Here is a 144,179-nt window from a genome sequence, read left to right on the forward strand (position 1 = left end):
ACATTGAGTGTGTGTAAGGACTAACAAGGCCTGGACCACTCAGTCAACACATTGACCTTGAGTTAGTTCAGTCAGATAAATAAACTGAGGCCTGACAGAGGTGTTCTTTAGTCTCTAGGGGCCTCATTTATAAAAAGGTTGCTACGTGCGAAAGTTGGCATTATGATGTGCTTATCCTCCCGCAAAACTTTAGACCATGCATGCGCAGAGTTTCCAGTGGTCGAAGGATTGCATTGAAGGTAAAAGCAGCCTAGTAGCCTTGTGCAGGAGTATATGGTGACACTCCTACTCAGAACAAAAGAACAGGAAGGCCTAACTAAACATAATAACAAGATGCATTCATTTGCCGTTATTGAGAAGAGCGAGCATTCTAAAATAACTAAAACATAGGCATATATTTCCTACTATTTATTTAATTTCCATGATCATTGCAGAATAAATTACTCACCTTTTCTGGCCAAGATGTGTTCATATTCCTCAAGTAGACATACAACAAATTAACATCTGCATCCCTCATTTAATTAATGAATTAGAGCCCTCACCAGCTCCTTGTCCCCGGCTGCATCCACCTGGGGGAGGACCACGCAGGGCCATAGCATAGATGGAGGATGGGAGAACACTATGCCCAGAGTGTTTTATAACCCAGGCTAATCTTGGCTGAAGGGGGGGTCCATTAATTCACAGAGATGTGTTCAAATTTAAACCACTGAGGATGTGAACAGGAACCAAGAGAACCAGAAGAAAAGGAAGGAGTTCTCTTACAGCTAAATGTTTGAAGACTTTGAAGGGGGCTCATATTGTACAATAGAGATACAGTTGAAGTCGGAAGTTTACATACACCTTAGCCAAATACATTTAAACTCAGTTTATCACAATTCCTGACATTTAATCCTAGTAAAAATTCCCTGTCTTAGGTCAGTTAGGATCACCCCTTTATTTTAAGAATGTGAAATGTCAGAATAATAGTAGAGAGAATTATTTATTTCAGCTTTTATTTCTTTCATCACATTCCCAGTGGGTCAGAAGTTTACATACACTCAATTAGTATTTGGTAGCATTGCCTTTAAATTGTTTAACCTGGGTCAAATGTTTCGTGTAGCCTTCCACAAGCTTCCCACAATAAGTTGGGTGAATTTTGGCCCATTCCTCCTGACAGAGCTGATGTAACTGAGTCAGGATTGTAGGCCTCCTTGCTCGCACACGCTTTTTCAGCTCTGCCCGCAAATGTTCTATAGGATTGAGGTCAGGGCTTTGTGATGGCCACTCCAATACCTTGACTTTGTTGTCCTTAAGCTAATTTGCCACAACTTTGGAAGTATGCTTGGGGTCATTGTCCATTTGGAAGACACATTTGCGGCCAAGCTTTAACTTCCTGACTGATGTCTTGAGATGTTGCTTCAATATATCCACATCATTTTCCTTCCTCATGATGCCATCTATTTTGTGAAGTGCACCAGTCCCTCCTGCAGCAACCTACTCACCTTTTCTGGCCAAGATGTGTTCATATTCCTCAAGTAGACTTACAACAAATTAACATCTGCATCCCTCATTTAATTAATTAATTAGAGCCCTCACCAGCTCCTTGTCCCCGGCTGCATCCACCTGGGGGAGGACCACGCAGGGCCATAGCATAGATGGAGGATGGGAGAACACTATGCCCAGAGTGTTTTATAACCCAGGCTAATCTTGGCTGAAGGGGGGGTCCATTAATTCACTGAGATGTGTTCAAATTTAAACCACTGAGGATGTGAACAGGAACAAATAGAACCAGAAGAAAAGGAAGGAGTTCTCTTACAGCTAAATGTTTGAAGACTTTGAAGGGGGCTCATATTGTACAATAGAGATACAGTTGAAGTCGGAAGTTTACATACATTTTAGCCAAATACATTTAAACTCAGTTTTTCACAATTCCTGACATTTAATCCTAGTAAAAATTCCCTGTCTTAGGTCAGTTAGGATCACCCCTTTATTTTAAGAATGTGAAATGTCAGAATAATAGTAGAGAGAATGATTTATTTCAGCTTTTATTTCTTTCATCACATTCCCAGTGGGTCAGAAGTTTACATACACTCAATTAGTATTTGGTAGCATTGCCTTTAAATTGTTTAACCTGGGTCAAATGTTTCGTGTAGCCTTCCACAAGCTTCCCACAATAAGTTGGGTGAATTTTGGCCCATTCCTCCGGACAGAGCTGATGTAACTGAGTCAGGATTGTAGGCCTCCTTGCTCGCACACGCTTTTTCAGCTCTGCCCGCAAATGTTCTATAGGATTGAGGTCAGGGCTTTGTGATGGCCACTCCAATACCTTGACTTTGTTGTCCTTAAGCTAATTTGCCACAACTTTGGAAGTATGCTTGGGGTCATTGTCCATTTGGAAGACACATTTGCGGCCAAGCTTTAACTTCCTGACTGATGTCTTGAGATGTTGCTTCAATATATCCACATCATTTTCCTTCCTCATGATGCCATCTATTTTGCGAAGTGCACCAGTCCCTCCTGCAGCAAAGCACCCCCCAGCATGATGCTGCCATCCCCATGCTTCACGGTTGGGATGGTGTTCTTCGGCTTGCAAGCAATCCACTTTTTCCTCCAAACATAACGATGGTCATTATGGCCAAACAGTTCTATTTTGTTTAATCAGACCAGAGGACATTTCTCCAAAAAGTACGATCTTTGTCCCCATGTGCAGTTGCATACCGTAGTCTGGATTTTTTATGGCGGTTTTGGAGCAGTGGCTTCTTCCTTGCTGAGCGGCCTTTCAGGTTATGTCAATATAGGACTTATTTTACTGTGGATATAGATACTTTTGTACCTGTTTCTTCCAGCATCTTCACAAGGTCCTTTGCTGTTGTTCTGGGATTGATTTGCACCTTTCGCACCAAAGTACGTTCATCTCTAGGAGACGGAATGTGTCTCCTTCCTGAGCGGTATGACGGCTGCATGGTCCCATGGTGTTTATACTTGCCTACTATTGTTTGTACAGATGAACGTGGTACCTTCAGGCATTTGGAAATTGCTCCCAAGGATGAACCAGACTTGTGGAGGTCTACAATTTTTTGTCTGAGGTCTTTGCTGATTTCTTTTGATTTTTCCATGATGTCAAGCAAAGAGTCACTGAGTTTGAAGGTAGGCCTTGAAATAAATCCACAGGTACACCTCCAATTGACTCAAATGATGTAAATTAGCATATCAGAAGCTTCTAAAGCCATGACATCATTTTCTGGAATTTTCCAAGCTGTTTAAAGGTACAGTCAACTTAGTGTATGTAAACTTCTGGAATTGGAATTGTGATACAGTGAATTCTAAGTGAAATAATCTGTCTGTAAACAATTGTTGGAAAAATTACTTGTGTCGTGCACAAAGTAGATGTCCTAACCGACTTGCAAAAACTATAGTTTGTTAACAAGACATTTGTGGAGTGGTTGAAAACAAGTTTTAATGACTTCCGACTTCAACTGTATGTGTTAGAATTGGATGAGGTGGGCCACTGCGTCCGGAGTGTACCATGAAAATGGAATTGTTTCATCTCTATGGTCTGGAAATCTATCTTCCAAGACTTGTTCTAAGGGAGATTTCAGCCTTGCTCTGAGGGAGGTTTCAGCCTTGCTCTAAGGGACATTTCAGCCTTGCTCTAAGGGACATTTCAGCCTTGCTCTAAGGGACATTTCAGCCTTGCTCTGAGGGACATTTCAGCCTTGCTCTAAGGGAGATTTCAGCCTTGCTCTGAGGGAGATTTCAGCCTTGCTCTGAGGGAGATTTCAGCCTTGCTCTGAGGGAGATTTCAGCCTTGCTCTGTGTGCGTGCATGTATTCAGGGGGCCCAAGCCCCTATCTGAGCAGCCCTGATAATCCAGTCACACTGAAGGGAAAGGAGATAGAAGTAGTGTTTAAATATTCAGGCCTGGAGGGAGCCTCCCTGTCCATCTCTAGCCTGTAGGAGCCTACTGGGTTTGCTAACCACATTAGGAGAGAGGTGAGGCTGTCCTAGATTCACACTGGCTCAAAGCACTGTGAGGTCTCAGACTGCACGTGTAGAGGAGAAGTACATTGAAATGACTATGAAGGAAAAGGGAGCTGAAAATGTTCCCTGAGAAATTCCCACCTCATGGGACCGATGCCAGATAATTATTTACAACTTTACGGTTGGGTTACTTACCTTTACTTTTTCATCAAACATTTTTGAACCACCAAGTTTCACCAAGGTTAATTACATGGACTCTTAGATGTGTATTAATAGCAAGAAAAAAAGTGCTTCATACAACCCCAATCCCGTTTTACGCCTAATTTCTGCTCTGAGTATTGACCCCTGACCATAAGCTCTCAGAAATATCCACAGCTATTATAAGCTAATAAGGAGCAGTGGAGAGTACATTAACCCCTACCCCTAGAGTACAGTATACATGAACTACGAGATGAACCCCTAACTTGATCTCCTTCAGCCTCTATCTCATCCCTCTCCTTCTTTCAGAGCTGTAGTGTCTCCTGTATCTCTCGGTCCTGCTTGGCCCTGCCACCCTGCATCCTGGCTCTGAGATTTGCCAGCTCCCTCTGGTGCACCTCCCTCTCCAGCTGCTGCCCCAGGGAAGCCCTCCGCCCCGCTCCTACACAGCTCCCTCTGGTGCACCTCCCTCTCCAGCTACTGCCCCAGGGAAGCCCTCCGCCCCGCTCCTACACACCTCCCTCTGGTGCACCTCCCTCTCCAGCTGCTGCCCCAGGGAAGACCTCTGCCCGCTCCTACACAGCTCCCTCCTGGTCGCCTCCCTCTCCAGCTGCTACACCAGGGAAGACCTCCGCCCGCTCCTACACAGCTCCCTCCTGGTCACCTCCCTCTCCAGCTGCTACCCCAGCGAAGACCTCCACCCCGCTCCTACACAGCTCCCTCCTGGTCGCCTCCCTCTCCAGCTGCTGCCCCAGGGAAGACCTCTGCCCGATCCTACACAGCTCCCTCCTGGTCGCCTCCTCCTCGGCCAGCCTGGAGGTCAGCTGGGCGCAGGCCGTAGTTAACTCCTTAATGGAGTCAGGGTTGGTGTGAGGTGTGACCCAGGTGCGGTGCAGGATATACAGTAGGCAGTAGGCAGAGATGGTGAAACAAGGATCTTTACTGGTGGTTCCGAAGCCAGAATACAAAATAACGGACTTATCACAATAAAACAAAGGCGGAGCAAATAAGTCTACAAAAACCGGCTGACAGCCAAATGACAAAATACTACCTAAGACTGCAATAAATTATGAAACAGGGAGAACACTTCTCAAGTACCTGGACATAGGTCTCCGATCAGACACTGAGTAGTACTGCTGGACATAGAGAAACTAGCAGAGAAAACTGAGCAAGGGAAGGAGGGGGAGTGAGGAGAGGGAGGAGAGGGAAGGAGGAGAGGGAGGGAGGAGAGGGAAGGAGGAGAGGGAGGGAGGAGGGGGAGGGAGGAGAGGGAGGGAGGAGGGAGGAGGGGGAGGGAGGACAGGGAGGGAGGACAGGGAGGGAGGAGAGGGAGAGGGAAGGGAGAGAGAGGAGAAGTAGGCAAGAGAAGGAGGAGAGGGAGGGAGGAGGGGGAGGGAGGACAGGGAGGGAGGACAGGGAGGGAGGAGAGGGAGAGGGAAGGGAGAGAAGTGAAAGCAAGCAGAGGTGAAAGGGAGAAGAGAGAAATCTGATGGGAGAGAAAGTAGAGGGAAAAGGAAGAATAAGGAGAGTAATAGAGGAAAGAGAGGAAGAGGAGTAGGAGGGCAGGAGGAGGAGGAGGAGGAAGAATGAGAAAATGAAGAAAGAGGTATGTGGAGAGGACAACATAAGTGCAAACACCAGCTGTAACACAAATAGTAAAAAGCCAGAGCTCAGCTCAGCTCAGTATTAAGGCTATAGTCCAGGACTGTTTAAGGCAGATTGGTTCACATTGCCTTCTCTGATACCAATCTAAACCCCTGCTGTCTAGCCTACGAGGGACTGACTCCACAAGGCTTTGTCCCATCTCAGAGCTCTACTCCTAATCAGTTAATTGAGCACTAATTTATTAAGAGGATAACTCATTTGGGGTATTAATTCACATCACGTAGGGAGAGAGCCAGGTGTGAGTCAGTCAGTCAGTCTGCTGCTGCTGCTGATGGGAAGAGAGTTTGGAGGTGACAGACTCATTTAGCAGAAACAACCGGGAGGTGACTTTCATACCAATAATGACTGGATGACTGACTACAGCTAACCATATGTTAACCTTTTTAAGAGTCACCGTGAGGAGTACATTTAATCACTTTTCAACTCTGCAACAAGTCATCCACAAGAGATACTTTCATGTATCTTTCCATACATCTCACAGTACATCTCACTGCCACTGTCCCCATAGTTCCTCCTCCATCTCCCTCTCCATCCTCTTACACTTGGCCCTCCATTGACAGGGAATTTTTACTAGGAATAAGTGTCAGCAATTGTGAAAAACTGACTTTAAATGTATTTGGCTAAGGTGCATGTACATTTCCGACTTCAACTGTATATATATATGTAGTCACCAGGATACTGGTCGGGTGAGGTTGTGTTTCTCTAGCGGGAGGTAAGCTTGGCTTCTTATGTGGTGTCGAGTAAAGCTTAAACCATGTATTTAGATTGTAGGTAGGTATTGCAGTTAGGAATGGTAGGTAGTTTATCTAGGTAGTTATTGTAGATAAGTATTGTATTCCGCTGAGCCCAGTGAAGCACGAGGCTAGCTATCCCACTACCTGGACCAATAAAGCTAGCTAGCTAGCGGGTAGCTACTGGTAACTATTAGCAACTGTGGATAGTTGTTTCCAATGTTATTTCACGTTTATGAGTACCTGTAATTATGCCAGTTAGCTACCTACCATTCAGCTGTTTTTCTAACCTCATTATCTGGAGCGTTAACGTTAGGTAGTTAGTAGCTACTGTACTCGAAATGTAGCTAGCTTGTTGCTACCTGGATAGCTAACTAAACAATAGCTGGAACGACCTAGCTGTAATATTTGGAGACGCTTTCTCTCCGTTGGGACAGATGCGAACTGGCTGAATCGATTCAGTGGCTAGCTTTGCACTTAACTGGCTAACAGTAGCTACTAAGGGTAAGTTATAACCTACATTTATTTTTGTTTTGTTTTAACATACTAGTAACCAGAGTCGTTCAAGGGAATTCAGGACATGGGTGACTAGTTAACGTTAGCTTGGCTCTCTCTGTGTTTCGTGCCGTGGGAGAAGGGGTTGGTTCGTTGGCAGAGAGCAATGGCTAGCTAGTATGCTAACTATTCTAGCTAACTAACTGGCTGAATAAGTTGACGAAGTACTCACTCAAACTGTCAAAACTAACCCAAAACTTTACACAACGTTAGACACGGACACGAATGATCTGTTTGGCGTGTTAACACACTGGTGGTTTGTTGTAACCGAGTTTTGGTGCTAAACCGTTATTGGAGGCTGGCATGCTAGTTGGCTATGGCGTCATAGGATTCGGTGCCCTGGACGGTTTTCACGGAAGAATACTGTACCAAGTTAGCTAGCTGAATAAACTAAGTTAGAGTCTATTCCTGGAAAACATTGAACCGCTGTAGTTTACAACAATTATAATTTCTAAAGTGGAAGTTGGGAGAGGTATATTTGAGGCCCTGCTCTCTCGCTTTCCCAGATGTTTAGTTCATTTCATTCCGATCTCCTTTGCATTATTGTAGCCTTTTTCTGTAGCTTGTCAAGTATGTGTCTGTCTATCCCTGTTCTCTCCTCTCTGCACAGGCCATGCAAACGCTTCACACCATGTGGCTGCTGCCACTCTAATCTGGTGGTCCCTGCGCGCACGACCCACGTGGAATTCCAGGTCTCTGGCAGCCTCTGGAACTGCCGTTCTGCGGCCAACAAGGCAGAGTTCATCTCAGCCTATGCTACCCTCCAATCCCTCGACTTCTTGGCGCTGACGGAAACATGGATTACCACAGAAAACAGTGCTACTCCTACTGCTCTTTCCTCGTCTGACCATGTGTTCTCGCATAACCCGAGAGCATCTGGTCAGCGCGGCGGTGGCACAGGAATCATCTCTCCCAAGTGGATATTCTCTATTTTTCCCCTGACCCATCTGTCTATCTCCTCATTTGAATTCCATGCTGTCACAGTCACTAGCCCATTCAAGCCTAACATCCTTGTCATTTATCGCCCTCCAGGTTCCCTTGGAGAGTTCATCAATGAGCTTCACGCCTTGATAAGTTCCTTTCCTGAGGATGGCTCACCCCTCACAGTTCTGGGTGACTTTAACCTCCCTACGTCTGCCTTTGACTAATTTCAATTTCCACTCCTTTCCTCTTTTGACCTCACCCTCTCACCATCCCCCCCTACTCAAAAGGCAGGCAATCGATTGACTTCATCTTTGCTAGATGCTGTTCTTCTACTAATCTCACTGCAACTCCCCTCCAAGTTTCCGACCACTACTTTGTATCCTTTTCTCTCTCGCTCTCCTCCAACAATACTCAATCTGCCCTTAGTCAGATGGTAATGTGCCGTCGCAACCTTCGCTCTCTCTCTCCCGCTACTCTCTCCTCTTCCATCCTATCATCTCTTCCCTCTGCTAAATCCTTCTCCCTCCGATCTCCTGATTCTGCCTCCTCAACCCTCCTCTCCTCCCTTTCTGCATCTTTTGACTCTCTATGTCCCCTATCCTCCCGGCCGGCTCGATCCTCCCCTCCTGCTCCGTGGCTTGACGACTCATTGCGAGCTCACAGAAGAGGGCTCCGGGCAACCGAGTGGAAATGGAGGAAAACTAGACTCCCTGCGGACCTGTCATCTTTTCACTCCCTCCTCTCTACATTGTCTTCCTCTGTTTCTGCCGCTAAAGCAACTTTCTACCACTCTAAATTTCAAGCCTCTGCCTCTAACCCTAGGAAGCTCTTTGCCACCTTCTCCTCCCTGCTGAATCCTCCTCCTCCTCCCCCTCCCTTCTCCCTCTCTGTGGATGACTTCGTCAACCATTTTGAAAAGAAGGTTGACGACATCCGATCCTCATTTATTAAGTCAAATGACACCGCTGGTCCTGCTCACACTGCCCTACCCTATGCTTTGACTTCTTTCTCCCCTCTCTCTCCAGATGAAGTCTTGTGACTTGTGGCGGCCGGCCGCCCAACAACCTGCCAGCTTGACCCTATCCCCTCCTCTCTTCTCCAGAGCATTTCCGGAGACCTTCTCCCTTACCTCACCTCACTCATCAACTCATCCTTGACCGCTGGCCATGTCCCTTCCGTCTTCAAGAGAGCGAGAGTTGCACCCCTCCTCAAAAAACCTACACTCGATCCCTCCGATGTCAACAACTACAGACCAGTATCCCTTCTTTCTTTTCTCTCCAAAACTCTTGAGCGTGCCGTCTCTAGCCAACTCTCCTGCTATCTCTCTCAGAATTACCTTCTTGATCCAAACCAGTCAGGTTTCAAGACTGGTCATTCAACTGAGACTGCTCTTTTCTGTGTCACAGAGGCTCTCTGCACTGTTAAAGCTAACTCTCTCTCTCCTCTGCTCTTATCCTTCTAGACCTATCCGCTGCCTTTGATACTGTGAACCATCAGATCCTCCTCTCCACCCTCTCCGAGTTGGGCATCTCCGGCACTGCTCACTCTTGGATTGCGTCCTACCTGACAGGTCGCTCCTACCAGGTGGCGTGGCAAGAATCTGTCTCCGCACCACGTGCTCTCACCACTGGTGTCCCCCAGGGCTCAGTTCTAGGCCCTCTCCTATTCTCTCTATACACCAAGTCACTTGGCTCTGTTATATCCTCACATGGTCTCTCCTATTATTGCTACGCAGACGACACACAATTAATTTAGTCCTTTCCCCCTTCTGATAACCAGGTGGAAAATCACATATCTGCATGTCTGGCAGACATATTAGTGTGGATGTCGGATCACCACCTCAAGCTGAACCTCGGCAAGACGGAGCTGCTCTTCCTCCCGGGGAAGGACTGCCCGCTCCATGATCTCACCATCACGGTTGACAACTCCATTGTGTCCTCCTCCCAGAGTGCAAAGAACCTTGGCGTGACCCTGGACAACACCCTGTCGTTCTCCGCTAACATCAAAACGGTGACCCGATCCTGCAGGTTCATGCTCTACAACATTCGCAGAGTATGACCCTACCTTACACAGAAAGCGGCACAGGTCCTAATCCAGGCACTTGTCATCTCCCGTCTGGATTACTGCAACTCGCTATTGGCTGGGCTCCCTGCCAGTGCCATTAAACCCCTACAACTTATCCAGAATGCTGCAGCCCATCTGGTGTTCAACCTTCCCAAGTTCTCTCATGTCACCCCACTCCTCCGCACACTCCACTGGCTTCCAGTTGAGGCTCGCATCTACTACAAGACCATGGTGCTTGCCTACAGAGCTGTGAGGGGAACGGCACCTCCTTACCTTCAGGCTCTGATCAGACCCTACACCCAAACGAGGGCACTACGTTCATCCACCTCTGGCCTGGTAGCTCCCCTACCTCTACGGAAGCACAGTTCCCGCTCAGCCCAGTCAAAGCTATTCGCTGCTCTGGCACCCCAATGGTGGAACAAGCTCCCCCACGACGCCAGGACAGCGGAGTCACTGACCACCTTCCGGAGACACTTGAAACCCTACCTCTTTACGGAATACCTGGAATAGTATGAAGTAATCCTTCTTCCCCCACCCCCCATAAAACATATATTTTTTTTAAAAGGTGGTTGTCCCACTATCATAAGTTGAATGCACCAATTTGTAAATCGCTCTGGATAAGAGCATCTGCTAAATGATGAAAATGTAAATGTATATATATGTATATTTACAGTACATGCCAAATGTTTGGACACACCTACTCATTCAAGGGTTTTTCTTTCTTTTTACATTGTAGAATAATAGTGAAGACCTCAAAACTATGACATAACACATTAAATCATGTAGTAACCAAAGAAGTGCTAAACAAATCCAAATATATTTTATATTTGAGATTCTTCTAATAGCCACCCTTTGCCTTGATGACAGCTTTGCACACTCTTGGCATTCCCTCAACCAGCTTCACCTGGAATGCTTTTCCAACAGTTGAAGGAGTTCCCACATATGCTGAGCACTTGTTGGCTGCTTTTCCTTCACTCTGCGGTCCAACTCATCCCAAACCATCTCAATTGGGTTGAGGTTGGGTGATTGTGGAGGCCAGACCATCTGATGCCGCACTCCATCACTCTCCTTCTTGGTCAAATAGCCCTTACACAGCCTGGAGGTGTGTTGAGTCATTGTCCTGTTGAAAAACAAATGATAGTCCCACTAAGCGCAAACCAGATGGGATGTGAATCACTGCAGAATGCTGTGGTAGCCATAATGGTTAAGTGTACCTTGAATTCTAAATAAATCACAGACAGTGTCACCAGCAAAGCACCCCCACACCATCACACCTCCTCCTCCATTCTTCACGGTGGGAACCACACATGCGGAGATCATCCGTTCACCTACTCTGCTTCTCACAAAGACACGGGGGTTGGAACCAAAAATCTCACATTTGGACTCATCAGACCAAAGGACAGATTTCCACAGGTCTAATGTCCATTGCTCGTGTTTCTTGGACCAAGCAATCTCTTCTTATTATTAGTATCCTTTAGTAGTGGTTTATTTGCAGCAATTCGACCATGAAGGCCTGATTCACGCATTCTCCTCTGAACAGTTGATGTTGAGATGTGTCTGTTACTTGAACTCTGTGAAGCATTTATTTGGGCTGCAATTTCTGAGGCTGGTAACTCCAATCTCTAATAACACGTGACTGCTTTATGCCTCTCTCCTATGTCAATTATGCCTTGCCTATTGCTGTTTGGGTTAGTTGTTATTATACAATTTCAATGTAGAACCCCTAGTCCCTCTCAAACTGTCTCATATAGTTCCTTTGTTCCCCCCCCCATACACGCCGAGACCGGCTCAATCGATGCCTCCAATGATGCTATCTCTTTCATTGTTACCCAACACTTAGGATTACCTGAACTGTACTCATATCCTTCCATATCCTTTTCTGTACATAATGCCCTGAATCTTTTCTACAACGCCCGGAGAACTGCCCCCTTTATTCTATGTACCCAACGCACTAGAAGACCAGTTCTTAAAGCCTTTAGTCGTATCCTTATTCTACTCCTCCTCTGTTCCTCTGGTGATGTAGAGGCTAACCCAGGCCCTGCAGCCCCCAGTATCACTCCTACTCCCCAGGAGCTATCATTTATTGACTTCTGTAACCGTAAAAGTCTTGGTTTTCTGCACATAAATATCAGAAGCCTCCTTCCTAAGTTTGAGTTATTCACTGCGTTAGCACACTCCGCCAACCCTGATGTTCTAGCAGTGTCTGAATCCTGGCTTAGGAAGGCCACCAAAAATTCTGAAATTTCCATCCCCAACTATAACATTTTCCGTCTAGATAGAACTGCCAAAGGGGGTGGAGTTGCAATCTACTGTAGAGATAGCCTGCAGAGCTCCATCATACTATCCAGGTCTGTGCCCAAACAGTTTGAGCTTTTAGTTCTAAAAATCCACCTTTCCAGAAATAAATCTCTCACTGTTGCCGCTTGCTACAGACCCCCTCAGCCCCCAGCTGTGCCCTGGACACCATATGTGAACTGATTGCCCCCATCTATCCTCAGAGTTCGTACTGCTTGGTGACCTAAATTGGGATATGCTTAATACCCCAGCCATCCTACAATCCAAGCTAGATGCCCTCAACCTCACGCAAATTATCAACGAACCTACCAGGTACAACCCTAAATCCGTAAACATGGGTACCCTCATAGATATCATCCTGACTAACTTACCCTCTAAATACAACTCCGCTGTCTTCAACCAGGATCTCAGCGATCACTGCCTTATTGCCTGCGTCCGTAACGGGTCCGCGGTCAAACGACCACCCCTCATCACTGTCAAACGCTCCCAAAAACACTTCAGCGAGCAGGCCTTCCTAATTGACCTGGCCCAGGTATCCTGGATGGATATAGATCTCATTCTGTCAGTAGAGGATGCCTGGTTGTTCTTTAAAAGTAATTTCCTCTCAATCTTAAATAGACATGCCCCATTCAAAAAATACAGAACTAAGAACAGATATAGCCCCTGGTTCTCCTCAGACTTGACTGCCCTTGACCAGCACAAAAACATCCTGTGGCGTACTGCATTAGCATCAAATAGCCCCCGTGATATGCAACTTTTCAGGGAAGTTAGGAACCAATATACACAAGCAGTTAGGAAAGCAAAGGCTAACTTTTTCAAACAGAAATTTGCATCCTGTAGCACTAACTCCAAAAAGTTTTGGGACACTGTAAAGTCCATGGAAAATAAGAGCACTTCCTCCCAGCTGCCCACTGCACTGAGGCTAGGAAACACTATCACCACCGATAAATCTACAATAATCGAGAATTTCAACAAGCATTTTGCTACGGCTGGCCATGCTTTCCACCTGGCTACCACTACCCCGGCCACCAGCTCTGCACCCTCCGCTGCAACTTGCCCATGCCCCCCGCTTCTCCTTCACACAAATCCAGACAGCTGATGTTCTAAAAGAGCTGCAAAATCTGGACCCCTACAAATCATCTGGACTAGACAATCTGGACCCTTTCTTTCTAAAACTAGCCGCCGAAATTGTCGCAACCCCTATTACTAGCCTGTTCAACCTCTCTTTCGTAACGTCTGAGATCCCCAGAGATTGGAAAGCTGCCGCGGTCATCCCCCTCTTCAAAGGGGGGTGACACTCTAGATCCAAACTGTTACAGACCCATATCCATCCTGCCCTGCCTTTCAAAAGTTTTTGAAAGCCAAGTCAACAAACAGATCACCAACCATTTCGAATCCCACCGTACCTTCTCTGCTATGCAATCCGGTTTCCGAGCTGGTCATGGGTGCACTTCAGCCACGCTCAAGGTCCTAAATGATATTATAACCGCGATCGATAATAGACAGTACTGTGCAGCCGTTTTCATTGACCTGGCCAAGGCTTTCGACTCTGTCAACCACCGCATTCTTATTGGCAGACTAAATAGCCTTGGTTTCTCTAATGACTGCCTCGCCTGGTTCACCAACTACTTCTCAGATAGAGTTCAATGTGTCAAATCGGAGGGCCTGTTGTCTGGACCTATGGCAGTCTCTATGGGGGTGCCACAGGGTTCAATTCTTGGGCCAACTCTTTTCTCTGTGTATATCAATGACGTCGCTCTTGCTGCTGGTGACTCTCAGATCCACCTCTACGCAGACGACACCATTTTGTATACATCTGGCCCTTCATTGGACACTGTGTTAACAAACCTCCAAACGAGCTTCAATTCCATACAACACTCCTTCAGTAGCCTCCAACTGCTCTTAAACACTAGTAAAACAAAATGCATGCTCTTCAACCGAACGCTGCTTGCACCCGCCCACCCGACTAGAATCACTACTCTAGACGGGTCTGACCTAGAGTACGTGGACAACTACAAATATCTAGGTGTCTGGTTAGACTGTAAACTCTCCTTCCAGACTCACATTAAGAATCTCCAATCCAAAGTTAAATCTAGAATCGGTTTCCTATTTCGCAACAAAGCCTCCTTCACTCATGCTGCCAAACATGCCCTTGTAAAACTGACTATCCTACCGATCCTTGACTTCGGCGATGTCATTTACAAAATAGCCTCCAACACTCTACTCAGCAAATTGGATGTTGTCTATCACAGTGCCATCCGTTTTGTCTCCAAAGCCCCATATAATACCCACCACTGTGACCTGTACGCTCTTGTTGGCTGGTCCTCACTACATATTCGTCGCCAAACCCACTGGCTCCAGGCCATCTATAAATCACTGCTAGGCAAATCCCCGCCTTATCTTAGCTCATTGGTCACCATAGCAACACCCACCCGTAGTCTGCGCTCCAGCGGGTATATCTCACTGGTCATCCCCAAAGCCAACACCTCCTTTGGCCGCAATTCCTTCCAGTTCTCTGCTGCCAATGACTGGAACAAACTGCAAAAATCTCTGAAGCTGGAGACGCTTATCTCCCTCACTAACTTTAGGCATCAGTTGTCAGAGCACCTTACCGATCACTGCACCTGTACACAGCCCATCTGAAATTAGCCCGCCCAACTACCTCATCCCTATATTGTTATTTATTTTGCTCATCTGTACCCCAGTATCTCTATTTGCACATCATCTCTTGCACATCATTCCAGTGTTAATACTAAATTGTAATTATTTTGCACTATAGCCTATTTTATTGCCTTACCTCCATAACTTGCTAAATTTGCACACTGTATATTAATTGTATTTCTGTTGTATTTTTTTTGATTTTTGTTTTGTTTTACCCCATATGTAACTCTGTGTTGTTGTTTTTATCGCACTGCTATGCTTTATCTTGGCCAGGTCGCAGTTGTAAATGAGAACTTGTTCTCAACTGGTTTACCTGGTTAAATAAAGGTGAAATAAAAATAAAATAAAAAAAAATGAACTTATCCTCTGCAGCAGAGGTAACTCTAGGTCTTCCTTTCCTGTGGATGTCCTCATGAGAGCCAGTTTCATCATAGCGCTTGATGGTTTTTGCGACTGCACTTTCAAAGTTCTTGAAATATCCCGGATTGACTGACCTTCATGTTTTAAAGACATGATGGATTGTCATTTCTCTTTGCTTATTTGAGCTGTTCTTGACATAATATGGACTTGGTCTTTTACCAAATAGGGCTATCTTCTTCTGTCACAACACAACTGATTGGCTCAAACGCATTAAGAAGGAAAGAAATTCCACAAATTAACTTTTAAGAAGGCATACCTGTTATTTGAAATGCATTCCAGGTGACTACCTCATGAAGCTGGTTGAGAGAATGCCAAGAGTGTGCAAAGCTGTCATTAAGGCAAAGGGTGGCTTCCATATGTGTTATTTCATAGTTTTGATGTCTTCACTGTTATTCTACAATGTAGGAAATAGTAAAAATAAAGAAAAACCCTGGAATGAGTCGGTGTGTCCAAACTTTTGACTGGTACTGTATATGTATATATATATACAGTATCTCACAAAAGTGAGTACACCCCTCACATTTTTTTAAATATTTGAGTATATCTTTTCATATGACAACACTGAAGAAATGACAATTTGCTACAATGTAAAGTAGTGAGTGTACAGCTTGTATAACAGTGTACATTTGCTGTCCCCTCAAAATAACTCAACACACAGCCATTAATGTCTAAACCGCTGGCAACAAAAGTGAGTACACTCCCTAAGTGAAAATGTCCAAATTGGGCCCAATTAGCCATTTTCCCTCCCCGGTGTCATGTGACTCGTTAGTGTTACAAGGTCTCCGGTGTGAATGGGGAGCAGGTGTGTTAAATTTGGTGTCATCGCTCTCACACTCCCTCATACTGGTCACTGGAAGTTCAACATGGCACCTCATGGCAAAGAACTCTCTGAGGATCTGAAAAAAAGAATTGTTGCTCTACATAAAGATGGCCTGGGCTATAAGAAGATTGCCAAGACCCTGAAACTGAGCTGCAGCACGGTGGTCAAGACCATACAGCGGTTTAACAGGACAGGTTCCACTCAGGACAGGCCTCGCCATGGTCGACCAAAGAAGTTGAGTGCACGTGCTCAGCGTCATATCCAGAGGTTGTCTTTGGGAAATATACGTATGAGTGCTGCCAGCATTGCTGCAGAGGTTGAAGGGGAAGGGGGTCAGCCTGTCAGTGCTCAGACCATATGCCGCACACTGCATCAAATTGGTCTGCATGGCTGTCATCCCAGAAGGAAGCCTCTTCTAAATATGATGCACAAGAAAGCCCGCAAACAGTTTGCTGAAGACAAGACTAAGGACATGGATTACTGGAACCATGTCCTGTGGTCTGATGAGACCAAGATAAACGTATTTGGTTCAGATGGTGTCAAGCGTGTGTGGCGGCAACCAGGTGAGGTGTACAAAGAAAAGTGTGTCTTGCCTACAGTCAAGCATGGTAGTGGGAGTGTCATGGTCTGGGGCTGCATGAGTGCTGCCGGCACTGGGGAGCTACAGTTCATTGAGGGAACCATGAATGCCAACATGTACTGTGACATACTGAAGCAGAGCATGATCCCCTCCCTTCGGAGACTGGGCCGCAGGGCAGTATTCCAACATGATAACGGCCCCAAACACACCTCCAAGACGACCACTGCCTTGCTAAAGAAGCTGAGGGTAAAGGTGATGGGCTGGCCAAGCATGTCTCCAGACCTAAACCCTATTGAGCATCTGTGGGGCATCCTCAAACGGAAGGTGGAGGAGTGCAAGGTCTCTAACATCCACCAGCTCTGTGATGTCGTCATGGAGGAGTGGAAGAGGACTCCAGTGGCAACCTGTGAAGCTCTGGTGAACTCCATGCCCAAGAGGGTTAAAGCAGTGCTGGAAAATGATGGTGGCCACACAAAAGATTGACACTTTGGGCCCAATATTGACATTTTCACTTAGGGGTGTACTCACTTTTGTTGCCAGCGGTTTAGACATTAATGGCTGTGTGTTGTGTTATTTTGAGGGGACAGCAAATTTACACTGTTATACAAGCTGTACACTCACTACTTTACATTGTAGCAAATTATCATTTCTTCAGTGTTGTCACATGAAAAGATATACTCAAATATTTACAAAAATGTGAGGGGTGCACTCACTTTTGTGAGATACTGTATATATATATCTTTGTTTCAAATTCCATGCTTAGTGGGGACTGTTTGATATCTCTGTTCAGTGTTTTGACAGATCTCAGTTCCCTGAGGCGAATAAATGACAGTTAGTTAGATACTCTGACTGCCATCTCAATTGGCACATTTAACAGGATCAAGAGACACAGCTTGCAGCAGAAAGTTGTGGTACACAGGCACAGACAAATTGATTTAACCTCTCCTAGCCTTGTATACAGACGTCATCCTATAGGTCTGTGTGGCTGTGCGCACACAGACATAACACACACACACAAACACACAACACACTTACACACACATACCTTGACCTGGTTGCAGAGCTGTGTTCTGTCTCGGTCTTTGCGTTCCAGAGTCCTCCTGAGATCGTTCACCTTACTGAGGTCAGAGGTCCTGCTCAGCTGGGCTCTCAGCTCCGGCACCTCTCTCTCCAGCTCCGACGACCAGTCTGCACAACACAGACAACTCAAACCTTCAAAGTCAGCTGACACAACACACACACACACACCCCACATTCAACACATGCTCTGCACACCCTCCTTCAGCATTCAGACAAGACAAGGCAACCAACCTCTGAAAACCCACTCGTTCTTGTAGAGTGGAAAGTCAGTACTTATCTCTGTCTAGGTGTATTCTGGGCTGGGTAGTAGCTGGGAGATCTTCCTCTGCAGATCCATACGTTCCTTATCTGTCCTCAGCAGCTGCACACACAGCTCCTCCACCTGGGGTAGACATGGAGATGTAGGAATACACTGAAGCCATTTCACAGAGGTACTTCACCCACACTAACCTTTGTCTTTTGATTCTGTTGATGCACACACACATACACATACGCATGCACACACACACACACACACACACACACACACACACACACACACACACACACACACACACACACACACACACACACACACACACACACACAAACACACACACAGGAGGAAGAGGAGACTAAGATAAGGGTCCTGGGTCCTCCTACCGGTTGTAGCAGAGTGTCCCTGCTTCCCTCTGATTGGTCCAGCTGTCTCCTGGCCCTCTCCAGCTCCGCCTCCATCTGAAGGGCACATCACATGACTAGTGACAAGAGTTTTACATGCTCAGGTCATGTGGTTGGGGGAAAACTCCCTGGCCCTACACATGACCTCAAACCGATATAGGCGCATTCATGAGATCCCTTTACTTATACAACCAGGAATAAAGTACCTCAGCTCTTGTGTGGTGTCTGGTCAGAAAACCTTTGGCTGACAGAATACATGGCTAAAGTAGCATTCACCCAAGCGTGCCAGGGCTCTACAGTGGTACCATTTTGGGGGCATATGCGCCTAAATATTTTGCTGTGCTTCGTGTCATTATAATTTGGGAGCACAAGTGCCCCAAGAAAAAAGAAATCACCAAGGTAATAATTGTTGTAATTTATTCGCTGTCCCGCAGCCTCAGTAGTATGCAAACAGAAATAAGGTAAAAGGGAGAGCTTCTTCACGAGATGAGCTCCAAAGTCGCTAGGATTCACATAGGCCCAATGTAAGCTGTACCTCAATTTTAGAAATATTTTTTTTCTGTTGCTCCTAAACCCTGTATTTTGTAATTGCTGGCAATTCTTATCATTAAAGGGGTCATCTGCAATTACTACATACATATTTTGACTTATAAATGTATGATATAAACCCATTTATTCTTGACGAGTATAACTTATAAATGCCCCATTGACTTAGTACCATGGACTTAGTACCCCATCAGAAGCCAATATATATCTCCCTCTCAGTCCCGTGTAGCTCAGTTGGTAGAGCATGGTGCTTGCAATGCCAGGGTTGTGGGTTCGATTCCCACGGGGGGCCAGTATGAAAAAATGTATGCACTCACTAACTGTAAGTTGCTCTGGATAAGAGTGTCTGCTAAATGACTAAAATGTAAAATAAGATGTTTATAAACAAAGTAAATGTAAACAAACACTGTATAGCCTCAAAACATGGTTAAAACTATACTTTTTTTTATCATGATGGTCATTCCCTGCATCCATAGCTCTGTCTATGAATTTGGTTACATTTCTCTAGCCACATCCCTCAACTGTTTACCGAAAAAGTGGTGGCGATGATGCTTTGTTAGCGTTTCAAACACTTTACTACCTCAAATGTTTCATTGTGTTCCTACATTTATTTGTGTGCTCCTACATTTTTCAACTTAGGAGCACATGTGCTCATTGTAAAGAAATTCACTGTAGAGCTCTGCGTATGCAAACACACACACACACACACACACCTTGATCTTCTCTACCTCTGATCTCAGTAGTTTGTTCTTGACGGCCTCCTCAGTTTCCAGGGCCAGAGCATCTCATCTCCTCAGGGCTTTAAGGAACACACAGACAGACACACACATAGAGAGTAATGAATGATACATGCACAAACCCCAGCCTGCAGCACTGTACATGTAGTATATATCACATTCAAACTACATGAGCCTTTCGGCTAGTTGATTAGCGAACACAGGAGGAGAATATGACTAATGGTGATACAGTAGCTTCCATCTCCTCTTAAATCGATCCTGTGTTGGGTTTCTAATAGAGCTTAGCATCCCATCCCACACACGCCTGTTATTGTCCTGTAAAGGCTTAGTGATGTATTACCGGCCTGTAACACACCATTCACCCCATGACTCATCATTTCCATCCATTCACATCATCACTGTGACTGGAGTAGACATACTGGAGTGTAGCCTCAGAATCTAACTAACTAGGCAGACCTCTCCCTTGTCCGCTCTCTCTTTAGTAGTAAAATAGATTATCTTCTTCTTCATGTCCTCTCCCTTGTTTATTTAGCCTTAATTGGGGAACAAATACATTATTTCCCGTAGCCTGAGGGCAGCCTGGATTCTCAATAGAAGAAGAAGAAGAAGAAGAAGAAGCTCTCTGCACAGTGGATACATATACAAATGACGTAACCACCTCTCTTATCACTGCTTCTCCACCTTTCTCATCACTGCTTCTCCACCTCTCTCATAACTGCTTCTCTCTGTGGAGAGGAGAGAGGAGATGGCTAAAGTTGAAACTCAGCTAAACACTGCGCCCCGGTGGTAGCTTTCTGAACTAGTCCTAAAATAACAAAATACTTCAATCATGACATGGATAATTAATTGCAAGTGGGATGAGTTGATGTGAGAACAGCTAACGTGGTTTGTGTTAATGATAAGAGGGTGGGATGGGGTTAATATTGCAGAATGGTGGAGGTGGAGTTGGTGGGACGGAGAGATGTGGGATGAATGAGGGTTATGTCAGGGAAAGTTAGCAGAGGTGGACTGATGTGTGGGTATGTATTAGCTAGCGAGTAGGTGGAGGTGATGTGAGGGCTGATAACTACGATGAAGGTTACAGTAGGGAAAGGTAGAAGAGGTGGGGTGTGTGTGGGTATGTATTCACCGAAGAGAGAGGGATGGGACTGGGAGTAGTGTCACCTCCTGCAGTTCGTCAGACATGTTCCCCCGCTGTTCTGGTCGTCTCGCTGACACGCTCTGTCGCTCCGAACTGATCTCCCTCTCGATCTCCTGCAGACGCTTCTCCACACGAGACGACACCTGGGGGGGGGGAGAAAGTCACTGTAGGTTACAGCACTAAGCTTTCATCTTTAGAGTACAGCAGCTAAGGTTAGAGTCATGTTTTTATGGTAACTTAGGAACTGTAATGTTGAAGTAAAGTATTTAAAGTGATGTAAATAGCTCACTGAGTCCTGTCTCTGAAGTCGACAGGTGCTTTGAGTTATTCTCAATGACTTGCCTGGTGTCAATGTCAGACCTTAGAAAGAGGAACATGAAAATGAATGAATGAATGAATGAATACACACACACACAACATATTTGCACATAGTCTACCTCTTCCTCCTGAGGATCTCTGTCCATCAGTGGCGTTCAGTGCCGTTTAAGATGAGGGAGGACAATTTATTTTTCATGAACATGGCCTTAATTCTATTACAGCATATTGGATGACTCTCATTCATATTCCATTGTATCTATTGTAACAGAAATAGGTTTAGGCTACTACATGATACTCTAATTTTCCATATACCCATCATGAGGTTGCTACAACCTAGCCTATGAATGAAAGTTTACAATGTAGGTGCACACAGGTCGAGAGACAAATTTGAGGTGACAGACAGTGACATTCAATACCGCCTTGCACACTCTTGCCTGCATCTTGCTGATATAGGAATAGTCCAACAGTTGCAAACAGTTTCTATTGGACATTTCAACAGAATCGGCGGAATGAATACACCCATGATCATGAGTAAACAGAGTTCACTCTCATAACAGCCACATTGTATTCATTCTCTTCCCTTTGCTTGTGGACTTCAATGCACAACAAATCAGCTTCTTTTTTTTTGGGGGGTAGAAGGAGGGTAGAAGGATTACTTTTATCCTATCCCAGGAATTCCTTAAAGAGGTGGGGTTTCAAGTGTCTCCGGAAGGTGGTGAGTGACTCCGCTGTCCTGGCGTCATGAGGGAGCTTGTTCCACCATTGGGGTGCCAGAGCAGCGAACAGTTTTGACTGGGCTGAGCGGGAACTGTGCTTCCGCAGAGGTAGGGGGGCCAGCAGGCCAGAGGTGGATGAACGCAATGCCCTCGTTTGGGTGTACTAGCTAAGTAAGTGCTTCTCCTTCATTTTGGAAGAATTTAATTTGTTCAAAACTGTTCAACTATTGTCTTTCTCTCTCTTTGAGTCAACTACTCACCACCTTTTATACACTGTAGTGCTAGCTAGCTGTATTTTATGCTTTCAGTACTAGATTAATTCTCTGATCCTTTGATTGGGTGGACAACATGTCAGTTCATGCTGCAAGAGCTCTGATAGGCTGGAGGACGTCTTCTGGAAGTTGTCATAATTACTGTGTTAGTCTATGGAAGGTGTGAGAACCATGAGCCTCCTAGGTTTTGTATTGAAATCAATGTACCCAGAGGAGGACAGAAGCTAGCTGTCCTCTGGCTACACCATGGTGCTACCCTACAGAGTGCTGTTGAGGCTACTGTAGACCTTCTTTGCAAAATAGTGTGTTTTAATCAGTTATTTGGTGACGTGATTATATTTGTTATATATATATATTTTTAAAGATAACTTTTAAATGTTTTACCATTTACATTTTTTATGAAATTCACTGAGGAGGATGGTCCTCCCCTTCCTCCTCTGAGGAGCCTCCACTGCTGTCCATGTCGTCTCCCAGTCTCAGCTGGTCACTGCGCAGCTCTCTGAATGACTGTGGCAGGACGTGGACCTGAGAAGGAGGTGAGGGGCACAGGGTATACAATCACTACTTGAAACATCAACAAGGACTGAATAATGCTGTTATAAAACAGGCATAACTGTTTTAAACTGTCACTGAGAAAACGTTTTTATCACTGTGAAAACAGACCCAAACCGCCCTCTACTGGTTAAAGTCTCTAACTGCACTACAATGGTGAGTGTTCAACATATTAAAGATGGCGTAGCTTTGACAGGTCTTACATCCTCGTCTGGCAGGCTGGGGTCTCTGAAGCGGACTGTAGCCGATCTGGACCTCCTCCTCCAGCCGACTCAGAGCTCCCATATACCTTCAGGGGAGACATGGGGTAGAAGCGCTGGCCCTCTACACAAACATACACATAATATACAGATATGTAATAAACTATGTAACTTTTTTTATAACTGTATAACTGTCTCTTGACCATCTGACAGAGGAGCAAGGTGTACGGATGCAGTTGCTTATAGTGTTGGACAACTGACACACAAAGCTTAATAAACATTAGGGGCCTCCCGAGTGGAGCAGTGGTCTAAGAGATCCTGGTTCAAATCCAGGCTCTGTCGTAGCCGGCCGCGACCGGGAAACCCATGGGGCGGCGCACAGGGTAGGGGAGGGAATGGCCGGCAGGGATGTAGCTTAGTTGGTTGAGCATGGTGTTTGCAACGCCAGGGTTGTGGGTTCGATTCCCACGGGGGGCCAGTATATAAAATAATGTATGCACTCACTAACTGTAAGTCGCTCTGGATCAGAGTGTCTGCTAAATGACTTAAATATACATTGTACAGGACAGACATGATTGTTCTCACCTGAACCATAGCCAGGTTGCTGGTGTGCAGAGTGGAGGCTGACACACTACGGGCTCCTGAGGACCTACGCAGCCTCTGGCTCTGAGAGACAGACTCCTCCAGATTATCTCTTAGCTGAGAGGGAGAGGAAATATGAGCTTGAAATGGGCATGGTCTAATTGACTCAACAACCAAAAACACATATCTTAGTGAACCAGTTATTTTTGCGGGGGGGTTTCTAACTCATTGATTCTGCTTTGTAGTATACCCTGCTGGGAAGAGAAAGAAGACTAGACTGAGATGCCTGCAGCATCAGGACCTGTCCTGTGACTGTCCTGTCGCAGTCTGGGGTTGGCATCCCACCCCTGTGACTGTCCTGTCGCAGTCTGGGGTTGGCATCCCACCCCTGTGACTGTCCTGTCGCAGTCTGGGGTTGGCATCCCACCCCTGTGACTGTCCTGTCGCAGTCTGGGGTTGGCATCCCACCCCTGTGACCGTGATCTTGATCTTAACTCCCTCGTCTGGTCGAAGGTGTCTGACTCGCTGGAGGACTCCATTGTTTTGGACAGGGGTAGACCAGCCTTTGAAAAAAAAAAAATTATACTGTTGAGATTTCTAATCGCTGATTAGCTAGCAATTTAATCTGATTAGCTAGCAAACTGGAAAAGATAGATAGCTAGCTCCATCTCATCTTCTGTATGACAGCTCATGTTTTCTATTCGGGCTTTGTTAGCTGTACATTTTGTATAACTACTATGAACTTGAAAGCTATGGCTGTTAGCTAGTAAATCAGATAGCTAGTTAAATTAGCTAATGTTAGCTGGCTAGATATCTTGATTGGGCTAACGATTGCGCGCTACTGTAGCTGGCTAATGTCAACGTTATCTAGCTAGCTGAACAATATAAAAAACAGACCAGTTTTATTTGGAACCATCGGTAGCTAGCTAACTCGACTAAACACACTTTGAAAACATAAGCCAAATTTACCAGCATGAATTAGCTACATGGAAACTGTTAACAAGTCATGTTTTAGCAAGTGACAACTGAAGAGGGACAAGACAGCTTCTCTCTGGTCAACTTAAACTGGCTGCCAAGAACAGGAAAATAACAAACACCGTGGAATGGCACCGGGAGTTGTAGTTTTTAAACTAACCGCAGTGATGGAATTATTTGTGAATCAAATGCTTTAGCACTACATTTTCCAAAACTTGCTTTGGGGACATGCATTTTGCGCCACTGGGACCACTCTTTCGATTAGAGCACAGGTGTCAAACTCATTCCTCAGAGGGCTGAGTGTCTGCTGGTTTTCGCTCTTCCCTTGTACTGGATTGATGAATTAAGGTCACTAATTAGTAAGGAACTCTCCACACCTGGTTTTCTAGGGCTTAATTGAAAGGAAAAAACCTGCAGAGGCCCGCCATGGAATGAGTTTGACACCCCTGGATTACAGCCGAACTGTCTAGGGGGTTACTGATAACAAAGAAAATAAGAAATACAATTTTGACTTTGTTTATTTTATATAGGTTGTTAGGGCTGGTATCTATAGCCTAAAAAAATTATGATTATAACTTGACAACATACTAGCTTCATTGAATAATAATACTGATTAGCAACACATTTCACTGTTAAACCTACATTTTAAATTGGATATCATGATTGTAACGTTATGTTTTTCTTTAGCTGTATGATGTTAGGAAGTTGGATTTATAGGATACATTTAATAAAATAGCCTACATTCCAAAAACGAGTTAAAGAAAATCCAAAATATTTAATTCCCCTGCCTAACACAAGAGTGCCTCAGAAGTCCACTGTGAAACTCTACTCCTGAAGCAAGACCACCTCCACACAGCAGGGTATCCCCAAGCATCTCCTCTCACCGCTCTCTCAAACGGTCAGTATAATTGCACTAGGACAAGTTCATGTGCTGAAGTTTATGACATAAACAAAGTAACGGGCTTCAACTTCAATTTGCCACTGGCATCAGGTGAGAAAGGAGCCGTCAGAATCTCAGCTTCATAAATAGGCGCATCATTGGGGAGATTTTTTAAAAAGATGACTCAAAACGACAGACACAGCTTGCAGGTGATAACATGTGCGCTGTTTACTATCCTCACGTTACCGATCGAAACCTTGGTGGACTCCGACTCCTGCCCCACTGTTTGTGAATGCTCAGAGTGGAAGACCTACACTATCTCCTGCTTTGACATTGATGTCATTCCCACATTTCCTGCAAGCACAGAGACACTGTAAGTATCTGTTTACATTAATGTTCCTTTGTTGTATGGATTGATATCTGATTTGTGTGTGTGTGTGTGTGTGTGTGTGTGTGTGTGTGTGTGTGTGTGTGTGTGTGTGTGTGTGTGTGTGTGTGTGTGTGTGTGTGAATTTTCTATTGAAGACAAAACTGAATTCATCTTGAGATAAATTCAGAAATTAAAATAAATTAGGTTAATCAATTATTGCCTAATAAACACATATGTTCAGTTACTGTATATCTTCTATAGACAATCAGTCAGTGAATTGTGATGGCTCTTGGGTGATGCAAGACAAACTCCTTGGAACATTTCTCTGTAATGAGTTGATCCTGCAACGAATCTTGTCTGAGTGAGCCAAGGGTCTCTTTTCTGCCTGTTTATCAGACAGCCTTGGTCCTTGGAGCTTTGAGTGTGTGTGTGTTTTGATCATGTCTGCAATGTGTCCGTCCTCACTTGCAGTCAATGGAAACGTATAAAAATGTATGCACTCACAACTGTAAGTTAATCTGGATAAGAGCGTCTGCTAAATGACTAAAATGGAAAATGGAAAATGGAAAAATGGAAATCTGCCTACATACATGCTTATGAGAACAGGAAAGTCTAAGAAAATGACTGTGTGAAACATGTTTTGAAACAGAGGCATGAAGAAAAAGTATGCAGTTGTCTTTTTTACGTTCTATTCTGAAACAATTCTACAAATTTTAGGCTGAGTATTGCAAGTGCACAAATCAGTTTCTCTGAATAAGCATTATAAAATGGTGAGAGAGAGAGAGAGAGAGAGAGAGAGAGAGAGAGAGAGAGAGAGAGAGAGAGAGAGAGAGAGAGAGAGAGAGAGAGAGAAAATAAATAATTTCAAATTCCTTTCAAAAACCAGACAAAACTATTTTCTTGTATTTTTTTATTTACGGATAGCCAGGGGCACACTCCAACACTCAGACATAATATACAAACAAAGCATGTGTGTTTAGATCAGAGGCAGTAGGGATGACCAAGGACATTCTCTTGATAAGTGAGTGAATTGGACAATTTTCCTGTCCTGCTAAGCATTCGAAATGTAATGAGTACCTTTGGGTGTCAGGGACAATGTATGGAGTAAAAAGTACACCCCTTCGTCCTCTTGTATGTAAGGATTGGTGTTACAATCGTTGTCACGTCGGAGTAGAGAAGGCTAAAGGAAAAGTTACATCAATGCCACACTGGCTTAGCAGAGTAGTGAAAGTGTTCAGAGCAGACACTTGGTGGTCCTCAATTGGTAGAGCATGGCGCTTGTAACGCCAGGGTAGTGGGTTCGATCCCCGGGACCACCCATACGTAAAAATGTATGCACACATGACTGTAAGTCGCTTTGGATAAAAGCGTCTGCTAAATGGCATATTACTTACGCACAGTGAAGTAGTTCCATGGAGGATTGCTATCTGAGTCAGATGTCTAAAGTGGATCTCCCTTTTCGTTGGCTGAAACGTATACTAGGTACAATAGCTACTGTATCTCAACTACCTCCACTACGATTAACTATGATGTTGATAACAATATCACCATTGGTGATTTCTTGTAATAAACCATTGTAACTCAGAGTACTTATGTTCCCGCCAGCCCCCAGGTCGTAGGTCTAAGCATGGCCAGACCTTGTTTGGTTTGGCTCAGGGCTGAGAGGTTAGGTCCAGGTCCACTCCTACACACTCAGACCCAGCGTTTTATTTTCCCATCATGTTCCTATGACAGGGGTTACACCATACACTTCAAAGAGTTATTTCATCCAGGCAGCAGTGCACTGCATGGAGAGAGAACCTAGTTACCAGAAGTCTATCCACCTATCAATGTTGGGCAAGAGCTGAGCCGGTCCGACCTGAGGATTTTGTTTGATTTGACAGCTAATTTGTAATACCAAATGACCAATTACCAGCAATTCTGAAATCAAAGCACTGGATAGGCTGTGGAGTGCCTTGTACCCTCACCTGCCCTCCCTTTGTCTCCAATCCATCTCTACAGCGCTCTCGTTGTTATATATATTTTTTTGGCGGGGGGACTAACTCAATATAATATCTAAAACCAAATGGAAACTGTGTAGAAATGATAATGTACCTACATTCATATCCTTTATTGACTGTGTCCAGCTCGCTAATAATCACCCAAATGAAAGCTAGACAGTCAAGGAGCATCAACAATTCCCCAAACTATGGATAGAGGACTATTATTATTGCATTTACTCGTTGAAGACCGAATGCGGCCCCCGGGGCTAAATTAATTTCATACCCCTGAGGAATCCATGTCTTCAGTGCTCTTGGGTCCGCTTTTCAACTCCTAGAGGAATACATGTCTAAGATTTGCGGCACCCACAGTTTACCTTACACACTATAAGGTGGATGAGTGTCTCCAGGTCAGGCCTATAACCCCTGCACACTGACTGAACTGAACCAGCGCAAGGAGACCTCAAGATGTCAACATTACATCCAGGGATTAGGATAAGTTAGTACAGTATACATAATTGGCCGGACATAATTGGCCGGAATGGGGGACACTTTCAATAAGTCTATAGCTTATCAATTGTTACAGATATGATGATAGAGACTCTGGAGGAGGAAGGTCCAAGGCTTTTCTTATGAATGGTGTTCAAACAACTATACGTTGATCTGTAAACTTACATAAATAAGTAAACTGTACATAAATCTGTAAACTTTATGTTGATATGTAAGCTTTACATCAATCTGCAAACTGTATGTTAATCTTTAAACTTCATCTTGATCTGTAAACTGCATGTTGATCGGTAAAACTTTACATAAATCTGTGCATTTTATGTTGATCTGTAAACGTAATCCTCAATCTTCTCTTCCAGATGGCTTCTGGAGACGCGTCTGAAATCAGTGCCAGGAGATGTCTTCTCAAACCTGGTAAACATCTCAAGGATGTGAGTGAATCACCATCTGCATGATCACATTCACAAGCTTCTTGTTAAAGCACAAAGCTTTGTATTTAAATTCCTGTGAGTCACACAATCATCAGGATCACACCACTGTTGTTCACCTTTATTCCCTACCTTTACGCTCTCTCTTCTCCTCTTCTCTTCTATTCTCCTTCTCTCGTTCTCTCTCTCTCTCTCTCTCTCTCTCTTTCTTGCTCTCGCGCTCTCTTCTCTCTCCCCTCTCTAGCTCTCTCTCTCCCTTCCCCCCCCCCTCTCTCTCTCTCTCTCTCTCTCTCTCTCTCTCTCTCTCTCTCTCTCTCTCTCTCTCTCTCTCTCTCTCTCTCTCTCTCTCTCTCTCTCACACACACACACACTCTCACTCTATCTCTCTCTTCTCTCTCTCTGTCACACTCTCTCTCTCTCCTCTCTTCCCCTCTCGCCCTCTCTCTCACTCACACACTCTCTCTCTCTCCTCTCCTCTCTTCCCCTCTCTCTCTCTCCTCTCTTCCCTTCTCTCTCTCTCGCTCTCTCTTCTCTTCTCTCTCTCCTATCTTCCCCTCTCTCTCTCTCACACACACTCTCACTCACACACTCTCTCTCCTCTCTTCCCCGCTCTCTCTTCTCTTCTCTCTCTCTCCCTCTCTTTCTCTCTCTCGCTCTCTCTTCTCTCTCTCTCCTCTCTTCCACTCTCTCTCTCTCTCTCTCTCTCTCTTCTCTCTCTCTCTCTCTCTCTCTCTCACTCTCTCACCTCTCTTCCCCTCTCTCTCTCTCTCCTCTCTCTCCTCTATCATCATTATCACGATCAGCTATATTTAAATTCCAGCGACTTACTAAACCAGCTGTTGCATGTCTCTTAGTCTCCATCTGATCCAAAGGAGTGAGGAAAACATCACAGATCCAAGCCTCTCTCTCTCCCGCTCTCTCTCTCTCTCTCTCTCTCTCTCTCTCTCTCTCCGTCTGATCTGTTCTCTGTTTAGTATCACTGCTGTCTGCTAATCACAGTTAATGCGATCTTAGAATAGGAATGTCGGCATTCCCACCGCAAGGGCCTAGGCATCAGCAAGGTATTCCAGTAGAGCTGCTCTATGGATTGGTGCTTTTTTTGGAATTTAGTTTTTGGTCAAATAAGACTGTAAAATCAACAGGAATTCAGCTAAAAATAATTTTGGTCATCTGTTCCCAAGTATAATATATATATATATTTTAAATAGACATACACTACCGGTCAAACGTTTTAAATCATTTTCTTTATTTTTACTATTTTCTGCATTGTAGAATAATAGTGTAAACATCAAACCTATGAAATAACACATATGGAATCATGAAGTAACCAAAACATTTTTAAACAAATCAAAATATATTTTATATTTTAGATTATTCAAATAGCCACCCTTTGCCTTGATGACAGCTTTGCACACTCTTGGCATTCTCTCAACCAGCTTCATGAGGTAGTCACCTGGAATGCATTTCAAATAATAGGTGTGCCTTCTTAAAAGTTAATTTGTGGAATGTCTTTCCTTCTTAATGCGTTTGAGCCAATTTATTTCTGTTGAGACAATGTAGGGGGGGTATACAGTAGATAGCCCTATTTGGTAAAAGACCAAGCCCATATTATGGCAAGAACAGCTCAAATAAGCAAAGAGAAACAACAGTCCATCATTACATGAAGACATGAAGGTCAGTCAATACGGAACATTTCAAGAACTTTGAAAGTTTCTTCAAGTGCAGTCGGAAAAACAATCAAGCGCTATGATGAAACTGGCTCTCATGAGGACCGTCACAGGAATGGAAGACCCAGAGTTACCTCTGCTGCAGAGGATAAGTTCATTGGAGTTACCAGCCTCAGAAATTGCAGCCCAAATAAATGCTTCACAGAGTTCAAGTAACAGACACATCTCAACATCAACTGCTCAGAGGAGACTGTATGAATCAGACCTTCATGGTCGAATTGCTGCAAAGAAACCACTACTAAAGGACACAAATAAGAGGAAGAGACATGCTTGGGCCAAGAAACACGAGCAATGGACATTAAAAATGTGGAAATTTGTCCTTTGGTCTGGAGTCCAACTACCGTGTCTTTGTGAGACGCGGTGTGGGTGAACGGATGATCTCTGCATGTGTATTTCCCACTGTGAAGCATGGAGGAGGAGGTGTTATGGTGTGGGGGTGCTTTGCTGGTGACAATGTCTGTGATTTATTTAGAATTCAAGGCACACTTAACCAACATGGCTACCACAGCATTCTGCAGTGATACACCATCCCATCTGGTTTGGGCTTAGTGAGACTATCATTTGTTTTTCAACAGGACAATGACCCAACACACCTCCAGGCTGTGTAAGGGCTATTTTACCAAGAAGGAGAGTGATGGAGTGCTGCATGACCTGGCCTCCACAATCCCCCGACCTCAACCAAATTGAGATGGTTTGGGATGAGTCGAACCGCAGAGTGAAGGTAAAGCAGCCAACAAGTGCTCAGCATATGTGGGAAGTCCTTCAAGACTGTTGGAAAAGCATTACAGGTGAAGCTGGTTGAGAGAATGCCAAGAGTGTGCAAAGCTGTCATCAAGTAGAAATGTAGAAAATAGTAAAAATAAATAAAAACCCTTGAATGAGTAGGTGTTCTAAAACTTTTGAGCGGTAGTGTATGTGATAGTGTCCGAATTTAATCAAGGTATGAAATTATTGTTATTTTCAAATATTCTCTTTTTTGGGCTTAATTGTGGTCAATTTGCAGGGTACAAATTATTATAATTACAGTATGTCCTGGCCTCCCGACCATCCGCTTCGGCTGAATCTAGTTGCCTACCCCTGGTTTAGTTGATGTGGTAAAATATACACTAGGTACATAAAGGTGGAAAGGGGTATCACCAAGCCAAAATATTAATGAATGTAGTTATTTTTAGACAACTATTCTGAAAATATACACTCTGCCAGGCCTTGATGTCAGCCTGTGAGGCCAATGGCTATGTCCAAGTCAGGTATAAAGAAAGAGAGAGAAAGCAAAGAAGATACTTTCTTCAGCCTTACAAAGTATATAGTAGCGCCCCCGCTTCTATATTGGCAAATCGGATACTAGAATTGAGACACTTTTTAACCTGTAATCAGTTTTTGAGATCAACCCCCTTAATTAAGTAGTAATTTATTAGCAATCTACTGTAGTATAGTCTACTGCACTTTAAATACTAACCCCGCTTTCTCATAATGATCAGACTCATTCCATTTCTCATATTAATTGATATTATATGCCATTAGACCACACTAACTACACACTAGTAGCTCATTAATAACAAATGAAAGCAGTGGTACTGATGACTAAGGTAAAAGTGTTGCATACATACCTGTTAAATGATTGTATATAGAGGCTACTGTATGTGAGAGGTGGGTGGTTGAGTCTATAGGGCTGAGGTTGAGGCTCATTGATCTAGTAGGTTTACTACGCACAGTTGTACAGGTAGGTACTGTACGCTTCCACACTACCTCCATTGGATTTGATCAAATGTTACATGGTAAAAGCACTGACCTGTGTAGAGGATATGCTGGGGGAAAATGCATATCTGATAATTGGAATGGAGTCAACAGGCAGTAGATTGGACATGTGTGGCCATATTGAAGTATAGTTTTTTTCAGATATATATCAGTGGATGTGACACTAAAGAGGCTGGAGAGACATTCCTTCTACAACCTGAAGAAAATCACCCACATGTGAGTGACTTACAAATATAATATATGCCATTTAGCAGACACTTTCATCTAAAGCGCCTACAGTCAAGAGTGCATACATTTTTACGTATTGGTGGCCCCAGGAAACGAACCCACAATCCTGGCGTTGCAAGCACCATGTTCTACCAACTATGCTCTACCAACTGAGCCATACAGGATCACCATTACTTTAAAATATATATATATATACAGTGGGGAAAAAAAGTATTTAGTCAGCCACCAATTGTGCAAGTTCTCCCACTTAAAAAGATGAGAGAGGCCTGTAATTTTCATCATAGGTACACGTCAACTATGACAGACAAATTGAGGAAAAAAAATCCAGAAAATCACATTGTAGGATTTTTTATGAATTTATTAGCAAATTATGGTGGAAAATAAGTATTTGGTCACCTACAAACAAGCAAGATTTCTGGCTCTCACAGACCTGTAACTTCTTCTTTAAGAGGCTTCTCTGTCCTCCACTCGTTACCTGTATTAATGGCACCTGTTTGAACTTGTTATCAGTATAAAAGACACCTGCCCACAACCTCAAACAGTCACACTCCAAACTCCACTATGGCCAAGACCAAAGAGCTGTCAAAGGACACCAGAAACAAAATTGTAGACCTGCACCAGGCTGGGAAGACTGAATCTGCAATAGGTAAGCAGCTTGGTTTGAAGAAATCAACTGTGGGAGCAATTATTAGGAAATGGAAGACATACAAGACCACTGATAATCTCCCTCAATCTGGGGCTCCACGCAAGATCTCACCCTGTGGGGTCAAAATGATCACAAGAACGGTGAGCAAAAATCCCAGAACCACACGGGGGGACCTAGTGAATGACCTGCAGAGAGCTGGGACCAAAGTAACAAGCCTACCATCAGTAACACACTACGCCACCAGGTACTCAAATCCTGCAGTGCAAGACGTGTCCCCCTGCTTAAGCCAGTACATGTCCAGGCCCGTCTGAAGTTTGCTAGAGTGCATTTGGATGATCCAGAAGAGGATTGGGAGAATGTCATATGGTCAGATGAAACCAAAATAGAACTTTTTGGTAAAAACTCAACTCGTCGTGTTTGGAGGACAAAGAATGCTGAGTTGCATCCAAAGAACACCATACCTACTGTGAAGCATAGGGATTTAAACATCATGCTTTGGGGCTGTTTTTCTGCAAAGTGACCAGGACGACTGATCCGTGTAAAGGAAATAATGAATGGGGCCATGTATCGTGAGATTTTGAGTGAAAAACTCCTTCCATCAGCAAGGGCATTGAAGATGAAACGTGGCTGGGTCTTTCAGCATGACAATGATCCCAAACACACCGCCCGGGCAACGAAGGAGTGGCTTCGTAAGAAGCATTTCAAGGTCCTGGAGTGGCCTAGCCAGTCTCCAGATCTCAACCCCATAGAAAATATTTGGAGGGAGTTGAAAGTCCGTGTTGCCCAGCGACAGCCCCAAAACATCACTGCTCTAGAGGATATCTGCATGGAGGAATGGGCCAAAATACCAGCAACAGTGTGTGAAAACCTTGTGAAGACTTACAGAAAACGTTTGACCTGTGTCATTGCCAACAAAGGGTATATAACAAAGTATTGAGAAACTTTTGTTATTGACCAAATACTTATTTTCCACCATAATTTGCAAATAAATTCATTAAGAATCCTACAATGTGATTTTCTGGATTTTCTTTTCTCATTTTGTCTGTCATAATTGACGTGTACCTATGATGAAAATTACAGGCCTCTCTCATCTTTTTAAGTGTGAGAACTGGCACAATTGGTGGCTGACTAAATACTTTTTTTCCCCACTGTATATATATATCTAGTTGTTTCAACTAATTCTTATTAAGTAACTGGTTCTTCAGCCTTTTTATAGTTTATTTAACTTTTCGGTCAAAGTGTTTGTTACGCTATGGTTAAACCCAGCACTCCGAGAAACAAAACTCGACTAAGGGAGTGGAAGAAACAAAAATTATTTTAATAAAAGTTCAATTTGTCTAGTCCAAAAACAACTGAAGAAAAGGAACAGAGTGGGCTAGTCGGCTCCGGAGGAAGGAGAGGCTGAGGCAGGCAGGCAGGCAGGCAGGCAGGTATGTCTGAACTGAAGACAAAACAAACGACAGGTTAAGGAGAGTAAAAAGCCAGGCTGAAGACAAAGACAATACAACTCTACTGGTGAGCCAAGTTACCGCTCTAGTAAGAACAACGATCTGGCGCCGGTGGAGAGCCATGCCCAGGAATTAGTAGTGCAGGTTGATGAGAGAATAGGATGCAGCTGCGTAGGCAGGAATCGCTGGAAACAACCCGCAGCTGCACAGGACAGGCAGATCCTGAGCACGCCCCCCGATCCACTCCAGACACACCCACATAATGGGGACAAACACACATACAGATACAACGGACAAAGAGGGGACAAAACAAGGAGGAAGGGAAACAGAAAAGGGAGAGACAAGCTGCCCACATAACAGTACCCCCCCCCTCAATGGTCGCCACCTGGCGACCCACCAGACCTGTCAGGGTTGTCGTGATGGAAGTCTGTGATCAGCTGAGGATCCAACACAAAACGCTTAGGGACCCAAGACCTCTCCTCTGGTCCATAACCTTCCCAATCGACTAGGTATTGGAGACCCCTACCCCGCCTCCGAGAGTCCAGGAGCCTACTGACGGTGTAGGCCGGATGGTCGTCAATGAGGCGAACAGGTGGAGGTGGATCTGCCGGCGGACACAAAAGGCTGGAGGACACAGGTTTCAGTTGGGAGACGTGGAAAGTAGGGTGTATCTTCATGGCTGAAGGCAACTTCAAACGAACCGCAGCGGGGTTAACGATGGACTCCACCACAAACGGACCCAGGTACCGAGGAGACAGCTTGCGTGATTTGGTACGAAGAGGTACGTTCTTAGATGACAGCCAAACTTCTTGACCAGGATGAAACACAGGTGCGGGAGTCCTGCTCCTATCCACTGTCGTCTTGTTCCTGTCGGTGGTCCGAAGCAACGCTTCCCGAGCGTCGCTCCACACTCTCTGGCAGCGGCGGAGGTTCTCCTGAACCGAAGGAACAGCCAATTCCTTCTCCTGGGCAGGAAACAGAGGGGGTTGATAACCCATGGTTACTTCGAAGGGTGAAAGGCCGGTGGCAGAGGTGGTGAGGGAGTTGTGGGCGTACTCTATCCAAGGCAGATGTTTGGCCCAGGATGATGGATGTTGAGCAGCCACACAACGAAGGGTTGCTTCGAGGTTTTGATTGGCTCTTTTTGTTTGACCGTTGGTCTGGGGATGAAACCCTGAGGACAGACTAACGGAAGCACCCAAAGCAGAACAGAAAACCTTCCAAACACGGGAAGTAAACTGTGGGCCTCTATCAGATACGATGTCCACAGGTATTCCATGGGGACGGAATACATGTTGGACTAGGAGGTCCGCTGTCTCACTGGCAGACGGTAATTTTGGTAATGCTATATAGTGAACAGATTTAGAGAATCTGTCCACAATGGTAAGTATAGTATCATTACCTTCAGACTTGGGTAGGCCGGTGACAAAATCCATGGCTATGTGGGACCAGGGACGGCTGGGAACTGGGAGGGGTAGCAGCAGCCCCGAAGGGGACTGATGGGAGGCTTTGCCCCGAGCACAGGTTGAACAGGCTGCCACAAAAGCCCGAACGTCAGTTTCCATTGAAGGCCACCAAAAATGTCTCCTAAGCAGCGTCAACGTGCGTCTCATCCCAGGGTGACCAGCAAAACAGGAGGTGTGAATCCACTGCAACACCTGAGACCGGACCGTCTCCGGAACAAAGAGTAGGTTGGGAGGTCCATCACCCGGTCCCGGGTCCGTGGCAAGTGCAGTCTTCACAAGAGACTCGATCTCCCACTGTACTGTCGCCACGACGCATGAGGAAGGTAGGACTGCCTCAGGCTCGCTGGTCTCCGAAGGGTCAGTAAACTGGCGGGACAAAGCATCTGGTTTAACATTTCTTGACCCCGGTCTGTATGTAAGAATAAAGTTAAACCTACTAAAAAACAGGACCCATCTGGCTTGGCGTGAGTTGAGTCTCTTAGTGGCTTGGATGTAAGCCAAGTTTTTGTGGTCTGTCCAGACCACAAACGGCAGTTCAGCTCCATCCAGCCAGTGCCGCCATTCTTCCAGTGCTAACTTGACCGCCAGCAGTTCCCGGTTTCCAACGTCGTAATTCCGTTCTGTGGGTGACAATTTCTTGGAGAAAAAAGCACAGGGGTGAAGCTTTTGGTCAGTGGGGGAGCGCTGGGAGAGGACTGCTCCCACACCTGAGTCAGACGCGTCCACCTCCACAATAAACTGCAGAGAGGTATTGGGGTGTATCAACACGGGGGAGGTGGAAAACAGTTCCTTCAAAACCCCTACCGCCTGCTCCGCCTCAGGGGACCACAGAAAAGGGACTTTTGAGGATGTGAGTCTAGTAAGGGGTGCCACCACTTTACTAAAACCCTTAATGAATCTACGGTAGAAGTTAGCAAAGCCCAAAAATCGTTGAAGTTGCTTACAGGTGGTGGGTGTGGGCCATTCCGTCACTGCCCGGATCTTCTCGGGGTCCGCCTTCACCTGCCCGCTCTCAATGATGAAACCAAGGAACGATGTAGACTGTTTGTGGAACTCACACTTTTCTGCTTTGACGTACAGCTTATTCTCCAAGAGCCGTTGAAGGACTTGACGGACGTGTGACTCATGCTCCTCGGGTGACTTGGAAAAAACAAGAATATCATCCAGGTATACAAAGACAAAACGGTTCAAAAAAATCCCTAAGAACATCGTTCACCATGGCTTGGAATACAGCAGGGGCGTTTGAGAGCCCAAAGGGCATGACCAAATACTCAAAATGCCCCAGTGGAGTGTTGAAAGCGGTTTTCCACTCATCTCCCTTTCGGATTCTGACAAGGTGATAAGCGTTCCTGAGGTCGAGCTTGGAGAAAACTGTGGCGCCATGCAGAGGTTCAAAAGCTGAGTTGATGAGTGGAAGGGGATACTTGTTTTTAACAGTTATGTTGTTTAAACCCCTGAAATCGATACAGGGGCGTAACGACTTGTCTTTCTTTTCAACGAAAAAGAAACCTGCACCCAAAGGAGACGACGAGGACGGATTATGCCCGAGGCCAGAGAATCACCAATATACTGCTCCATTGCCTCTCTTTCCGGTCGGGACAGATTGTATAAGCGACTAGAGGGCAAGGGAGCACCAGGAAGCAGTTCAATAGGGAAATCATAAGGCCTATGTGGTGGTAGAGACAGAGCCTTGTCCTTACTGAAAACCTCCGCTAAGTCATGGTATTCTTTGGGGACAGATGACAGATCGAGAGGAGCTGAGGGATGAGTTGGGTTACACTTAGTGGGGGGAACCGCTGACCTAAGGCACTCTGAATGACAGTTAGTGCTCCAACTGAGAATGGTGTGACGTGTCCAATCAATTTGTGGGTTGTGAAGAGCCAACCAGGGGAAGCCAAGGATTAGGGGGGTAGCTGAGCCAGACATAACTCTTAACTGAATGCTTTCACAATGATTGCCAGAAATCACTAGGGGAAACGGGGTGGTTTGATGAGTTATCTCCGCAGGAGGCGCCCATCAAGGGCTGTGACTCGAATGGGGGTAGGTAGTGGCTCCACGGGGATACGAGCTTGTGTAACGAACTGGTGGCTAATAAAGTTGTCTTCTGCACCTGAGTCTATGAGAGCTGAGAGTGGCAGGGAATGACTCTGGAAACGTAAGGTTACAGGTACTTGTAATCGGGGAATGATGGGTTCAGGATCTAACTCTGGGCTCGCAAGTAGACCCACCGTTACGAGCGAGCCTTGTCTTTTGGTCGCTTAGGGCATGTAGCCAGAATGTGTGTGGCGTCTCCACAGTACAGGCACTCACCCGCCTGGAGGCGCCGTTGCCGCTCTGCTGGAGGTAGTCGAGCTCGACCCACTTGCATTGGTTCCTCCTCTGTGCTCGGGATGGGATCAGGAACAAGAAGCTGCCGGCTCCGGGGGAGGCGAGACTCGAGTGGTTGAAGGCTGGGGAACTCGTCCTCCTAGATGTGGCCGACCGCCTCTCTCCCGACGCCTCTCCCGCAACCGGTTGTCTAGCTTAATGGACAGGGAAACGAGAGAATGTAAATCATGTGGCTCGTCACGAGCAGCCAGTTCATCCTTAATGGCTTCATTCAAACCGTTTAGAAATGCTCCTTGAAGTGCCACATTGTTCCACTTGGAGTCCGCTGCCAAAGTCCAGAACTCAATAGAGTACTCAACCACACTGTTAGAACCCTGCCTCAAATTAAAAAGTCTCTTGGAGGAATTACCCACATGGTCAGGATGGTCAAAAACAGTCTTCAATTTAGCAGAAAAATCAGCAAAAGTCAATCCAGTCAAAGTTTGATTTGAGCACACAGCCTCAGCCCAAACCAGAGCTCTCCCTCTTAACAGCCCCAGAACATAATGTACCTTAGAGGAATCAGTAGAAAACGACAGTGGTCTCTGCCGAAAAATCAAGTCACACTGAAGCAAAAATCCCCGGCACTTGTCCAATTCTCCATTGAACGGTTCAGGCGACATGACAGGGGGTTCCCGATGGAACGAAGCCTGCATAATATCCGAGGAAACAACTTGGGGTGCATCAAACTGGGGGTCAGAGAGAGATGGAGAACTGATAACAGACAATTTAGAGACGTGTGTAGTTAACTGAGTCACCTGGTTCAGCAGTTGATGATTCTTTTCCAAAAGAGTGCTGTCCTAGCAACGTTCCTTGAGCCTGGATAGCTTGTTGGAAGCTGTCTTCGTTTGCCCCTTGCTGTTTCTCTGTTGGGTCCATGGCCAGATCGTTCTGTTACGCTATGGTTAAACCCAGCACTCCGAGAAACAAAACACGACTAAGGGAGTGGAAGAAACAAAAATTATTTTAATAAAAGTTCAATTTGTCTAGTCCAAAAACAACTGAAGAAAAGGAACAGAGTGGGCTAGTCGGCTCTGGAGGAAGGAGAGGCTGAGGCAGGCAGGCAGGCAGGAAGGCAGGTTGGGAGGTATGTCTGAACTGAAGACAAAACAAACGACAGGTTAAGGAGAGTAAAAAGCCAGGCTGAAGACAATACAACTCTACTGGTGAGCCAAGTTACCGCTCTAGTAAGAACAACGATCTGGCGCCGGTGGAGAGCCATGCCCAGGAATTAGTAGTGCAGGTTGATGAGAGAATAGGATGCAGCTGCGTAGGCAGGAATCACTGGAAACAACCCGCAGCTGCACAGGAGAGGCAGATCCTGAGCACGCCCCCCGATCCACTCCAGACACACCCACATAATGGGGACAAACACACATACAGATACAACAGACAAAGAGGGGACAAAACAAGGAGGAAGGGAAACAGAAAAGGGAGAGACAAGCTGCCCACATAACAGTGTTACCTGAACTTAACATTTTTAGTTGGCCCAAATTTTCAGTCAACTTAAAATGATGTGTTCGCTCAATTTGTCTCATGTTCATTCAATTAGAAAGGAATATTTTTGGCATCTTACCTAAAAAAAAAGTCTGTGGAACTAGTTAAACACACACAGCGCTTTTAACATACAATGTTTTCCACTTACATATTTGACATACATGATTACATTGTGCATGTTCATTTATACAGTTATTACTATTATTCAACATGTCCTCCCCTGGGATTTGAACTCACAATCTCTTGGTTGATGTTATTCTGATCTTCCTGCTACGCCACCATGTCTGTTTCAATTATCAATTCATCTGACAATTCTCGCATCATTGATTTAATTTACTTATTTAAGCAATTTTAGTTTTTTCTGTATAGTTGTCTAATGTTAGTTGGGAATATTACACTGTTTTAATGTCACTCCTTGATAAATAAAACTGTTTTCTTGAGTGTACTTTTAACAGAGCTGAGATTTACTTTGAAATGTGTAGCAATACTGGTGAAATCAGTTATTGACACAGACATGGTGGAGTAGCAGGATGATTGGAATGCTGTGAACCAAGAGTGTCACGAACGTTGAGAGACGGGTCAGACCAAGGTGCAGCGTGGTATGCGAACATATTTATTCAACTCAATAATCATAACAAATCAAGGCTATACACATACAAGCCTAGACACGGAACAAGATCCCACAACTAAGGTAGGCAAACAGGCTACTTAAGTATGATCCCCAATCAGAGACAACGAGCGACAGCTGTCTCTGATTGGGAATCACACCCGGCCAAACATAGAAATACAATACCTAGAACATAAACATAGAATTTCTAGCTTAGATTCTCACGCCCTGACCAAACCAACTAAAGACAACCGGCCTCTCAAGGCCAGGGCGTGACAAAGAGGTTTGGAGTTCAAATCCCAGCTGAGGACATGTTGAATACTAAGTACTGTATAAATGAACGTGTGTCAAATATGTAAGTTGAAAATATTGTATGTTAAAATCACTGTGTGTGTAACTAGTTCCACAGCCTTTATTGGGGGTAAAATGCCCAAATAATAATTTCTAGTTGAATGAACAAAAATTGAGCATTGTCACGGATTCAGCCGAGGCTGCCCCTCCTCCTTGCTCGGGCAGGCTTCGGCGTTCGTCGTCACCGGAGTACTAGCTGCTACCGATCCATGTATCTATTGTGATGTCACGAGAGGCTACACAGCTTTCAGCGGGATTGCTCAAGTAGTGCAAGGAGACCAGGTTCAACCAAAACAAGGATTTTATTAAAGGTCTTGGGAAACTAACAAAAGTATAACACAATACTGTTCTCTGGTGGCTCTTAAGGGTTAACAGTTCAGGGATGTCTCTTCCACATCCAAAATCATAACTCTCCCTCGCTCAAATAACTTTTCCCCAGTCTTACTGTCTTCCACGTTGCAGCTAGTGGCCAACCCAGCAAAACGTCCTTCCAAATGTCCCACACGTATTTCCACCGGTGCATATATCCAAAGGTGAGTATTTCCCCAAAGGTAAGTATCTCCAAATCCTTATATTCCTCCTGGAAGTGGACGTGCAGCACTCTTGTCCTCCAGAGAGCCCAGGTTGGAGACCGTGTCTCTTCACCCCCACACACTCCCTCAGTGTGTCTCTTCCCCTTCCCAAACCTTCAGCTCATCAGCTCCTCATTTGTTTCAGCTGCGTGGGAAGATTGGCCATAGAGGGGTGGAGTTCCCGACCATACCAGCAGATGGAGCCATAGCTGTCTGGGTTTGCAGCCACCTCAGGGGGATGTAACGTCCCTCCAGGACACAGCCTCTCGTGACATCACACATCCCCCTCCTCGGGACCGACGTCCTCGTCGGGGTAAAGGCAGCGAAGAAGGCATCACGCCGGGAGAGGGCGTCCGCATTGCCGTGGTGCTTGCCAGACTGCTCTCTCTTCAACTCCTCCAACTCTAGGACCAGGGACTCAGTCTCCTGTTGTCTCTCCTTGAGTTTCTTACTGAACGCATCAGCCTTGGTTTTAGCAGAGTTTAGCTTCTGTTGAGCAGCTTTCAGTTCCTTCTCTCTCTCTGCCTCCGCATTCTTCATCTTGTTCTCCAACACCTTGTACTTCTCCTCTGCCTTCTTCTGGACCTCCTTACTACTGCGCAGGGTCTCCTCACACTCCTCGATGGTCCTGCGCAGCCTCTCCAGCTCCCCCTCCTGGTGTACTCTTCTTGGACCCGCCTGGTTTCTGGCTCCCCCTGGAGCCGGGATAAGTCCTGACGTGGCTGGGTTCGAGACCTTGGGGTCCTTTGGACGGGTTCTTCCCATTTGTGGTGGGGCCGCACTCCTGGGGTCTTTTCGGGAAGCATTCAGCATCTCCGCTGTGGCCTGGTACTTTTCCACAGCTTCCACGGTCAGATCAGCCGTGGTCAAGGCCTGTTGACTGATGAACCGTTTTGCCTCATAAGGCAGGGCGCGTAGGTAACGATCCACCACAACGGCCTCCACCACCGCCGCTGCTGTATTCCTCTGCGGATCCAGCCATTTCCTTGCGATTCGGACAAGTTCATGCATCTGCGCCCGAGGAGGTTGGTCTGGTTGGAAGGTCCAGCTGTGAAAGCGCTGGGCCATACCAAACTTTGTGAGTCCATATCTGCTGAGGATCTCAGACTTCAGGGCATCATAGTCAGTAACCTGGTCAGGGCCCAGGTCCCGGACAGCATTCAGCGATTCTCCGGTTAGAAAGGGGGCTAACAGACCAACCCACTGTTGCTTGGGCCAGGCTTCCCTAGTGGCCGTGGCCTCAAATGCATGCAGGTATGCCTCAATGTCATCGGTAGCTCCCATCTTAGATATAAAGTCACTTGCCTTTATTGGGCGGGTATTTTGGACAACCATCTGTCTCTGCAACTGCAATTCCTCTGCCTTCAGAAGGTTGGCTGTCTTTTGCTCCTCCAAGAGAGCCACGGTTGCTTGCATCTGGGCTTGCTGGCCAGCAACAAGGGCTTTCAATATGTCCTCCATTTCAGTCGGCGGGGAGCCTACGGCCAACTTGGAAAACTGGGTGATCAAACCTTCGGTATCCTCCTCTGACATGCACTATTAACGCTTGAGCGTGCCCGTATTCTCCACCATCTGTGATGTCACGAGAGGCTACACAGCTTTCAGCGGGATTGCTCAAGTAGTGCAAGGAGACCAGGTTCAACCAAAACAAGGATTTTATTAAAGGTCTTGGGAAACTAACGAAAGTATAACACAATACTGTTCTCTGGTGGCTCTTAAGGGTTAACAGTTCAGGGATGTCTCTTCCACATCCAAAATCATAACTCTCCCTCGCTCAAATAACTTTTCCCCAGTCTTACTGTCTTCCACGTTGCAGCTAGTGGCCAACCCAGCAAAACGTCCTTCCAAATGTCCCACACGTATTTCCACCGGTGCATATATCCAAAGGTGAGTATTTCCCCAAAGGTAAGTATCTCCAAATCCTTATATTCCTCCTGGAAGTGGACGTGCAGCACTCTTGTCCTCCAGAGAGCCCAGGTTGGAGACCGTGTCTCTTCACCCCCACACACTCCCTCAGTGTGTCTCTTCCCTTCCCAAACCTTCAGCTCATCAGCTCCTCATTTGTTTCAGCTGCGTGGGAAGATTGGCCATAGAGGGGTGGAGTTCCCGACCATACCAGCAGATGGAGCCATAGCTGTCTGGGTTTGCAGCCACCTCAGGGGGATGTAACGTCCCTCCAGGACACAGCCTCTCGTGACATCACACTATGTTCGACTTGTTCTGTCTTTATTGGTCACACCTGTTTCCCATTATGTAGTTATGTCTTCCCTATTTAACCCTCTGTCTCACACTGTGTGTTGTGTGTGTTTGTTCATGTTTCGGCTGTCGTTAGTGTGCGGGTTTGTTCCCTCCCATGCGTGGAGGTTGTTGTTCTTTCTTTTACCTTCGAGTAAAGTACGCCTTCTGATTAGCTCTGTGTCCTGCGCCTGACTTCGCCTACCGCATTACACTGACGCCTTGACAAGCATACACATCATTTTAAGAGTTTTTGCCTACATTTTCTCATGTTGGATTCAGGTAACACTTTAACCGAAAAGTTGAGTAAACAAAAAAAAGGCTGTGGAAACAGTTACTTAATAATATATAAGTGAAACAACTACATTAATTTTTTTACAGTGCATCATCAACAGACATTCTAACTGTTACCCAACAGCATTTCCATAACAGTTTGCGGTTGACAACAACATTTCATAAGGTCTGAAGATTGTCACTTTGCCGTCCCGTGTTACTCTAGAGTAGCTGTGGCTTTTGACGTAATGACGTCAGAGAGAATAATTGATATATACAGTATCTGTCTCCTGTCCATCATCGCTAGGTCTGGGTCTAATCAGACAGACATAATAACATGTTAAGGGAGATGTTAGGGGAGAGGGCAAGCTAAAAGTCAATATGTGGTTTTCCTGTCCATGCCTTAGCTGCTGTACAAGCATCTCATAAAGACCCAGAGGAAAGTGGGAGAGAGCTTAGGGGCTCCTAGTCATGCAACTGAGACTGGTTTGCAAATTAATACACAGTCCTGGTCATCTCTAGCTCCCCATCTTTATCTTATAGGCTATCTCTATAGTCTCACCGCTTAGATTGTTTGTCCGTCACCACAGATAGGCTCTCTTTGTGGCCAATCCCTGTCCTGGATTTAGTCTTCCACAAATCTCCAGCTCTTTGATAGGATCAAAGTGTAGAGACCCTAGACACCGTCCGCCCCTGAGAAGATCGAGCCTGTAGCCAGAGCTGATTGGTCCAGTGGTTTTGCCACACCACATAATAATGGCACCTCTCTCCGTTTCTTCCAGGGGTCAGAAACAAATTTAATGTTGGGCTTCCTGTCAGCTGCTTGCAGAGGGCGGCAACTGTTAGGGGCTGGGGGAACCAAGGGGAGGGGGACAGGGGAGAGGTAGGGTTCAGGGTAGAGGGATGAGGTGGGCTGGGCTGGGCTGGGGGAACCAAGGGGCTGGGGGAACCAAGGGGCTGGGAGAACCAAGGGTCTGGGGGAACCAAGGGTCTGGTGGGACCAAGGGTCTGGTGGGACCAAGGGGTTGGGAGGACCAAGGGGGTGGTTGAATCAAGGGGCTGGGGGGACCAAGGTGCTTGGGGCTGGGGAGGAGGGTGGAGAGGAGTAGGATGGAGGAGGTGGAGGGTGGGATGGGTTGGAAGGGTAGAAGGAAATGGTTCACTGAACACAGGCATGCAAACCTGGGGGCTGAAACCAGGGGGGAGCAGGTTGAGGGTGGTGAGTGGGCGGTGGTTCACTGCACATTGCACACACACACACGGTCAGACAGAGGGCTCCCAGTGGTCAGAACACGTTGGCCAGGGTGCTGAGTGCAGTTACCCATGTGTGTGAAGGAGGGCCAGGATCACACGTTCTTCCCCAGCGTTCCTCCACACCACACGGGTTGGACAAGCAAAGAGGAGAGCCCCTCCCCTGGCCCTCTCTGGCACACAAGAGTCAATACAGTAAGGAAATGTTAATGTAAATGTAACTTCTGGAGTTGGATGTATGTAGAGAGTTGGGAGATTTTCCTCCTGGTCTTTCTCACAGACAGACATGTACCTTGCCCTGTTCTGTCAGCACTCAGCAGGTTTAAGCCGCACAGTGGTGTAATCGGTTTCCCTGGATTAGGGTGTGTGTGTGTGTGTGTGTGTGTGCGTGTGCATGTGTGAACCTAAAGCACGATCCTGACCTTGAGACAACATGAAGGGAAGTTCAGATGGACTGTTGGGAATGAATCAAAACCTTCTATCAACTCAATGTATGTGATACACAGTATGTTCTGTGATGCAAAGGTATGCCAAATTACTAAATTACTGAGCAATGCAAAGAATGTATTAGCACTTAAAGGGATACTTTGGGATTTTGGCAATGATGCCCTTTATCTACTTCCCCAGAGTCAGATGAACTTGTGGAAACCATATTTATGTCTCTGTGTCCAGTGTGAAGGAAGTTAGAGGTTGTTTCGTGAGCCAATGCTAACTAGCATTAGCGCAATGGCTGGAAGTCTATGGATATCATACTAGCAGATACCCATAGACTTCCACCCATAGACTTCCAGCCACCTCTAACTCCCTTCATACTGGACACAGAGACATAAAAATGGTATCCACAAATTAATCTGACTCTTTGCCAAAATCCCAAAGTATCCCTGTAATCCTAAAATACACATAAAGTTTAATATTGTGATGTAAACTCAAAATTGAATATATTTAAACTCTGTCTGACATGGTACAGGTGTCATTTTTTTTAAAGCCCATAACCATGTGTGTGAGGTGTATACTTTTGTTTCAAAGTAGTTTTGTTTAAGACTACCAAGAAACACCCTGCAGTAAAAGGTTTTAAGCATTTGTGTTTTCCATTTCAGAGAGATCCGGAACGCGAGGAGTCTGTCATACATAGACCCAGAAGCATTTAAGAACCTTCCAAACCTGAAATACCTGTGAGCACTTTTAGACATCATAAACAATGTATTAAAAGCATAAAGAGCTGTCAGTCATTTCAGAATCAAAACCACTGTGGCTTTGAAAATAAATTGTATATTTAAGGACCCATAATTGATCAATTCTATATATTTAACTGTCTTTTGTGTTGTTGTTCCCTCTAGGGGTATTTTCAATACTGGCCTCACCATCTTCCCTGAACTCACCAACATTCACTCAAATGACATTAACTTCATACTGTAAGACAACTAGTACACAGAACTTTTGTTATTTGTCAATCAGGTCTTACAAATCTATTACAATCCACCGACCATAGTATTCTATACAGTGGGGGAAAAAAGTATTTAGTCAGCCACCAATTGTGCAAGTTCTCCCACTTAAAAAGATGAGAGAGGCCTGTAATTTTCATCATAGGTACACGTCAACTATGACAGACAAATCGAGAAAAAAAAATCCAGAAAATCACATTGTAGGATTTTTAATGAATTTATTTGCAAATTATGGTGGAAAATAAGTATTTGGTCACCTACAAACAAGCAAGATTTCTGGCTCTCACAGACCTGTAACTTCTTCTTTAAGAGGCTCCTCTGTCCTCCACTCGTTACCTGTATTAATGGCACCTGTTTGAACTTGTTATCAGTATAAAAGACACTTGTCCACAACCTCAAACAGTCACACTCCAAACTCCACTATGGCCAAGACCAAAGAGCTGTCAAAGGACACCAGAAACAAAATTGTAGACCTGCACCAGGCTGGGAAGACTGAATCTGCAATAGGTAAGCAGCTTGGTTTGAAGAAATCAACTGTGGGAGCAATTATTAGGAAATGGAAGACATACAAGACCACTGATAATCTCCCTCGATCTGGGGCTCCACGCAAGATCTCACCCCGTGGGGTCAAAATGATCACAAGAACGGTGAGCAAAAATCCCAGAACCACACGGGGGGACCTAGTGAATGACCTGCAGAGAGCTGGGACCAAAGTAACAAAGCCTACCATCAGTAACACACTACGCCGCCAGGGACTCAAATCCTGCAGTGCCAGACGTGTCCCCCTGCTTAAGCCAGTACATGTCCAGGCCCGTCTGAAGTTTGCTAGAGTGCATTTGTATGATCCAGAAGAGGATTGGGAGAATGTCATATGGTCAGATGAAACCAAAATAGAACTTTTTGGTAAAAACTCAACTCGTCGTGTTTGGAGGACAAAGAATGTTGAGTTGCATCCAAAGAACACCATAACTACTGTGAAGCATGGGGGTGGAAACATCATGCTTTGGGGCTGTTTTTCTGCAAAGGGACCAGGACGACTGATCCGTGTAAAGAAAAGAATGAATGGGGCCATGTATTGTGAGATTTTGAGTGAAAACCTCCTTCCATCAGCAAGGGCATTGAAGATGAAACGTGGCTGGGTCTTTCAGCATGACAATGATCCCAAACACACCGCCCGGGCAACGAAGGAGTGGCTTCGTAAGAAGCATTTCAAGGTCCTGGAGTGGCCTAGCCAGTCTCCAGATCTCAACCCCATAGAAAATCTTTGGAGGGAGTTGAAAGTCCGTGTTGCCCAGCGACAGCCCCAAAACATCACTGCTCTAGAGGAGATCTGCATGGAGGAATGGGCCAAAATACCAGCAACAGTGTGTGAAAACCTTGTGAAGACTTACAGAAAACGTTTGACCTGTGTCATTGCCAACAAAGGGTATATAACAAAGTATTGAGAAACTTTTGTTATTGACCAAATACTTATTTTTCACCATAATTTGCAAATAAAATTCATAAAAAATCCTACAATGTGATTTTTTGGATTTTTTTTCTCAATTTGTCTATCATAGTTGACGTGTACCTATGATGAAAATTACAGGCCTCTCTCATCTTTTTAAGTGGGAGAACTTGCACAATTGGTGGCTGACTAAATACTTTTTTTCCCCACTCTATATTCCAGTAATATTAAATACAATTCCATACTCAAAACCTCCTTTCTTCAGTAGTAGGGAGGGTTTTCCAACCCAATGTGCCTTGGCTGTAGTCTAGTGCCAGTGGTTACTATAGTGCCAGCAGATGTACTTAGCTATTTCCCACTCTGTGGCATTCCATTCCTTTTTTTAAAACTTCTATATTTGCGACACCACTTCATTTCCTCTTGTATATCCTCACAGTGAGATCGCTGATCATCCTTACATCTCTGAGGTCCCAGCCAACTCATTCCGCGGTATTACCAACCAAGTGCTGACAGTGTGAGTACACAGCCCTAGCTGTACTGTTTCACTGGTGTTGTCACTATATGTGATAGGCCATTACATGACCTTTGCTTGCAGTCTCAGAGTGTGCTGTGGCCAGCCCAGAGAAGGTCTCACTAATGTCTGGCGGTGAGAAAACTACCATTGCATTAGATGCCAAAGCTATGGTCACATTTGTCACTTTGGAAAACGAATACAGCCAAGTGGTTAGGTTTTGAAGGGGGAGAAAATAGTATAGCAAATGTTGTGGTGATTTTTGTCACTGAATTGCATACACAGACAAATCCCTCAGCACAAAAGTATGCATGGTGTTCACCACCTAGCATTGACATTACCGGATTTAATATGACCTGTACAACCAGAAACAGATTGAAAGTTAGTCAGTGGGTTGGTGCCTAATAATTCAAAAATAACGCAGAGAGGACTTCAGTAAAACTGTCACCATTATGAATGTTTTCTAACATTGTTATTCTCTTACAGGATGCTGTACAGTAACGGCTTCACAGACATCCAACATCATGCTTTCAACGGGACCAAACTGGATGCTGTGTAAGTCACTTTGCTTATATCATTAACACAGTAGAATAGAATGGAATAGAATAGAATAGTTCCAGTTGGTATTAGATAGAATGTCGCGGCCCTGCCCGACTGTGGGGAAAACAACCTGTGGTTACCTAGGTTACCCCATTTGCTCACAGCAAATACTTGACCTTTTTCAAATGCAGTTTTCTTGTTGTCTGCTTGTTTTAGTCAATTTCAAAACGACATTTAAGAAAAGTACAACATGTATAAAGGTTATTTTTCAACATTGCCTGCTCCCTAGCATTCTCACTACTTAGAAAAACTTAGTATCGTAGCGCTTCCCTCATGCCCCTTTTCACGACGGTGCTAGCAGCCACTTGAGTGAATGAGTGCTAGCTAGCTACCGACCAGAACATTAAGCTAGCCAAGACCAACAACACAAACAAATGGACTATACAGCTACAAGTAGTGAGTGGAGTTACAAATGCACTACACTAAACAAGTTAAATGTCTTACCTGTGATGAAATGTTTTCCACACACAGAACTACGTGTAGCCTACTTGGACATCCGGGTCCCCCACATTTCCCACTCTCCCACGTCGAATATCCTAAAGCCACAGGGCTCTTCCCGCAGGCTCTATTTCCCTACGTGGGAGCATTGGGAACCGTAGGTCGGGATTGTTGACCTGGTTACCTGTACATTGAACAACACAGCAGCTTTTTGGCATGTTTTGTTATCTCTATATAACAAAAAATCCACAACGAAGTTGGCTCTTCTGCAATGGGGGTCAATAGGAAAGAATGTTTGTTTTCCCCAAATTGTGAGTGTGGTGGAGGGAAAGTCCTTATTATTACGTGAATATCAACTCAGAGTACAGAATAGGGAATGGAATGGAATATAATAGAATATAAATAGTCTATTTTTAGCCACATTCAGGTCTCTGCCTGACTCGGTGCTGACCCACTAAGGTTTGGACTTCCTTAGTGGAGGGGAGAGAGTCTTTTAATTCAGAGTACTGGAGGTTCGGTAGTCTTGTTGTTATAGTTAGGGTATCTTTCACTCAGGCTTAACAATCAGACTGACTGCATTTTCGCAAAATTATTTAACTTAATATTTTGACGTGAGTAAACCATTTTTTGACATCTGGCATGTATATTTCCTTACTCGAAATTACACTATTACACTACACAAGCAGAAGGATCACGGCTACGTCTGAACTAGTTCTCTCAGACCTGCTTAGAGAGAGATTAACCCCAGCCTTGATTAGGAGGCCCTAGTGCTCATGGGATAAACAGGATATTTTAGGAAGGTGATTTCAGGAAGTCAGCATCAAAGCATCAAAGGACCTTTATTTCCCTAGCCTGGGTACCAGTGTCTTTAGATCAGGGGTGCCAAACCCGCAGACACTCTGCCCTCCGTGGAATGAGTTTGACATATGTGCTTTAGATAATCCACTCCCTGTACTTCATGTCACGTGCCAAAGAGACTGGGCTTTCTGCCGTCTTCAAATATTAACATTCTATCATTAATGAGCTCGAGGAGAACAGAGGATATGATCCTGATTCGATCACCCTCACAGCAGTCCTCCAAGCACAACGATTATGCAAATATTGGAACTCATATCACTTATTTTTCTCTCCACAGAACACGTTGGTATCCAGTTGCTAATCAACCGTTTTTTTGTTTGTCCAGAGGAAACCAGTATGTTAAAAGTCACTAGCTTACAATTCTCAAACTAAATACATTCTGCAATTCCAACCACAAAACATCTTACAACAACTTGCCTAGCTAAGGAGTGGAATGTTAGCCAAAGAGACTGGTACTCAGACTAGTATTTACCAAGGGAGAAAAAACATTATGTAGTGTCTCATTTTTAATTTTAGATTTCATCTTACTGGAGACTGACCTGGATTTGCATTGAATGAAGTTTTAATAATAAAACATTTGATTTGTAGAGCACTTCTCATTAAATGCGGAAATCCCATAGAAATTGGGATAAACCAAGCACTGATTTAATGTGTCACAATTTCAAGACTGTTGTCCCTTAAACTCCCCTCCTCCTTTTGGTCACCTCTCTGTCCCGTTTCCAGTCAGGATATGAAACATGAATATGTCTCTGACCCTCTCATCCCACCATACTTCCATTTAACAATTTACCCCCAGTCAACCCTAGCTGGTCCTTATGGAGTTGTAATTAAACTAATGGGTATTCACCTTAGTCATTCTTACCACACTGCTGTTTGTGTTGGCAGGAGCGCGCTCAGAGAGAGAACTGATCCCGGAGTGTGTGTGTGTGCGTGCGTGCGTTTGTGTGCCGGTGTGTGTGTCGGTGTGTGTTTTCTCAGAGTGAGAACTGATCCCTGGGTCTGTAACACTAAGACAAACACTCCCCCCACACGTTTATTATCATGTAGGGATTCTACAGTATGTTTCTGAAGTACCTTCTCTGATGGTGGGACAGCTAATTTAAAACAACACTCAGGATAAGATCTGATCCATCCGAAGGCAGAGTTGCTCCAGAAAGCGGTGAAAGTAAACAGTGAAACCTGATGTGCTGAGGCTACAGAAATTATTATAAGGTGTTTTTGAGCTATCAGGATGATTACAGTGATTGAAGTGTGTTGGTTACGTGTGTGTGTGTGTGTGTGTGTGTGTGTGTGTGTGTGTGTGTGTGTGTGTGTGTGTGTGTGTGTGTGTGTGTGTGTGTGTGTGTGTGTGTGTGTGTGTGTGTGTGTGCGTGGGTGCGCATGTGTCTGTTCTCTCTCCAGGTACCTCCATAGAAATAAGCGTCTGACCAGGATGGATGAAAGGATGTTTTCTGGCACTGTCAGTGGCCCAATGCTTCTGTGAGTAGTAATTCATCCTTTATTTAACCAGGGAAGTCCCCATTCATTAATTTAACCAGGGAAGTCCCCATTCCTTGATTTAACCAGGGAAGTCCCCATTCCTTGATTTAACCAGGGAAGTCCCCATTCATTAATTTAACCAGGGAAGTCCCCATTCCTTGATTTAACCAGGGAAGTCTCCATTCCTTGATTTAACCAGGGAAGTCCCCATCCTTTATTTAACCAGGGAAGTCCCCATCATTTATTTAACCAGGGAAGTCCCCCTCCTTCAATTAACCAGTCCATTATTTTTTATTTAACCAGGGAAGTCACATTGAGACTGATATATATTTTTCAATGAGTGCTGGACAGAAATGTATCTCTCACTGCACTGCCCAACACTTTCAGTTATTATCTGACGTTACAGTCGCTCAAACTGCTTTGACAGATTGGTGGACTGGTACAAATGTCATTTATCTAATGTTCCAGTTTTAAATGTCAACCCTTTGTCATTTCTTGTTAAAAGGAATCAGGTTCCAATAATATTATATTAATCAATAGAATTATGCAATGATATGTGGTTTATGTTATGAACTTTTACAGAAAAAGTTTATATTGGAGTATACAATTATTAGATTATTATTAGTCAGTATCTAAATTAGTAAATCATGGCTAAGTTTGTTTCTTTTTGTCCCTCTTCATTTTCCCATTCATAAATATGGAGAAGGAGAGAGAAACATGTTTGTGTGAAACACGATAGATCAGCTTTGATCAAAGATAGAAAATAGCTTAAAGGTCCAGTGCAGTCAAAAATGTGATGTTCCTGAGTTTTATATATATTTCCACACAATTGTGAAAATGATGATAATGCCCTTTTAGTGTATGAGCTGTTTGAAAATACCATCTGTTTTGGTGGGATGGAGTTTTGGCCTGCCTGGTGACCAGGCAGTAAATTAGTTAATATACCAATAAGAAAGTGAGTCCCAAACCTCTCTGCCAATAACAGTTAGTTTTCAGTTTTCCCCTCCCCACTCAGACCACTCCTATGGAATGCCGTTTCTGTCTTTGCATATCAAAAAATATACACGTCAAATAACACTATTTGAAGCGTCAAATAAGCTTGTTGACCAATCAGGACCTGAATATGACTGCACGTCATAATTTAACACATTCATTAATTTATGTAGTTATTACACATTGATTACACTATCACTCGTATTTCATATGTCACAGTTATTCACCGATACGTATGCTATGATGCTGGGTAAAGTTGTCTCGCTCACCTGCCGCTGTAGCACGAGACAGACACACACATCCTAAGCTCTGGCCGGGACAGAGCTGTTCAGAAAAAAAGATAGCTTGCTGTTAGATGCAAAACATAGCAAAGCGACAATCTGTTTCAGTAGCTATAGTTAGCTAGCTAACTATCTACCTAGGTGTCATATCCCTAGTTAATAAATAACACAGTTCTCGCATTTGGTCGGACCCGGTCCGGTCAAGGCACACCAGCCATGCTTATAACGTTAACTTGGGGCAACAGGGCTAGGTAGCTGGCTAGCTTGTTTAGTTATTTATCTATCTAGCTAGCTAGTTCATGAACTGAAGTAGAACAGCAAGTAGCTGCCTAGCTAATACTTAGCTAAGAATATTACAAATGATTGCAGTTTCTGGTCATTGTTTTCATTCTGGTTGCGTTGGTGCTAGCTAGGTACCAAGCTAAAGCAAGGTACCCTTACGAAAAACAGGTGGCAGCATGGTAGGCACAGCTTGTTTCATGAATTAATCATAAAAATTGAGGATTAGCTGATAACTGTGTAACAAACATTCAGGATAATATAGAGAACCTTGAATTATTTATTGATCAGCATTTTGATATGCTTGAAAAAGAATCAGATACATCAAAGCGAACAAGACCAGACCTTTCCTCGTGCTCTGCGTGTGAAACTGAAGGGAAGTCTAAAATTCCAAATTTGACATTGAAGGGGGACGTTTTCATAACTACACTACCGGTCAAAAGTTTTAGAACGCCTACTCATTCAAGGGTTTTTCTTAAAAAAGCAGTTAAAGCAGCTGGATATATTGCCTGGGCTACTGGGGGAGGTTGAGGCCATAAAAACAGGAATGGATTACAGTAATAAAATGATGGAAGAAATACGAGCGGAAAATAAGATATTGAAAACTACCGTGGACTCCCTAAAAGACACTACAGAGAGGCTACGGTATGATAATAAAACAACGAAAGTAGAAATGACTTGATCTAAAGTGCAGAAGTATGAAGAAGAATATTGTTATAATGGGAATAAAGGAGGATGAAAACAAAAACTATCAGTCAACGGAGGAAAAAGTCAAGGTGTTCATGAAACGTAATCTCAAAATGACGGACGAACAGGTGGATACAATTGATTTTCAAAGGGCTCACCGTTTCGTTGGCAGAGGGGAGGGAAGGCCCGTCCAATGGTAGCTATGCTAACTCACTACAAAATGAAAATTGCCTTGTTACAACAGGGTAGGGAACTGAAGAACACCCCGTTCTCTATTAATGAACAATTTCCCCATGAAGTAGTGCAGAGACGACGTGCCCTGTACCCCACTTTCAAAAGGCTCCGAGCAGAGAAGCAGAATGTTCATCTAGTGGTCGATAAATTGTATATAAACAACCAAATGTTCAAGGACTGGAAGATTACAACGTGGCTGTGAGTGGTTGCTACCTCTGCTGAAGTAGTCCTGATACATATTTGCACCGCATTAAACAGTACAATTATGGATTCATTTGTTTTTTACAAAACATTTTTTTGCATGATGGACTCTTTTTTGTTATTAAAAATATATATATATATATATATTATTCATGCAGTATGGAACCGTGGACGAAGTGGACTTAAAATGTTGGACTTATGTTGATGCAAAATGGGTATGATGAACTTATAATTTTTTTATTTAGGCAATATGGAACTTTGTACTATATGGATTTAAAATCAGGTTTTGATTTAGGGGAAAGGAGAAGATTGGTAAGGTTGACCTTACCTTGTTTATTTATTTCATTTGAATATTGCACAGTAGTACATTAGAAATACCAAGTTTTAATTGTAATTGTTTATATGATATGGCCTAATTGTACAGGTCGGGTATATTACAGTGGCTTGCGAAAGTATTCACCCCCTTGGCATTCTTCCTATTTTGTTGCCTTACAACCTGGAATTAAAATTGATTTTTGGGGGGTTTGTATCATTTGATTTACACAACACTTTGAAGATGCAAAATATTTTTATTGTGAAACAAACAAGAAATAACACACAAAAACAGAAAACTTGAGCGTGCATAACTATTCACCCTCCCAAAGTCAATACTTTGTAGAGCCACCTTTTGTAGCAATTACAGCTGCAAGTCTCTTGGGGTATGTCTCTATAAGCTTGGCACATCTAGACACTGGGATTTTTGCCCATTCTTCAAGGCAAAACTGCTCCAGCTCCTTCAAGTTGAATGGGTTCCGCTGGTGTACAGCAATCTTTAAGTCATACCACAGATTCCCAATTGGATTGAGGTCTGGGCTTTGACTAGGCCATTCCAAGACATTTAAATGTTTCCCCTTAAACCACTCAAGTGTTGCTTTAGCAGTATGCTTAGGGTCATTGTCCTGCTGGAAGGTGAACCTCCGTCCCAGTCTCAAATCTCTGGATAATTGAAACAGGTTTCCCTCAAGAATTTCCCTGTATTTAGTGCCATCCATCATTCCTTCAATTCTGACCAGTTTCCCAGTCCCTGCCGATGAAAAACATCGCCACAGCATGATGCTGCCACCGCCATGCTTCACTGTGGGGATGGTGTTCTCGGGGTGATGAGAGGTGTTGTGATTGCACCAAACAGCGTTTTCCTTGATTGCCAAAAAGCTCACTTTTTGTCTCATTTGACTAGAGTACCTTCTTCCAAATGTTTGGGGAGTCTTAGTCTCCCACTTGCCTTTTAGCAAACACCAAACGTGTTTGCTTATTTTTTTCTTTAAGCAATGGCTTTTTTCTGGCCACTCTTCTGTAAAGCCCAGCTCTGTGGAGTGTACAGCTTAAAGTGGTCCTATGGACAGATACTCCAATCTCTGCTGTGGAGCTTTACTGCTCCTTCAGGATTATCTTTGGTCTCTTTGTTGCCTTTCTGATTAATGCCCTCCTTGCCTGGTCCATGAGTTTTGGTGGGCGGCCCTCTCTTGGCAGGTTTGTTGTGGTGCCATATTCTTTAAATTTTTTAATAATGGATGTAATGGTGCTCCGTGGGATGTTCAAAGTTTTGGATATTTTTTTATAACCATACCCTGAACTGTTTGGAGAGCTCCTTGGTATTCATGGTTCCACTTGCTTGGTGGTGCCCCTTGCTTAGTGGTGTTGCAGACTCTGGGGATTTTCAGAACAGGTGTATATATACTGAGATCATGTGACAGATCATGTGACACTTAGATTGCACACAGGTGGACTTTATTTAATTAATTATGTGACATCTGAAGGAAATTGGTTGCACCAGATCTTATTTAGGGGCTTCATAGCAAAGGGGGTGAATACATATGCACGCACTACTTTTCCGTTATTTTTATTTTTTTTGAATTTTGTGAAACAAGTAATTTTCTTAATTTCACTTCACCAATTTGGACTATTTTGTGTATGTCCATTACATGTAATCCAAATAAAAATCAATTTAAATTACAGGTTGTTGTGATGAGTGGGTGTTGAAGGAGTCAGGCGCAGGAGGGTAAATCAAAGAATAACATTTACATTACATTTACGTTTACGTCATTTAGCAGACGCTCTTATCCAGAGCGACTTACAAATTGGTGTATTCACCCTATAGCCAGTGGGATAACCACTTTACAATATGTTGTTTTTTTTCATGGGGGGGGGGGGGTAGAAGGATTACTTTATCCTATCCCAGGTATTCCTTAAAGAGGTGGGGTTTCAAATGTCTCCGGAAGGTGGTGAGTGACTCCGCTGTCCTGGCGTTGTGAGGGAGCTTGTTCCACCATTGGGGTGCCAGAGCAGCGAACAGTTTTGACTGGGCTGAGCGGGAACTATGCTTCCGCAGAGGAAGGGAGCCAGCAGGCCAGAGGTGGATGAACGCAATGCCCTCGTTTGGGTGTAGGGACTGATCAGAGCCTGAAGGTACAGAGGTGCTGATCCCCTCACAGCTCCATAGGCAAGCACCATGGTCTTGTAACAGATGCGAGCTTCAACTGGAAGCCAGTGGAGTGTGCGGAGGAGCGGGGTGACGTGAGAGAACTTGGGAAGGTTGAACACCAGACGGGCTGCGGCATTCTGGATGAGTTGTAGGGGTTTAATGGCACAGGCAGGGAGCCCAGCCAACAGCGAGTTGCAGTAATCCAGACGGGGAGATGACAAGTGCCTGGATTAGGACCTGTGCCGCTTCCTGTGTAAGGCAGGGTCGTACTCTCCGAATGTTGTAGAGCATGAACCTGCAGGATCGGGTCACCGCCTTGATGTTAGCGGAGAATGACAGGGTGTTGTCCAGGGTCACGCCAAGGCTCTTCGCACTCTGGGAGGAGGACACAACGGAGTTGTCAACCGTGATGGCGAGATCATGGAACGGGCAGTCCTTCCCCGGGAGGAAGAGCAGCTCCGTCTTGCCAAGGTTCAGCTTGAGGTGGTGATCCGTCATCCATACTGATATGTCTGCCAGACATGCAGAGATGCGATTCGCCACCTGGTTATCAGAAGGGGGAAAGGAGAAGATTAGTTGTGTATCGTCAGCGTAGCAATGATAGGAGAGGCCATGTGAGGATATGACAGAGCCAAGTGACTTGGTGTATAGGGAGAATAGGAGAGGGCCTAGAACTGAGCCCTGGGGGACACCAGTGGTGAGAGCACGTGGTGCGGAGACAGCTTCTCGCCACGCCACTTGGTAGGAGCAACCGGTCAGGTAGGACGCAATCCAGGAGTGAGCCGCGCCGGAGATGCCCAGCTCGGAGAGGGTGGAGAGGAGGATCTGATGGTTCACAGTATCAAAGGCAGCAGACAGGTCTAGAAGGACAAGAGCAGAGGAGAGAGAGTTAGCTTTAGCAGTGCGGAGAGCCTCCGTGACACAGAGAAGAGCAGTCTCAGTTGAATGACCAGTCCTGAAACCTGACTGGTTTGGATCAAGAAGGTCATTCTGAGAGAGATAGCAAAAGAGTTGGCTAAAGACGGCACGCTCAATAGTTTTGGAAAGAAAAGAAAGAAGGGATACTGGTCTGTAGTTGTTGACATCAGTGGGATCGAGTGTTGGTTTTTTGAGAAGGGGTGCAACTCTCGCTCTCTTGAAGACGGAAGGGACATAGCCAGCGGTCAAGGATGAGTTGATCAGCGAGGTGAGGTAGGGGAGAAGGTCACCGGAGATGGTCTGGAGAAGAGAGGAGGGGATGGGGTCAAGCGAGCAGGTTGTTGGGCGGCCTGCAGTCACAAGTCGCAAGATTTTATCTGGAGAGAGAGGGGAGAAAGAAGTCAAAGCATAGGGTAGGGCAGTGTGAGCAGGACCAGCAGTGTCATTAGACTTAACAAACGAGGATCGGATGTCGTCAACCTTCTTTTCAAAGTGGTTGACGAAGTCATCCACAGAGAGAGAGGAGGGGGGGATTCAGCAGGGAGGAGAATGTGGCAAAGAGCTTCCCTAGGGTTAGAGGCAGATGCTTGGAATTTAGAGTGGTAGAAAGTGGCCTTAGCAGCAGAAACAGATGAAGAAAATGTAGAGAGGGAGGGAGTGAAAAGATGCCAGGTCGGCAGGGAGTTTAGTTTTCTTCCATTTCCGCTCCGCTGCCCGGAGCTCTGTTCTGTGAGCTCGCAATGAGTCATCAAGCCATGGAGCTGGAGGGGAGGACCGAGCCGGCCGGGAGGATAGGGGACACAGAGAGTCAAAGGATGCAGAAAGGGAGGAGAGGAGGGTTGAGGAGGCAGAATCAGGAGATTGGAGGGAGAAGGATTGAGCAGAGGGAAGAGATGATAGGATGGAAGAGGAGAGAGTAGTGGGAGAGAGAGCGAAGGTTGCAGCGGCGCATTACCATCTGTGTAGGGGCAGAGTGAGTAGTGTTGGAGGAGAGCGAGAGAGAAAAGGATACAAAGTAGTGGTCGGAGACATGGAGGGGAGTTGCAGTGAGATTAGTAGAAGAGCAGCATCTAGTAAAGATGAGGTCAAGCGTATTGCCTGCCTTGTGAGTAGGGGGGGACGGTGAGAGGGTGAGGTCAAAAGAGGAGAGGAGTGGAAAGAAGGAGGCAGAGAGAAATTAGTCAAATGTAGACGTAGGGAGGTTGAAATCCCCCAAAACTGTGAGGGGTGAGCCATCCTCAGGAAAGGAACTTATCAAGGCGTCAAGCTCATTGATGAACTCTCCAAGGGAACCTGGAGGGCGATAGATGACAAGGATATTAAGCTTAAATGGGCTAGTGACTGTGACAGCATGGAATTCAAATGAGGAGATAGACAGATGGGTTAGGGGAAAAATTGAGAATGTCCACTTGGGAGAGATGAGGATTCCTGTGCCACCACCCCTCTGACCAGATGCTCTCGGGGTATGCGAGAACACATGGTCAGACGAGGAGAGAGCAGTAGGAGTAGCAGTGTTTTCAGTGGTAATCCATGTTTCCGTCAGCGCCAAGAAGTCGAGGGACTGGAGGGTAGCATGGGCTGAGATGAACTCTGCCTTGTTGGCAGCAGAACGGCAGTTCCAGAGGCTGCCTGAGACCTGGAACTCCACGTGGGTGGTGCGTGCAGGGACCACCAGGTTAGAGAGGCAGCAGCCACGCGGTGTGAGGCATTTGTGTAGCCTGTGCGGAGAGGAGAGAACAGGGATAGGCAGAGGCATAGTTGACAGGCTGTAGCAAATGGCTACAATAATGCAGAGGAGATCGGAATGAAATGAACTAAACATCTGGGAAAGGAGAGAGTAGGGCCTCCCTCACCAAAACTCCCAAATTGTCACGGTTTACTATGCCAGAACCCAGAAGCAGACCAGGACAAGGTACGTTGAGAGAAAGGTGAGTGTTTATTTAGTAGATTCCGAGTGAGGCTGAATAATCCAGGGAACAGAGCAGGTGGCGTGGATGGATTGTTGAGGGTGCAGTGGTTGGTCCGGTACTGGCTCGGCAGCCGCCGACCATCAGGCAGAGGTTGGGTGAAGGTTCCGGGTGAGAGATGTTCATAGCTAACGATCCGGCAGGAATTGGATGTTAGGCCAGAGCCTAAGAAGGGTGATGATCAGGACCAGGTGTGCAGATTGCTGATGGGATGCAGGTGCGGAAAACAAGAGCGCTCCCCGGAGCGTTCCCGAACCCTCGGGAAACTGGAGATTACGAACCGGAACACTAGTCACCAGACAGGACCCGACTCAGACAGCCGGGATCGTTACAGTACCCCCCTCCGACGAAACGCCACCGGGCGGACTCCCGGAGCGCCAGGATGGAGGCGGTAGAAGTCACTGATGAGGTCCGCATCTAGGACCTGTCGCCGCGGAATCCAACTCCTCTCTTCAGGGCCATACCCCTCCCAGTCCACGAGATACTGGAAACCCCGGCCCCGCCGTCTGGAATCCATGATGCGACGCACCGTGTAGGCAGGACCACCTCCGATCATCCGAGGAGGAGGAGGAGGAGGCGGAGGAGGCAACAGAGGACTGAGGAAGACAGGCTTGAGGCAGGAGACATGAAAGGTGGGATGGACTCTGAGCGTCCTCGGTAGTTTGAGTCGAACTGCCACTGGATTGATCACCTTCTCCACCACAAACGGACCAATGAACTTCGGTAACAACTTCCTAGACTCAGTCCGTAACGGAAGATCCCGTGTGGCCAACCAAACCCTATCTCCGATGGTATAGGTGGGAGCGGGGATCCGGCGACGATTCGCCTGGAGCTGATACCGGTCCGAAACTCTAAGGAGTGCCTTTCTGGCCCGATGCCAGGTCCGGTGGCAACGACGAATATGGGCCTGAACAGAAGGCACTGAGAGCTCCTTCTCCTGAGAAGGAAACAGGGGAGGTTGGTAGCCATACAGGCACTGGAAGGGAGACATCCCAGTGGCAGATGTAGGAAGAGTATTGTGGGCATACTCAACCCAAGGCAACTGAGATACCCAGGAGGTGGGGTTGGAAGAGACCAGACAGCGTAGCGTGGATTCCATCTTCTGGTTGGCTCTCTCCGCCTGACCATTGGATTGGGGGTGAAAACCAGATGTGAGACTGACTGTAGCTCCAATGGCCAAACAGAAGGACTTCCAGACCGCAGAGGTAAACTGAGGGCCACGGTCGGAAACGATATCACTGGGCAAACCGTGGACCCTGAAAACCTCCCTAACCAGGATCTCGGACGTCTCCGAGGCAGAGGGAAGCTTGGCAATAGGCACAAAGTGGGCGAACTTGCTGAATCTGTCCACGATAGTCAGAACGACCGTGTTCCCCTCAGAAGCGGGCAACCCAGTGACGAAGTCCAGGGCCAGATGCGACCATGGTCGGCGGGGAATAGGAAGGGGGTGAAGTAGTCCAGAGCTGGGCCGATTGGTACTCTTATTCTGCGCACACACTGGACAGGCAGCAACAAAACCCCGAGTATCCTCGGCCATGGCAGGCCACCAAAACGTCTGCGAAGAAACGCCATTGTCCGAGCCACGCCAGGGTGACAAGCCATCTTGCTGGCGTGGGACCATTTGAGGACAGCAGGACGAACCGACTCCGGCACAAACAACCGACCGGGTGGACCGTTACGGGACCGGGCTGAGTCCGAAGGGCCGCCAGCACCTCCTCCTCAATCTTCCACATAACTGCTCCCACGACGCAGTTCCGGGGGAGGATTGTCTCGGTCTTGGACCCACTCTCCTCCGTCTTGGAGAACATCCGGGACAAGGCGTCCGCCTTGCCGTTCTTAGATCCAGGTCGGAACGTCAGGGCAAACTTGAATCGTCCGAAAAACAACGCCCACCTGGCCTGGCGGGGAGTTGAGACGTTTAGCCGATTGCACGTAAGCAAGATTCTTGTGGTCAGTCCAGACAATAAACGGTTGCTCCGCCCCCTCCAACCAGTGGCGCCACTCCTCCAAGGCAAGTTTCACCGCGAGAAGCTCCCGGTTACCCACATCGTAATTCCTCTCCGCAGGCGAAAGGCGACGAGTAGTAGGCGCAGGGATGGAGTTTACTGTCCGTGGAGCATCGCTGCGACAGGATGGCGCCAACTCCCACATCAGACGCGTCCACTTCAACGACGAACTGACGGGCCGTGTCCGGTTGAGAGAGAATCGGTGCGTTGGTGAATCGCCTCTTCAAATCCAGAAACGCTCGATCCGCCTCCGGATTCCACTTGAAGGTCCTGATACTGGAAGTCAAGGCAGTTAACGGAGCGGCCACACGGCTGTAATCCCGGATGAATCTGCGGTAGAAATTCGCAAACCCCAAAAAATCTCTGGAGTTGCAATCTCGTACCGGGCTGGGCCCATTCCAGAACCGCTCTAACCTTCTCCTGGTCCATCCTAATCTCTCCCCTGGAGATGATGTACCCGAGAAAGGATGTCGTGTGGGCGTGAAACTCGCACTTCTCGGCCTTCACGAACAGGCGATTCTCCAACAATCGCTGCAGAACCTGCCGGACATGCTGGACGTGGTCGGAAGGTTCCTTCGAGAAGATCAGAATGTCATCCAGGTAAACAAACACAAAGAGACCGATCATATCTCTCAGGACGTCGTTCACCATACTCTGGAATACCGCTGGAGCATTGGTCAGTCCAAACGGCATCACCTGATACTCGAAGTGACCCATCGGTGTATTGAAACCCGTCAACCACTCGTCCCCCTCTCTGATCCGGACCAGGTGATACGCATTGCGTAGGTCTAGCTTGGTGAACACCGTAGCCCCCTGTAAGGAGTCGAAGGCAGAACTCATCAAGGGCAGGGGGATACTTGTTCTTGACCGTGATGTCATTCAACCCCCGATAATCAATACACGGTCGAAGAGAGCCATCCTTCTTACCCACAAAGAAGAATCCTGCCCCCAGGGGTGATGACGAGGGACGAACGAGACCAGCAGCTAGGGACTCCTTGATGTAGGTCTCCAACGCCTCACGTTCAGGTCGGGAGATACTGTATAACCTTCCCTTGGGGTAGACAGCTCCAGGGACCAGGTTGATGGCACAATCATATGGTCGGTGGGGAGGGAGTGACAGAGCCTTCTGCTTACTGAAAACTTCCCCCAAATCGTGATATGTCTCGGGAACCAGGGACAAATCTGGGGGTTTAGCCTCAATCACCTGACTGGGAACCGAATGGGGGCAGGCAGTCTTGAGACAGTTAGCATGACAATCAAGGCTCCAACTCGTTACCTTGCCCGTCACCCAATCGAACGTGGGATTGTGTTCCTTCAGCCAGGGGTATCCAAGGACCAGAGGAACATGGGAAGACGGCAGAATGAAGAATGAAATCATCTCAGAATGATTCCCCGACAACCGCATCTTAACCGGTTCAGTCCTCATCGTGATACGTGCCAGACTACTGCCGTTCAGAGTGGTCGCTTCAATGGCTTCCGGCAATTGCTCCTTGGAAAGCCCCAGCTGTTCCACCAACTCGGCATCAAGAAAGCTTCCATCGGCACCTGAATCGATAAAAGCGTTAAGCGCTAAGCTCTGATTCCTGTTCACAAGGGTAGCCGGGAAACGGGGTCTGACAGAGGTACTGAGAGGTTGAAACTGGCTCGCTAAAAGTCCTCCCAACTTTAGCGAGCCGGGCAGTTTGACGACCGCCGGGAACAAGTGGAGATGTAATGTCCCGAGCTACCACAGTAGAGGCAGCAGTTGGTCCTACGTCTATGTTGACGCTCCTCCTTGGTTAACCCGTGCCGCCCCACTTGCATGGGTTCAGAATCGGGAGAGAGGACCTCTCCACTAATCCATTGTGGTGGAGAATGATCGGCGTGTTCTGGTCCACCACCCGACCCGACTGGGAACTGAGAAGCTGATCGATTGGACGGACCCCATTGCTTCTCCCTCCTTCGGCTCTCGGACTCGATTATCCACCCGAATAGACAAGGCTACCAAGCTGTCCAGGTCACTAGGCTCCGGATAGGAGATCAACTCATCCTTGAGCTGCTCCGACAGACCCTGGTAAAGGCCGCTTGCAGAGACTCCTCGTTCCACCCACTCTCCACAGCCAACGTCTTGAACTCGATCACGAAGTCGGCCACGCTGCGAGTTCCTTGGCGAAGCGAAAACAGGCGCCTAGCTGCGTCCCTCCCTCGGACGGAATGGTCGAAGAGCTTCCTCATCTCGGCCGTGAACCCCTGGTATGAAGCCATGCAGGGATCCTGTCGTTCCCCAAACGGCTGAAGCCCACTCAGCGCTCGACCACGCAGCAACTCAATCACAAAGGCTATCCTAGCCTTGTCTGTGGCATAAGAGTAGGGCTGTAGATCGAACACTAATCCACACTGCATAAGGAAGGAACGGCATCTTCCCAGCTCCCCCTCATATTTATCCGGCGTCGGAACCTTGGGCTCACGGATGGACACAGCTTCAGAAGCGGCAGGCGAGATGGGTGAAACCGGTAGTGGATCCTCCACCGGACACTTACGTTGGTTCTGGACCTCCGTCAGACCGGTAGAAAGGTTCCGAACTGACAACGCGATCTCCTGTAGTACCGTGCTATGATGGCCCAACATCTTCTCCTGCTGGGTAATAGCATGGCGAACAGAGTCCAGGTCCGCTGGGTTCATTACTGGCCGGATCGTTCTGTCACGGTTTACTATGCCAGAACCCAGAAGCAGACCAGGACAAGGTACGTTGAGAGAAAGGTGAGTGTTTATTTAGTAGATTCCGAGTGAGGCTGAATAATCCAGGGAACAGAGCAGGTGGCGTGGATGGATTGTTGAGGGTGCAGTGGTTGGTCCGGTACTGGCTCGGCAGCCGCCGACCATCAGGCAGAGGTTGGGTGAAGGTTCCGGGTGAGAGATGTTCATAGCTAACGATCCGGCAGGAACTGGATGTTAGGCCAGAGCCTAAGAAGGGTGATGATCAGGACCAGGTGTGCAGATTGCTGATGGGATGCAGGTGCGGAAAACAAGAGCGCTCCCCGGAGCGTTCCCGAACCCTCGGGAAACTGGAGATTACGAACCGGAACACTAGTCACCAGACAGGACCCGACTCAGACAGCCGGGATCGTTACACAAATATAACTCACCCAACTTCCACCTCAGAAACTATAATTGTTTCACTGAACCACCCGAATAAAAACTCTCCCAACTAACAGGCTTTAATCCGCAAAATACATGTTTAGGCAGAAATGCGTCAAACACACTCCAGGGCACAAAACAGGCGCACTGGAATATACAAGACACACGGGAAATACTCCCGTCGATACAAAATACACAAGCTCCACCGAGCTTCACTAACCTCCACAATAAACAATCACCCACACAGACAAGGAAGCAGAGGGAACACTTACACAATAACTAATGAGGGAATAAGGACCAGGTGTGTGTGATTGAAGACAAGACAAATGGAGTGATGATAAATGGATCGGCAGTAGCTAGTAAGCCGGTGACGCCGAACGCCGAAACCTACCCGAACAAGGAGGGGAGGCAGCCTCGGCGGAAGTCGTGACAGTTGTAATGTAACAAAATAGGAAAATCGCCAAGGGTGATGAATACTTTTGCAAGGCACTGTATGACTTACAAGCTGTTATATAGTGCGGACGTTGTTCCCGGATGTGAATCGGAACGATTAGCTTTTAAGATAAAACGTAATAAATATATGAATAGATCTAATGTAGGGCTAGGATAAAGGATTATATCATTAAAAACCTGCCTATTGGAGTAGGCCAATACGTTTCTAAAATAATTGGCGTCATTATCTTTTTACATTTAAAAAATAAATCTCAATATTATTGTTCTGATACGCACCGGCAAATGGATTGGGTATTGTCAACAGGGTTGTTGTCTCTATTAGTGTGTGGCGGGCTGGTTAACACTGGGATAAACTGATTCAAGTTTATGTCGCGGCTGGGGGCTGTTCTTACACACGACGCAACGCGGAGTGCCTGGATGCAGGCCTTGGCTATGGTGTGTTGGCAATATACCACAGACCCTTGAGGTGCCTTGTAAGTTGGTTGCCGGCGTAGTTAGACAGTACAAATTGGTGCTTTGTCGTGCCCGTGGTGTATGGTCTGATGTACCATGCCTCTCGGCCGGTCAGTATTCAGGGCTCGAACCACCCAGTTTATAATTCTATATAAGCTATTTATGCTTATTTTAAATATGCTATTGGACCAAAAACAGATACGGCTAATTAATCTATATGGCCCAAATAATGAAGATCCACACTTCTTCAAAAATACATATAAAAATATATTGAGCTCACAAGCAACAAATTAATCTATTATTATGGTGGGAGATTATAATACAGTTTTACGTACCTCAATGGATCGTAAAGGAAATCACACTACAAACTATCACCCTCAAGCACTTAAGGAGATCACGAATATCATGGATACATTATAACTAGTGGACATATGGAGGCTGAAAAACCCTGACCTAGTGAGATAGATATGGAGGAGGCTTAATCAAGCTAGACGTCTTGATTACTTCCTGGTCTCATTCTTGCTGGCATCAAAAGTTTAAAAAAGTATTAATAGGAGACCGAATGCGATCGGACCACCATCTAATTGGCCTCCATATGACTCATACAGAATTTCCACGTGGACGGGGATATTGGAAATTTAATCAAAGCCTTTTGGATGACAATTTGTTCTTAACTAAGACAGAATAATTAATAACTGACTGTTTTCTGCACAACATACAGTACCAGTCAAAAGTTTGGACACACCTACTCATTCCTTTGCCTAGATGACAGCTTTGCACACTCTTGGCATTCTCTCAACCAGCTTCATGAGGTAGTCACCTGGAATGCATTTCAATTAACAGGTGTGCCTTCATAAAAGTTAATTTGTGGAATTTCTTTCCTTCTTAATGCATTTGAGAAATCAGTTGTGTTGTGACAAGGTAAGGGGGTATACAGAATATAGCCCTATTTGGTAAAAGACCAAGTCCATATTATGGCAAGAACAGCTCAAATAAGCAAAGAGAAACGACAGTCCATCATTACTTTAAGACATGAAGGTCAGTCAATACGGAACATTTCAAGAACTTTGAAAGTTTCTTCAAGTGCAGTCGCAAAAACCATCAAATGCTATGATGAAACTGGCTCTCATGAGGACCAAGACAGGAAAGCAAGACCCAGAGTTCACTCTGCTGCAGAGGATAAGTTCATTAGAGTTACCAGCCTCAGAAATTGCAGCCCAAATAAATGCTTCACAGAGTTCAAGTAACAGACACATCTCAACATCAACTGTTCAGAGGGGACTGTGTAAATCAGGTCTTCATGGTCGAATTGCTGCAACAACAAAAAAACACTACTAAAGGACACCATTAAGAAGAAGAGACCTGCTTGGGCCAAGAAACATGAGCAATGGACATTAGACCGGTGGAAATGTGTCCTTTGGTCTGGAGTCCAAATTTGAGATTTCTGGTTCCAACTGCTGTGTCTTTCTGAGACGCGGTGTGGGTGAACGGTTGATCTCCGCATGTGTATTTCCCACCGTAAAGCATGGAGGAGGAGGTGTTATGGTGTGGGGGTGTTTAGCTGGTGACACTGTCTTAGATTTATTTAGAATTCAAGGCACACTTAACCAGCATGGCTACCACAGCATTCTACAACGATACACCAGCCCATCTGGTTTGGGCTTAGTGGGACTATCATTTGTTTTTCAACAGGACAATGACCCAACACACCTCCAGGCTGTAAGGCCTATTTTACCAAGAAGGAGAGTGATGGAATGCATCAGATGACCTCCACAATCCCCCGACCTCAACCCAATTGAGATGGTTTGGGATGAGTCGGACCGCAGAGTGAAGGAAAAGCAGCCAACAAGTGCTCAGCATATGTGGGAACTCCTTAAAGACTGTTTGAAAAGCATTCCAGTTTAAGCTGGTTGAGAGAATGCCAAGAGTGTGCAAAGCTGTCATCAAGGCAAAGGGTGGCTATTTGAAGATTCTCAAATATAAAATATATTTTGATTTGTTTAACACTTTTTTGTTTACTACATGATTCCATTTGTGTTATTTCATAGTTTTGATGTCTTCACTATTATTCTACAATGTAAAAAATTGTAAAAAACCCTTGAATGAGTAGGTGTGTCCAAACTCTTGACTGGTAGTGTAGGTACGACAGATCACCTTATTGCATTGGACACTTTTAAATGTACTTTTAGAGGCCATTCAATACAATACTCATCATTCAAACAAAAGCAGTTTAGGTCAGAAGAGATTAGACTAGTAAAGGAAATAGAGGAAATAACAGTGCAGGTAGATGGCAATGGAAACTTTACTATAGAGGCACAAAATAGGTTAGAGGAAAAAACAAAAAGAATTGGAGGTACTATTCAAGAACAATGAATTTTAATGTATTATAAAAATAAAGCAAATTGGATGGAAAATTGTGAAAAATGCACCAAATTTTTCTTGAACATAGAAATGCTACCAAAAATAATTTTGAAACTTGTTACAAATTATGGAGTCATCCATGATTCATCAAATTATATTTTGAAAGAGAAAGGAAAATATTTTAAGCATATGTTTTCTTTTCAGTCTCCTCCATTTCCACTGAAAGATGTTAGCGGTAAGGATTTCTTTCCTAATAGTAATAACAACAATAATAATGTAAAATTAACACATTTACAGAAAGACCTGTGTGAAGGCCAACTTATAGAAGAAACACTTTTTGAGGCAATTCAATATTTTCAGTCTGGAAAAACACCAGGGCTTGATGGTATACCAGTAGAGGTATATCACACCTTTTTTGATGTAAAGGAGCGGGGGTTAATAAAGGAACCCAGTCCCGCTCCTCGCACCAAGCAAGTGGTGCGTGTCGCCAGTCCGGTCCGGTCCGTTCCTGCTCCCCGCACTAAGCCAGTGGTGCGTGTTCCCAGTTCGGCTCGACCCGTTCCTGCTCCTCGCACCAAGCCAGTGGTGCGCGTCGCCAGCCCGGTCCGGCCTGTTCCTGCCCCTCGCACCAAGCCAGTGGTGCGCGTCGCCAGTCCGGCCCGGCCTGTTCCTGCTCCTCGCACCAAACCAGTGGTGCGCGTCGCCAGCCCGGCCCGGCCTGTTCCTGCTCCTCGTACCAAGCCAGTGGTGTGCGTCGCCAGCCCGGCCCGGCCTGTTCCTGCTCCTCGCACCAAACCAGTGGTGCGTGTTCCCAGCCCGGCCCGGCCTGTTCCTGCTCCTCGCACCAAGCCAGTGGTGCATGTTCCTAGTCCGGTTCGGCCCGTGCCTGCTCCTCGCACCAGACCAGTGGTGAGTGTGTCCAGCCCGGCACGGCTCGTGGCCGTTCCACCGGTGCCTGGTCCGGCACCAGTCAGCAGCTCCAGTCCGGAGCCAGAGCAGTCCGCTCCACCGGTGCCTGATCCAGCTCCGGTCAGCGGCTCCACTCTGGAGCCAGAGCAGTTCGCTCCACCGGTGCCTGATCCAGCTCCGGTCAGCGGCTCCACTCCGGAGCCAGAGCAGTTCGCTCCACCGGTGCCCAGTCCAGCTCCGGTCAGCGGCTCCAGTCCGGAGTCTGAGCAGCCCACTCCACCATCGTCTGGTCCAGCTCCGGTCAGCGGCTCCAGTCCAGACCCAGATGTCAGCCCCTCTCTAGGTTCGGGGTCTCCCACACCAGGGTCCAGACAGGGCCTGGAGTATCGTGGGAGGAAGGAGAGGGGAAGCAGCGCGCTGAAGTCCAGACCAGACCAGGGGCGCAACAGGGAGGCGGAGAGTAAGAGGTCGTCACGCCCGGAGCCGGATCCGCCTCCGAGGCGGAATGCCCACCCGGCCCCTACCCTGTTAGGTGAAGGTTGTGCGGTCGGAGTCCGCACCTTTGGGGGGTGGGGGTACTGTCACACCCTGACTCAGGGGAACTCGTATATGTTGAGTCAGTGTGTGTATATTCTTGGTTGTGTATATATTCTATGTGGTGTATCTAGTATGTGTATTTCTATGTTGGCTGGTGTGGTTCCTAATCAGAGGCAGCTGTCGCTCATTGTCTCTGATTGGGGATCATACTTAGGCAGCCTATTGGCACTAGGTAATTGTGGGATCTTGTTCCGTGTAAGGTTTGTTGTGTGTTTAACCTTTGGACTTCGTTTGATGTTTTGTCGTGTGTTTATAAGTTAAATAAACATGTACGCATATCACGCTGCGCCTTGGTCTGACCCGTCCTTGAAAGAACGTGACACAGCGATTACTCACCTCGTATTGGACGAAGATTTTTTCTTCAACGAGTCGGACGCAAAGGATATCCTACAGACACCCGACAAGGCCCAAATACCCGTCATTCGCAGGAGAAAGAGAAAGAGATATCGTGGACGTAGGTCGGGGTGCCTCGTAAGGATCTGACTGCGAGCGAGTAAACTGCCTCTTCCATCAATCCTATTAGCCAATCTTCAATCATTGCAAAATAAATTAGATGACCTAAGATTACGCTTATCCTACCAACGGGACATTAAAAACTGTAATATCTTATGTTTCACCGAGTCGTGGCTGAACGACGACATGGACAACATACAGCTAGCGGGCTACACGCTACATCGGCAGAATAGAACGGCTGACTCCGGTAAGACAAGGGTTGGCAGTCTGTGTATATTTGTAAACAACAGCTGGTGCATAAAATCCAATACTAAGGAAGTCTTGAGGTTTTGCTCGCCTGAGGTAGAGTATCTTATGATAAGCTGTAGACCACACTATTTACCAAGAGAGTTTTCATCTATATTTTTCATAGCTGTCTATTTACCACCACAAACCAATGCTGGCATTAAGATTGCACTCAATGAGCTGTATAAGGCCATAACTAAACAGGAAAACGCTCATCCAGAGGCAGCGCTCCTAGTGGCCGGGGACTTTAATGCAGGGAAACTTAAATCCATTCTACCTCATTTCTACCAGCATGTTAAATGTGCAACCAGAGGGGGAAAAAAACTCTAGACCACCTTTACTCCACACACAGAGACGCATACAAAGCTCTCCCTCGCCCTCCATTTGGCAAATCTGACAATAACTCTATCCTCCTGATTCCTGCTTAAAAGCAAAAACTAAAGCAGGAAGCACCAGTGACTCAGTTAATAAAAAAGTGGTCAGATGACGCAGATGCTAAGCTACAGGACTGTTTTGCTAGCACAGACTGGAACATGTTCCGGGATTCTTCGGAGAGCATTGAGGAGTACACCACATCAGTCACTGGCTTCATCAATAAGTGCATTGATGACGTCATCCCCACAGTGACCGTACGTACATATCCCAACCAGAAGCCATGGATTACAGGCAACATCCGCACTGAGCTAAGGGGTAGAGTTGCCGCTTTCAAGGAGCGGGACTCTAACCCGGACGCTTATAAGAAATCCCGCTATGCCCTCCGACAAACCATCAAAGAGGCAAAGAGTCAATACAGGACTAAGATTGAATCGTACTACACCGGCTCTGACGCTCGTCGGATGTAGCAGGGCTTGAAAACTATTACAGACTACAAAGGGAAGCACAGCCGCGAGCTGCCCAGTGACACAAGCCTACCAGATGAGCTAAACCACTTCTATGCTCGCTTCGAGGCAAGCAACACTGAAGCGTGCATGAGAGCACCAGCTGTTCCGGATGACTATGTGATCACGCTCTCCGTAGCCGATGTGAGTAAGACTTTTAAGCAGGTCAACATTCACAAGGCCGCAGGGTCAGACGGATTATCAGGACGTGTACTCCAAGCATGTGCTGACCAACTGGCAAGTGTCTTCACCGACAATTTCAACATGTCCCTGACTGAGTCTGTAATACCAACATGTTTCAAGCAGACCACCATAGTCCCCGTGCCCAAGGACACTAAGATAACCTGCCTAAATGACTACCGACCCGGGTTGAGTGTGTTGGAGTATGTGAGTATGTGCGTGTGTGCTTGTCTGTCATCTGTTGTGGGGGGATGTTGGGGGGGGTATGGGATGGACCGCGGGAATTATTTGCTAGGATAATAATTGCTTGTCAATGAATTAAATGTAATACAATGGCAATCCTGGTTATATGTTAGAATCCTATGCGTGAACTGCCGACATTATTACGCATATTAATTGATAATGATGGAAAATAGGATATGCATAATTAAAAATATATATATAGTTATATAGATATATATATATATACAGGTGAAAGCATTGGAAATGCTTTTGGCGGTTAACCTGCTTCTGTTTTGTGGGTGGCACTGTGTGCTGTTTTTGATGGATGGGTCCTGGCCTCTCGGGGCCTTAGGGATACGGAGGGACGTGGGTGGGATGCTGATCACTGGGATGACGGCTCAACTTGGGATGGGGAGGGGCTTTAGCGGGGGAATTAGTGGAGAACAATTGAAGGGTTACTCCGTAGCAATGCAAATATCACGGTACAGCTATATGGACACTCAATCATTACGCTATTTTTTATTGGTAAATTTACAAACATATATAATGATAAATAGACTTGAAACTTGTATCTCATTATGGTGTATGGTGAAATAAGTATAGCCAGTTATAATTGTAATGGCTTAGCTGATAATAACAAAAGAAGAACAATATTTACATGGCTCAAAGAGAAGGAATATAATATCTATTGTATACAGGAAACTCATTCAACAATTCGAGATGAAGTAGCGTGGAAAAAAGAATGGGGGGGGGAAATATACTTCTCCCATGGGCAAAGAAATTCAAAAAGGGGTGATGATATTAATTAATAGTAATTTCGATCCAAATGTGCAAATTGTCCAAATAGATACGCAAGGTAGATGGATTATTTTAAATATGGTATTGGACCATAAACAGATATGGCTCATTAACCTTTACGGACCAAATAATGATGATCCACAATTCTTTGACAATATATATAATAAATTATCAAGCCTGCAAGCAACTCAAGACAATATTATTATGGTGGGGGATTATAATACTGTTTTAAATAGCTCAATGGACCGAAAAGGAAATCACACCACAAACAATCACCCACATGCTCTTAAGGAAATTGTGAATGTCATGGATACATTAGAACTAGTAGATATATGGAGGCTTAAATATGCTGATCTAGTGAGATATACATGGCGGAGACTGAATCAAGCTAGTCGTCTTGACTTCTTTCTTATCTCATTCTCGTTGGCACCAAAAGTAAAAAAAAGTGTTGATAGGGGACAGAATGCGGTCGGACCATCATATAATAGGCATATACATTACTCTGATTGAATTTCCACGTGGCGAGGATATTGGAAATTTAATCAAAGCCTATTAGATGATAATTTATTTATAATTAGAACAAAGGAATTTATAACTGACTTTTTTTTTTTTAACATAGGTACAGCGAATCCCCTTATTGTATGGGACACCTTTAAATGTGCCTTTAGAGGCCATGCAATTCAGTACTCATCTCGAAAACAAAAGCAATTTAGGTCAAAAGAGTTTATACTAAGAAAGGAAATAGAAAGTCTAACAGAACAGATAGATGGCAATAAAAACTGTAACATAGAGGCTCAGAATAAATTAGAGGAAAAACAAAAAGAAATGGAAAAACTTATTCAAGAAAGATCAAGTGTAATATATTATAAAAATAAAGCAAACTGGATGGAATATGGGGAAAAATGCACAAAATTCTTTTTTAATCTTCAACATAGGAATGCTACCAAAAAGAACTTAATGAAACTGGTTACAATTGACGGAGTCACCCATAATTCACCTAATGATATTTTGAAGGAAGAAACAAAGTATTTTAAGCATATGTTTTCTTTTCAGTCGCCTCCATCTCCTCTAACTGAAGCTAATTGTAGAGATTTTTTTCTATTGATAATGTCAAATTAACAGCCACACAGAAAGACTCATGTGAAGGTGAAATTACAGAGGAGGAACTTCTGGATGCAATTAAAGACTTTAAGTCCGGGAAAACTCCAGGGTTGGATGGCATACCAATCGAGGTATACCAAACCTTTTTTGATATACTAAGAGGACCGTTATTAGCATGTTTTAACCACTCCTATGTAAATGGTAGATTATCTGACACTCAAGAAGAAGGTCTGATCTCATTATTACTGAAACAGGATACAAGTGGAAAATATAAAGATCCAGTCCATTTACAAAATTGGAGGCCACTTACACTTCAGTGTTGTGATGCAAAAATCCTAGCAAAATGTATAGCGCATAGAATTAAAAAGGTATTGTCGGATATTATTCATTCTAATCAGACAGGTTTTTTACATAGAAGATACATTGGAGATAATATAAGGCAAGTATTGGAAACAATAGAACACTATGAAAAATATGGGAAACCAGGCCTGCTATTCATAGCAGACTTCGAAAAGGCATTTGATAAAGTTCGACTGGAATTTATATATAAATGCCTGGAGCATTTCAATTTTGGAGAATCTCTTATAAAATGGGTCAAAATCATGTATAGTAACCCTAGGTGTAAAATAGTAAATAATGGCTTATTTCTCAGAAAGTTTTAAACTGTCAAGAGGAGTGAAACAAGGTTGTCCACTATCGGCATATCTATTTATTGTGGCCATCGAGATGTTAGCTATTAAAATCAGATCCAATAATAATATCAGAGGATTAGAAATACAGGGCTTAAAAACAAAGGTGTCATTGTACGCAGATGATTCATGTTTTCTTTTAGATCCACAACTAGAATCCCTCCACAGCCTCATAGAGGATCTAGATACATTTTCTAACCTCTCTGGATTAAAACCAAATTATGACAAATGTACTATATTACGTATTGGATCACTAAAAAATAAAAATTTTACATTACCATGTAGTTTACCAATAAAATGGTCTGATGGTGATGTAGATATACTCGGAATACATATCCCAAAGGAAATAAATGATCTCACTTCAATAAATTTTAATAGAAAGTTAGCAAAAATAGATAAGATCTTACTACCATGGAAAGGAAAATACCTGTCAATTTGTGGAAAAATCACCCTGATTAACTCTTTAGTATTATCCCAGTTTACCTATTTGCTTATGGTCTTGCCTACGCCTAGCAAACAGTTTTTTAAATTATATGAGAAAAAAATATTCAATTTTATTTGGAACGGCAAGCCAGACAAAATTAAACGGGCCTATTTATATAATGAATATGAATTCGGAGGACAGAAATTATTAAATATTAAAGCATTAGACCTATCACTAAAATCTTCAGTCATCCAAAAGTTATACTTAAATCCGAACTGGTTCTCAAGCAAATTAGTAAGATTGTCTCACCCACTGTTCAAGAAAGGCCTTTTTCCCTTTATTCAGATTACAACCTCTCACTTTCAGTTATTTGAAAAGGAAATAATCTCCCAAATGTCACTATTTCTAAAACAAGCCATAGAAAGTTGGTTGCAATTTCAATTTAATCCTCCAGAAACGACAGAACAAATAATGCAACAAATATTGTGGTTAAATTCAAATATACTAATTGACAAAAAACCTTTATTTTTTGACAGAATGTTTAAAAAAGGTATAATCTTCGTAAATGATATCATCGGTAGGACTGGTGGAGTTATGTCGCACATGCAGCTAACAAAAACATATGGAAATGTCTGCTCTACCCAGAATTACAACCAAATAATTGCAGCCTTACCGCAAAAGTGGAAGAGGAAAGTTGAAGGGGGAGAAAGTAAGGAACTTGTCTGTCGGCCTTGCATTAAAGAACATAATTGGTTAAGGAAAACTGTGATAAATAAAAAAGTATATCAGTTTCACTTAAGGACCAAAGGATTGACAGCCGTTCCATATAGATTGCAAAATAGTTGGGAAGAGATCTTTGACGTACCGATCCCATGGCATAGTGTTTATGAACTGACACGCAAAAACGACACCGGATTCAAAAATTAGAATCTTTCAATTTAAATTATTATATAAAATTCTTGCTACCAATAGAATGTTATTTATATGGGGGATACAATCTTCCCAGCTCTGCAGATTTTGCTGTGAAGAGATAGAATCATTAGATCATTTGTTTTGGTTCTGTCCATTTGTAGCTTGTTTTTGGACACAGGTCCAGGAATGGCTAAAGGATTGCAATATTTACCTGGAACTAACCTTGCAGATAGCATTACTGGGTGATCTGAAAAGTCATAGTCAATCAATCAATAATATAATAATACTTTTAGCAAAAATGTTTATTTTTAATTCACAATCTGTAGAAGCAATGAGAATAGAAAGGTTCAGAACTTTTGTAAAACATCACAGTACGGTCGAAATATATATGGCAAATAGAAATCCTATATGGATGGTGTTAAGAGATAGATGGGAGGTATTGAATAGAGTTGAAGGATGGGACTAATAACAAATAACAACAAATAATAACAAAGATAGCTAATAATGTAAGCATACTGTGTCCATAATAAGTATATAGGTTGTATGTTGGGAGCTTTTGGGAAAGAGCACAGTTAGAAAGATATGGCATTTAGAAGCAAACCGGATGGACATCATGAAAATGATCGGAGAGGTTGAGAGTAGAAGAAGTTCAGGAGCAAAAAAAAAAAAAAATATATATATATATATATATATATATATATATATATATATATATATATATAGATATAGAATTATTGTAAAATTAACTCTGTCCATAAGGTGTAGATAGTAAGTATAGACCGGAAGTAGAGGCCTGGGCGTTGTTGTTCACTAATTGACTCCAAGTAGGGAAAGGATGGTGGGGTTGAAAAGTAATAAAGGGGAATATATATATACAAAATAAAAAAAACATGGGGGAATGGAAGTGATGCAGACAATTACATTGATAGAAGATACAATCTATCTGCAATATTAAGCTGATCCATCCCCCCCAAAAAATAAAAAAAATAAAATAAAAAATAAAAAAGATAACCTGCCTAAATGACTACAGACCTGTAGCACTGACGTCTGGAGCTTTGAAAGGCTGGTCATGGCTCACATCAACACCATTATCCCACAAACCCTAGACCCACTCCAATTTGCATACCGCCCCAACAGATCCACAGATGATGCAATCTCTATTGCACTCCACACTGCCCTTCCCCACCTGGGCAAGAGGAACACCTAAGTGAGAATGCTATTAATTGACTACAGCTCAGCGTTCAACACCATAGTGCCCTCAAAGCTTATCACTAAGCTAAGGATCCTGGGACTAAACACTTCCCTCTGCAACTGGATCCTGGACTTCCTGACGGGCCGCCCCCATGTGGTAAGGGTTGGTAACAACACATCTACCACGCTGCTCCTCAAAACGGGGGCCCCTCAGGGGTGCGTGCTCAGTCCCCTCCTGTACTCCCTGTTCACCCATGACTGCATGGCCAGGCACGACTCCAACACCATCATTAAGTTTGCCGATGACACAACAGTGGTAGGCCTGATCACCGACAACGATGAGACAGCCTATAGGGAGGAGGTCAGAGACCTGGCCATGTGGTGCCAGGATAACAACCTCTCCCTCAACGTGACCAAGACAAAGGAGATGATTGTGGACTACAGGAAAAAAAAGAGGAATGAGCACGCCCCCCTTCTCATCGACGGTGCTGTAGTGGAACAGGTTGAGAGATTCAAGTTCCTTGGTGTCCACATCACCAACGAACTTTCATGGTCCAAACAAACCAAGACAGTCGTGAAGAGAGCACGACAAAGCCTATTCCCCCTCAGGAAACTGAAAAGATTTGGCATGGGTCCTCAGATCCTCAAAAAGTTATACAGCTGCACCATCGAGAGCATCCTGACTGGTTGCATCACTGCCTTGTATGGCAACTGCTCGGCCTCTGACCGCAAGGCACTACAGAGGGTAGTGCATACGGCCCAGTACATCACTGGGGCCAACCGTCCTGCCATTCAGGACCTCTATACCAGGCAGTGTCAGAGGAAGGCCCACAAAATTGTCAAAGATTCCAGCCACCCTAGTCATAGACTGTTCTCTCTGCTACCGCACGGCAAGCGGTACCGGAGCAACAAGTCTAGGTCCAAAAGGCTTCTCAACAGCTTCTACCCCCAAGCCATAAGACTCCTGAACAGCTAATCATGGCTACCCGGACTATTTGCACTGCCACCCCACCCCCACCCCATCGTTTTACACTGCTGCTACTCTGTTAATTATTTATGCATAGTCACTTTAGCTCTACCCACATGTACATATTATCTCAACTACCTCAACTAGCCGGTTCCCCCGCACATTGACTCTGCACCGGACCCCCCTGTATACATAGCCTCCCTACTGTTATTTTATTTTACTTCTGCTCTTTTTTTCTGAACACTTTTTTGTTGTTGTTGTTTTTATTAAGAAATAAATGCATTGTTGGTTAAGGGCTGTAAGTAAGCATTTCACGGTAATGTCTACACCTGTTGTATTCGGCGCATGTGGCAAATAACATTATATTTGATTTTATTTGAAGGGGGGAAAAGTAAGGAGCTTGTCTGTCAGCCCTGCATTAAAGAACATATTTGGTTAAAGAAAATTGTGATAAATAAAAAAGTATACCAGTTTCATTTAAGGACCAAAGGATTGACAGCCGTCCCATATAGATTGCAAAATAGTTGGGAAGAGATTTTTGACGTACCGATTCCATGGCATAGTGTTTATGAACTGATACTCAAAACAACGCCGGATTCAAAAATTATAATTTTTCAATTTAAATTCTTATACAGAATTCTTGCTACCAATAGAATGCTATTTATGTGGGGGTACAATCTTCTACTGACCCTAGTGGTGGCGCTTGGCTTCAGAAAACAAATTCAGCGCACACAACATTCAAAAATATAATTTTGTTATTTGATGTGTCAAATTAAAAGCTTATTTGACAAGTCAAATTGTGTTATTTGATGTGTCAAATAGTGTTCTCTTTTTTGACACGCAAAGAACCAAATGGCCTTCCATACACTCCCAGACAGTCCTAGAAAAATTATTGCTTGAGAATTTATCTTTGCTAAGAAGCTATTTTTGTTTCTTTTTGACAATTTTTTGAAAACAATCACAGTAAGCTACTTAATTATTTGATATTGAGATAAAGCCGGCTGCTGTGATGGGTGAGTAGAAGGAGTCAGGCGCAGGAGGGTAAATCACAGAATAACAGTATTTATTCCGGAAAACAGAGTTACGCAGTAAAGCGTCAAAAGACTCCAGTGCGCAAAACAGGCGCACTGGAACAAACAAAGCACACGGGAAAATAACCCGGCGATACAAAATACAAGGAGCTCCACTGAGCTTACTATCCTCACAATAAACAATCACACACAAAGACAAGGGGGCAGAGGGAACACTTATACAGGTACTGATGAGGGGATATGAACCAGGTGTGTGTAATGAACAAGACAAAACCAATGGAATGATGAAATGAGGTGCGGCAGTGGCTAGAAGGCCGGTGACGACGAACGCCGAAGCCTACCGGAACAAGGAGAGGTGGCAGCTTCGGAGGGAGTTGTGACAGCTGCATTGGACCTTTAACGACAGCTTAGCATTTGACTTGGAAATCAGACACGGATTGTGTGTGAGTGTTAGAGAAACGTCCTACTTTTTCTTTCTCTTTGTTTTTAGAGTCATAGTGGAAGGAATATCCCATTTCCTTTCTGGGGAGTTTGATGCAGAAACCTTACCTCTGTTAACTGAAGTGGTACTCCTAAAACTGATGCAGAAACCTTATGTCTGTTAACTGAAGTGGTACTCCTAAAACTGATGCAGAAACCTTACCTCTGTTAACTGAAGTGGTACTCCTAAAACTTCCCCAGCCCTCTCAGGACTAAGGTCTTATTTAAAATACTTCAGAAATCCTTCCTTCCTTCCTTTAAGTAATATGGTGGTAACCTCACTTATACCCATCCAATCACTTATCTCTATGCTTACCTTAAGAAAGGAAGGAAGGATGGAGCAGGGCGCATGTCCCAGTCCTGGCTGAGTGGTGAGGCCAACCGCATGAGGTCATGGCTTAAACATCTCCAGTGTAGCTAAATGTTCCCGAGAAAGAGAATTTATTTTAATCTTATTAAAATCATTTAACTAGTATGCTCGAAGAAGAAACATCTTGTTAATGTGTATATAGTACTACAGTACAGAATGTAGTGGTAACACAACCAGAACGGATGCTTGCAGTTGCACTGAGTTGTGAATATCCCAGTGAGGTTCTGTCTTTGTCATGGCAACGGTGGACAATGGAAAAACAGCATGTTTAATTAGTTAAAGACAATGGAAAAGTGGTGGACACTCTGTTGAGGGAACCAGATGTAGGCTTGGTATTTTTCTAACAATTGGCGAATAAATAGGCATTTGGCAAAAATATTTATCTCCGATTTGGAGAATGCACAAAACGAGTAGTCATGCATATGAAAACAAGTAGAAGGTGAGGAGGTGTTGCTGTCATAAACAGTGCAAACATAAACCATGACTAGGCTTTACCTGCTTTAGTGAAGTCTATGAACCATGACTAGGCTTTACCTGCTTTAGTGAAGTCTATGAACCATGACTAGGCTTTACCTGCTTTAGTGAAGTCTATGAACCACCTTGGCCTATGATTCCGAATACCATTCCATCACTTCCACACACACACACCACACATCGACGCACACAAACTGACACACACAAACTGACACACACACAGACACACACGTGGCACACACACACATGTGACACACACACACACACACACACATTCTCCCATGTTATAGGGGACCTAATATGTGTGACCCCAGCTGTATGAACTCTCTATGACCCTGTGTCACCTCCAGCTGTCGTCTCCATTTCCTGGCAGTGGTGTGAACTGTTATTTATTGTTAATGAACTCTATATTAACTCCGTATGAACCCTCTATGAGCTCTACTTGTCCTTTGTGTTCCCTAACAGTGGCATGTCTCTGTATGAACTATTATGAACTGTTATGACCTGTTATTAACTCTCTATGAACCCTGAATGTCAGGACCCCTTTATGAACCCTCAGTAACCTCCAGCTGTCCACTCTGTCTTCCCTGACAGTGACGTATCCCTAACGGCGGTGTCGTCCCTCCCCACGGCAGGGCTGGAGTCTCTCAGGGAGCTAATGGCCCTGAGCGCCTGGAACCTAAAGAAGCTGCCGCCAATCAAAACCTTCAAACACTTGACCACCGCTGACCTCACTTACCCCTCTCACTGCTGCGGCTTCAAGAACCTCAAGAAGAAACGAGGGTGAGTTAGCATAGAGATTATATTAAATTACTATAAAATTAAATTTTTGAGGCTATTTATGCAGAAAATGTGTATAAAACCTGTATAAACTATAACAATTTTCTGTATAAATAGTCTCTAAAATATATTATATGAATTATAAATATATTATATTTTAGTCCAAAATATATTATATTTATAATCCATATAATATATTTTAGAGGCTATTCATACAGAACATTTGTATAAAACCTTTATAAACTACATAGTTTATATATATTATGTAAACAGACCAGAAATGTCTACATTTTAGTTTCTTGGAAAGTGCTATTTAAGTAATAATACCAGAAAAGCCGGTGTTTGGAGGATATATTGGCACGGGTGCTGTTAGACTAAGTCAAGTAAATAGGCATTTTAACATCATTGTCACGGTTTACTATGCCAGAACCCAAAAGCAGACCAGGACAAGGAACGTAGAGAGAAAGGTGAGTGTTTATTAAATAGATTCCGAGTGAGGCTGAATAATCCAGGGAACAGAGCGGGTGGCGTGGATGGGTTGTTGAGGGTGCAGTGGTTGGTCCGGTACTGGCTCGGCAGCCGCCGACCATCAGGCAGAGGTTGGGTGAAGGTTCCGGGTGAAAGACTGCAGACAGAACAAAAACGGAGGTCAGTACACAGCAAGTCACAAGGTGCAAAACAACAAAACTAACACTAATGGCTCAGAGGCTGATACGCTGACAAACATACTGTTCATAGCTAACGATCCGGCAGGAACTGGATGTTAGGCCAGAGCCTAAGAAGGGTGATGATCAGGACCAGGTGTGCAGATTGCTGATGGGATGCAGGTGCGGAAAACAAGAGCGCTCCCCGGAGCGTTCCCGAACCCTCGGGAAACAGGAGATTACGAACCGGAACACTAGTCACCAGACAGGACCCGACTCAGACAGCCGGGATCGTTACAGTACCCCCCCTCCGACCGAAACGCCACCGGGCGGACTCCCGGAGCGCCAGGATGGAGGCGGTAGAAGTCACTGATGAGGTCCGCATCTAGGACCTGTCGCCGCGGAATCCAACTCCTCTCTTCAGGGCCATACCCCTCCCAGTCCACGAGATACTGGAAACCCCGGCCCCGCCGTCTGGAATCCATGATGCGACGCACCGTGTAGGCAGGACCACCTCCGATCATCCGAGGAGGAGGAGGAGGAGGCGGAGGAGGCAACAGAGGACTGAGGAAGACAGGCTTGAGGCAGGAGACATGAAAGGTGGGATGGACTCTGAGCGTCCTCGGTAGTTTGAGTCGAACTGCCACTGGATTGATCACCTTCTCCACCACAAACGGACCAATGAACTTCGGTAACAACTTCCTAGACTCAGTCCGTAACGGAAGATCCCGTGTGGCCAACCAAACCCTATCTCCGATGGTATAGGTGGGAGGCGGGGATCCGGCGACGATTCGCCTGGAGCTGATACCGGTCCGAAACTCTAAGGAGTGCCTTTCTGGCCCGATGCCAGGTCCGGTGGCAACGACGAATATGGGCCTGAACAGAAGGCACTGAGAGCTCCTTCTCCTGAGAAGGAAACAGGGGAGGTTGGTAGCCATACAGGCACTGGAAGGGAGACATCCCAGTGGCAGATGTAGGAAGAGTATTGTGGGCATACTCAACCCAAGGCAACTGAGAGACCCAGGAGGTGGGGTTGGAAGAGACCAGACAGCGTAGCGTGGATTCCATCTTCTGGTTGGCTCTCTCCGCCTGACCATTGGATTGGGGGTGAAAACCAGATGTGAGACTGACTGTAGCTCCAATGGCCAAACAGAAGGACTTCCAGACAGCAGAGGTAAACTGAGGGCCACGGTCGGAAACGATATCACTGGGCAAACCGTGGACCCTGAAAACCTCCCTAACCAGGATCTCGGACGTCTCCGAGGCAGAGGGAAGCTTGGCAATAGGCACAAAGTGGGCGAACTTGCTGAATCTGTCCACGATAGTCAGAACGACCGTGTTCCCCTCAGAAGCGGGCAACCCAGTGACGAAGTCCAGGGCCAGATGCGACCATGGTCGCCGGGGAATAGGAAGGGGGTGAAGTAGTCCAGAGCTGGGCCGATTGGTACTCTTATTCTGCGCACACACTGGACAGGCAGCAACAAAACCCCGAGTATCCTCGGCCATGGCAGGCCACCAAAAACGTCTGCGAAGAAACGCCATTGTCCGAGCCACGCCAGGGTGACAAGCCATCTTGCTGGCGTGGGACCATTTGAGGACAGCAGGACGAACCGACTCAGGCACAAACAACCGACCGGGTGGACCGTTCCCGGGACCGGGCTGCGTCCGAAGGGCCGCCAGCACCTCCTCCTCAATCTTCCACATAACTGCTCCCACGACGCAGTTCCGGGGGAGGATTGTCTCGGTCTTGGACCCACTCTCCTCCGTCTTGGAGAACATCCGGGACAAGGCGTCCGCCTTGCCGTTCTTAGATCCAGGTCGGAACGTCAGGGCAAACTTGAATCGTCCGAAAAACAACGCCCACCTGGCCTGACGGGAGTTGAGACGTTTAGCCGATTGCACGTAAGCAAGATTCTTGTGGTCAGTCCAGACCATAAACGGTTGCTCCGCCCCCTCCAACCAGTGGCGCCACTCCTCCAAGGCAAGTTTCACCGCGAGAAGCTCCCGGTTACCCACATCGTAATTCCTCTCCGCAGGCGAAAGGCGACGAGAGTAGTAGGCGCAGGGATGGAGTTTACTGTCCGTGGAGCATCGCTGCGACAGGATGGCGCCAACTCCCACATCAGACGCGTCCACTTCAACGACGAACTGACGGGCCGTGTCCGGTTGAGAGAGAATCGGTGCGTTGGTGAATCGCCTCTTCAAATCCAGAAACGCTCGATCCGCCTCCGGATTCCACTTGAAGGTCCTGATACTGGAAGTCAAGGCAGTTAACGGAGCGGCCACACGGCTGTAATCCCGGATGAATCTGCGGTAGAAATTCGCAAACCCCAAAAATCTCTGGAGCTGCAATCTCGTACCGGGCTGGGCCCATTCCAGAACCGCTCTCACCTTCTCCTGGTCCATCCTAATCTCTCCCCTGGAGATGATGTACCCGAGGAAGGATGTCGTGTGGGCGTGAAACTCGCACTTCTCGGCCTTCACGAACAGGCGATTCTCCAACAATCGCTGCAGAACCTGCCGGACATGCTGGACGTGGTCGGAAGGTTCCTTCGAGAAGATCAGAATGTCATCCAGGTAAACAAACACAAAGAGACCGATCATATCTCTCAGGACGTCGTTCACCATACTCTGGAATACCGCTGGAGCATTGGTCAGTCCAAACGGCATCACCTGATACTCGAAGTGACCCATCGGTGTATTGAAACCCGTCAACCACTCGTCCCCCTCTCTGATCCGGACCAGGTGATACGCATTGCGTAGGTCTAGCTTGGTGAACACCGTAGCACCCTGTAAGGAGTCGAAGGCAGAACTCATCAAGGGCAGGGGATACTTGTTCTTGTCCGTGATGTCATTCAACCCCCGATAATCAATACACGGTCGAAGAGAGCCATCCTTCTTACCCACAAAGAAGAATCCTGCCCCCAGGGGTGATGACGAGGGACGAACGAGACCAGCAGCTAGGGACTCCTTGATGTAGGTCTCCAACGCCTCACGTTCAGGTCGGGAGATACTGTATAACCTTCCCTTGGGGTAGACAGCTCCAGGGACCAGGTTGATGGCACAATCATATGGTCGGTGGGGAGGGAGTGACAGAGCCTTCTGCTTACTGAAAACTTCCCCCAAATCGTGATATGTCTCGGGAACCAGGGACAAATCTGGGGGTTTAGCCTCAATCACCTGACTGGGAACCGAATGGGGGCAGGCAGTCTTGAGACAGTTAGCATGACAATCAAGGCTCCAACTCGTTACCTTGCCCGTCACCCAATCGAACGTGGGATTGTGTTCCTTCAGCCAGGGGTATCCAAGGACCAGAGGAACATGGGAAGACGGCAGAATGAAGAATGAAATCATCTCAGAATGATTCCCCGACAACCGCATCTTAACCGGTTCAGTCCTCATCGTGATACGTGCCAGACTACTGCCGTTCAGAGTGGTCGCTTCAATGGCTTCCGGCAATTGCTCCTTGGAAAGCCCCAGCTGTTCCACCAACTCGGCATCAAGAAAGCTTCCATCGGCACCTGAATCGATAAAAGCGTTAAGCGCTAAGCTCTGATTCCTGTTCACAAGGGTAGCCGGGAAACGGGGTCTGACAGAGGTACTGAGAGGTTGAAACTGGCTCGCTAAAAGTCCTCCCAACTTTAGCGAGCCGGGCAGTTTGACGACCGCCGGGAACAAGTGGAGATGTAATGTCCCGAGCTACCACAGTAGAGGCAGCAGTTGGTCTTACGTCTATGTTGACGCTCCTCCTTGGTTAACCCGTGCCGCCCCACTTGCATGGGTTCAGAATCGGGAGAGAGGACCTCTCCACTAATCCATTGTGGTGGAGAATGATCGACGTGTTCTGGTCCACCACCCGACCCGACTGGGAACTGAGAAGCTGATCGATTGGACGGACCCCATTGCTTCTCCCTCCTTCGCTCTCGGACTCGATTATCCACCCGAATAGACAAGGCTACCAAGCTGTCCAGGTCACTAGGCTCCGGATAGGAGATCAACTCATCCTTGAGCTGCTCCGACAGACCCTGGTAAAAGGCCGCTTGCAGAGACTCCTCGTTCCACCCACTCTCCACAGCCAACGTCTTGAACTCGATCACGAAGTCGGCCACGCTGCGAAGTTCCTTGGCGAAAGCGAAAACAGGCGCCTAGCTGCGTCCCTCCCTCGGACGGAATGGTCGAAGAGCTTCCTCATCTCGGCCGTGAACCCCTGGTATGAAGCCATGCAGGGATCCTGTCGTTCCCAAACGGCTGAAGCCCACTCCAGCGCTCGACCACGCAGCAACTCAATCACAAAGGCTATCCTAGCCTTGTCTGTGGCATAAGAGTAGGGCTGTAGATCGAACACTAATCCACACTGCATAAGGAAGGAACGGCATCTTCCCAGCTCCCCCTCATATTTATCCGGCGTCGGAACCTTGGGCTCACGGATGGACACAGCTTCAGAAGCGGCAGGCGAGATGGGTGAAACCGGTAGTGGATCCTCCACCGGACACTTACGTTGGTTCTGGACCTCCGTCAGACCGGTAGAAAGGTTCCGAACTGACAACGCGATCTCCTGTAGTACCATGCTATGATGGCCCAACATCTTCTCCTGCTGGGTAATAGCATGGCGAACAGAGTCCAGGTCCGCTGGGTTCATACTGGCCGGATCGTTCTGTCACGGTTTACTATGCCAGAACCCAAAAGCAGACCAGGACAAGGAACGTAGAGAGAAAGGTGAGTGTTTATTAAATAGATTCCGAGTGAGGCTGAATAATCCAGGGAACAGAGCGGGTGGCGTGGATGGGTTGTTGAGGGTGCAGTGGTTGGTCCGGTACTGGCTCGGCAGCCGCCGACCATCAGGCAGAGGTTGGGTGAAGGTTCCGGGTGAAAGACTGCAGACAGAACAAAAACGGAGGTCAGTACACAGCAAGTCACAAGGTGCAAAACAACAAAACTAACACTAATGGCTCAGAGGCTGATACGCTGACAAACATACTGTTCATAGCTAACGATCCGGCAGGAACTGGATGTTAGGCCAGAGCCTAAGAAGGGTGATGATCAGGACCAGGTGTGCAGATTGCTGATGGGATGCAGGTGCGGAAAACAAGAGCGCTCCCCGGAGCGTTCCCGAACCCTCGGGAAACAGGAGATTACGAACCGGAACACTAGTCACCAGACAGGACCCGACTCAGACAGCCGGGATCGTTACAATCATAGATTTAGCCGGTGGTAACCTATGGAATAGACACCGGCTGGAATGCGGTTTTAACCAATCAGCATTCAGGATTAGACCCACCCATTGTATAATATATGATACAAGATCAGTACTTGTTGCATTTACAACTTGTCCTATCATCAACTGGTTTCAGCCAGTGTATGACTGTGGATCGACTGCATTGTTTGTATGGAATGTTGGCATATTGGCAGTAAATTTGAAAATGTACGGAATCATTGCACTAAAACTGTCTAGCTAGCTAATACAAATACTGTGCAGATCATCTTCAAATTCATTGTTTTACACAATATCTTATCACAGCACTGGCTGACAAACTCCCTTACCAAATTGGCTAACCGTTATACCGTCATAAAAAGGCTCATGTCCATTCTAGTATTCTAATTATATGTGAGTTAAATCATATGGGAGATGTGAAAGGCCTTAGCCTGGTCCCAGACCTGTTTGTGCTTTCTTGCCAACTCCTATGGTCATTGTCAATCCAAACATAGCAACGACCGTAAGAGTTGACCATACAGCACAAACAGGTCTGGGATCAGGCTAGAAAGGCTTGCAACTTGTGTTTGTTGATGTTGTTGTTGAGTTGCTGTTTGTGTGCTTGACACATGGTAATTTGTTAGTCTGTCTAGGAGTTTGTAAATAAATAACACTTGGCTCCTTTAAACTGTAGACCCAATACCAGGTAAACTGGACTTTGATGGTTTGGTAAATGAAAAGCAAATGATTGAGTGAAGTACAATACCTACCAACCCTGGTATTGTACTGTATTGTACTGTGGTAGTGTGTATTGCTCTGTATTGCGTACAGTTACAGTATGATTAATGGTTGTTGAATAGCACAGCTGTACTTCTTCAGTGTGGATGTTGGCGTGAAATCAACTCTGACGCGTTTACCTATAATTTTTATATTATGCAGCTTTAATTACTGTCAGTCAACACTGTTATTGTAGGAAGACCAACATCTGAATCAGATTTTCTTCTTTAACTGGGTATGTAAATAATAATATTAATAATAATAATAATAATAATAATAATAATAATAATAATAATAATAATAATACATAATAATATGATAGTGGGACCCAGGAGTGTATGAAGAGGTATTTTGAAGTCAAGGCTTCAAGCTGAATTATTTTGGATGTATTGGTTTGCATTCACCATTTCATGTAGCACCTTACAATGTCCGTCACATACTCATTTTACATTTTACATTTTAGTCATTTAGCAGACGCTCTTATCCAGAGTGACTTACAGTTAGTGAGTGCATACATTATTTTATTTTTTTCATACTGATTCTTTCACTTAAAATAATTATTGCTCACAAAAACACATTCATCTATCAATCAAACTGTATTAATAAAGCCCTTCGTCAAAGTCACACGTGTCACAAGTCACAAAAGGCTTTTCAGTAACCCGGCCTAGACCTGAAAGCACAATCAGAAGTAGAAAGAGAAACTCCCTTAGACAGTTCGTGTCTCTTTTGATATTGCAGATACCTGGAGTACATCATCTGCAACCTGACAGCGTTCTACGACCAGCACCAGAAGAGGTCCATGGGTCTTCTCACAGTCCCATCCCTCCAGGGAGACCCCACTGCAGACACAGCCGACCAGGAGCCCAGCGAGGGGGGCTTCAGAGATGGTGTGTTGAAAGATACCCAGGGAGACCCCACTGCAGACACAGCCGACCAGGAGCCCAGCGAGGGGGGCTTCAAAGATGGTGTGTTGAAAGATACCCAGGGAGACCCCCGGAGAGACTTCCACAGCAGCCTCCACTACCATGCTTACTTTGGGGGGCAGCCGGACGATGACGTGGGCTTCGGGGAGATGCTGAAGGTAAGAGAGGGTCACCGGTTTGAATCCCAGCACTGACTGGGGAAAATCTGTTGGGGAGTGGGCCAGAAACCAGAGGGTTGCTAGTATTGATATCATTGGTATCTTTAATACTTAAAAGTTACATATCACAAAATGTCGATCTGAAATCAGAGCAACCTTGAAGGAATCATATTTGAGTCAGAGAAGGATATTCATATGATAGGGAAGATATACAAAACCTTGCAGAGAGCATATCCAACTGACAACCTCAGAAAAAAATATAAACTATTGGAACCAAGACTTAAAAATAACTTATGTTGGCACAAGATGGACAGAAAGTTGGAGCATATCTAATGATATTACAGAATGAAAATGTACTCTTAACCTAGTATAAATGAATGTATTATACAAGAGACAAAGTTCAGAAATGTCTTAAATGTAAAACTAGTAATGACTCAATGATCCATGCTTTCTGGGAATGCTATAAGGTCCGGAAGTTATGGGCGGAGCTAGGAAGTTGGCTGTCAGAAGTATTACAATGTAAACGTACTTTTAATCCGTCTGTCTGCATATTTCAAGACATGGCATATGGGAGTGTAGTGAGATACCCAATGGGCTGGATGATCCTCTTTTTATCACTCACCTTGAAAATACGTATACTAAAAACTTGGAAAGCAATCAATCTGCCATCCATTAACACAATGAAAAACAAATTGATACAATTTAAGTGGCAAACAACAATGCAGGCACTAGGGACGGGGGTGTGAGCATGGAGGTACTAGGGACGGGGGTGTGAGCATGGAGGCACTAGGGACGGGGGTGTGAGCATGGAGGTACTAGGGACGGGGGTGTGAGCATGGAGGTACTAGGGACGGGGGTGTGAGCATGGAGGTACTAGGGACGGGGGTGTGAGCATGGAGGTACTAGGGACGGGGGTGTGAGCATGGAGGTACTAGGGACGGGGGTGTGAGCATGGAGGTACTAGGGACGGGGGTGTGAGCATGGAGGTACTAGGGACGGGGGTGTGAGCATGGAGGTACTAGGGACGGGGTGTGAGCATGGAGGTACTAGGGACGGGGGTGTGAGCATGGAGGTACTAGGGACAGGGGTGTGAGCATGCGGGTCTGGGAAGATGAGATGTAGTTATTGTGTGTATCTGTAAGTTGTTGTTCATATGTATAACTTTGTATGTGGAGTGGAAAGGAATGAAAAATTTAATCTATATCTTTTTTAAGTATCCTTGATACCATGTCCTGCCATTGTGCACTTGAGCAAGGCAATTGACAATACAGTATGTCTTGTCTTATCTCATCTCACAGAACCCGCAGGAGGGCACCAGCCAGGACTTTGACAGTCGCTACAACTACGTGGTCTGTGAGGAGGGCGAGGAGGTGACCTGCGCCCCTGCACCTGACGAGTTCAACCCGTGCGAGGACATCATGGGCTTCAGCTTCCTGCGTGTGTCTGTGTGGTTTGTGTCTCTGCTAGCTGTAGTAGGTAACATGGTGGTGCTACTGGTCCTCCTCACCTCCCACTACAAGCTCTCCGTCTCACGCTTCCTCATGTGTCACCTGGCCTTCGCTGACCTCTGCATGGGGATATATCTCCTCCTCATCGCCTCTGTGGACCTTCACACCCGGGCAGAGTACTACAACCATGCCATCGACTGGCAGACGGGACCGGGCTGCAGGTTGGCGGGGTTCTTCACGGTGTTCGCCAGCGAGCTGTCAGTGTATACGCTGACGGTGATTACGCTAGAGAGGTGGTACGCGATAACGTTCGCCATGAGGCTGGACAGGAAGTTGCGTCTGCCCCACGCTACTGCTGTGATGCTGGCTGGATGGTTGTTCTGCCTCCTCCTAGCGGTGCTCCCCCTAGTGGGGGTTAGCAGCTACCAGAAGGTCAGTATTGATTAATTGATTGGTTGATTCAAGGATCCATTGATTTTGTTCTTTATTTTCTTTCTTTATGTATGTATTGATTGATTGATGTATTGATTGATGATTTATTTTATCTTTATCTATCAGGTCAGTATCTGCCTGCCCATGGACACCCAGTCCACCGTGGCCCAGGTCTACATCGTCTCAGTCCTGATCCTAAACATCCTGGCATTCCTGGTGATCTGTGCCTGTTACATCAAGATCTACGGTGCTGTGCACAACCCTTACTACCGCTCCGGGTCTAAAGACACCAACATCGCCAAACGCATGGCCGTCCTCATCTTCACTGACTTCCTGTGTATGGCGCCCATCTCGTTTTACGCCATGTCGGCCGTTGTGGACCGGCCGCTTATCACCGTGTCCAACTCTAAGATCCTACTGGTGCTCTTCTACCCTCTCAACTCCTGTGCCAACCCCTTCCTGTACGCCATCTTTACCAAGGCTTTCAGGGGGGACGTCTTTATCCTGCTCAGTAAGATGGGGCTGTGCCAGCATCGGGCGCAGCTCTTCAGAGGGCAAGCAGTCAGGTCGAAGGGTAGCAATGGGGTGTGCCACCAGGGCCGGAGGGGTAAAAAGAGAGACACTGACAGGAAAGGAACAGGAGGACCAGAGGAGGTGCCGATTCACCTGCAGGAGTGTTCTGGGTCTGGTCACACCTACCTCCAGCTGGCCTCACAACAGCCCAGTCCTGAGGAAAGCCGTAGCCTGGAAACGTGAGCACTATTTCAGCCAGGGGAGATCCGAGAGGACCATGGTGGTCCCAGTGGTGGTTTAGTTGATTAGGGGAGAGGAGCCACAGTGAAATCAGAACTGGAAGTGTTGCTGCCGGAGGTTAGAAGAGAACTGTTGGGATACTTTACAGCAAGCCAGTAATTTCTGGATTGTACAATATTTGACCATTTATCCTTTTCAAAATTCTTTAATCTCTACCAAATTGGTTGTTGATAATTGCTACACAACCATTTTCAACTCTTGCCATAGATTTTCAAGCAGATTTAAGTCATAACTGTAAATCGACCACTCAGGAACATTCATTGTATTCTTGGTAAGCAACTCCAGCGCAGATTTGGCCTTGGGTTTTAGGTTATTGTCCTGCTAAAAGGTGGATTAATCTCCTAGCGAAAACAGACTGGTTTCAGAAGGTTTTCCTCTAGGATTTTGCTTGTGCTTAGATCCATTCCGTTTCTTTTTTATCCTGAAAAACTCCCCAGTCCTTAACAATGACAAGCATACCCATAACATGATGCAGCCACCACTATGCTTGAAAATATGGAGAGTGTTACGCAGTAATGTGTTGTATTGGATTTGGCCCAATACAACACTTTGTATTCAGGACAAAAAGTGAATTGCTTTGCCACATTTTTAGCATTATTACTTTAGTACCTTGTTGTAAACAGCATGCGTGTCCTTCTTTTCACTCTGTCAATTAGGTTAGTATTGTGAAGTAACTACAATGTTGTTGATCCATCCTCTGTTTTCTCCTATCACAGCCATTAAACTCTGTAACTGTTTTAAAGTCACCATTGGCCTCATGGTGAAATCCCTGAGCGGTTTCCTTCCTCTCCGGCAACTGAGTTTGGAAGGACTCCTGTATCTTTGTAGTGACTGGGTGTATTGATACACCATCCAAAGTGTAATTAATAACTTCACCATGATCAAAGAGATATTCAATGTCTGTTTTCTTATTTTTTTTACCCATCTACCTATAGGTGACCTTCTTTGCGAGGCGTTGGAAAACGTCCCTGGTCTTTGTAGTTGAATCTGTGTTTGAAATTCACTACTCAACTGAGGGACCTTCAGATAATTGTATGTGTGGGGTACAGAGATGAGGTAGTAATTAAAAAATAATGTGAAACACTATTATTGCACACAGAGTCCATGCAACTTCTTATGTGACTTATTAAGCAATATTTTACTCCTGAACTTATTTAGGCTTGCCATAACAAAGGGGTTGAATACTTATTGACTCAAGATATTTCATTATTAAAAAAAAATATATATATATATATATATATATATATATATTATATATTTATTTTTTTTAAGTTTTTTTAGGGGGTAGATCAGCTTTAATATTGCAGATAGATTGTAACTTCCTTTAATGTAATTGTCTGCATTACTTCCAATCCCCCATGTATTTTTTCTCGCAAATATATATACAGTGGGGAGAACAAGTATTTGATACACTGCCGACATGTAGAGGTCTGTAATTTTTTTAAATCATAGGTACACTTCAACTGTGAAAGACGGAATCTAAAACAAAAATCCAGAAAATCACATTGTATGATTTTTAAGTAATTAATTTGCATTTTATTGCATGACATAAGTATTTGATACATCAGAAAAGCAGAACTTAATATTTGGTACAGAAACCTTTGTTTGCAATTACAGAGATCATATGTTTCCTGTAGGTCTTGACCAGGTTTGCACACACTGCAGAAGGGATTTTGGCCCACTCCTCCATACAGACCTTCTCCAGATCCTTCAGGTTTTGGGGCTGTCGCTGGGAAATACGCACTTTCCGCTCCCTCCAAAGATGTTCTATTGGGTTCAGGTCTGGAGACTGGCTAGGCCACTGCAGGACCTTGAGATACTTCTTACGGAGCCACTCCTTAGTTGCCCTAGCTGTGTGTTTCGGGTCATTGTCATGCTGGAAGACCCAGCCACGACCCATCTTCAATGCTCTTACTGAGGGAAGGAAGTTGTTGGCCAAGATCTCGCGATACATGGCCCCATCCATCCTCCCCTCAATACGGTGCAGTCGTCCTGTCCCCTTTGCAGAAAAGCATCCCCAAAGAATGATGTTTCCACCTCCATGCTTCACGGTTGGGATGGTGTTCTTGGAGTTGTACTCATCCTTCTTCTTCCTCCAAACACGGCGAGTGGAGTTTAGACCAAAAAGCTCTATTTTTGTCTCATCAGACCACATGACCTTCTCCCATTCCTCCTCTGGATCATCCAGATGGTCATTGGCAAACTTCAGACTGGCCTGGACATGCGCTGGCTTGAGCAGGGGGACCTTGCCTGCGCTGCAGGATTTTAATCCATGACGGCGTAGTGTGTTACTAATGGTTTTCTTTGAGACTGTGGTCCCAGCTCTCTTCAGGTCATTGACCAGGTCCTGCCGTGTAGTTCTGGGCTGATCCCTCACCTTCCTCATGATCATTTATGCCCCATGAGGTGAGATCTTGCATGGAGCCCCAGACCGAGGGTGATTGACCGTCATCTTGAACTTCTTCCATTTTCTAATAATTGCGCCAACAGTTGTTGCCTTCTCACCAAGCTGCTTGCCTATTGTCCTGTAGCCCATCCCAGCCTTGTGCAGGTCTACAATTTTATCCCTGATGTCCTTACACAGCTCTCTGGTCTTGGCCATTGTGGAGAGGTTGGAGTCTGTTTGATTGAGTGTGTGGACAGGTGTCTTTTATACAGGTAACGAGTTCAAACAGGTGCAGTTAATACAGGTAATGAGTGGAGAACAGGAGGGCTTCTTAAAGAAAAACGAACAGGTCTGTGAGAGCCGGAATTCTTACTGGTTGGTAGGTGATCAAATACTTATGTCATGCAATAAAATGCAAATTAATTACTTAAAATTCATACAATGTGATTTTCTGGATTTTTGTTTTAGATTCTGTCTCTCACAGTTGAAGTGTACCTATGATAAAAATTACAGACCTCTACATGCTTTGTAAGTAGGAAAACCTGCAAAATCGGCAGTGTATCAAATACTTGTTCTCCCCACTGTATATGGGACATTTGACAATCCTTTGGTCCTTAAATGAAACTGGTAAACTTTTTTATTTATCACAGTTTTCTTTAACCAATTATTATTATTTGGTTGTAATTTTGTTAGCTGCATAACTCCACCAGTCCTACCTATGATATCATTTACGAAAATTATTCTTTAAAAAATGTTTTCAAAAGGTATAATGTTTTTTATCAATTAGTATATTTGAGTTTAACCACAATTTTTGTTGCATTATTTGTTCTGTCGTTTCTGGAGGATTAAATTGAAATTGCAACCAACTTTCTATGTCTTGTTTTAGAAATAGTGATATTTGGGAGATGATTTCCTTTTCAAATAACTGAAAGTGAAAGGTTGTAATCTGAATAAAGGGAAAAAGGCCATTCTTGAACATTGGGTGAGACAATCTTACTAATTTGCTAGAGAACCAGATTTAAGTATAACTTTTGTATGACTGAAGCTTTTAGTGATAGGTCTAATGCTTGAATATTTAATAATTTATGACCTCCGAATTCATATTCATTATATAAATAGGCCCGTTTAATTTTGTCTGGCTTGCCGTTCCAAATAAAATGGAATATATTTTTCTCATATAATTCAAAAAACTGTTCACTAGGCGTAGGCAAGACCATAAGCAAATAGGTAATCTGAGATAATACTAAAGAGTTAATCAGGGTGATTTTTCCACAAATTGACAGGTATTTACCTTTCCATAGTAGCAAGATCTTATCTATTTTTGCTAACTTTCTATTACCATTTATTGGAGTGAGATCATTTATTTCATTTGGGTTATGTATTCCGAGTATATCCACATCACCATCAGACCATTCTATTGGTAAACTAAATGGTAATGTAAATTTTTTATTTTTTAGTGATCCAATACATAATATAGTACATTTATCATAATGTGGTTGTAATCCAGAGAGGTTAGAAAATGTATCTAGATCCTCTATGAGGCTGTGAAGGGATTCAAGTTGTGGATTTAAAGGAAAACATGAATCATCAGCGTACAATGACACCTTTGTTTTTAAGCCCTGGATTTCTAATCCCTTGATATTATTGTTGGATCTGATTTTAATAGCTAACATTTCGATGGCCATAATGAATACATATGCCGATAGTGGACAACCTTGTTTCACTCCTCTTGACAGTTTAAAACTTTCGAAAAAATTGCCATTATTTACTATTTTACACCTAGGGGGACTATACATTATTTTAACACATTTTATAAGAGATTCTCCAAAATTGAAATGCTCCAGGCATTTATATCTAAACCCCAGTCATACTTTATCAAATGCCCTTTCAAAGTCTGCTATGAATAGCAGGCCTGGTTTCCCAGATTTTTCATAGTGTTCTATTGTTTCCGGTACTTGCCTTATATTATCTCCAATATATCGTCCATGTAAAAAACCTGTCTGATTAGAATGAATAATGTCCGACATTACCTTTTTAATTCTATGCGCTATACATTTTGCTAGAATTTTTGCATCACAACACTGAAGTGTAAGGGGCCTCCACTTTTTTTAATGGACTGGATCTTTATATTTTCCACTTGTATCCTGTTTCAGTAATAATGAAATCACACCTTCTACTTGAGTGTCTGATAATCTACCATTTACATAGGAGTGGTTAAAACATGCTAATAACGGTCCTCTGAGTATATCAAAAAAGGTCTGGTATACCTCGACTGGTATGCCATCCAAACCTGGAGTTTTCCCGGACTTAAAGTCTTTAATTGCATCCAGAAGTTCCTCCTCTGTAATTTCACCTTCACATGAATCTTTCTGTATGACTGGTCATTTTACATTATCAATAGAAAAAAGCTCTCTACAATTAGCTTCAGTTAGAGGAAATGGAGGCGAATGAAACAAAAACATATGCTATAAGTGCTTTGCTTCCTCCTTCAAAATATAATTTGGTGAATCATGGGTGACCGTCATTTGTAACCAGATTCAGATAATTATTTTTGGTAGCATTTCTATGTTGAAGATTAGAAAAATAATTTGGTGCATTTTTCCCCATATTCCATCCAGTTTGCTTTATTTTTATAATGTATTACACTTGATCTTTCTTGAATAAGTTTCTCGATTTCTTTTTGTTTTTCCTCAAATTTATTCTGAGCCTCTATGTTACAGTTTTTATTGCTATCTACATTTGAAGTTGGAAGTTTACATACACTTAGGTTGGAGTCATTAAAACTCGTTTTTCAACCACTCCACACATTTCTTGTTAACAAACTATAGTTTTGGCAAGTCGGTTAGGACATCTACTTTGTGCAAGACACAAGTAATTTTTCCAACAATTGTTTACAGACAGATTATTTCACTTATAATTCACTGTATCACAATTCCAGTGGGTCAGAAGTTTACATACACTAAGTTGACTGTGCCTTTAAACAGCTTGGAAAATTCCAGAAAATGATGTTATGGCTTTAGAATCTTCTGATAAGGCTAATTGACATCATTTGAGTCAATTGGAGGTGTACCTGTGGATGTATTTCAATGCCTACCTTTATACTCAGTGCCTCTTTGCTTGACATCATGGGAAAATCAAAAGAAATCAGCCAAAACCTCAGAAAAAAAATTGTAAAAGTCTGGTTCATCCTTGGGAGCAATTTCCAAATGCCTGAAGGTACCACGTTCATCTGTACAAACAATAGTACGCAAGTATAAACACCATGGGACCACTGAGCCATCATACTGCTCAGGAAGGAGACGCGTTCTGTCTCCTAGAGATGAACGTACTTTGGTGCGAAAAGTGTTAATCAAGCCCAGAACAACAGCAAAGGACCTTGTGAAGATGCTGGAGGAAACAGGTACAAAAGTATCTATATCCACAGTAAAACGAGTCCTATATCGACATAACCTGAAAGGCCGCTCAACAAGGAAGAAGCCACTGCTCCAGAACCGCCATAAAAAATCCAGACTACGGTTTGCAACTGCACATGGGGACAAAGATCGTACTTTTTGGAGAAATGTCCTCTGGTCTGATGAAACAAAAAATTAACTGTTTGGCCATAATGACCATCGTTATGATTGTAGGAAAAATGGGGAGGCTTGCACCATCCAAACCGTGAAGCACGGGGGTGGCAGCATCATGCTGTGGGGGTGTTTTGCTGCAGGAGGGACTGGTGCACTTCACAAAATAGATGGCATTATGAGGAAGGAAAATTATGTGGATATATTGAAGCAACATCTCAAGACATCAGTCGGGAAGTTAAAGCTTGGTTGCAAATGGGTCTTCCAAATGGACAATGACCCCAAGCATACTTCCAAAGTTGTGGCAGAAATGGCTTAAGGACAACAAAGTCAAGGTATTGGAGTGGCCATCACAAAGCCCTGACCTCAATCCTATAGAACATTTGTGGGCAGAACTGAAAAAGTGTGTGCAAGCAAGGAGGCCTACAAACCTGACTCAGTTACACCAGCTCTGTCAGGAGGAATGGGCCAAAATTCACCCAACTTATTGTGGGAAGCTCGTGGAAGGCTACCCGAAACGTTTGACCCAAGTTAAACAATTTAAAGGCAATGCTACCAAATACTAATTGAGTGTATGTAAACTTCTGACCCACTAGGAATGTGATGAAAGAACCAAAAGCTGAAATAAATCATTCTCTCTACTATAATTCTGACATTTCACATTCTTAAAATAAAGTGATGATCCTAACTGACCTAAAACAGGGAATTTTTACTAGGATTAAATGTCAGGAATTGTGAAAAACTGAGTTTAAATGTATTTGGCTAAGGTGTATGTAAACTTCCAACTTCAACTGTATATATAGCTATTTAAAAAAATATATATATATATTCAAACATCTTGCATATCTTCATTTCCATCATTATCAATTAATATGCGCAATAATGTTGGCAGTTCATGCGTAGGATTGTTACCTATAACCCGGATTGCCATTGTATTACATACCTTTTTGTCAAGCAATTATTATTTTAGCAAACAATTATTGTGGTTCATCCTATACTTTTTTATTTTATTTATTTGTATTTATTAATTTTTTAGCAGACACTCTTATCCAGAGCGACTTACATGAGCAATTAGGGTTAAGTGCCTTGCTTAAGGGCACATCGACAGATTTTTCACCTAGTCGGCTCGGGGATTAGAACCAGCGACCTTTCGGTTACTGGCACAACGCTCTTACCCACTAAGCTACCTGCCGCCCCTATTCTCCCTAACATCCTTACCCCCTTGCAACAGATGTGGGATAAACACACATGCACATACTCTAACACAGTCTACCCGTTTCCTCCACAATCAACCATAAGATCAGATGCTCAACGGTTGTTACATCCCAGAGCCCAACTCAAGAAAGGACCTGATTTACGAATGCATATACAGTTACAGCTGTTTGAGAAAGCATGCAAGATTGAGAAAAATTTGACAACAATGTGAGATTTGATTAATCTATGTCAAGTCCTAGGTGATGGAGATCAGATCCACCCTCTTCCCCTGACACACAAACACTCTGGTCCCCCATTGTAACCATTTTCCCCAAGCACCTCCGTGCAGTCAGACCTTTGATTATTTTGTGCCACCAGGGTCACAATAATATGCCCCCTCTCTTTTCATTTTAAATTAATTTGTAAAAATGTCAAACATAATTCCACTTTGACATTATGGGGTATTGTGTGGAGGCCAGTGACAAAATATCTCAATTTAATCCATTTTAAGTTCAGGCTGTGACACAACAAAATGCAGAAAAGGTCAAGGGGTGTGAATAACAAATATATACTTATTTCAACACTTTCTTGTGTGGTGGCGATATTTTCCCATTTTCCCATTTTCCCATGCTCAAGAGGTAACGTGACTTTCAGACAATCAGAGAGAAGATATAGCTTCTCCTTCTGCCTTGCTTGAAAAATCTAGGAAACGTTAGTAGATAAAAAAATAAATACTGAATATTCTAGATCAGAAAAACATTTGGAAATATGTTGAAGCTTTACACCAAACCGAACATTGACGTGTAAAGCAAGCTTTAGCTATAGAGAGAGACTTAACTATTATGAATTAAGGGACACCTTCTGCCAATGACTGCATGCTTGACATCCGGATAGCATTTGAACTGCGACATGTTCAGAGAAATGCTAGGGAATAAACTTTACTGGAAAAAGGGATAATTTTGTATTTCTTTCTCACTTCGAGGAGGCCAAAATAATAACTCTTCAGTTGAGCTAAATAAAGGTTATTGGCCTTTTGTTAGAATTTTACTGATTTCCAAATATTCTGTTTTTCTCTTTCATAGAATGAGAATGAATTGGTTGATACAATGAGGTTAAAAGTCTTCAATATGATGTCACACTGACTGTGGTATAACAAAACAAAATACAGCCATCAAACTGATAGAGGGGTGAGACAGATCTTAAGTTCACCAGAGTACATAATGATGTAACACAATTACAGTATGTCCTCCCGTGGCATAAACTATCATCAAATATTCATCAAACAGAAAAAAGACACAGTCATGGTCTACGGACAGGGTCAAACAAACTGACTTGTGTTTCATTGAATCTATTTCATTCCATTCTTCTCTCTAGCTCTCTTTGGTTCCCAGCCCTCTCCTGGCCCCTTCCTCTCCTGGTATAAACCTCTCATCTCCCAGCCCTCTCCTGGCCCCTTCCTCTCCTGGTATAAACCTCTCATCTCCCAGCCCTCTCCTGGCCCCTTCCTCTCCTGGTATAAACCTCTCATCTCCCAGCCCTCTCCTGGCCCACTCCTCTCCTGGTATAAACCTCTCATCTCCCAGCCTTCTCCTGGCCCCTTCCTCTCCTGGTATAAACCTCTCATCTCCCAGCCCTATCCAGTCCTGGCCCACTCCTCTCCTGGTATAAACCTCTCATCTCCCAGCCCTATCCAGTCCTGGCCCACTCCTCTCCTGGTATTAACCTCTCATCTCCCAGCCTTCTCCTGGCCCACTCCTCTCCTGGTATAAACCTCTCATCTCCCAGCCCTATCCAGTCCTGGCCCACTCCTCTCCTGGTATTAACCTCTCATCTCCCAGCCTTCTCCTGGCCCACTCCTCTCCTGGTATAAACCTCTCATCTCTCAGCCCTATCCAGTCCTGGCCCACTCCTCTCCTGGTATAAACCTCTCATCTCCCAGCCCACTCCTCTCCTGGTATAAACCTCTCATCTCCCAGCCCTCTCCTGGCCCACTCCTCTCCTGGTATAAACCTCTCATCTCCCAGCCCTATCCAGTCCTGGCCCACTCCTCTCCTGGTATAAACCTCTCATCTCCCAGCCCACTCCTCTCCTGGTATAAACCTCTCATCTCCCAGCCCTCTCCTGGCCCACTCCTCTCCTGGTATAAACCTCTCATCTCCCAGCCCTATCCAGTCCTGGCCCTCTCCTCTCCTGGTATTAACCTCTCATCTCCCAGCCCTATCCAGTCCTGGCCCACTCCTCTCCTGGTATAAACCTCTCATCTCCCAGCCCTATCCAGTCCTGGCCCATTCCTCTCCTGGTATAAACCTCTCATCTCCCAGCCCTATCTAGTCCTGGCCCATTCCTCTCCTGGTATAAACCTCTCATCTCCCAGCCGCTCCTCAAATAAGCAGCAGGGCAGGGTCCTATGGATGGACAACATGCACCAAGCTGCCATATTGGGTTTCTCTACTCAAATACAGTAGCGAGATGAGAGACAAAGAGATGATGTGAATGAGCGTTTTGACTTTTCACTTCTCTCGTACGCTCGTCTCCACGGGTCAGTAGGTATAGTCAGTGAGCTGCTCTTGAAAGGTCAAGTAGTGGTCAGTGAGCTGCTCTTGAAAGGTCAAGGGCTATCCTGTCATATAACTACCGGAGTGTTTCGGAGGACAAGAAAAAACATTCCATCCTCCCTTTCTGATTCGTCAAGTGTCTCCAGATCGACCGCCTGCCGTCATGCCATTGAACCACACACACATTGATATGAGACAAGTCACGTAATGAACTACATCACACGTCCCAAGTCTTTTAATAACAGCCAGTCATTCACGATAATTGGATGGACCGCAATGTCCACCATCAAGCCTGCCGACCTGGGTCAAATACATGTCATATACTTTCAAACACATGAACCCAGTTCACCAGTTCGATTCTCCTCGTCAGACCTGGGATTTGAACCAACAACCTTTTGCTTACTGACATGCCTCTAACCTGTATCTCACTGCAGCTTCTGTTAAAATGGTACGGCCCAAAAAAAAGACACCACCTGACTTCGGCAGAGCTACAGATGCAGCCCCTTCAGTACGTCAGCTCGAACTGTACTCCAGCGCTCACTGAAGAGTAGGCTGCTTACTGCCTACTCCATTTGGAGTGTTTAGGGTCCATTATCCCTTCTCCACTCCGGGAGATTAACTAGGACCAGACGTGACTCTGTTTCCCCATTTACAATCAGTGGCAGAATCCACATTACATCTTAGTCATTTAGTGGACACTCTTATCCAGAGTGACCAATCAACTAAAGTAGGTCAAACTACCACAATCTCTATATAAACTGGGCTCTAGTCCCATTACTACTACAGATTGTAACTCATAGTTACCCATATTAAAAACACAGGGCCTGTATATCAGCCAGGTTGGAATTAGAACAACACCCGCATAACCTGGGAGACTGCCATAAAATATTAACATTATCCCGCCCCAAATGTGGAAAACGGGGATTCAACTAAAGTGATTGAGGGTCATTTTCATCACAGTAGAAAAAAGGATTGTATCATATTTTCAGATGTAAAACAATTCAGATCTCAAAACGACAGCGACTACGAAAGTGTGTGAAATGTAGTCTCCTTCCCTTCATGCTTTTATTTTCTGAAGTAAGAAAAATCAGGAATTCTTAAAACTTCTGCCCCTCAAATGTCAAGATTATACTATCCCAGTGAAGAATGCCATCCACAAACCAGTTTTCATATTACTTTAATACATTTTTTAGCAAAAGGCAAAAAAAAACTCAATGGGTCTGTTCAATAAAATACTACCTTCTCTAATTAGTTGTATTCAAAGCACAGCCTTCCAAGTTATGGTCATTTACAAAGATCTTTGATTTAAAATAAAAAATAAAAACAGTATGATTTATAATACACATAACACATTTCCCTCAAACAGTTATTTGAACAGCAGTTGAAACCCATGGTACATGAAAAAGAAGTTAAAGTACCGGTACATTTTCTAGAGACATGGTTATATATTTGAATAGTTGGAAGCCAAATTAAAATCCAAAAGGCACGCGTAGGAAATGACGTCAGGGAATTGGAACACATGGAATTATGAACTACGCTAAAATAATTTTGGAATACACTGCTTGAGCAGGAGCCATTTATTCCAAAACCACTTGAGCAGGAGAGTGGCTCTGGCTAATGTCATATGCTTGTTCAAGCCAAAAGTTCCAGAAATAGAAGCTACTCAGTTCTAGACCCAGAATCTACTCCGAAATGTTATACATTTCTCAACAGAATTACTTTACTTTGGGCCATTGTGTCTGGGACCGACTGCACAACCACACGTATATACACAAAACCAAAACAGTATCAAAAGACACTAAGAAAAGCTGAAAACAGTTGACCTCTTTAAGAGAAGAAAAATATGCATAAGGGACAGTTAAAATAGAAACTGCAGAGAACACACGCCAAGTTACCCCCAGTGGAAACTCGCGTGAACAGGACTTTTATAAAATCATCATGATTAGAATGAAAGTACACGACAGACAGACAGTGCTTTACATAAACACAGCAGCCATGACATGGAGCACAGCACATGATGGAGCCTAGTCCAGCCAACAGAACAACATAGGCAGAAAAGGAACACTTAGTTATCATCATAAGAGCACAGTTTGGTGCGGCTTCTTGCCTTTTTTAACCCCCCAAAAAATATAACATTGCCTGACCTTTCAGGAATAAATACAACAACAAAAAACATCTACAAAAAAAAAGAAATTAATAATACAAATATTATCAATTTGTACTGTAACGTCAGAAAGGGGATGTGGGGGTGACCATTCCAACAACATTGAACTGATGACATCATCTTCTTCAAGATGACATCATCTTCTTCAGACAGACCTCAAACTAGTAACACTCACACACACACACACAAAGACACACAAGAAAAATAAGCCAGAAGGATTGGGCATGTTGTGGCTGTGGACATACTCTGAACGATACATTGCCACTGACAGTGCAATTCTCCAGCTGGCTGTACTGATTAAGTACCGAATCAGAAGACCAGATACACAAAACAGGTAAACTCTCAGATAAGGGATTTGAAGACGTTTTTTAAAATAATTGTATCTATCCATTCATTGGTTGATTCTTTACTAAGGGCCAGTCAACGATAGGATGATTCAGGATTAGGGCAAGAAGCAGACAGGTAGAAATCAGAGCCATACATTTAAATATATGGCTCTGGAAGAAATCTTTAGACTCTGCAATCTCAAAGAAAATAAAAACATGGATTCCTTAGGTCACTATGTCGTTAACTGACATCCTTTTGCCTTTAGTGTTCGTCTTCATCATAATACAAAAATAATTAAAAACAGCAACAGGAGGGGAGCTAGACTGCTGAACACATTGGCTATCAGTATCAACTAGATACACAGGAGGACACTCAGTATGGACCACAAGAACATGTGGCAGGAATATCATATCAGTGACATGGACCCAGATCTACAAGCAGATGAAGCTAATAACATCAGCCTTTTCAAACAGCCATCTTAAGTCAATATACTGGTGTCAACTTCACTGTGTAGTGCCCAGTCACTGAAAAAACTGTAATTGACTGACAGGTTTCCTAGGCAATCACTGGGCACACAACTGGGATTGAAAGACTCCCTGTCCAATCACTGGGTATTTTAACTGACCTTTGGCCCGGATTCAAACCCATTGGCATAAAATGTTTAGGGTGGTTCAACTCAAGTCGGTGGTTATATCTGGTCCACTATAAGTGTGGGAGAGAACAGTCAGTTCAAAATGGAGGTGAATTCAGTCAAACAAAGAACCTAAAAGGATTGCTCCTTCGATCCCTCGGCCATGCTGCATGGAATCCTCAGTATCTTGTCTTCTGAGGCTTGTAGGGTGTTGATACAGATATACCATTCATGCAGATGTGCATCAGTCAGTATCACAGTTTTGGGTGGTGTGTTACGTTTATTTCCTTCCCCAACCAACCCATCACAGGTCCTCCGGCTGAAATATCTCCAGTGATTCCCTGGGTCATAGTTATTGTTCCGTCTCTTTCTCACTTGACAGAAAGTTCCAGAGTGCCTTCGTGGTGGTTTCTTTGTTTTGTTCTTTTCTGCGTTCCAAATGGCACCCTATTCCCTAAGTAGTGCACCACTTTTGACCAGAGGCTTAAGGGCCCTGGTCAAATGTAGTGCACTATATAGGAAATAGGGTGCCATTTGGGATGCATTACTTTGTGTTGTGTGTTTTACCACTCTGCGTCCCCGATGGCTTTGGAGAAGACGTAGTCTCGGCCGTTCAGGTTCATGATCCCATCCTTCAAGTGGAATTTCCATTTGTTCTTACTTCTGTGGATCTGAGGAGAGGAGGGGAACCAATGGGCGTTAGGAGTGTGGGCAAGGGGAGCAGAATGGGCTACCTCTCACACTACTTGTGTGTGTGTGTGTGTGTGTGTATACACTTCTGTGGCTCTGAGGAGAGGAACCAATGGGACAGTGTCAGTGTGGACGTTAGGAGGGGAGCAGACGTGGATACCTGTCACACACACACACACACACACACACACACACACACACACACACACACACACACACACACACACACACACACACACACACACACACACACACACACACACACACACACACACACACGAAGTCTAGGGTTTCCTCACTGTGGTTTCTCATATACAGGATCTGGGGGCCTTACCGGATTGTAGTCTCACACAACAATGTCCATCTGGGGATACCTTACCTTGTCGTACTGGCACACCACCACGTTCTCTGTATCAAACAGTTCTTGGTCCTCCTCATCACTCACATCATCTTCACTGTTCAGAGGCTCCTGAGACAGAGAGAGATCAAGGGACGGTTAATAATATATCTATCCCTTCACTCCTAATCCAGTGTTTCCCCTATATTCAGTTAGCCCCTATATCATCATCATCATCATCAGCCGAGACGTGCTTTTAAGATAAGAGTTACAAGTTACATAGCTTCCTCAGATTCTCATCAGATCATCAGAGAAACATCCAAGGTACAAAGGTATGTAGATACCTGCTCATCGACCATCTCATTCCAATTTCATGGGCATTAATATGGAGTTGGTCCCCCCTTTGCTGCTATAACAGCGTCCACTTTTCTGGGAAGGCTTTCCACTAGTTGGAACATTGCTGTGGGGACTTGCTTCCATTCAGCCACAAGAGAATTAGTGAGGTCGGGCACTGATGTTGGGCAATTAGGCCTGGCTCGCAGTCTGCGTTCCAATTCATCCCAAAGGTGTTCGATGGAGTTGAGGTCAGGGCTCTGTGCAGGCCAGTCAAGTTCTTCCACACCGATCTCAACAAACCATTTCTGTATACACCTCGCTTTGTGCACGGGGGCATTGTCATGCTGAAACAGGAAAGGGCCTTCTCCAAACTGCTGCCACAAAGTTAGAAGCACAGAATCGTCTATAATGTTATTGGATGCTGTAGAGTTAAGATTTCCCTTCACTGGAACTAAGGGGCCTAGCACGTACCATGAAAAACAGCCACAGACCATTATTCCTCCTCCACCAAACTTTACAGTTGGCACTATCCATTGGTGCAGGTAGCGTTCTCCTGGCATCCGCCAAACCCAGATTCGTCTGTCGGACTGCCAGATGGTGAAACGTGATTCATCACTCCAGAGAATGCATTTCCACTACTCCAGAGTCCAATGGCGGCGAGCTTTACACCACTCCAGCCGACGCTTGGCATTGCGCATGGTGTTGTTAGGCTTGTGTACGGCTGCTCGGCCATGGAAACCCATTTCACGAAGCTCCCGACGAACAGTTCTTGTGCTGATGTTGCTTCCAGAGGCAGTTTGGAACTCGGTGGTGAGTGTTGCAACCGAGGACAGACGTTTTTTTACGCGCTATGCGGTTCAGCACTCGGCGGTCCCGTTCTGTGAGCTTGTGTGGCCTACCACTTCGCGGCTGAGCCGTTGTGACTCTTAGACTTTTCCACGTCACAATAACAGCACTGACAGTTGACCGGGGCAGCACTAGCAGGGCAGAAATTTGACGAACTGACTTGTTGGAAAGGTGGCATCCTATGACGGTGCCACGTTGAAAGTCACTGAGCTCTTCAGTAAGGCCATTCTCCTGACAATGTTTTTCTATGGAGATTGCATGACCGTGTGCTCAATTTTATACACTTGTCAGCAACGGGTGTGGCTGAAATAGCCGAATCCACTAATTTGAAGGGGTGTCCAAATACTTTTAGTGTAAATACACTACCGTTCAAAAGTTTGGGGTCACTTAGAAATGTCCTTGTTTACATAAGAAAAGCAAATATTTGGTCCATTATAATAACATCAAATTGATAAGAAATACAGTGTAGACATTGTTAATGTTGTAAATGGCTATTGTAGCTGGAAACGGCTGATTTTTTATGGAATATCTACATAGGCGTACAGAGGCCCATTATCAGCAACCATCAGTCCTGTGTTCCAATGGCACGTTGTGTTTATCATTTTAAAAGGCTAATTGATCATTAGAAACCTATTTTGCAATTATGTTAGCACAGCTGAAAAGAGTTGCGCTGATTAAAGAAGCAATATAAAACTGGCCTTCTTGAGACTAGTTGAGTATCTGGAGCATCAGCAATTGTGGGTTCGATTACAGGCTCAAAATGGCCAGAAACAAATAACTTTCTTCTGGAACTCATCAGTCTATTCTTGTTATGAGAAATGAAGGCTATTCCATGTGAAACATTGCCAAGAAACTGAAGATTTCGTACAACGCTGTGTACTACTCCCTTCACAGAACAGCGCAAACTGGCTCTAACCAGAATAGTAAGAGGAGTGGGAAGCCCCGGTGCACAACTGAGCAAGAGGACAAATACATTAGTGTCTAGTTTGAGAAACAGACGCCTCTTCAACTGGCAGTTTAATTAAATAGTACCCACAAAACACCAGTCTCAACATCAACAGTGAAGAGGCGACTCCGGGATGCTGACCTTCTAGGCAGAGCTGCAAAGAAAAAGCCATATCTCAGACTGGCCAATAAAAAGAAAAGATTAAGATGGGCAAAAGAACACAGACACTGGACAGAGGAAGATTGGAAAAAAGTGTTATGGACAGACGAATTGAAGTTTGAGGTGTTTGGATCACAAAGAAGAACATTTGTGAGACGCAGACCAAATGAAAAGATGCTGGAGGAGTGCTTGATGCCATCTGTAAAGCATGGTGGAGGCAATGTGATGGTCTGGGGGTGCTTTGGTGGTGGCAAAGTGGGAGATTTGTACAGGGTAAAAGGGATCTTGAAGAAGGAAGGCTATCACTCCAGTTTGCAACGCCATGCCTTACCCTGTGGATGGCGCTTGATTGGAGCCAATTTCCTCCTACAACAGGACAATGACCCAAAGCACAGCTCTAAACTATGCAATAACTATTTACGGAAGAAGCAGTCAGCTGGTATTCTGTCTATAATGGAGTGGCCAGCACAGTCACCGGATCTCAACCCTATTGAGCTGTTGTGGGAGCAGCTTGACCGTATGGTACATAAGACGTGCCCATCAAGCCAATCCAACTTGTGGGACGTGCTTCAGGAAGCATGGGGTGAAATCTCTTCAGATTAGCTCAACAAATTGACAACTAGAATGCCAAAGGTCGTCAAGGCTATAATTGCTGCAAATGGAGGATTCTTTGACGAAAGCAATCTTTGAAGGACAAAATTATTATTTATATTAAAAATCATTATTTCTAACCTTGTCAAACCTACATTTCCTATGCATTTTGCTTTATTCCTATTCAAACTCTAATCTAATGGATATAATATTATTAATGTAATGTATGTTTTCATGGAAAACAAGGACATGTCTAAGTGACCCCAAACTTTTGAACAGTAGTGTAGCTAGCTAGTAATCTTGGAAGTGTAGCCAACCCTATTAATAGACGTAATAATTTATTTAAAATACAGTAACGTTACGCTAGCTAAATCATTTGTTGGGTTAATATAGACTTGGCTGGTGATGTCATTGAGATCAAGATCAAATTAAACTGTCCTCGATTTCCAGATGAGATTAAAAAGGAAGAGAACATCATTTCATACAAACATTCTAAGGTAAACAGTGAGTCTTTCTCTGGTCTTAATTGAGAGTCCTACCCACCTCCTCCACCTGGCCGTCCTCGCCATCTTTTTCCTTTTCTTCATCTTCCTCCTCGTCATACTCTTCCTCCTCATCTTCTTCCTCTGAGGACGTGTCCCCCGCTCCGTCCACCTGCAGCATTATAGGAGGCTGCTGCTGCTGCTGCTGGGCCTGCTGCTGCTGTGGGCCTCCTGGTGCAGCTCCGCCCTGGACCTGTTGGACTTGTTGGACCTGCTGCTGGATCTGCTGCACCTGGCCGGGCTGGCCTGCCATCTGCATTACCTGAAGAGAGGGATGGGTTGAAAAGGATGGGTTAGTGAGAGATGGGTTGAGAAGGATGGGTTAGTGGGTGATAGTTGAATGTGGGATGGGGTGTTCACCAGAGGAATCATCATCGTCTGTATAATAACATTAAACATTCCCTCTTTGCATCTGCATACCTACAGCCTCTCAAAAGCTGAATGTAAAAATACATTGAATGTAGGTATACTAAAGCATATTTTATCAAAATAAACACTTTGTATAATGCGCCATGCGTAGCGACTAGTGAGTGAGGTCTGACCTGTGCGTTCTGCTGGACCTTGTTCCCAGTGAGGATGACCTGTTGAGGCTGGATGATGACTCCTGTCTGCTGTGGGAGGCCTCCCTGGAGAGGAGCCAACACCTGGGGGAGTCCACCCTGAAGAGGAGCCAGCACCTGGTGGGAGGGGCAGCAACATGGCATTACACCCCACAGAAACCCCACACAGTAATGGCCATTTGAATCCACCATTCAGTTTTCAATGGCACTTTTTGAATTGAAAACTGAATGAACCCCAACTCAGATCTACCACAGCTCTGACACAGGACCAATGTTTCTGGACCTGGTTAGTGAGCAAGTGGCCTGATGTTGTTTAACTGTGAGTACCTGCACCAGGGGGTCTAACTCCTGGGAGCTAATACCTGCACCAGGAGGCCTCCACCTGCATCAGGAGGCCTATACCTGCACCAGGGGGTCTAACTCCTGGGAGCCTATACCTGCATCAGGAGGCCTTACCTGAATCAGGAGGCCTTACCTGAATCAGGAGGCCTTACCTGAATCAGGAGGCCTTACCTGAATCAGGAGGCCTATACCTGTACCAGGGGGCCTATACCTGTACCAGGGGGCCTATACCTGCACCAGGGGGTCTATACCTGCACCAGGAAGCCTTCACCTGCACCAGGGGGCTCAAACCTTTACCTCCACCAGGGAGCTTATATGTGGGAGGACGGTGATAGGACCTACCTGTGTGATGGGGCGTACCTGCTGTATGACGGGGGCCTGCCCACCGCCAGGCTGCATCTGAGGAAGGACCTGCTGCTGAAGGACCATCTGCTGCTGAGGCTGGATAATGTACTGGGCCCCGTTAGCCGCACGCACCACCTGCAGGATCTGACCTGGGGTCAGGGACAGGGGAGAGGAGCGGTATTAGAGCTATGAAGAGTATGTTCAGGATCTGATCGGAGATCAGAGGAGAGAGAGACCCAACCTTGTGAGACTAAACCCAAGACCCAGAGTAGTGAAACCATGACCAGACCAAGCACAGTTGGAATGTTGAGAAACAAGTATATTAACAAGTCTGAAAAATGGTTTGTCATTCCTAAATGTTGTGAGGAGTAGAAGTTGTACACACCGTCCGCTGTTTTAAGATACATAGTCTGGGGCAAATTGCCGCCTGATGTGCATCACCCGGGAAGGACAGAAGAAATTCAGGGGCAGAACAAAAAACAAAACAAAATGGTATTTGGTGAGGTAATCTTTCTGCAGCAATAAGGCTGTGTATACATTTTAATCAATCAATCAATATGTACTGTTCTAATATATTATCAAGACTAGAGCTGGTGTGATGTTAAATGCTATACCTTGGCTAGTGATGAGTTGTTGGTAGGGACTGACTCCTGTTGGTAAGGCCATGGTTGCTGTGGTGGTTGCTGCACTCTAGAGGTCAGACAGAGAAAACACATCACTAACCGGGCAAGGAACAGGAGAGATGGGTAGCCCTAGTCACTCAGGAACACAGAGCAGGAGAGATGGGTAGCCCTAGTCACTCAGGAACACAGAACAGGAGAGATGGGTAGCCCTAGTCACTCAGGAACACAGAACAGGAGAGATGGGTAGCCCTAGTCACTCAGGAACACAGAACAGGAGAGATGGGTAGCCCTAGTCACTCAGGAACACAGAGCAGGAGAGATGGGTAGCCCTAGTCACTCAGGAACACAGAGCAGGAGAGATGGGTAGCCCTAGTCACTCAGGAACACAGAGCAGGAGAGATGGGTAGCCCTAGTCACTCAGGAACACAGAGCAGGAGAGATGGGTAGCCCTAGTCACTCAGGAACACAGAACAGGAGAGATGGGTAGCCCTAGTCACTCAGGAACACAGAACAGGAGAGATGGGTAGCCCTAGTCACTCAGGAACACAGAACAGGAGAGATGGGTAGCCCTAGTCACTCAGGAACACAGAACAGGAGAGATGGGTAGCCCTAGTCACTCAGGAACACAGAACAGGAGAGATGGGTAGCCCTAGTCACTCAGGAACACAGAACAGGAGAGATGGGTAGCCCTAGTCACTCAGGAACACAGAACAGGAGAGATGGGTAGCCCTAGTCACTCAGGAACACAGAACAGGAGAGATGGGTAGCCCTAGTCACTCGGGAACACAGAGCAGGAGAGATGGGTAGCCCTAGTCACTCAGGAACACAGAACAGGAGAGATGGGTAGCCCTAGTCACTCAGGAACACAGAGCAGGAGAGATGGGTAGCCCTAGTCACTCAGGAACACAGAGCAGGAGAGATGGGTAGCCCTAGTCACTCAGGAACACAGAGCAGGAGAGATGGGTAGCCCTAGTCACTCAGGAACACAGAGCAGGAGAGATGGGTAGCCCTAGTCACTCAGGAACACAGAGCAGGAGAGATGGGTAGCCCTAGTCACTCAGGAACACAGAACAGGAGAGATGGGTAGCCCTAGTCACTCAGGAACACAGAACAGGAGAGATGGGTAGCCCTAGTCACTCAGGAACACAGAACAGGAGAGATGGGTAGCCCTAGTCACTCAGGAACACAGAGCAGGAGAGATGGGTAGCCCTAGTCACTCGGGAACACAGAACAGGAGAGATGGGTAGCCCTAGTCACTCGGGAACACAGAACAGGAGAGATGGGTAGCCCTAGTCACTCGGGAACACAGAACAGGAGAGATGGGTAGCCCTAGTCACTCAGGAACACAGAGCAGGAGAGATGGGTAGCCCTAGTCACTCAGGAACACAGAGCAGGAGAGATGGGTAGCCCTAGTCACTCAGGAACACAGAGCAGGAGAGATGGGTAGCCCTAGTCACTCGGGAACACAGAGCAGGAGAGATGGGTAGCCCTAGTCACTCAGGAACACAGAGCAGGAGAGATGGGTAGCCCTAGTCACTCGGGAACACAGAGCAGGAGAGATGGGTAGCCCTAGTCACTCAGGAACACAGAGCAGGAGAGATGGGTAGCCCTAGTCACTCGGGAACACAGAGCAGGAGAGATGGGTAGCCCTAGTCACTCGGGAACACAGAGCAGGAGAGATGGGTAGCCCTAGTCACTCGGGAACACAGAGCAGGAGAGATGGGTAGCCCTAGTCACTCGGGAACACAGAGCAGGAGAGATGGGTAGCCCTAGTCACTCGGGAACACAGAGCAGGAGAGATGGGTAGCCCTAGTCACTCGGGAACACAGAGCGAGAGCGAGAAAGAATGTGCTTGTTTGAGATGGAGTCTGCTCAGATTATCAGATCTTCACAACACCTGGATAAGCATTTAAAATGTAACCTATCAATTTGCTATAATAACCCTATATTCTGTGCAGAATGACAGTATCTATGTCTAAGACAGGTGCCAGTTGAGAAGACATCATCAGGTGGGGGAGGGGCTAGAGGGAAAACAGACCAGAAACTAGAGAACTTTCTATCTAGTCTGAAAAACACACAAAGAGAGAGAGAGGTGGAAGAGAGAGAGAGACACAGAGAGATAGCGAAGAGTGTAGAGAGGAGGGGGGAGGGGGCTCATCAAGGTTTATCTGCTCTGTAATCTAGTCTGAAATCCGTAGCTCTCAGTAAATGATTTCCTGCGTGGCCTCCTCTCCTCATCCCCCTCTTCCATCTGTCCTCCAGCTGGCCTGGTCAGTCACACTCAGCTCTCACATTTACACCGTGTGTGTGTGTGTGTGTGTGTGTGTGTGTGTGTGTGTGTGTGTGTGTCTCTCAGCTATTCTATAATCCATGTGAGTGAGTTCCAAGGAAAGACAGTCATAACTGCGAGGCTCTCATCATTGACACATGCATTGGGCCAGCTGGGGGGAATCTGTCTGCAGTGGTTTCATCGTGGATAACTTTACAAATGCCGTTGGCATATGACATCAATGAAACTGTCACTCGTAATGTTTTAAAACTGATTTGAATTAATTATTCAAGGGTCCTATGAGGGGAAACTCTGGTCCTATACTTGTGGTCCATCTGCAGACAACCACCCTACTCCACTCACCATCCCTGTTGCACTCATATGCTGCAGAATCTTAGGATCCTGCACAATGACTTGCTGCTGGGATGCTGTGGAGAGAGAAATTATAGAAGTATATTAATATTAGTATATTTATTACATTTCCTTAGTAATTATACATGTAATAAGTATGATACAGCATCTTGTCCATGGAACAAACTGTGTGTGTCTGTGTGTGTGTGTGTGTGTCTGTGTGTGTCAGTGTGTGTCTGTGTGTGTGTGTATAATAATCATGTGAAAACATTACCGCTCGTGACAGTAGGCCGGGTCGACTGCCAGCTCGTCACTGTGAATGACAACGGATTCTCTTTTCAATACCTTCATTATTGTTGTTCAATCATATCGTTTGCAGATATGGTAGCCATTTTCATTTTCAGCAGTTCTTTAAATGGATTTTGAATTGGGCAACCTTAAAAATACCTGTTGTACCTGGGTTAATGGACTTAGAAATATGTATATAATACATTGTGAGTATGGGAAGTGTTATAGAAGGTCCTATAAATGAGAGAGAGGGTGGTCAAATTTAGCAGGCAGGGCAGGGGCTAAGGTAGGTGGCTTTAAAGGGGTGTGTCAGGGAACTGTGGGTTTTTACATAGCATAGTGCTTTCAAAGATGCTTATACACGAGAGGTAGACCACGTAGGCAGAAAGAGGGTGGGTAGAGGTGTTAAAGGTTGTGGCTTTAGTATATGGATGTGGCTGTATGACAGGGCGAGGGCTTTTAGCAAATCTTATCGGACAGGTTTCCTGAGGGGTATCCTACGAAGCAAGCTAGATCTACTCAGGGTTTTCTAAAGATAACCAGCTTCAGTTAGCTTCACAATCCAGCTCAGGCTTCATCTGTACTACAACAGTGGATATTGCTTGTCCGCCTGCCGCTAACTCTAGCAGGCTTGTACATGGGCTAGTCGAACACCAAACTCGTCATTGAGACAATGCTGAAACATAAATCCATGGGTGAGTACATTGAAATGAAAGAAAATGTTGCAGGCGATGGTGTGAAATAGGCGTTTAGAAGTGCACATCTTTAATTTATTACTTATCGTTAATGCCGTCTTTGGTGTGTTTATCAATACACAACCACAAGCACCCTTTTCATTTACATTACATTTTAGTCATTTAGCAGACGCTCTTATCCAGAGCGACTTTAAGTTAGTGCATACATTTTTTTTTTTATCGAACCCACAACCCTGGCGTTGCAAATGCCATGCTGTACCAACTGAGTTACATCCCCTGCCGGCCATTCCCTCCCCTACCCTGGACGACGCTGGGCCAATTGTGCGCGCCGCCCCATGGGTCTCCCGGTCGCGGCCGGCTACGACAGAGCCTGGATTCGAACCAGGATCTCTAGTGGCACAGCTAGCACTGCGATGCAGTGCCTTAGACCACTGCGCCACTCGGGAGTACTTTTCCCCACTCCTATCATAAAATAATTGTTTTAAGTCATACAAAAGTGTTACTGTGCATGAAGTTTAAAATTCATTCTGTCATTACTATTTTAACATGACTAATTAACACAAAAAAACTTTTGATTAATAAAATATTTAATCAGTTGAAGGGGATGATGCAATCTTTGCAAGAGGGAGGGAATCTGATTTAATTTGTCCTCAACCAGTGGCTCAGTCATTTCATTCTGGGTAAATGGAGTTAGCCCTGCGTTAGCCTGCCCCGGAGCAGGTTAGTTCTGAAGGATTCGTTGCCATAGAAAATTACCTGGCTAAAAGGTGAGCCACTTTCGTGTGACCGGTTATCCCGAGTTAAACTCAGAGTTGACCAAAGTTACCTCGCTAACTCCTCAAACCTGCTTCATAAAATATCCCTCTGGACAAAGATTAAGCCAAATCCTAGAATCTCCATTGGACATTAAAACATTTTTAGGACTACGCATAATCTATGCCTGGGAAACCAGCCCATAATGGTTGCGTTTAGACAGGCAACCAAATCCTCATATTTCCTCCCACTAATTGGTCTTTTGACCAATTAGATCAGTTCTGAAAAAGATCTGATGTGATTGGTCAAAAGACCAATTTGTGAGAAAAAAAAAGAATTGGGCTGCCTGTCTAAATACAGCCAATGTAGCCTAACGGGTACAACAGAGGTGGTGTGTCAGGGCCGAAGCCTGGGACTCACCTTGCTGCTGCGGGGGCAGGAGGACCTGCTGTGTCTGGGCTTGCTGGGTGGCCTGCTGGGCTGCTGCCTGAAGGGCCGCCTGCTCCTCTGTGTTGAAGCCCTCCACTGCCTTACTCTGCATTAGCTTGTTCTCCCACAGCTAAAGGAGAGGGGAGGAGAGGGAACTTTAAAATGGAGGGTAGACTGTTGACCGCCATTTTGACATTTGTATTGTCTATTCTACTTTTTACAAAACTACAGGGACAGAGGTTACGATAGAGAAAAATACACTTATTGTATTACGAATAGTGGGAACTACATCAGATGGGAACTACAAAAGGGAAGCAAAGACTAGGGTATACAAGAGAGAACAACATTCTATAATGGAATGTGACTAGAAGGAAGAGTTCTGCACCGTTTTGAGTTCCATGAGGACCTGCTCGTCCACCCCCTCATCCAGGAAGAGCTCCCGGACCTCGTTGATAACATCTTCAATCACAGACCTGTACAGTTTAGGCTGAGAAAACATACAGAGTACTGTTAGAATCGCTCTAATGTATATTATAAACTGGGTGGTTTGATCCCTGAATGCACGGGTATAACAAAAAATTAAATTAGAAAAGTATTCAGACCCCTTGACCTATTCCAAACATTTTTTTTAATGGATAAAAAAAAAAAAATCCCCTCATCAATCTACAATACCCCATAATGACAAAGTGAAAACAGGTTTTTAGATTTTTTTGCTAATTAAAAAAAATACTAAACAGAAATACCTTATTTACATAGGTACTCAGACCCTTTGCTATGAGACTTTAAATTGAGCTCAGGTGCATCCTGTTTCCATTGATATTCCTTGAGATGTTTCTACAACTTGGAGTCCACCTGTGCTAAATTCTATTGATTGGACATGATTTGGAAAGGCACACACCTGTCTATATAAGGTCCCACAGTTGACAGTGCATGTCAGAGCAAAAACAAAGCCATGAGGTCGAAGGAATTGTCAGTAGAGCTCCGAGACAGGATTGTGTCGAGGCACAGATCTGGGAAGGGTACCAAAAAATGTCTGCTGCATTGAAGGTCCCCAAGAACACAGTGGCCTCCATCATTCTTAAATGGAAGAAGTTGGAACCACCAAGACTCTTCCTAGAGCTGGCGGCCAGGCCAAACTGAGCAATCGGGGGAGAAGGGCCTTGGTCAGGGAGGTGACCAAGAACCTGATGGTCACTGACAGAGCTCCAGAGTTCCTCTATGGAGATGGGAGAATCTTCCAGAATGACAACCATCTCTGCAGCGCTCCACCAATCAGGCCTTTATGGTAGAGTGGCCAGAAGCCAGTCCTCAGTAAAAAGGCACATGACAGCCCGCTTGGAGTTTGCCAAAAGGCACCTAAAGACTCTCAGACTATGAGAAGCAAGATTCTCTAGTCTGATGAAACCAAGATTGAACTCTGGCCTGAATGCCAAGCGTCACGTCTGGAGGAAACCTGGCACCATCCCTACTGTGAAGCATGGTGTTGGCAGCATCATGCTGTGGGGATGTTTTTCAGCAGCAGGGACTGGGAGACTAGTCAGCATCGAGGGAAAGATGAACGGAGCAAAGTACAGAGAGATCCTTGATGAAAACCTGCTCCAGAGCGCTCAAGACCTCAGACTTCACCTTCCAACAGGACAACGACCCGAAGCACAAAGCCAAGACAAGTGTCCTTGAGTGGCCCAGTCAGAGCCCGGACTTAAACACGATCGAACATCTCTGGAGAGACCTGTAAATAGCTGTGCAGCAACGCTCCCCATCCAAGCTGACAGAGCTTGAGAGGATCTGCAGAGAAGAATGGAAGAAACTCCCCAAATACAGGTGTGCCAAGCTTGTAGCGTCATACCCAAGAAGACTCTAGGCTGGTATCGCTGCCAAAGGTGATGCAACAAAGTACTGAGTAAAGGTTCTGAATACTTATGTAAATGTGAGTTCTTTTAAATACATTTGCAAAACAATCTAAAAACCTGTTTTTGCTTTGTCATTATGGGGTATTGTGTGTAGATTGATGAGGAAAACTATTTATTTAAGCCATTTTAGAATAAGGCTGTAACGTAACAAAATGTGGAAAAAGAGAAGGGGTCTGAATACTTTCCGAATGCACTGTATACAAAATTATGTGGACACCCCTTCAAATTAGTGGATTCGGCTATTTCAGCCACACCCGTTGCTGACAGGTGTAAACAATCGAGCACACAGCGATGCAATCTCCATAGAAAAATATTGGCAGTAGAAGCGCTCAGTGACTTTCAACATGGCACCGTCATAGGATGCCACCTTTCCAATAAGTCAGTTTGTCAAATTTCTGCCCTGCTAGAGCTGCCCTGGTCAAATAAGTGTTATTGTGAAGTGGAAACGTCTAAGAGCAACAACGGCTCAGCCGCAAAGTGGTAGGCCACACAAGCTCACAGAACGTGACCGCCGAGTGCTGAAGCGCGTAAAAATCGTCTGTCCTCGGATGAAACACTCACTACCGAGTTCCAAACTGCCTCTGGAAGCAACGTCAGCACAATAACTGTTCGTCGGGAGCTTCATGAAATGGGTTTCCATGGCCAAGCAGCCACACACAAGCCTAATATCACCATGCGCAATGCCAAGCGTCGGCTGGAGTGGTGTAAAGCTCGCCGCCATTGGACTCTGGAGCAGTGGAAACGCATTCTCTGGAGTGATGAATCACCCTTCACAGTCCGATGGATGAATCTGGGTTTGGCGGATGCCAGGAGAACGCTACCTGCCCCAATGCATAGTGCCAACTGTAAAGTTAGGTGGTGGAGGAATAATGGTCTGGGAATATTTTTCATTGGGTCGGGCTAGGCCCCTTAGTTCCAGTGAAGGGAAATCTTAACGCTACAGTATACAATGACATTTTAGACGATTCTGTGCTTCCAACTTTGTGGCCCTTTCCTGTTTCAGCATGCCAATTCCCCCGTGCACAAAGCGAGGTTCATACAGAAATGGTTTGTCGAGATCAGTGTGGAATAACTTGACTGGCCTGCACAGAGCCCTGACCTCAACCCCATCAAACACCTTTGGGATTAATTGGAACGCCGACTGCCAGCCAGGTCTAATCGCCCAACATCAGTGCCCGACCTCACTAATGCTTGTGGCTGAATGGAAGCAAGACCCCGCAACAATGTTCCAACATCTAGTGGAAAGCCTTTCCAGAAGAGTGGAGGCTGGTATAGCAGCAAAAGGGGGGACCAACTCCATATTAATGCCCATGATTTTGGAATGAGATGTTCGACGAGCAGGTATCCACATACTTTGGCCATGTAGTGTACTTTTGACTGTTCTAATTACCTTGGTGACCAGTTTATAATAGCAATAAGGCACCTCTGGGGTTTGTGGTATTTGGCCAATATACCACAGCTAAAGGCTGTATCCAGGCATTCAGTGTTGCGTTGTGCATAAGAACAGCCCTTAGCTGTGGTATATTGCCAATATACCACACCTCCTCGGGACTTATTGCTTAAGTACATTTATTCCACATGGTGATAACTGAAATGCACCTTGGTAAATAATGTTGGCCAACGAACTATCCAATATTTATTATGGTTTAAAATATATATTTTGAGATTGAATACCTGCCACAAGTTCAAAGGCAGTCAAACTGCATACCATAACATACTCAAAACTAACTGAATTTAGAAACCCCAAAATTGCAACAGAAGACATGTGCCATTCTTACAACTAAACTATGTTAAATCAGTTCTAAATTATTAAATTATGGTTTGTAAATTTGAAAGTGTTCAGACTTTCATCACATCCCACATTTTTTTATTCCTGAATAAATTGTGACAATTCAGCATCAAGTTATGGGGCCTGAATTAAATGAGATTATTGCCTACCTCAGGGATGGGCAAATTTGATGAGGATGGGGACCACAAAAAAATCGTTACTCATCATGAGGGGCCGCAGTGGCTCTGCATACCCCCCCTTGTGACAGCAAAGATAAATGTTTTAAAGTTATTTTCTTGCAATTCTGCACATTTTGCCAAGGGAAGTAGAGAAAATGTTGCAGTTTTAAAGCAAGTTTGCTGCAATTCTATACATTTTACCATGGGGCAGAGAAGACTTAGCAATTTTATAACTAATTTCATGCAACTCTACTAATTTTGCCATAGGATGGAGGCAAATGTTTGCAGTTTTTAATATGATAACTGATGCTCAATGGGCCCCACACCAGTTGGTAATTCGACCATGCTTACTACAAGTTTAGATACCTGGCCGTTAGAGTAATTTACCGATCGAACTTGGGCTGATTGAGTGACTGATGCACAACCAACATTTCTGAATTGCACCTTATTTATTATATCTCTCAACAGTAAGTTGAGACCCCGACTGATTCATTTTTTTATTTTATTTTATTATTGGTCCACGGGCCTACAAGAGGGGCCGCCCGCCAGTTACCCATCCATAGCCTACCTACATCTATTTAAACACTGATGTTTCATGATAGCCATGGCATTGGCAGCAATAATGCAGCATCCAGCTAGATAATCTAAAGACTAGCCCGCAAATGTGCATACGGGAGCTTTCACACCATAAACAACAACACACAGCAATCGTTTCGCAATCAATCCGCATTTATGGTATCCTCAAAACGTAAACAACCGAAAGACACCGATCAGTTGGAGCTAGCTAAACTGAATCGGCCATGCACAAGATACACTAACATTCAATAATCGACCATCATTCCCACACTGAGCTAGGGACACAAGCATTTCGCTACATCTGCTAAATATGTGTATGTGACCAATACAATTTGGAAACTAAAATGATCGCATTAACAACAGCGACCACTGTCCTTATTCCCCTGTGTCCGCACAGTGGCGGACCTCCGTCTCCCTCTTTCTCCCCACTATATAAAGCTCGGTCTGATGTTTATATGTAGCTAGAGCCAATGACGTAGGGTTCAGTAGCACCTTCCCATCCCGGGCAGGCTATATTAGAGAGCCAATATGGCTGTATAAAACCGAGCTGCGGAAAGGAGGAGGGTCACAACCGTCGAGAGGAGACATGGACGCGATTTTACGGAGCCGGGGTCAGCGACCATTGCCTCGTGCTCGGAGTCGCTATTCGAATGATGGATGTAAAATGAATTGCTGGTATCTAGATTGTTTTATTTTAGTGTGTTAATATGTAATTTTAGAGATGGGGCCAGCGAAAGAAAAATATATATAACAGAAGAGAGATTTGGCTTGGGGCAAGCTTGCTGGCGGTTAACAGCCTTGTTCGTGGAATGGTGGACTGAGGCATTTAACCTTTTTGAAATGTTCAAGCAATACTTCCCAGCCGACAATGTTTTAATTCTGATAAAATTGGAATTTAACGACATCTGCATTGGATGAGAAGGTGCTTCCAACTGTAACCATACGTCGAGGCAAACTACTAACTACCATTCAATTCGAGGCACAATACCTAAACTCAATTCTCACTAGTTATGTATTACTTACCAGCACAGACCTATTGCTAGCTGATCTAACCCAACCCCAATAAAAACTATTGTAAGCTAGGAAACACATTTTTAAAAAATCCAAGAAACGCACCAGTAAATGTAGGCTGATGTATGCTAGCTAGCTGGCAGCCAAGCTTGCAAATTAGTCTACATTGCAATTAACAAGGCTCAAGTCACATTTTACTATTTAGCTAGCTATTAGCTTAAACCAAAGACTTGCCTTCTGGCTTTGTTTCTGACTGCATCTGACATAACATTAGCCCAAGTTACCAACGCCATTCCCCAGCTGTATTCTGAAAAAATGCAGAAGATTCAAATGGTTTCGAAAATGGGTTAAAATGGCCGATTGTTGTACTTAGGGCTATCATTTTTATTAATGAGAACATAAACTGTTTGCCAACAATACTTCCAAGTCCCTTTTAATATGCTTGTACTCAAAATTCCAACCTTTTTTGGCAGCTAGTAGTTTGCCATCAGTTCTTTCTCACTGATAACCCTCTGACAATGATCCTTACCACTTGATTCGAGTTAGCCGAGCTCGCCATTACGCGTAGTGTAAAACCACACGAAAATCAAGCGAGGAATAAGAGTTAAAAAAAAAAAAATACACGATCTAAAACAACTGGGTACGACACTTACAATTAGCCGGCATAACTTTTGTAAATAAAACACAGGTTTTTAACGGTCTTATTTACAAACACGGACTCTGCCTTCCCAGCCGTACTTCACCCGCCGTTGTCCTCCTTTATATACCGAGCATGAAGCTGCTAGTGCGCGAGACATAGGGCAGGGTCAACCCGGTCATTACCGCGAGATTCCGCGGGAATATCGTCCAGGAGAAAAACAGGGACGCGTTCAGCACAGTCATTGGTTCAGCAGGACACGACGTGTTTGAACGTTCAGATAGAAATGTGTTATGTAGAATATTTAACACGCCTCTCTCACATATAGAACAAGGACTCATGTAGGCTCTATTCATGCCATTTCTATCTGCAACGGTCGACAACGTTTGGCAACTGAACGTGGGCCAGCTTCAGATTTGACAGTACTGGGAAATATATTCTTACATTGTGTACTGGAGATTGCGTGAATGAGATTGCTCATGAAAACAAATAGCTTTGTTTTATAATTTTGAATTGCTTTGACGCTGATAGACGTTGAACTGACGTCTGAGCCCAGCGGACATTACCACACATGTACATATACAGTACACCCACCGGTTAGAAACTTGACCCCTGCCTATATGTACGTACTGTATGTACGTCAATCACCACGTTCCCTGCATAATGATATGTTAGTGGTAGTCCTTGTATATAACTTCATTCTTGTGTGTTTTATTTCTCATGTGTTTAAACATTTTCTTATTGAACTCTGCATCGTTGGGAATGAGCTTGTAAGTAAGAATTTCACTGAATTCGGCGCATGTGACAAATACCATTTGATTTGATTATTAAAAACAATTGTGTACCCTTTCCCTTGGTCGCTGTGAATTCATTTATTCCTAGTGTTCTACATTTACATTACAGTCATTTAGCAGACGCTCTTATCCAGAGCGACTTACACGAGCAATTAGGGTTAAGTGCCTTGCTTAAGGGCACATCGACAGATTTTTCACCTAGTCGGCTCGGGGATTAGAACCTGCGACCTTTACGGTTACTGGCACACCGCTCTTACTCACTAAGCTACCTACCTATTTGTCACATGCTACAGCCCAAACTTTGCAAAGCACTTTATGTCATTCAATACTGTATGTCATCAAAGGTGATCAATTATAATAGATAATATTAATATATTATTCACCTCTTCCTCTCAGATGTTATCCATTTCTTACCCCAAGTGGTTTTGCCAGTGACAGATTCAGGAGACACTTGGATGTAGTAACTAATTTCCACCACTAGAGGATAATCACACACCATGACAAAACACAGGATCAGTTTCCAAACCCTATGATGACCCAAGTCACAATCAATTTAAGCAAGGTGAAAGGCATATGCTACTAGTATTTTGTCCCAAAAACTACAAGCATGGTTTTTGGGACAAATCACTTGCTCAACGCTAAGCTTTACATCTATTATTGAATAATTTGGCCGATTGAGCATGTTGAGGAGACTAAACTGCTGGGCCCTAAATAGCAAGCAAGCTGTCATGGTCAAAACATATAGACTCAATGGTTGCTAAAATGGGAAGAGGTCTGGCCATGATAAGGCGTTGCTCTGCTTTCTTGACATCTCAATCGACCAGACAGGTCCTACATCCCTAGTTTTGTCGCACCTGGAATACTGCCCAGTTGTGTTGTCATGTGCGGCAAAGAGGGACATAGGTAAATTGCAGATGGTCCAGAACAGAGCAGCAGGTACTGCACTTAGCTGTACATGGATGGCGAATGTCAGTAACATGGATGTCAGTCTCTCCTGGCTCAAAGTTGAGGAGAGATTGACTGCAGCGCTATTGGTCTTTGTGCGAGGTGTTGAGGTACCGAACTGTCTGTTCAAGCAGTTGGCACACAGTTAGGACACTCATTGGTACAACACAAGACATGCAATCAGTGGCCTCGTCACAGTCCCCAGGTCCAGAACAGAGGCTGGGAAACGCACAGTATTAAAAAGAGCCATGACTAGATGGAACTCTCTGCCACCCACAGGTAACTCAAGCTAGCAATAAAACCAGATTCAAAAACAGATAAAAGAACACCTTACGGCACAACAGGGACTGTGAAGAGACAAAGACAGTTTTATATAATTTTTATTGTAATTAACTCTGTGTTATGTATTGTATTATGTAGGTAGGTGACCTTGCACCAGCCTTGGCTTGTGTGAACCGGAACAGCTTATAGGATGGGAGCCATCTCCTGTTTCTGAAGCATGAGGCAAAGGCAGGAGATTATGCAGTATTATGTAGTGTTATGTTATGTTATGTTATCAATCTACACACAATGACAAAGCAAAAACAGGTTTTTATACTTTTTTGCTAATTTATAAAAAACTGAAACTGACATATCACATTTACATTAGTATTCAGACCCTTTACTCAGTACTTTGTTGAAGCACGTTTGGCAGCGATTACAGCCTCGTCTTCTTCAGTATGACGTTACAAGCTTGGCACACCTGGATTTGAGGAGTTTCTCCCATTCTTCTCTGCAGATCCTCTCAAGCTATGTCAGGTTGGATGGGAAGCGTCACTGTACAGTTATTTTCAGGTCTCTCCAGAGATGTTCGATCGGTTTCAATGGCTTCAAGTCCGGGCTCTTGCTGGGCCACTCAAGAACATTCAGAGACTTGTCCCGAAGCCACTCCTGCGTTGTCTTGGCTGTGTGCTTAGGGTCGTTGTCCTGTTGGAAGGTGAACCTTTGCCCCAGTCCGAGGTCCTGAGAGCTCTGGTGCAGGTTTTCATCAAGGATCTCTCTGTACTTTGCTCTGTTAATCTTTTCCTCGATCCTGACTAGTCTCCCAGTCCCTGCCGCTGAAAAACATCCCCACAGCATGATGCTGCCAACACCATGCTTTACCGTAGGGATGGTATTGGCCAGGTGATGAGCAGTGACTGGTTTCCTCCAGACATGACGCTTTGCATTCAAGCCAAAGAGTTCAATCTTGGTTTCATCAGACCAGAGAATTTTGTTTCTCATGGTCTGAGAGTCCTTTAGGTGCCTTTTGGCAAACTCCAAGTGCGCTGTCATGTGCCTTTTACTGAGGAGTGGCTTCCGTCTGGCCACTCTACCATAAAGGCCTGATTGGTGGAGCGCTGCAGAGTTGGTTGTCCTTCGTGAAGTTCTCCCATCTCCACAGAGGAACTCTGGAACTCTGTCAGAGTGACCATCGGGTTCTTGGTCACCTCCCTGACCAAGGTCCTTCTCCCCCGATTACTCAGTTTGGCCGGGTGGCCAGCTCTAGGAAGAGTCTTGGTGGTTCCAAACTTCTTCCATTTTAAAATGATGGAAGCCACTGTGTTCTTGGGGACCTTCAATGCATCAGAAATTGTTGGTACCCTTGCCCAGATCTGTGCCTTGACACAATCCTGTCTTGGAGCTTTACAGACAATTCCTTCGACCTCATGCCTTGGTTCTTGCTCTGACATGCACTGTCAACTGTGGGACCTAATATAGACAGTTGTTTGCCTTTCCAAATCATGTCCAATCAATTGAATTTACCACAGTGGACTCCAATCAACTTCTAGAAACATCTCAAGGTTGATCAATGGAAACAGGATGCACCTGAGCTCAATTTAGTTTATCATAGTAAAGGGTCTGAATACTTATGTAAATAAGGTATTTCTGTGTTTATTTTCAATACATTTGCAAACATTTCTAAAAACCTGTTTTCGCTTTGTCATTTTGAGGTATTGTGTGTAGATTGATGAGTACAATGTTTTATTTTATCAATTTTAGAATAAGGCTGTAACGTAACAAAATGTGGAAAAAGTCAAGGGGTCTGAATACTTTACCAATGCACTGTATATATTATGTGGTGTTATGTAGTGTTATATATATTATGTAATATTATGTAGTGTTATGTAAATTATGTAGTGTTATGTATATTAATGTAGTGTGATGTAGTATTATGTACTGGTATTTATGTTATGTAGTATTATGTAGCGTTTTATATGTTATGTAGTTTTATGTAGTGTTATGTATATTATGTATATTATGTAGTATTATGTAGTGTTATGTATATTATGTAGTATTATGTAGTGTTATGTATATTATTTATATTATGTAGTATTATGTAGTGTAATGTTTATTATGTAGTATTATGTAGTGTTATGTATATTATGTAGTAATATGTAGTGTTATGTATATTATGTAGTTTTATGTAGTGGTATGCATATTATGTAGTATTATGTATATTATGTATATTATATTATGTATTTTATTTGTTGTTTTGTTTCTGGTTTGGATCCCAGGAAGAGTAGCCACTTATCATATAAGATGTGCATTTTAGGTCAAAATGGTTAATTTATGTCCACTTCAGGCAAGCTTTGTCTGTGGTCTCATACAGCCTCTGTTAACAATACCCGTCCTCTTCTAGGGAGGAAATTCCCCGAAAGCATAAAGCTATGGAAGGAATGCAGGCTGACAAAGAGCCTTACTGCTACTTCCTACTGTCTCCATGGAAACCTGCCTCAATGGACATTCAGTGGATATGGATGATCTGGACCATGGGACGCAGAACTCACCCCCACATCAGGCAAGTTAACACAGATCCACACGTTCTCCTCTCCTATATTTGAACAGTTTCATTCCAAAATGTTATATCCATTTTCAGAAATGTTGGTAAATGACCGTTTATTGTTAAAATAAATTATGAAAGAGATTGGTGTGTTTTTTCACTATCTAATCATGGCACGGGGTTGTTCAATGACAGACATGTATTTGTTTAAAATCTATAATTTGATGGCTTCATTTCAGAGGGACAAATAATCATGTTCTTTCTTTGCAAAATGCTATACAGTGCCTTGCAAAAGTATTCATCCCCCTTGGCATTTTTCCTATTTTGTTGCATTACAACCTATAATGTGAATGGATATTTATTTGCATTTCATGTAATGGACATACACAAAATAGTCCAAATTGGTGAAGTGGAATGAAAAAAAGAACTAGTGTCAAAAAATTATTTACAAATATATAACGGAAAAGTGATGCGTGCATATGTATTCACCCCCTTTGCTATGAGTCCCCTAAATAAGATCTGGTGCATACCAATTACCTTCAGAAGTCACATAATTAGTTAAATAAAGTCCACCTGTGTGCAATCTAAGTGTCACATGATCTGTCACATGATCTCAGTATATATACACCTGTTCTGAAAGGCCCCAGAGTCTGCAACACCACTAAGCAAGGGGCATCACCAAGCAAGCGGCACCATGAAGACCAATGAGCTCTCCAAACCGGTCAGGGACAAAGTTGTGGAGAAGTACAGATCAGGGTTGGGTTATAAAAAAATATCTGAAACTTTGAACATCCCACAGAGCACCATTAAATCAATTTTTTTTTAAATGGAAAGAATATGGCACCACAACAAACCTGCCAAGAGAGGGCCGCCCACCAAAACTCACGGACCAGGCAAGGAGGGCATTAATCAGAGGCAACAAAGAGACCAAAGATAACCCTGAAGGAGCTGCAAAGCAACAGAGCTGGGCTTTACAGAAGAGTGGCCAGAAAAAAGCCATTGCTTAAAGAAAAAAAAAAGCAAACACGTTTGGTGTTCTCCAAAAGGCATGTTGGAGACTCCCCAAACATATGGAAGAAGGTACTCTGGTCATATGAGACTAAAATTGAGTGTTTTGGCCATCAAGGAAAACGCTATGTCTGGCGCAAACCCAACACCTCTCATCACCCCGAGAACACCATCCCCACAGTGGAGCATGGTGGTGGCAGCATCATGCTGTGGGGATGTTTTTAATCGGCAGGGACTGGGAAACTGGTCACACTTGAAGGAATGATGGATGGTGCTAAATACAGGGAAATTCTTGAGGGAAACCTGATTCAGTCTTCCAGAGATTTGAGACTGGGATGGAGGTTCACCTTCCAGCAGGACAATGACCCTAAGCATACCACTAAAGCAACTCTTGAGTGGTTTAAGCGGAAACATTTAAATGTCTTGGAATGGCCTAGTCAAAGCCCAGACCTAAATCCAATTGAGAATCTGTGGTATGACTGAACAATTGCTGTACACCAGCGGAACCCATCCAACTTGAAGGAGCTGGAGCAGTTTTGCCTTAAAGAATGGGCAAAAATCCCAGTGGCTAGATGTGCCAAGCTTATAGAGACATACCCCAAGAGACTTGCAGCTGTAATTGCTGCAAATGGTGGCTCTACAAAGTATTGACTTTGGGGGGGTGAATAGTTATGCACGCTCAAGTTTTCTGTTTTGTTGTCTTATTTCTTGTTTGTATCACAAAAAAATATATTTAGCATCTTCAAATCAAATGATACAAACCCCCAAAACATCAATTTTAATTCCAAGTTGTAAGGCAACAAAATAGGAAAAATGCCAACGGGGGTGAATACTTTCACAAGCCACTGTATATCCACCTCACTCTCAGAGAAATATGTAGTACTCCTAGGCTTTATACAGTCAAATGTAATAAATAACGACATTTTTTAAATAAAGAAATGTACAAATGATACATTTGTGACATCAAAATTATTTATTTTTTACTAATAATAATCCAATACAGTAATATGAGATCTGTATGTAAAACATTTCCATTTTCCATTTTAGTCATTTAGCAGATAGTCTTATCCAGAGCGACTTCCACTTAATGATGTCACAAATGTATCATTTGTACATTTCTTTATTAAAAAAATGTAGTTATTTGTTACATTTGACTGTGTAAAGCTTAGCTGTACTATATATCCATCGTTTAGATGGAATGGAATGTTTGTATCCTGTATATTTGGCTGTGATATGTGGTTGTCTCACGTATCAGTATCTTAAGATGAATGCACTAACTGTAGCTACGTGAGACAACCACATATCACAGTCAAATATACAGGATACAAACTTTCCATTCCGTCTAAACGATGGATATATAGCATTTTGCACAAAAAAAAACATCTTCATACACATCTAAAATATCTGAATAAAAAATCTGAGAACAGTAATATTTTCCACACACATGAAGGTGGCCATAAGCAATCATTTCTGGTGAAAAAGCACTGTGAAACATTTGTGGGTATAGCATTTGGGAAATAAACTCTTCAGCTGTTGCTGTGTAGGCTACCATGTATTCATTGACATAATCTGTTTAAGTGGTAAAGCTACTTCATATTTGTGGATTTTTCTTTTCATATACAGTATAGTGTACTTACACTGAGTATACCAAACATTAGGAACAACTCCCTAACATTGAGTTGCACCCCCCAGCCTCAATTCGTCGGGGCATGGACTCTACAAGTTGTCGAAAGTGTTCCACAGGGATGCTGGCCCATGTTGACGCCAATGCTTCCCACAGTTGTGTCAAGTTGGCTGGATGTCCTTTGGGTGGTGGACCATTCCTGATACACACGGGAAACTGTTGAGCGGGAAAAACCCAGCAGCATTGCAGTTCTTGACACACTCAAACCGGTGCGCCTGGCACCTACTACCATACCCCGTTCAAAGGCACTTAAATATTTTGTCTTGCCCATTTACCATCTAAATGGCACACATGCACAATCCATGTCTCAATTGTCTCAAGGCTTGAAAACCCTTCTTTAACCTGGCTCCTCCCCTTCATCTACACTGATTGAAGTGGATTTGACAAATGACATCAATATGGGATTATAGCTTTCATGATCTTTGCTGTGCTGAGCTGACCTGAGCTATGCTGTGCTGGGAAGCAGTGGCTTCTGAGTAGCCTTTTCTGCAGTCAAATGACCTAGTGGCCTCAAGGGGTGGAATGTTATTCAAAATGTCATCATTAATAAACATTATTTCAAAAACCCGCCGAAAATCCGGTGTTTCTATGTAAAACGGTTTTGTTATATTTCAGTCTTCTGTGATGTATATAAAGAGTAATATTGGGATGCAAACTCAAAATTGAATTCATTTCAACTCTAAATCTGACATGGTACAGGTGTCTTCTTTTTCTGAAGCCCATAACCATGTGTGTTAGGTGTATACTTTTGTTTCAAAGTAGATTTGTTTAAGACTACAAAGAAACACTCTCTGTGACCCTGATTTAGCCCACTCCAGTAAAAGGTTAAGCCTGTAGTCTTTGGCTTTAATTATGAATGTCCTTCCTTCCTTCCTCTGTCACATGGCTCCAAGATGGCAACCACCAGATTGACTGAAAGAGAAGAAGGATCTATATTCTATAGCACTGACTGGGAGTAAAACACTGTTGGCTCTGCTGACACAATCTAATTAGATGTATTGGAAGTGAATGAATAGTTAATGATCAGGTTGAAAAGGGCCTTGTTATGTTCTAACCCTTGTTGATGTGAATGTTTAAGGTCAATAATAGGGTACAATCTTGAGAGCCAACCACAGGCACTGGCCTCAATAACCTAGACTTAATATGTGAATAGTTCAAAGGTGAGTTCAGTCAACTGAGCTTTCAAGCGTTTTCTTTTATGTCTACATTTTAGTAATTTAGCAGATGCTCTTATCCAGAGTGACTAACAGTTAGTGCATTCATCTTAAGGTAGCTAGACGGGACAACCACATATCACAGTCATAGTAAACCTTTCTGATGCACTTCTGTAATGGAGAATATGGTTTGTTTTTAGTTGTGTGGGCTAATTAGGGTTGAGATGAATAACATTGTTGTAACATGCTTATTACATGGTTTCTTTCCAGCACAAGAGTCGAGTTCAGGTCATCTTTTGCCACTTGTATTTTTTTTAATTATTGCAACTGGAAGACAATACATCACAAACATTATTGTAGGTTTTAGAAAAATGGAAAGGAAAAAACAACATTGATACTTTTTTGCCACAGTTATTGGACAATATGATATCTACATGAATGAATCGATGAAATAGTTTGAAATCATTATTTGGCAATATTATTGCACAACAAGGAAAGAATCAAACATTCATTTGAAAACCAATCAAACACCCGGGTGTACTCTGCATTACATTGTCATCTCACAGATAAATAGTTTTGCATTTGACATCTCTATATGATGGCTTTCTGACACTTCTCAAACAGTCACCAACAGGGCAGTATTGTAACGTATTATCAGAGTAAACAAAACACAAAAAACACACAAAAAAACAAATGCCAGGCCTTGTGTGAGTCCCAAACGCCACCCTAATGGCACTTCTGACAAAAGTAGTGCGCTATCAAGGGAACAGGTTGCCATTTGGGACGCACAGCTTGTATTGAGCATGATTAAGTTTGGCAGGTTTTTAGTTAAAATAAAAATAAACACATTTGTTTTTCATTCGAGGGCTTTTCAGGCAGTGAGACCTTTCCATCTATTTCTTTCCATTTCATTAAATTACTCAGTCCTTTTCCCCGGTATCATTATATCTGTAAAGTAGACCATTATAGGCCCATGAGTTCACCTTCCTTCCCTGCATGTCACTGGATGCGTCCCAAATGGCACATAAGCCCTATGGGCCCTGGTCAAAAGTAGTGCACTACACTGAGTGTACAAAACATTAGGAACACATGCTGTCTCCATGACATAGACTGACCAGGTGAATCCAGGTGAAAGCTATGATCCCTTATTGATGTCACTTCAATCGGTGTAGATGAATGGGAGGAGACTGGTTAAAGAAGGATTTTTAAGCCTTGAAACAATTGAGACATGGATTGTGTAACTCAATATCAGGAAGGTGTTCCTAGTGTTTGGTAAACTCTGTGTATATAGGGAATAGGGTGCTATTTGGGACGCAGCCACTGTGTGAGTCACCGGATGAGAAGGTGGTTACTAAAGAAACACATTGTCCTTGACATGCCAGGGAAGACTCTACAACATATTAGTCACCATAACACACAGAGGGCTTGACCTGTAACAGGGACAGTAAGTGTGCGTCTGAAATGGCACCCTATTCCCTATATAGTGCACTACTTTTGACCAGGGCTCTCATCAAAAGAAGTGCACAATATGGGGAATATATATTGCCATTTCAGACACAACCAGGTAGCCTTTTTTTCATGTAAACATTGATAGAAGCACATTGAATTGAATAGAATGTCTGTGTTCTCTATCAAAGTTAATAGAATACTATGACAATGGAACTCAATGGAACTCAGAACAATTGCTTGTCTGTATCTCCCTGTCTAGCTGTCACAGTCCCTCACTGTCTTTCCTTTAAACCACCACCGTAGTCACTCACTTTCGTTCCTCTAAACCACTACCGTAGTCACTCACTGTCTTTCCTCTAAACCAATACCGTAGTCACTCACTGTCTTTCCTCTAAACCAATACCGTAGTCACTCACTGTCTTTCCTCTAAACCAATACCGTAGTCACTCACTGTCTTTCCTCTAAACCAATACCGTAGTCACTCACTGTCTTTCCTCTAAACCAATACCGTAGTCACTCACTGTCTTTCCTCTAAACCAATACCGTAGTCACTCACTGTCTTTCCTCTAAACCAATACCGTAGTCACTCACTGTCTTTCCTCTAAACCAATACCGTAGTCACTCACTGTCTTTCCTCTAAACCAATACCGTAGTCACTCACTGTCTTTCCTCTAAACCAATACCGTAGTCACTCACTGTCTTTCCTCTAAACCAATACCGTAGTCACTCACTGTCTTTCCTCTAAACCAATACCGTAGTCACTCACTGTCTTTCCTCTAAACCAATACCGTAGTCACTCACTGTCTTTCCTCTAAACCAATACCGTAGTCACTCACTGTCTTTCCTCTAAACCAATACCGTAGTCACTCACTGTCTTTCCTCTAAACCACTACCGTAGTCACTCACTGTCTTTCCTCTAAACCACTACCGTAGTCACTCACTGTCTTTCCTCTAAACCAATACCGTAGTCACTCACTGTCTTTCCTCTAAACCACTACCGTAGTCACTCACTGTCTTTCCTCTAAACCAATACCGTAGTCACTCACTGTCTTTCCTCTAAACCAATACCGTAGTCACTCACTGTCTTTCCTCTAAACCAATACCGTAGTCACTCACTGTCTTTCCTCTAAACCACTACCGTAGTCACTCACTGTCTTTCCTCTAAACCACTACCGTAGTCACTCACTGTCTTTCCTCTAAACCAATACCGTAGTCACTCTCTGCCTTTCCTCTAAACCAGGATTTCCCAAACTCGGTCGGGGGGGGGGGTTGTTTGGGAAACCCTGCTCTGGCTCAATCTGACTCATAACCTCAATCCAACCCCTATTTCTTCGGCTGGTTGAACTAGAAACGGGTTCATTATCTAACTCCACTGTATGTATGTACAAAACAGAGCATGAACTGACTAAGGCTTTAATGCCTTCTCATTATAGCTTCCACTAATCTTCTACGGCAGTGGGCTAAATGTACTGAATCACTCAAAACTTAAACAATTGGCAGGGTTTAAACATTGCTCACAATATAATACTTTTCCTTTGTATGTCCTTTTTCCAACGTAAATTATCCATAAAAACAGGCTCTATTGAGTCATACATTAATATATTGTATCTGATGTAACTTTGAACAAAAGGTTTGCCTATGCTAATCTGGTGTAGGCTAGGGAGCCAGTTAGAACAGTGGAACTTGTTCTGAACATTCTGACGAATTCTAAATTCCATGTCAAACAGTTCCATATACTGTACTCTTGTCAGTTTACACTGAGGTTTCTGTCAGGAGCAAATTAGGACCAAGTAGTAACATATTCACAAAACAAAATGAGAAAATAAAGAAATATGTGCTGTTCAATATTATATAATGTCAGTCAAAGACATCGGAACACAAAGTCTTGAGAGCAGGCACAATGTTAAAGGGTGTATGGTTTTTGGACACACACACACACTCACACACACTATTGATATCTTCTGAAAAACACTAGAACATTGACATATTTATCGTTTAAGAGGCAGAAGAAGACTGAAGGCCATACTAGAGGCTTTTCAATCTAGCCTTATACCTAATAGACCTGGGTTCAAACACTACAGTATTTGACATCATTTAGAATACTTGGGCTGTGCTTGATTAAGCTTGCCTCAATGGAACCAATGGAAAAGTCCCAAAAGTACAAACCCCGCCCATCTGGCATTCAAGGCAGGCTAAAGAAACCGTTCAAAGTATTTGAAAGCTTTCAAATAGTATTTAAACCCAGGTCTGTTATACCTAAAGCCCAGAATAGAAGGGCCTCATAATTGCAGAGTGATTTCCCCATAACATTTCTCCCTGAAGCAGATGTCTTTATAAGCCCGCTCATCTGAAGAAATACAATATCAATTTACAAAAAAAGATCTAAATTAAATTAAACAAAATCGAGGGTATACAGAAGAATTGTCTGCAAAACCTTTGTTTTCTCTTGTAGGATCTAAGTTAATATGAAAATAAGTCATGCTTCATGCTAAATACATTGTTTATCTTACATGATCTTTGAATAAAAAAAGATTTACTTTTGCATCTTATCTACAAGCACCCATGCAATATAACTGAGAAAGTCCTGCAGGTCAAATTGCTTCAATTAAGAAAGGAAAAATAAAATATTTTCTAACCTTTTTACAGTTGTCCGGACTGGACAAATTGCTTATACTTTTATGAGAGTAGGTCGAGGAAGAAAGGGAAACAATTCAAACAGCGATGAAACAAAAAAGAATCCACAGTTTATGTATATTGTTTTGAGAGTCTGTTAAATGATAGGCAGGTGTCGTAACATGGGGTATATTTAAATTGACATTCACTTTTTATGGAAGAGGAATACTGGAAGAGTATTGAGGGACATAGTCTAAGTGAAGCTGTGTCTGAAATGGCACCCTATTCCCTATATAGTGCACTGCTTTTGGCCAGAGTCCATGACGCTCTGGGCAAAAGTAGTGCACTATAAAGGGAATAGGGTGCCATTCCAGACGAAGTTGAGAAACAAGCACAAGACGGAGGAGATATATTGCCTCTGACCCGGCACTAAGTCATCACCATGACAACAGAAACAGAACCATATTAACTGTAAAGTTGTAATTATCCTTAAATACTCAAAAGTGCTCTTAAAGGAATCGTGCCCATTCTCCATGATGTCTTTACTATTGGTAATAGAAAGCAGACACTTTTATCCTAAGCGACTTACAGTCATGCATGCATACAATTTACGCGGGTGGCCCCAGGAATTGAATCCACAACCCTGGTGGTGCAAGAGCCATGTTCTACCAACTGAGGCATACAGGGCCATATATGACATTGGTATGCCTTGATATTTGTCTCTGTAAACAGATTGGCTACATCAGGCAACCTGGTCGCTCGTCTTTGGCACAGTCTTACATTTTGTGCTCATGGGCGTAGGATGTGTGAGTTGCAAGTTCTTTAACAGTTTTAAATCTGTTGGTATCATTGGCTCAACTTCCTTGCTTACATTACTGGACGATTGCTACAGATTTACAGACATACCTCTGACACTTTCAGACTACACAAAACGGTCAGCTATTCTCCTCAACGATTACATTTTCTAGTATGTTTTTCCTTAATTAGTGACAAAATGTATTTTTCTATGGCTTGCATCCCCTTTACACAACATAAAAACATCAACAGAGACACATGAGAATCAATTACCCATCAGAGTTAGTGTTGAAACATATAGGAAACGTATAAGAAACATATAGGAAAACAGAGATGTTTAATATTGCCACAAATAAGTAGGATTCTCCTAATGCCCCTGGAGGAGAGATAGAGATAGAGAGAGAGAGAGAGAGAGAGAGAGAGAGAGAGAGAGAGAGAGAGAGAGAGAGAGAGAGAGAGAGAGAGAGAGAGAGAGAGATAGAGATAGAGAGAGAGATGAAGTAGTGTCTATTGAGCCTAATGATTGAATAAAGTTATATCTCTTGTCCCATTGGTGATTGGTAGGTCAGTGTGTAGACCTGGTGTGTGGTCCTACTGAAGGCCTCTGTGTTCAGGCCTGGCAATATACCCGTTTCACACTACTGAAGCCAAACCGAGCTGAGCCAAGCCGAGATGTACTGGGCTGGCCTGGTTACCCATCCACCATAGTTGCTGCTGGAAACATACTGGGAAGGACAATCTGAAAAGAAAATATCTGAGCCAGCACAGTATAGGCTTTAGTTGGGCCCTATAGTGGGAATCAGGCTTCAGAGACACAACACACCACAATGGTTAGAAGCAGCGTGTGGCCGTCCTGTCTCCTCTGACCAGAATATCTGCCGTCCTTTTCTGTTCATTTCCCGACGTTTCTACATGTTGAATCGTCGACATCCAGCAGGTGATTGCTAACACACCTTGCAACACACCGCGCCAACCCACTGCTTTTAGCTGTTGGTCTTTATGGTGTGTCTCAGCTATTACTTTCTAGGCCTTGGCGGTTTGTGTGTAGTTCAGCTGTGTAGGCCAGGTGTGTAGGCCAGGTGTGTAGGCCAGGTGTCTAGGCCAGGTGTCTAGGCCAGGTGTGTAGGCCAGGTGTGTAGGCCAGGTGTGTAGGCCAGGTGTGTAGGCCAGGTGTATAGGCCAGGTGTGTATGCCAGGTGTGCATGCCAGGTGTATAGGCCAGGTGTGTATGCCAGGTGTACAGGCCAGGTGTGCAGGCTTGATGTGTAGGCCTCTCTATGGGCTGGCCTGATGTGTAGGCCTCTCTATGGGCTGGCCTGGCATTAGTTAGTTTCTGAGGGCCTCTTTCTGCTCCTTCTCTTTCTGGGCAGCCTTGGCTCGGTTTGTGATGTTGTTGAGGCACGCCCTGACGCCCGCCAGGTGGAGCAATGACCCCGCCGCCTCCTTCATCTCCTCATCATCGCTCTCCAACGGCGGCTTCTCCGCCGATGCCACCGAACGGCGCTTCTTCAGCGGCAGCGTGTCGCCCAGGGCCCGCAGGCGGTTTTTGGTCCAGGGCAGTCCCCGTCGCCGGGCATGCTGGGATAGGAAGGAGACGGAGGCAGAGTCCAGTGGGACTTCTTTAGGTTCGGATTTGACCCCTCGGTGGACGCCCATCTCCACTGCAATGATGTCATCGTCTTCGTCGGACGCGGAGGGGCCCTGGGAAGAGCAGGGCATGCTGGGGGATTTGGCAGTGCTGTAGTTGTGGTCCTCTTGGAGGTCGTCGCTGGGAGGGTAGGAGGGGTGGTCGCCCCGGGTCAGGTAGTCCCCCAGAGCTGACCTGGAGAAGGACACACAGAAGGTAGGAAGGCTACAGTTACTCTTAATGGAAACAGACTACATTCTTGGTTAGAGTGTCTGCACTGAGATTGGAAGGTTGGGAGTTCAATCCCCAGCCGAGTCATACCGAAGACTGTAAAAACTGGACCCAATGCGTCTCTGCTTGGCACTCAGCAACATTAAGGAGATACTATAGATTGGGGGTAAGGCCCTGCGATAGACTAGCGTCCGGTCCAGGGGTTGTACATGTGTACTATCTTAATTTGTTCACTCTGTTGTCACAGATAATTTTCCTGCGCAGAAGAAAATGCTACTTGTAGTGTATTCGGGGTTAAAAAGGCTTCTAAAGTTTGTATTTTCCACTTAAAAATGAAAGACTTCATTTGCCCTAATGAAACATGTATCAACCCCTACAAAAATGTTAATGAATTATTATCCACATAATATTTCATATTTCCTGTTTCTGCAGAATTATTGTTCTGCTGTGAGAAGCTGGTCAAATTAAGATAGCATATCTGTACTTGTACATCAAGCTGCCTCACGCTACAGAAACAGGAGATAGGCTCCTGCTCCTATGAGCCGTTCCAGCTCGCACTGGCCAAGGTTATTTACTTCCTCTTCCTGTACAGTTCACACAGGGAACAGGCTACAGTTACTGTTTACATACAGCTGAAGTCGGAAGTTTACATACACCTTAGCCAAATACATTTAAACTCAGTTTTTCACAATTCCTGACATTTAATCCTAGTAAAAATTCCCTGTCTTAGGTCAGTTAGGATAACCACTTTATTTTAAGAATGTGAAATGTCAGAATAATATTAGAGAGAATGATTTATTTTCTGCTTTTATTTCTTTCATCACATTCCCAGTGGGACAGAAGTTTACATACCCTTAATTAGTATTTGGTAGCATTGCCTTTAAATTGTTTACCTTGGGTCAAACGTTTTGGGTAGCCTTCCACAAGCTTCCCACAATAAGTTGGGTGAATTTTGGCCCATTCCTCCAGACAGAGCTGGTGTAACTGAGTCAGGTTTGTAGGCCTCCTTGCTCGCACACACTTTTTCAGTTCTGCCCACAAATTTTCTATAGGATTGAGGTCAGGGCTTTGTGATGGCCACTCCAATACCTTGACTTTGTTGTTCTTAAGCCATTTTTCCACAACTTTGGAAGTATGCTTGGGGTCATTGTCCATTTGGAAGATCCATTTGCGACCAAGCTTTAACTTCCTGACTGATGTCTTGAGATGTTGCTTCAATATATCCACATAATTTTACTTCCTCATGATGCCATCTATTTTGTAAAGTGCACCAGTCCCTCCTGCAGCAAAGCATAACGATGGTCATTATGGCCAAACAGTTCTATTTTTGTTTCATCAAACCAGAGGACATGTTGCCAAAAAGTACGATCTTTGTCCCCATGTGCAGTTGCAAACCGCTTTTTTATGGCAGTTTTGGAGTAGTGGCTTCTTCCTTGCTGAGTGGGCTTTCAGGTTATGTCGATATAGGACTTATTTTACTGTGGATATAGATACTTCTGCACCTGTTTCCTCCAGCATCTTCACAAGGTCCTTTGCTGTTGTTCTGGGATTGATTTGACTTTTCGCACCAAAGTACGTTCATCTCTAGGAGACAGAACGCGTCTCCTTCCTGTGCGGTATAATGGCTGCATGGTCCCATGGTGTTAATACTTGCGTACTATTGTTTGTACAGATGAACGTGGCCTTCAGGCGTTTGAAAAATTGCTCCAATGGTGAACCAGACTTGTGGAGGTCCTCAATTATTTTTCTGAGGTCTTTGCTGATTTATTTTCCCATGATGTCAAGCAAAGAGGCTCTGAGTTTGAAGGTAGGCCTTGACATACATCCACAGGTACACCTCCAATTGACTCATATTATGTCAATTAGCCTATCAGAAGCTTCTAAAGCCATGACATCATTTTCTGGAATTTTCCAAGCTGTTTAAAGGCACAGTCAACTTAGTATATGTAAACTTCTGAGCCACTGGAATTGTGATACAGTGAATTATAAGTGAAATAATCTGTCTGTAAGCAATTGTGTCATGCACAAAGTAGATGTCCTAACCGACTTGCCAAAACTATAGTTTGTTAACAAGACATTTGTGGAGTGGTTGAAAAACAAGTTGTAATGACTCCAACCTAAGTGTATGTAAACTTCCGACTTCAACTGTACATCTAATGTTTCTACTGTTGCTACAGACAGAGGTGCAATGTTTCCCAAAACAGTACTGTTTTGTGTAGTGTAGAGTAGTGTGTGCCAGGCTTTTGGCTGCAGCAGAATATCGTCAGACACACGGCTACTGTATTTGTAAATCCATACCTTTGATAAAAACTTGAAACTTAAAGCTCGGGTCAAATTTTTTCTAACATACACTACATCACCAAAAGTATGTGGACACCTGCTCATTGAACATCTCATTCCAAAATCATGGGCATTAATATGGAGTTGGTCCCTCCTTTGCTGCTATAACAGCCTCCACTCTTCTGGGAAGGCTTTCCACTAGATGTTGGAACATTGTTGCGGGGTCTTGCTTCCATTCAGCCGCAAGAACATTAGTGAGGTCGGGCACTGATGTTGGGCAATTAGGCCTGGCTCGCAGTCGGCATTCCAATTAATCCCAAAGGTAATCCCAAACCATTTCTTTATGGACCTCGCTTTGTGCACTTGGGCATTGTCATGCTGAAACAGGAAAGGGCCTTCACCAAACTGTTGCCACAAAGTTGTAAGCACAGAATCGTCTATAATGTCATTGTATGCTGTAGAGTTAAGATTTCCCTTCACTGGAACTAAGGGGCCTAGCCCGAACCATGAAAACAGCCCCAGACCATTATTCCTCCTCTACCAAAATGTACAGTTGGCACTATGCATTGGGGCAGGTAGCGTTCTCCTGGCATCCGCCAAACCCAGATTCGTCTGTCAGACTGCCAGATGGTGAGGCGTGATTCATCACTCCAGAGAATGTGTTTCCACTCCTCCAGAGTCCAATGGCGGCAAGCTTTACACCACTCCAGCCGACGTTTGGCATTGCGCATGGTGATCTTAGCTTTTGTGCAGCTGCTCGTCCATGGAAAACCATTTCATGAGGCTCCCGACGCACAGTTCTTGTGCTGACGTTGCTTCAAGAGGCAGTTTGGAACTCGGTAGTGAGTGTTGCAACCGAGGACAGACAATTTTTACGAGCTACGTGTTTCAGCACTCGGCGGTCCCGTTCTGAGAGCTTGTGTGGCCTACCACTTCGCGGCTGAGCCGATATTGCTCCTAGACGTTTCCACTTCACAATAACAGCACTTACAGTTGACTGGGGCAGCTCTAGCAGGGCGGAAATTTGACAGACTGACTTGTTGGAAAGGTGGCATCCTATGACGATGCCACGTTGAAAGTCACGGAGCTCTTTAGTAAGGCCATTGTACTGCCAATGTTTGTGTATGGAGATTGCATGGCGGTGTGCTCGATTTTATACACCTGTCAGCAACGGGTGTGGCTGAAATAGCCGAATCCACTCATTTGAAGGGGTGTCCACACACTTTTGTATACATAGTGTATTTCTGTATAGTTACTGTGTCGTTATAATAGTATATTTGATATACCATAAAAGCAGAGCATCGCACCATAAATAAATCAATAGTTCTCCCTCTGTCCGTCCACACCACAGCACACCCCTCCCTCGGACCTCGTTTTCCTTTAGCAGGACAGCCTGTCAGCATTAAATATCTCACAGGAAGAGCATACCATCCTCTACATGATTAAATATTCAGTGCACACCTTATATGAGCTGCTTCCCTGCCCGTGGGGATGTTTAATTCATGACATGGTTTGTGTGTATGTGTGTGTCCTTTCATACTCCCATGCTCCCATGATGGATGAGCATGTCCAGGCCTGTTCTTGAAGCGTTCTCTGAATCGCCAGTCTTCTCACAGGAGTAAACCAGTGTGATGGCTGTAGAAACACACCTTGTTGTGATAAGAGTTACAAATGGCACCCTATTACCTATATAGTGCCCTACTTTTGACCAGAGCACATAGGGAAAAGGATGTCATTTGGGACACAGCCTAAGTCTGAACTCAACATGTAGTACTGTACTACACCTAATAAAATACCAAATACCTTTGTGTGGTGGTTTCAGTTGGAGTACAATAAACAAATGAGGTGTGATTATGTAAACAGTAAATGGTGGAAAAATACTTTTTGGATGGTGGGGGGTGAGTGTGTGTGTGTGTGTGTGTGTGTAATTGACTGTGTGTGTACTCCAGGTGCAGCTCTACGTCATAACCCAACATTTGATTAACAGGTTCACTGACCTTATCGCAGTGGTCCTTCTGCCCACGGGGCTTAAGGGTAGGGGTTGGATGACAGGAAACAGACCCTGGCTCCTGACACAGGCGCCATTTTGGATCACGCCTTGAGAAACTACAGAGAGAGGAGCAGACACACTTACACAGAGATACACACACCAACAAATCCATGCCAACATACACTAGTGTTCACAAGAAAATACACACACACACACACACACACACACACAAAGGATCCAAACATTTCAAAGGTCCCTGTATGCATGGTACTCAAGGGTACAGAAAGCACCTCCTTCTCCAAACACACACACACACACACACACACACACACACACACACACACAAACAAACACAAACACAAACACAAACACAAACACAAACACACACACACACACACACACACACACACACAGAAATGCACACAAATACACATACATACATCTATACACAGAACACAGACGTACAACAAAAAGCAGTTTCATTGTTAAGTCATACACAGTGGGGAAAAAAAGTATTTAGTCAGCCACCAATTGTGCAAGTTCTCCCACTTAAAAAGATGAGAGAGGCCTGTAATTTTCATCATATAGGTACACGTCAACTATGACAGACAAATTGAGAAAAAAAATGTAGGATTTTTAATGAATTTATTTGCAAATTATGGTGGAAAATAAGTATTTGGTCACATACAAACAAGCAAGATTTCTGGCTCTCACAGACCTGTAACTTCTTCTTTAAGAGGCTCCTCTGTCCTCCACTCGTTACCTGTATTAATGGCACCTGTTTGAACTTGTTATCAGTATAAAAGACACCTGTCCACAACCTCAAACAGTCACACTCCAAACTCCACTATGGCCAAGACCAAAGAGCTGCCAAAGGATACCAGAAACAAAATTGTAGACCTGCACCAGGCTGGGAAGACTGAATCTGCAATAGGTAAGCAGCTTGGTTTGAAGAAATCAACTGTGGGAGCAATTATTAGGAAATGGAAGACATGCAAGACCACTGATAATCTCCCTCGATCTGGGGCTCTACGCAAGATCTCACCCCGTGGGGTCAAAATGATCACAAGAACGGTGAGCAAAAATCCCAGAACCACACGGGGGGACCTAGTGAATGACCTGCAGAGAGCTGGGACCAAAGTAACAAAGCCTACCATCAGTAACACACTACGCCGCCAGGGACTCAAATCCTGCAGTGCCAGACGTGTCCCCCTGCTTAAGCCAGTACATGTCCAGGCCCGTCTGAAGTTTGCTAGAGTGCATTTGGATGATCCAGAAGAGGATTGGGAGAATGTCATATGGTCAGATGAAACCAAAATAGAACTTTTTGGTAAAAACTCAACTCGTCGTATTTGGAGGACAAAGAATGCTGAGTTGCATCCAAAGAACACCATACCTACTGTGAACCATGGGGTTAGAAACATCATGCTTTGGGGCTGTTTTTCTGCAAAGGGACCAGGACGACTGATCCGTGTAAAGGAAAGAATGAATGTGTCATTGCCAACAAAGGGTATATAAAAAAGTATTGAGAAACTTTTGTTATTGACCAAATACATATTTTCCACCATAATTTGCAAATTAATTAATTAGAAATCCTACAATGTGATTTTCTGGAGAAAAAAATTCTCCTTTTGTCTGTCATAGTTGACGTGTACCTCTGATGAAAATTACAGGCCTCTCTCATCTTTTTAAGTGGGAGAACTTGCACAATTGGTGGCTGACTAAATACTTTTTTTCCCCACTGTATGTATGTGTGCGTGCTAGTGTGTATGTACGTCTATCTGTGCGGGTGTGTGTCAATGTGTGTGCTAGGTCTCTCTGGGTTAACATCCCCCTCTCTCCTTCCCTCCCCCTTTCCTGCTCTCTCTCTCTCTCTCGCTCCGGCGGCAGGCAAGGCTTTCCGTTGCCGTGGCGACCGCACCCAGTCCACATGCCAGACAGTGGTAGATCACGCTCCAGCGGAGGAGAGGCAGGAAATAACTATCTCTGTTCAACACATAGGGTGACTCCCTAATGGCACCCTATTCCCTTTATAGTGCACTACTTTTGAGCAGTGCACCATATAGGGAATAGGGTTCCATTTGGGAGGCAGCCATACAGATCCTGTTTACACTAGATACACACAGTATGCCCTAACCTGGCCTGGACTAACCCTGGCCTGGCCTAACCCTAACCTTGGCCTGGTCTAACCCTAACCCTGGCCCTGCTCTGCCTGGTCTAACCCTAACCCTAACCCTGGTCCTGCTCTGCCTGGTCTAACCCTAACCCTGGCACTGCTCTGCTCTGCCTGGTCTAACCCTAACCCTGGCACTGCTCTGCTCTGCCTGGTCTAACCCTAACCCTGGCCTTGCTCTTCCTGGTCTAACCCTAACCCTGGTCTTGCTCTGCCTGGTCTAACCCTAACCCTAACCCTGGCACTGCTCTGCTCTGCCTGGTCTAACCCTAACCCTGGCCTTGCTCTGCCTGGTCTAACCCTAACCCTGGCCCTGCTCTGCCTGGTCTAACCCTAACCCTAACCCTGGCACTGCTCTGCATGGCCTAACCCTAACCCTGACCCTGCATGGATCCACAAGTATAGACCAGTGGTGTAAAGTACTACTGAAGTAGTTTTTTGGGTATCTGTACTTTACTTTACTATTTATATTTTTGACAATTTTTACTTCACTACATTCCTAAAGAAAATAATGTACTTTTTACTCCATACATTTTCCCTGACACCCAAACGTACTTGTTTACATTTTTAATGCTTAGCAGGACAGGACTATTAGCCCATACAAAAGTATTGAATAACAGATTCACTACATAGAACAACAGATAGTTCCCCCCAAAAAATCTAAAGGAAGTTTGTTCTGAAGTGTCTGTTCTATATGTGAGAGATATAAGAAAGATCAGGAAACATTAGTTCTTTTATTTTTTTACATGAATTTAACCCCTTATTGTTGGCACTAAACAGTCCCTATATATACACACACATCTATTCATTTTTTCAACTGATACCGGGGGACCTTCAGACGAGTCTTGTGAGGCCTGTGGGCGTCCTAGAGCAGAACAACCGACATGTACGCGTTCGCAAGAGTCTCACCTTTCCACAGAGACTGTTAGGACGCTAAAGACAGAAGTTGGCAGATCGGCTGTACCGACTTCAGACTAGTCCCAAGACGCTTGTGGGGGTCGTAGATCGATTTTCGAGATGTCTCATGGTCTGACAAACATCGCTCTAGCTCTGTCACCTTTCACCACAGATGCAGAAG

The 144,179-nt window shown here is 44.6% G+C and overlaps 3 protein-coding genes across 4 annotated transcripts in view; 1 reads left to right on the forward strand and 2 right to left on the reverse strand.

Annotated features, from left to right (window-relative positions):
- The first annotated feature begins 25,711 nt into the window (after nt 1–25,711).
- On the forward strand, nt 25,712–91,495 carry LOC121549205 (thyrotropin receptor-like). Its single transcript, XM_041861059.1, has 12 exons — nt 25,712–25,905; nt 28,748–28,819; nt 32,440–32,514; nt 46,337–46,411; nt 46,577–46,651; nt 48,565–48,642; nt 49,126–49,194; nt 51,937–52,014; nt 80,981–81,169; nt 88,517–88,859; nt 90,158–90,739; nt 90,866–91,495. The coding sequence occupies exons 1-12, from the start codon at nt 25,712–25,714 to the stop codon at nt 91,493–91,495; spliced, it is 2,460 nt and encodes an 819-aa protein (XP_041716993.1).
- A 10,916-nt stretch (nt 91,496–102,411) lies between these two features.
- On the reverse strand, nt 102,412–122,333 carry LOC121548504 (transcription initiation factor IIA subunit 1). Of its 2 annotated transcripts, none has more exons than XM_041859960.2 (12): nt 121,448–122,333; nt 115,860–115,961; nt 115,466–115,604; nt 113,584–113,622; nt 113,322–113,386; nt 110,681–110,756; nt 110,452–110,493; nt 110,082–110,215; nt 109,362–109,496; nt 108,821–109,081; nt 105,442–105,531; nt 102,412–105,043 (listed from the first exon to the last, which is right to left on the reverse strand). In XM_041859960.2, exons 1-12 carry the CDS (start codon nt 121,475–121,477, stop codon nt 104,936–104,938), a joined length of 1,221 nt encoding a protein of 406 aa, XP_041715894.1. In that variant the 5' UTR covers nt 121,478–122,333; the 3' UTR covers nt 102,412–104,935. The 2 variants fall into 2 exon arrangements, with proteins under 2 accessions (XP_041715894.1, XP_041715893.1); XM_041859959.2 differs by having other exon boundaries at nt 110,064–110,215; nt 121,448–122,332.
- Nucleotides 122,334–135,926: 13,593 nt separating this feature from the next.
- LOC121548503 (forkhead box protein N3-like) overlaps nt 135,927–144,179 on the reverse strand; it is a 92,127-nt gene continuing 83,874 nt past the window's right edge. Inside the window, exons 5-6 of the mRNA XM_041859958.2 lie at nt 140,936–141,044; nt 135,927–136,622 (exon numbers count right to left, since the gene is read on the reverse strand). Coding sequence (XP_041715892.1) covers nt 136,127–136,622; nt 140,936–141,044 — 605 coding nt within the window. The 3' untranslated portion in view covers nt 135,927–136,126. The remainder of the gene's footprint in view (nt 136,623–140,935; nt 141,045–144,179) is intronic.

Source organism: Coregonus clupeaformis, chromosome 33, assembly GCF_020615455.1.
Source record: "Coregonus clupeaformis isolate EN_2021a chromosome 33, ASM2061545v1, whole genome shotgun sequence".
Classification (NCBI taxonomy): domain Eukaryota; kingdom Metazoa; phylum Chordata; class Actinopteri; order Salmoniformes; family Salmonidae; genus Coregonus; species Coregonus clupeaformis.

Bases quoted from the DNA above. Each gene is read 5' to 3' on its own strand.
- LOC121549205 (XM_041861059.1), top strand. From the start codon at position 25,712: ATGACTCAAAACGACAGACACAGCTTGCAGGTGATAACATGTGCGCTG. The intron at 46,412-46,576 runs GTGAGCACTTTT...TGTTCCCTCTAG, and splicing joins CTTCCAAACCTGAAATACCT to GGGTATTTTCAATACTGGCC. The intron at 48,643-49,125 runs GTGAGTACACAG...ATTCTCTTACAG, and splicing joins ACCAACCAAGTGCTGACAGT to GATGCTGTACAGTAACGGCT.
- LOC121548504 (XM_041859959.2), bottom strand. From the start codon at position 121,477: ATGGCGAGCTCGGCTAACTCGAATCAAGTG. The intron at 110,757-113,321 runs GTGAGTGGAGTA...TCTGACCTCTAG, and splicing joins ATATGAGTGCAACAGGGATG to AGTGCAGCAACCACCACAGC. The intron at 110,494-110,680 runs GTATAGCATTTA...GATGCACATCAG, and splicing joins ACAACTCATCACTAGCCAAG to GCGGCAATTTGCCCCAGACT.